The sequence below is a fragment of the Petromyzon marinus genome (assembly GCF_048934315.1).
Source record: "Petromyzon marinus isolate PM22_M1 ecotype Great Lakes invasive population chromosome 68 unlocalized genomic scaffold, UKy_Petmar_22M1.pri1.0 chr68_unloc.1, whole genome shotgun sequence".
Lineage (NCBI taxonomy): Eukaryota > Metazoa > Chordata > Hyperoartia > Petromyzontiformes > Petromyzontidae > Petromyzon > Petromyzon marinus.
In genome coordinates this window covers 942,828-1,087,006 of record NW_027422597.1, presented here as the reverse complement: position 1 = coordinate 1,087,006, position 144,179 = coordinate 942,828, and the positions used below count along the sequence as shown (strand labels likewise).

Sequence of the window (144,179 nt, the reverse complement as noted above, 5' to 3'; positions counted from 1 at the left end):
CGAACACGCATCACTTGGTAGGGTCCACCCCCCCCCCCCCCACCCACCCAATTGGCGTGAGTTGGTACGGTCGAAGTCACGCCATAAATAAGTAGCTAAAGCTAAATGCCACTACATCGCTAATTCAACTAATGTAAAGGTGACGGACGTGAGAAAGGAATTAGGCTATGCCCACGGTGGGGCTTAGGGCGTGCTGCCCGTCAAATTTTTTTTTTCAACGTGAACCCCACCGGTTGAGAGACAAATCCTTCGCAAGCACGCACGCGCAGATACTTTTTTATATATATAAAAGAGTTTAGCGAATCCTTTGGATACAGCAGCTTAGACACAGCAGAGTGATCTTCTATAGCAATATATTTCTAGTGCCAATATCTTGTTTTTTTTATTTTAACTGGAGTTATTTGACCATACTTCAGGTTTGGGAAAGGTAGAAGCAGGCGTGGGCACATAGTACAATAAATAAATAAAAATTATGAACTGCCTATAATGAAGCCCATGCATCAGCCTGTAGCGACTGTTTTACCTGTGTACATACGCTTTTACTACCACTATTGCTCACAATAAGTTTCTTTTTGAAGTGACATAGTGTTGGTATGAAGCCAATTTAAAAAAAAAACCTGAAATCCACCACCACCCGACAAAGAAACTCAAGTTGTCAGGTGGCCAAAAAAAGCACCGGTTGATTTGGTTTTTCAGCAAACCGAAGGAATGTCGAAAAGTAGGCAAAACTTTTTTGGCATTTTTCAGTTGTGCGGTGGTCGCCCATCCAAACTCTGTCCAGACTCAAACCTCTGCAGCTTCTAAGATCGGCGGGTGATGTCAGCCTTCTCGCAGCCCACCCTGTCACGTGGAACGAAGTCCACACCAAAGTTCATAACGAACGACATCACTAAGGAAGCCGTCTGTCGCCAGTCGACCTCTGAGGTTACAGCGGAAAGAACAGAGCCTGGCAACGAAGCTCCTCCTCGGGGCCAGACGAGCAGTTCCATCAGCCCCATCGGTTCGTCTATGCCAGCTAAATGTTGAGAGCCTATTCCGTGCAGAAACATGCATCCTCACAAAGATCATCCGGCAAGAAAACATTCACATCCTCAATGTATCCAAGAGACGTGTGGAGAAAAGCGGCACTCTACAATTGAACATTCCAGGGTACATCCTCACACGGAACAAGGTTTGCAGACACTCATCGACCACCTTGCCAATGCCTGCAACAACTTTGGCCTGACAATCAGTCTGAAAAAGATACAATGTCATGGGCCAGGATATCAGAGACACCCCTTCCATAAATGTTGGGAGCCACACCCTGGAAGTCGTTCAGCACTTCACCTACTTGGGTTCTACCATCACCTACTACAATTTGTCCCTTGTCACAGAGATTGACGAGCGCATTGGGAAGGCGTCAACAGCTACGTTCAGGTTGACTAAAAGAGTGTGGGAGAACAAATCCCTAACGCTCAACGCCAAAGTACAAGTGTATCGGGCCTGCGTCCTTAGCACCCTCCTCTATGGGTCTGAGTCCTGGACAACATACGCCCATCAAGAACATCGACTAAACGCATTCCACCACCGATGTCTCAGGCGCATCCTCGATAGCAGATGGCAAGATCGCATTCCCAACACCTCAGTTCTCAACTTGGCCAACATTCCCAGCATGTACTCTCTACTCAGTCGTAGGCGCCTGAGATGGCTTGGACACGTGCACCGCATGCAGGGTGAGAGAATACCCAAGGGGATGTCTTGTACGGCGAGCTGGCATCAGGCAAACGGGCCGCTGGTCGCCCGGTCCCGCGCTTCAAAGATGTCTGTGAACGGGACGTGAAGAGCTGCGACATCAACCCAAGTGACTGGGAGAAAACTGCCGGCGACTGACTCAGCTGGCAGCAGGCTGTGAAGACGGGCCTCGGGAGAGGCGAGGAGAAGAGACGCACCGCTTGGCAGACCAAGAGGGAGCGACGTCAAGAAAAAGCAACAAACGCCTCTGGAGCTGCCACCGCATTCACTTGCAATTGCTTTGGCAAGGATTGCCACTCAAGGATTGGCCTACTAAGTCATTCTAGGCGCTGCAAAACCTACAGCTGACCTCGTAAGGCGCAAACAAGAATTGCTTCTCGAGACACAAGGGGCTATGATGATGGAAATCCTCGCCGATTCCAAGGGCCACGCTAAACAGTCTGGCTACTCGCATCGTGCATCAAGCCAAGAGACGCAGCAGGATTTATTCACAGGCAACGACTTCCATGCCACGAATACAAATCAAGCCAAGAGACGCATGCAAGACTGTACTGAGGCCGACATCAAAAGTAAACTTCTCGATTTAAAGCTTTCGTGACTGCAGTAATTCATATTCTTAGTTCTTTCGGTAAAGTCACGTTGAAGGGAAACAACAAAATAATAAAATATATATAAAACTAAGAATGTAGTAAACTTCTCGTACAGGATTCTTCCGTCGGCCTCCCGGCTTCAAACCATCCACGCTGCCGCTGGTCGACCATCAACCGAATCAGGACGGGGCATGGCCAAAGCGGCCACCTGATGCGCAATGAAGCGCGTGGAATATTCGGTGGGGCCCGGCGATCGCGGCCATCAATCCAAAACCATCGGCCGCGTTGCAAACCGCTGCCGTCTTCACAGCCTCAAAGGAGGTGGCCGCGGGGGCCGGCTTCCACCCCACCGCCCTCCCTCCTCCACGGCCTCGATCGGCTCACCGCCGGGCCCCCAGCTAAATGGGCTGGCTCACCGCCACATGGGGCTATTCCACGCAACGCCCACTCTCCCGCTGGTGATTCCACTCTGCGACGCGCACGGCCCACCGTTAACACTACAGCGGCGGCGCCAAGGCGACTGCACAAACGCTGGCGGGTGGTCATGCACGACCCCGCACACTCGAGTCGCAAACACTGCGCCGACGCTGAGCTAGAGCCTCTCCCATCGCTCCCCAATTCCCCCCCCCAGATACTCACACGCCCTGTCGCGGACCTCGCGGACGCACCCTGCCGGCGTCGCGCGGGCGCTGCGGGCGGCTCGAGGAGGAGGAGGCGGGCGGGGAGTCGGTCTGGGCGGCCCAGGCGGGTCGGGGATGAGACAACTCGCTTGAACAAGTTTCGGGTTTCGCCCATTTTTTAACGGCCCTTTGATTTCGGGGAAAAAAAAAAAAAAAACCCCATCCGGGGTTAACGTTATAGCCTGCGCAGATGATCGTGCGGCCTACCGGTAAATTTTCAAAGAATTCTCCGCCCTCACGTGGAGCGTCACGTTACGTTACGTTATTGTTCAGGCCATTGTCTCTGCGCCCGTGGCCATTAATTCCTGACACAGCCGGTTTAATATCTGGGAGGGCGTTCGGCTGGCAAAAATACACACCCGGTGTGTACTTGGTCGGTGGCACTAGGATCCCCCCCCCACCCACCCTCACTGTCTGCTCTGCTCACTTAACATTTCACCCCAGCCCTTTTGCCGATGTCGTGCGTAACTCATCGCAGCTGGCCCGGTGGACCTTGGTGCGCCCCTACAATTTGAATCCAGTTTAGGGGCGCCACCAAGGTGATTTGTCCTGGGAGGGTCGGCCAACCTCCTGGCACCGGGAAACCACGGGACTTCCCACCTAGGGGCCCTTCGGATGAAAACCCGTTGTGCCAAGCGATCCCCCGCCGGGACACTGCGTGTATGTGTGTGTGCTGCGTGTGTGTGTGTGTGTCTGTGTGTGTGCTCCGTGTGTGTGTGTGCGTGTGCTGTGTGTGTGTGTGTGCTGCGTGTGTGTGTGCTGCGTGTGTGTGTGCTGTGTGTGCTGTGTGTGTGTGTGTGCTGTGTGTGTGCTGTGTGTGTGTCTGTGTGCGTGTGTATGTTGTGTGTGCTGTGTGTGTGTGTGCTGTGTGTGTGTGTGGTGTGTGTGTGTATGTTGTGTGTGTGTGTGCTGTGTGTGTGTGTGGTGTGTGTGTGTATGTTGTGTGTGTATGTTGTGTGTGTGTGCTGTGTGTGTGTGTGCTGCGTGTGTGCTGCGTGTGTGTGTGCTGCGTGTGTGTGTGTGTGTGCTGCGTGTGTGTGTGCTGTGTGTGTGCTGTGTGTGTGTGTCTGCTGCGTGTGTGTGTGTGTCTGTGTGTGTGTGTGCTGTGTGTGTTGTGTGTGTGTGTTGTGTGTGTGTGTGTCTGTGTGTCTGTGTGTGTGTGTGCTGTGTGTGTGTGTCTGTGTGTGTGCTGTGTGTGTTTGTGCTGCGTGTGTGCTGCGTGTGTGCTGCGTGTGTGTGTGCGTGCTCAGGGGGAGGGGTTGTGGGGAATCGTGGCTCTTGCGGAGTTGACCCACCGGTTAGTACTGAAACTAGTAACTAATTGGCAACGTTTTTGTGTTACGTGACAAACCCCTCCACTGATTGGCTGTGTCGGATGGTGGTGGCAGGTTTCATGACGATGATGATTTGCAGGTTCATCCCAGGATGCTTCTGTTGCGCGTCGTCGCTTTAAGATGTTTCTCTGTTCATGTTTTGTTTGTTGCGGTTGTACCCGACTCAAGAGCCGCGTGGCTCACAGGGCTCTATACCTAAAAAATGAAAACTTGAAAACTTGAAATGACGACACGACATTCATATTTAGGCGATATAACCACCACCTCTCACCCCCCTTGGGATGCTTTTTGTTGTTGTTTCCTAATCGCAGGCGAGGAGGCGGCTGTGAACTGCTCCGTGGCCCAGGACACGGTGTGTCGGTGCGCAGAGGGCCTCAAAAGAGACGACGACTTGGGAATTTGTGTGCCTCAGGAGTTGCAAACCCCAGGTAGTAGTAGGATTACAAAGCCGCTCAAGTCAACTGCAACACGCCGTTTGATTTCTCAGCTGTCAGGGAGAGCACGGGACAGCCTGGTCCACTGAAACCGCAGAAGCGTTCTGCAGTAGAAGCACGAAATTCAAACTCAACCTCACGTCTATTGAAAGCTTCAGGAACTGCATGCATGGTCAAACACAGCCACGTGTGACGTTATCAATTCACGACCCTGTGCAATACTGAACACCGAATTTTTTATTTATTTTATCTACGCTCAAGTTTTAGACTGGAGTCCCCTTGCCTCCAAATATTCACACTGGGTAGTAGCGCTTTTACTGCTCGTTTCGGAGGTTTGTAGTTCAAAACCCCATCGGCTACCCTGGTTAATGCGACTGGTGCATTCAACAAATTAAAATGCGCCATCTGCTTCACAGTGAATTATAGTGGTCTGGTAACCTTATGCTGGTAGGAACGAGGTTGTAAACTGAGTGTACCAGCCTGCAATAGATTAATGTGTCCTTCCGTCCGTCCGTCTGTCCGTCCCCTTTCAATACTTTAACGAAGTGAAATCTCGTGCTGTTGGGGTGTATAAAATCAGCAATAGACAGCGCAGAGACTTGATATTACGTCTTATTGCACCCAACATTTGGAAGTCACGTTATCTCATTTGCGAACTTCGCTTTTGGGGATGTGGCAAATTCACAGACAGCCCACAGCCGAATACCATTTGCGAGGCGCAGTTCGAAGGCACCGTGACGTTACTTTGCCAATGTTCCTACCAGCCCACCCTGCAGGGACCTGTTTTGAAAATAGAATGCCATGTGTTCTGGCATCGTGGTTCGAATGTGAAATTATCTGTAAAGTTCCTTTATGGGGGGAAGGCAAATCGTAAAAAAAAAAGAACATCACCCGCAACTGTGAAACTGCTGCAGATGATAATCTGTGAAAAAGCGCCTTCGCAGAAAATTTTCGTGCTTAAAGAAACTATAGAAATTATGCAAAGAGAAGTGATTTAGTGCGGCCTGGAGGCGTATTATTAAATAATGCATATTACAATTCCTTATAGGGGAAACGCATACTAATTAACGGATTACTAACGTAGCATATAATCACAATAACACACATTACAACTAATTACTAATCTACAACTCATTACTAATCATAACCATTGACTGATTACTAATCGATTACATAATTACAATACCCCCCTCCCCCTCCGCCTCAAATCACTGCACCTGATATGAGTTCAATGATGACGTCACCCTGCTGCTGCTCTATATAAAACCGGGAGCAAGCGAGGGCTTTACCATTCTGGCGAATTGCCCGATGATGCTGGATGTATTTACCAGCGAAACTTCACAGTACAACTCAAACTGTAAATGTACATTCACTCTTCAACACACCGGTGGGCTAAAGTAGTGAATTATTTGTCTTTTGTCAACGTGACACTTTTATTTTTGCTGATTGGCCGTGTCGGGTGGTGGAGGGTTACGACACATTTATAAATAATGCGATCTAACCCAAAAACCTTTATTATGAGCAGTGATTTGATGGTTTGATTTTGATAGAGGTTGTGTTAATGCAACGTACTGCATTCGTATTCATTGCAATGTATCACATAGACCTGACAAGTAGGCGGAGAGGGAGCTGCTGTTCACAGCTTGTTGTTTTTTTCCCTTCATAAAATTTTCAGACTCCACGTCAGTCGTGTTGGCGGCAGTCCTCATCTTCGTCCTGACTGCACTCGTGTTGCTCATAGTTTACTTCAACATGAAGCAGAAGGGGTTGACTTTAAAAACGATGGTGAAGCAATCAGGTAAGTGGCAACGTTCTGTGCTTAATCCAAAGATCACATCCTGCTATTGGGGCTGCAATTATACATCTGCCAAAATGTGTTTTACTCTCATCATACGTTAATTAAAATGCGCGGAGAAATCACGTCTCGGCACGAAGCTGCCTCTGAATGCTCTCTGCAGACACCACTGCACAGAATGATGAAAATGAGTTACATCCCTTTTGAGAGCTTTGGCTTCGGTGTCATTTGAAAGTCCCTTGGAGAGTGTTGCTACTGGTGACAGTCACCTCTGCCGTGCCTCCACTCATCCGACAATATTTCACACCCGAGTAAAGTCGTGTTGGACAGGACGCTCAATTGAAGAGTCGTCGTTACTTCGTTGTGTGCTTACCGCTCTTGTGACAAAGGGAGGAAGTTGACAATTGTCGAGGTCCCGAGGGGCATCGAGGTAGGATTTGGACTGATTCAAAAACGACCGCAAAACTGTCTGTTCATGGTCTTTAGCAGCAGGTGATGACATCTTCATCTTGGCTATGAAATTATGCAACTTTACATTCCAGTTAAGGTTTTTCCAATCTTAAAATTATAGGAAACATTTAAAGGTTCTCCCTGACTCCAAGATCGCCATGTTTAGTTTTCTGTGTCGAACAATAGAACCGCATCGACTGTGCTATGAATCAGTGATTAACTAATTTTATCTGTTTTCTTTCAGACACTACTCATACAAATAACGAGCATGATGAAAATCTACCGCTTGTTCATATCATGCGAAATGAACACAAGGTGCCATATGGAGTTCAGGTAAACTCAACGCAGCATAGTGGCATGATGACCCTACTCTACATTGTTTCAGTGTGTAGACGTGCACCAGTACACTGAAAACTCCATCCCAGATAGACAGAAATAATCGTGACCGTGTCTTCTCCACACGCTACAGAGGAGCAATGAGAGCAGCGAGACAATGCAACAGATCCGAGAGAACAAAGAGAAACTCAAGGCCTGGATCGGAGCGGATCCATCGGCTTTCCTGGCGCATCTCAACGGCTTCAAATTGATTCCACGACGAGTTCACCAAGCGGCCGTCGACAAGGGCGGAGAGGAGAGTGTGGAGCTCGTTCTGGACCACTTCATCAGCCAGGGAGAGGCGCGCTGTGAGGCGCTGTGGGACGCCCTCTACTCTGTGAGGAAGCAATACGTGCAGCTGTGGAAGTGGATTCAGACACACGGTACGACCCACGTGAACGCACCGGTGTATTGACATCGAATGCCATTTTGTGAGAGTCGAGGAAGAAAAACCATGCATATGCGTGGCTTCCGTAATGCTTTCCAGCACGAGTTCGTCCTCGGGGAAGTGATCGGAGACTACGACGCTACGTTTAAAGCCGCACAGGAATGATGTCATGCTGTGCGTGACTGAACGACTTCACGTCACACTTGACTGTTTAAGTACCAATATGAACCTAAATATGTTATACGTTGTGCCTTGGTTCACAATCGTGGCCTAATTTTAATAAAAAATCAAATAAGTCTGTGTAGAACGATACTTGTGGAATTCATATGAACCTCTGTCGATCGCAGGCGAGGCATTGAGGGCCATTCGAGATAAGGAGTCGGATCTGAAGCTCTGGATCGCCAGAGAGCCCAAGCATCTTCTGCTGCAGCTGATGAGTCGGGGACGGATCCCGAACGAGCTCTTCACCGAGGCCAAGGGCATCCGGGATGGCGTGGAGTGCACGGAGCTGCTGCTCAACTTCTTCAAAGAGAGAGGGAATGACGACTGCCTCAAGCTGCTCTTTGCCCTGCAGGCCGTGCAGAACGAGTATCCTGGACTCAAGGAGTGGCTGGGAGGCCTTGGTAACAAAATAATACATTTATAATTAACGTTTAATTTCAGACACAATCCACATTTGTCGCATTAACCGGCCATCATTCCTTCTGGTGACATGTCCTGCCCAGGTGCAATTAATTAACAAAGCAATGCCCTATAACCCATGCACTGTCGTTCTGTTTTTCTACGTAACTTGAAACCGTGTACTATTTCATGCTCTTGCAGTGCTGTTCCTTTTAATTGTCAGTGTCCACGTGTCTGATTTGTACGTCATAGCAGGTAATGCGGGCCGATTAAAACTTTATTCTTCAGGCACATTGGTTACGTTACATTTCATTATTTTGTTCAATTTTCCAAAAGCACTCCAACCTGCTCTCATCCACCTTTGAAGGCTGAAACGGCGCCAATTGCCGCTGTGTTTCGCCCCCTGTTGTGGTGCCGCAGACTTCCTCCGGAGACTCTCCAACAAGTCCCCCCTGGTTCTGAACAAGTACAACGACTTTGTCCTCCGAGACAAAATCCGCTTCAAGACGAGGGAGCTCCTCGTGGCGCTGCGCGACGACCTGACGCCTCTGCTCTCCCAACTGCAGATCAGGAACATCCTCACCGACAACAGCGTGCGGGTAATGTCCAACTAACACCATTGGAAACCTCATTTGCCAGTAACAAAATATGATAATTGGTTTTTTACCGTTTTAATCTGGCAACAAAACTGACACCTTTTTTTTACAAGGAGTCATGTTTACATTGACCACAATACCTGCGGTCGGAACGCAAACAAAAAACAACAACTCTGATAATGTATGTGGCACTGTCCTTGAAATTGATTGGTCCACACCCGAGACAGCTTTCTTTAGAGCCTCGTCTCACGTTGGTGTTGGACCAGAAGACGCCAAAAGGTGCACAACTCAAAGACAATGCACCATCAGAGTATGAGAGCTTGGGGAATAGGAATACAACTTTATCTGGAAGTGTTGGTCATGTCGGATCATCTTTACAAGAGTCACACTTTGTCATAAACGCTGCTGCTTTACAACGCAAACACAGGGTGCTTCTGGAGTGTTGCAGGCAAGCGGCTCTGAAGAACCGCCATCGCTACAGAAACGTCGTTCCGCTCTGAACGTCGCGTCTTTGCGTTCGTGTGTCCACCCGCAGGCCGTGAAGGAGATGCAAGCTCGGCAAGGCAGCGAGAAGGCGACACAGCACATGGTGGAGCTGGTGATGGCGAGGGGGCGACCCAGGGTCAAGCAGTTCTGGGAGGCGCTGTGGGACCTCAGGGAAAGTTACCCAGACCTGGAGAACGTCTTTGAGAAGTTCTAATGGGTGGAACCGGAAAGAGAGGGAAGACCTAACGGAGAATGGCTTGACGATGACCTCATAACGAGATTGGTGCCAGAAAGATGATGCGGCCACTACTTTAGCATATTGGCACGACAAGATAGGGAGAGGAAAGTGGAAACAAACCACCACCTACGACTATGGGGATATCTGCCATATGGATCGTGATGATGATGATGAATGGTGCGTGGGGGGTAGTTGTGGTCCAGTGGTTATTGCACTGCACAAATCACGGTGGCTAGGATATGTTAATTACCCTGCCCCGTATACAGGACGGGAGGTCGTGGGTTCGATCGGGACCCAGACGCCTGCTGTTTATTTAGAGTTTGCAACATCTCTCTCCCCGTGGTCACGTGGATTTTCATCCAAGTCGTCCTCTTTTCCCTTCCGCATGAAGAATCAACATGACGCGTTTAGAATATTTTGCTGCTATGAAATTCCACGTGATGATGTTGACAGGAATTCGTTGAGCTATCGTTTCGGATAGCCATGTCGCTTCTGAATAAGAGCTACTGTATAGCTCATTGGGCCTGTACTGGAAAGATAACTAAAATATATATTTTTTATAATTTATGAACCCAACTGCTCTGTCTGCTTCTTCCCTGGCACCGCTCCGCTTTGTAATTCCCTCCCATCGTGTCAAGTTTTTGTAACAACCCTTGCCCAATTCAAGAAAGGTATTGTCCATTGACAGCCACGCAGAGGAATGTGCATGATTGCCGTGGGGGGGGGGGGGGGTTTAGTCAAGGAGACCAAATTAATCGGTCCTATTCATTAAGATTACAAACATTCATCAATGGTTAATTTAAGTTACGGTTGGCTTATTTTAACTTTGTTTTATTAATTTATAAATAGCATCACGATACATATCATAATTATTTAATCACGGGCCAAGCAAGATGTATTCACTTGCATTAGATCGCTGCCACTTCCAGAGCAGATCGCTTTGCCAGGCTCCCTCACTACCAGGCCGGGGATGCCTGATATGGCCATGGTCGCCATTTAACAAAAAAAATGGCCGCGAGTTATCAACTCCGAAAAACATTCGTAGAAGATTACAATTCTTAGTTGCATTACTTGATTAATTATCATCATCAGCGATTGTCATCTCCTTGCTCAATATTCATCATCATCATCATCGGTGATTATATCACCTTACCATAATTATCATCAGTGATAACATCACCTTATGTATTCATCATCGGTCATGACATCACCCTGCTCTATTCGTCATCATCAGTGATGACATCACCTTATGTATTCATCATCAGTGATAACATCACCTTGCTCTATTCGTCATCATCGGTGATGTCATCAGCTTGCTCTATTCGTCATCTACAGTGGTGAAATTACCTTCACTATTTAAGACCGGAAACAGGAAGACTTCTTCACAATTCTGGCAAATCCTCTGATGAAGCTGCTGGTTGTTGTTGTTGTTGTTGTAATCGCCAGCTAAACATCGCAGCAGTACTGAGGAAGGAAGCTCTCCCTGGCTATTGCGTTGAAAAGGGGTCGGGGGTAGCAGGGCGTGCTGATATTCTCAGTCACCACCGTGCCTGGTTACGGTGCAAGTCTTTTGTTTTGCATCTCCCCCGTACCCCTTCTCTGGCCTTTATCCACCCAGAAGTGTCAAAGGAGGTCGCGCGTGGTGGGACAAACAGTGGCTATCTCCGATGTGGTTTTTTTTTTTAAGGCATCCGACCAGCATGGAAGAGAAGGCGAAATATTTTTCACGGGGGAGGGGCTTTCTTTTTGGGGCTCTATGGTGGCTAGGAGATGTTGACTACATCGCCTGGTATACAGGAAGTTGTGGGTTCGATCCTGACCCTGACGCCTCCTGTATATTTTGGAGTTTGCATCTCCCTCCCCCGTGGTGGCGTGGATTTTTCTCTGGGTCCTCCGGGTTTTTCCCTCCACATTTAGGAATCAACATCACACGTTTCGAGTTTTTTTGGCTACTGCTCTAAATTTCCACACGACGTTGATGATATCAGCCACTTCGTTGGGCGATCATTCATGATAGCCAGGTTCCACTTCCGAAAGAAGAGCTATGTAGCTTAGTGGGGCCTTACCTGGTGAAATAGTGCAACATATACTCTGGGGGGAGAGGCTTTCTAGAGACCCCTCTCGTGGAGGCCTTTCCACCAGCAGTGGCCCACGTAAGTCACTTCAAGACTGCCTCTTTAGCTTTCAGAATAGTTGTCTTCATACTGGAGGAATCCGATGAGCTACAAAGCTCTTTTTTTCACAGATGTCCAGTGTGACCCTTGATAGTCATACAGTCACGTGACAAATTCCCTTCACTTCTATTCATTCCACCGAGCCTCGTTCCACGAACGACGTTTCGTTAACGGTGCCTGTAGTCGACACATTTTAGAGCCCCTTGGGCCAGACCAGATTTCGGTACCACCCAAGTTGGCCAAACTTCATTAGTGCCATTGTATTTGTTACACCAACAGAAGTAAAATAATACGTGATAACCTTTCCAAATGAGCAGCTGTTTAATTTTTCTCCCAGGAAAACTGCTTTCGCACCTATCACATTCACGCCTCTTTGCCCGAACGTTGCAAATAAAACATTCCAACACCTCTGCTGTTAATTAAGATAAGAAATAACTTACGAAATGGATGTTTGTCCCCAACGGATGTATTTCATACACATTCTTGCATCTATTCACGCTTGTTCTTCAATTTCAGTGACTTAGTTAAGTCTGGAATAGATTGGCGCTATCTGTTTTCCTTCTGTTTCCAGCGGCTTGTTTGCTCATGATCATTTACTGGCAGGTGAGGCAAGTACTAGTGGTTGTGTATTATTTCTGTTCAGAAAACATATCTAAAGTGCTAACTTTACCCTCAATGTATTGTTAATGTACCTTCTTTGGTTCTTTCGGTAAAGTCACGTAGAATGAGATTAAAATAATAAATGAATAAAATAAAATAACACAATGAAATTTTCACGACGTTTCGGCCACAACACAAGCGTCCTTCAGCATGCTAAGTCCGCCAATTAAATGCTAATTTTTTTATGCTAATTCATTTGTCAAGGTGCTCTGTTTCTTCTCATACAGCTTAAAGGTCACGGTCTGAGCTTGGCTCTGTTCGCTCCAGCGCTGTCCTCCAGACAGTCTCGTCCCTTCACCTGATGAAGGCCGCTTGTGTTGTGGCCGAAACGTCATGAGAATTTTATTGTTATTTTATTTTATTCATTTATTATTTTATTCTCATTCTACGTGACTTTACCGAAAGAACCAAAGAAGATTAATCCTTGCAGTCATGAAAGCTTTAAATCGAAAAGTTATTGTACCTGTTAAGATTATTAGTTAAGGCCAGGTACTACAGGCAAAAGTAATGATTTTTGTTCAGTTTGTCAATGTTGATCTTTTTGATATTTTGCTTCCATAAATTGTAAACTTTCATAACATGCACACAATTATTACCAATAACTTTGTTAGTGGTAATCATTGGCACTTCTTGACTGGTTCTAGACTGATCTTACTTCTAGCCTGGTTGCTTCAATGGACTCCCTAGGCATTGTCCAAGTCAAGGAATCAACCAAGAAGCACATAAGGCGAAAGCTGGAGAGGGCGTTTGCTGGAGCCTTGCACATCTTCCCTGATGGGAAAGGAAAACTCCTCCTCTATCCAGCTAACCTGTCCATGAGGGAACTTACCAAAGAAAATCAGTCTCTAAAAAGGGAGCTCCAGACCCTGAAAAGTGTTGGTGATGAAGATGTTATAGCCAAAGCAGCCGTCAAATTGAAAGAGTACATCAAGAGTCAAGATGTTCCTCAAGCTTGGCCGCCTGAAGTCAAACCAGAAGCAGAATGTCCTACCATTCCAGAGTCGCTCATTGTCTTCCTGAACTATCTACTCACAGGCGCTCATGATCCTGATCATGCATCCCATAGAGTTCAGCGGCTTCTGCAATCATTTGTCCATGACATAGTTTATGCAGTGACATGTGCAACGACCAAGCCTTCCAAACACATTGTTCTGCCATTCAGTGTCAAGTCATTGTCAGGGAATGTAGAGCTGATAAACATCCTCAACCGACTTGGTCACAGTGTGTCCTATTCACGGATGGAAGAGATCGGCACTGCCCTGCGTCTTCAGAACCTCTCATCATCAGGGAGTGACATTGCCCTACCAGCTAACATCCATCCTGGTATAGTCACAACTTTAGCCTGGGACAATATCGATCGTCTTGAAGAAACCGTCACTGTCAGCGGTGAGGGATTGCTGTGCAAGCAAAGCGAGTCAGCCCAGGTCCTATCCAACCCATTGCCCACTGTTGCCAAAAACAAAGCAGAGAAGCATTAATGCACCCCCGCCAATGGTACCAACTTACAACGCTGGACAATGGGTGGAGGCCACCACAAAGCAACAGTGCAGATGGCGATACCGCAGCCAATACTCAGCTTGCCAGGGAGAAGAACCTTGTTCGGGTCCTAGCACGCACGTCACAACAGGAAGACCAGCCAATCAGCAGCTGGACAGGCTTCTACATCCTGACTCGAGGTGAGACGACGGTCATCCCCGACAATGCAGGCTATCTGCCCGCCATCAGTGCTCCAGCGACACAAGTGTCTACCGTCAACGAGGTGCTTCACCGGTCACCGAGCGTCGTGTGGTACTTAAGCCTGACAAAGATTGTCCGCCTCTTTGAACCAAGCCGTGCATGCGACGGCTGTCGAGATCACATGGAAACACCGTGACAGGCTCCATGATATCGTCGTCAGGCTTGGGGTATTCCACACCATCTGCACACTGCTGGCAATAATTAGGAAAGCGTTTCCAAACTTCTGGACTCCGAGATCTCTGCATTGAGTCTGGCATGATCGCAGAAGGCTCCATTGTTTCTGGTGTTATGGATGGCCGCAAGCACAACAGGGCAGTGCGACTACACAAGCTCCTGTGTGAGGCTCTCGTGCGACTGACATGGAATGGTTTCCTGTCCTGGTTGGAAGCAACTCACATGAACCGCATGGTTCACCTGGATGAGACGCTGAGGACCGTTGATAACCTTAGGAAAGAAGTCTCGCAAGCCGCTTTGAAGGAGGTCCTCGAGAACAGCTCGTGTACACGCGTCGTGGAACTGTTTGAAGTCTACCGCGAGTTCCTCAGAGGTTGGAAACGGCAGCCTCTCGACCTTCTGGACGCCCTATTTGGACACGGTTGAAATATTGTCGGGGCTCATCCGAGCATCCAATAATTAGGAAAGCGTTTCCAAACTTCTGGACTCCGAGATCTCTGCATTGAGTCTGGCATGATCGCAGAAGGCTCCATTGTTTCTGGTGTTATGGATGGCCGCAAGCACAACAGGGCAGTGCGACTACACAAGCTCCTGTGTGAGGCTCTCGTGCGACTGACATGGAATGGTTTCCTGTCCTGGTTGGAAGCAACTCACATGAACCGCATGGTTCACCTGGATGAGACGCTGAGGACCGTTGATAACCTTAGGAAAGAAGTCTCGCAAGCCGCTTTGAAGGAGGTCCTCGAGAACAGCTCGTGTACACGCGTCGTGGAACTGTTTGAAGTCTACCGCGAGTTCCTCAGTGGTTGGAAACGGCAGCCTCTCGACCTTCTGGACGCCCTATTTGGACACGGTTGAAATATTGTCGGGGCTCATCCGAGCATCCAGAGAGGGAGACTGGATGCTACACTTGGCAAGCATTCGAGCAATGATCCCGTGGTGCTTCGCTTATGATAGTATTAATTATGCACGCTACCTCCCCTACTACTATGCCCAGGTGTCTCAGCTGCCCATCACACAACCAGATGTGTACACGGAATTCATGGAAGGAGGCTTTTCGGTTCAACGGAGCTCCGCCAATCCCTTTGGCCGAATCCCTGTTGACCAAGCTATAGAAAAAACGGTGAACAAAGACACCCAGACAACTGGAGGGACAAAGGGATTCAGCTTGAAGCCAGGAGCCGTGACCAAATATTACCTAACAGCTGAGTACAGAAGCATGTACCTGAGACAGCTGAGAGACATGATAGGTCAAAGCAGGTCCAAATTGTCCCATCCAGATCTACAGGGTCCAGGGGTCAAGAGAGATGAAGCAGATGTCCAGTCTCTCTTTGACCTTATGGAGAATAACTGCATCAATCCTATGTCCCCAGATGAGACAGATCTGGTTAGCCTCTCCACTGGCACCATAGCTCCACCTGATGTGACCAGGGATCTCTTGAGAGCTCTTGAGATAGGAGAAGAGGCCTACCAGGTATTCAATCAAGCAAGGTTAGATGAAGACCCACAATCTGTGAAGTTCCACGACAAGGTGACCAAGCAAAGTCTGAAGACATTCTCCAATATCAGTACAAAATACGGCACATGGAAAGAAAGCACAGGATGTGGTCCTGAAGGCAGATGGAAACCTGTTCAGCCACATGATCCTAGTGGCTGAAAGCAGGAAGGTGAATATGAAGGATGTCTTTGCCCACCCACTGGGCCCACTGCCATGGGCACTGGCAAATGCTGATGGGTCCCTATAAAAACAAACAAAGCTGCACTTGCCAGAGAGCTTGAAAAGAATGTGTCTCCTGCAGAAGACATCCCAACCCCATCTACTGCCATCATTGATGGGATGAGCCTGGGCCAAAAAAATGAACGGCAACAACAAAACCTTTACCACAGGTGGCAGAGTCAGCCTTGATCCAGGTCCTCCACGAGAGGGGCCACAGAGTGAGAGGATTGATGTCGTGTTTTACGTCTACCGACAGACTTCGATCAAAGATGCTGAACGACTGAACCGGGGTGCAGACACCACTCTCCAGTACAAGATTCTTGCAGGGGGACACCACGTCCAGCAGCGGAGAAAATTCCAGTGCGGTCCCTCCAACGAGACCAGTCTCATCAATTTTCTGGTGGAAGAGTGGAAACTGCCACGATACAGAGAGATGCTGCATGGCGAGGTGTTGTTCGTGGCCCGGGAGGAAACCTGCTACAAGTTGACAGAAGATGAGTGTGAGGAAGTAGCAGAGCTACACTCCACGCACGAAGAAGCTGACATCCGTCTGCTCCTGCATGCATTGCATGCGGCAAATGTGGTCTCAAAGGCAGTTATCATCACAGCTGAGGACACTGATGTCTTGGTGCTTTGTCTTTGCTTCCAGGAGGACATCACCTCTCCCATCTAGCAGAAGTGCGGGACACTGAACCGCACACGGTTTGTCGATATGTCGAGGTCACTTGGAGACAGCTTCTGTGACGGCCCAATTGGCTTGCACGCCTTCACGGGCTGCGACACTGTCAGTGCATTCGCCGGTCGAGGGGAGCCGAATGCCCTGAAGAAGGTGAGAAAGGACACCGCCTGCCAAGAGACTTTTAGTCGACTGGGGCAGTCATGGAATGTGAAGCGATGAGCTGTCCCAGAAAATTGAGCAGTTCATCTGCCGCATGAACGTCGCTAACAGCTGCACCGGCGAGGTGAACGAACTGCTCTACACCGGCTCTTCAGCACCAAAAGGTGGAGAAGTCGAGTCCAGCCAGCTGCCACCGTGTAGAGAACTGTCTCTCTTCACGCATGTTCAACGAGCCGACTATCAGGCAGCAATATGGAAGTGCTGTCTGCACGCTAACCCCGTGGTGCAAAGCACGACCGAGTATGGGTGGACAGACGATGATGGCAAGCTGGCCATCTACTGGATGCGCTCCCCCACCCGCACCAGATGTGGTCTTGGAACTGCTGGCATGCAAGTGTGTGCGCGTTCATTCAAAAATTCCAAGCTGCACGTGACTGTCAAATGGACTGACATGCACAGACACGTGCCGGTTACAGACCTGCAGTAACCAAAAACTGCAGGATGATCCAGAACCTGACTTTGAACTCGGGGAGTCAGATGACGAGATAGACGGGCAGTTTGATGAGTGACAGAGGGTGGTGATTCTGACGGTATTACTGTGGTAGTAGGAGTATGCATTGATGCACAGTGTGGTGATTCTGGACTTGGTTACCATTGTTAGCACCATCTAAGTACTCACAGAGCTTTATAACAATAATGTAGCCTTCTTCACATAAACCCATCACTAATGATATATATGAGATTTCATGTATCATTGACTAAGTATATGCTAATGCGAATGTCAATGTTTATAATATCCAAGTAGTTCCTTACCTCACAATGGTGTTCCTTATTATCCTGTATTTTCATTGTGTATTTAAACCAATAAAGACCAGTTTGTGACCTTACTGGCTTTGCTCTAGGTAGTTTTTCATTAATAATAATAATAATAATGCCCGTTTCATCGTTCCGGACGCCTGTCATAGGGTATGGGTTATACAAGTCATGGTAACTACAACTAAGCTGCCACTCCGCAAAGGGTTATCATATCAGAATGTGTCCCACACACACGTGGAGGATTACAAAAAACAACTACTGGACTTTTACCACCTCAGGTGGTACCAAGAAGTGATTGTGTTTTGGTCTGGGCCCATCGACTACCTGGGCTCTGACCAACGTTCGCCAGCCCCCAAAAGCCCTCCTGACTGGCTGACCCCGTTGAGTCCAAACTGTGCCATTGCTACGACAGGCCACGTGAAACTTACAGCCCGATGTCTTCCCTTTGGTTGAAGTTACACTACAGGTGGCTGTCTCATTGTTACATTGCCTTCCTGCATCAACTCCTTATCAGTGCCCCTACCTTATTACAGACAAATTCAGACCTCATTGGTCACCCTGTGCCCCTTAAAACTCAGCGTTCATCCTACAAAGTGCCATCGCAAGGGGGAAACAAAAGCACCAACAGACTCAACACATTTTTGCAACGTACTGGAACGGCTGTACGCCTGCACAACAATACGGGTAAACCGTGGTGGGGTTGGCAACTATGTCACTGCGTTCAACGGTCCGGTGTTAAAATTCGACGTTAGGTTGTGACGATGTTGGTAGCGCTTGTGCCAGGCGAATTGTCCATAGGCTGGTTGTTTTGGAGGTCCTGACGTGCCACGGCCGCGGAGCGACTCCGCAAGCGCCGCCACTCCCCCCTGCCCACCACCCTGAGCACGCACACACACAGACACACACAGCACACACACACAGACACACACACACAGACACACACACACATACACACACACAGACACACACACAGCACACACACACAGCACACACACAGACACACACACAGACACACAGACACACACACACAGACACAGCACACACAGCACACACACACAGACACACACACAGACACACACACAGCACAAACACACACATCACACAGCATACAGCACACATACACAGCACACTCACACACAGCACACATACACACACACAGTACACACACACAGCACACACACAGCACAAACACACACAGCACACAGACAGCACACACACACATACACACACACACACACGCAGCACACACACACACAGCACACACACACACACAGATACACACACACACAAACACACACACACAGATACAAACACAAACACACAGACACACACACACACAGACACACACACAAACACATACAGACACACACACACAGATACACACACACAGACAGCGCGCTAACCACTCCACTACAATGCGTTAGGCTTCCACGTGCGCGGGTCACGTGACAGATGTGACGTCACAGCTCACTTGCCGTGCACAAAATAAAAATGCGTTAATGCGCCCTCCCTGCCTGCCCGCCCTCCAAAAGAAAATACAAAAGTTTTTTTTTTTAAATATATAATGTTTGCATGGTTGTACAGTCTGGAAAGTACCCACGTGGCAAATTTCAAGTTTGTTGCATGTCGGGAAGTACGCTAAACATTTTGAACACAAATTCACAACTTTTCCTTTTACACATCTATGTTGAGGAGCTCCCGACGACGACTCGGGAGACGGCTTGAAGGGCTTATCGCCAAAGGTTTATTATAGTATATCACAATAGCACAAAGGGTGGGACAACTTCCCAGGGGTTATGGGGGTCCCACACCAAGTCCTGGTCCAGCCCGGGCTAGCTCCGGTCTCTATCCCTCCAGTCGGATGGGGGCACTTTGCCAAAACCCCACCGACCGGGAAGAGCGGCAACCTCCTACGGCTAGCACCGGCTTCACCCCAGACCCTCGTCGATGCCCCTCTACCCCTGGTTCACCTCTCCACCCTTCTCGCTCCACCCGTTCACCACGGTGACCCCCGGCTTTCGTTCACGGGGTGTGTCCCCCTTCAATACTAGAGGAGACGTGACGTCATCGAGCCGCGCCAGCGCGCATGACGCCACGTTCCGTGACGTCATCGCACCGGACGGCGCACATGACGTCACGTCCCCATTTTACTCCTCTACGTAAACAATGATCAGCCACGGCAGAGGAGTTGGTCTTACCGTGTTTCAGATTCTGCCTCATGTTCACGAACACGGTCCGAGACACGTCGCTTAGTTTCCCCAATGTAACTACTGCCGCAGACACAGCTTAGTCTGTAGACGCCGTGGTATTGCATGTTAGGGATCTTGTCCTTCAAAGATGGTATCAGATCCCGAATTGTATGTACTGTGTTAAATCTAACCTGGAACTTGTGTTTGCTCATGATTTTGTAGATCTTTTTAGTGACCCCTGCTATGTATGGCAAGGTGATGTTTTTTTATTGGGTCCTCAGATGGTTCTTTCCCAACGGTTGGCTTGATAGCTTTATGGATTGTGTGGTCTGAATATCCATTCATCTTGAGAGCTTGGTGTACGTGTTCCAGTTCACTGGATAGGTGATGACGGTCAGAAATACATCGAGCTCTATGGTGTAGACTTTTGATGAGGGAATTCTTCTGGGATGTATGGTGGTGGAAGTCAGGTTTTAGTTTGGCATCCGTATGGGTGGCTTTTCTGTAGACAGTGTCCCATTGAGCCATCTGGTCTCTTTTCAATTAAAACATCCAAGAATGGTAGCTTGCCATCCTTTTCCACCTCCATGGTGAACTTGATGTCTGGGTGTATGGAATTGATGAGGTTGAGGAATTGGTTCAGAGCTGGTCGGCCATGTGGCCAGATGACGAACGTGTGTCATCTGCATACCTCTTCCACAAGGACGGACGTAGAGTGGATGCCTGGATGCCATCTGTCTCAAATTTTTCCCATGAAAACATCGGCTACAACTGGAGATAAGGGAGAACCCATTGGGGTACCTTCAACTTCTTTGTAGAATGTTCCATTCCAGGTGAGTAAGTGTTGGTGAGGCAGTGTCTCTCTTGGTGAGGCAGTATCTCACCAGGGTCAGTTCATCAGCATTCAGTTCTCGTTGGACTAAACCTTCAATGATTGCAATGGCGTCAAGCACAAGAACTTTGGGAAACAAAGAGACCACATCGAAACTAACGAGCAAATCACCTCGATTATTATTTATTATTCTTTTATTATTATTATTAGGTATAGCCCTGTGAGTCATGCGGCTCTGGAGATAGTGAGATGTCTTTAATTAACGATACCAAGTGAGCTGAGATAAATACAGCTGAGGTGGTCTTACCAGTGAATGGTTGTAAGGTCTCAGACAGAAATGGGGCCAGTTTATAGGTGGGTGGGTCAATTGTGGAGGCGATAGGACGAAGGGGTGTCCCTTCTTTATGAATTTATGGTAAGCCATACAATCTGGGTGGTCTAGCAGCAGAGGGTTTAAAGGAAAACCGCTTGGTTGGTTCGATCAAAGATGTCGAATCAGTGATGATATTGTTGGTTTTCGTAACGAGGCAGTTGGTGGGATCTCTTTCAATTTTGGTATAGCTACCATCATTAAGTACGTCCTGAATTTTGTTTTTGTATGTGGTTTTGTCCATGACGACTGTAGCATTGTCGTGGCGTACATACGTGGGTGTACCACTGGGTCACGGTGATAACTCGCATAAAGACGATCCGGGTACGATTGTAATCGGACTGCAAAGTTTTCTGGAAGCTGCCATCAACTACTCTCGCCTTGCACTGAAGGCTCATGGTCGAACCCTAACACGGCAGCGTCAGTCAAAATCTGTCACAGCCTCATGTTACTATACATTACACTATACACTACAATATAATACACTACACCATACACTACTATACATTACACTACTATACAGAAAACTATACTCTACACTATGGGACCTCCTTTGCCAGTACCAATATATGCCAGAAAAAAGGGGTAAACCTATTCTTATACACTATTATACACTACACTATATACTCTACTATACAGTACACTATACACTACTACACACTACACTACTTTACACTACACACTATACACTATTATACATTACACCATACACTACTATACATTGCACTACGATACAATAAACTAAACACTACACTATTATACACTCCACTATACACTCCTATACACTATTTTACTCTACACTATACACTACTCGACACTATACACTGCTATACACTGTTACAGCCTCACGTTGGTTCTCTGCCATCACGCCCTCGGGGTGTGAAACTCTCTAACCCCTTTGCACATCTGCAACATCAAAGTACACTCTGACTTTCAAGGGGCTTTTGAGCAGCCCTGGGCGTGGCTATGTGCCTCTGAGTTGTTGTCTTTGTCTAAAAAAAAATCGGGTGCGTTATGAATGCCACCATAAATATAGTGATCAACTCAACGTCAGCGCCCTGTTGGGTTAAGGCACGTTGTCAGAATTCCCAACTACCAGGACTTCCCGGGGGGAGGCACGCAAACTCCAAATATACAGCAGGCGTCACGTAACGCCAGATGGGGCGTTACGTTCGCCATCTCCGCTCCCTCCTCCACAGCCTCGCACGGCTCCCGCCGGACCCCCCGCCGATCGGGCGATCGGCCCTTCCGCGCTAGCGCCCTCTCGGAGAGACATGGCCGAGCGACTCGGCTTACCACCGTATGGGGTTAATCCATACACGCGCCACACCACCACTAAGGCAAACGCGGCGTGCCCCTGGCGGCGATCAGATTATAAAATGTGCCCGCACTAAGACTGACGCTCAGCGGCTGCGGGAACACACGCGGGCGCCTGCGTGCGGTTATACGCTACCCCGCACCCTGAACCGTTTCTAGCTCTCCTTTCTTGTGCCCGTTGATTTAAAAAATAAATCCATCCGGGGTTACGTTATCCTGCGCAGCCAATCGTGCGCCTACCGGTGATTTTCAAACGTTTTTTCTGCCCTTGCCTGGAGCATTTCGTTACGTTATTTTTCAGCCCATTATCTCTGCGCCCGTACAGTGAGGGAAAAAAAGTATTTGATCCCCTGCTGATTTTGTACGTTTGTCCACTGACAAAGAAATGATCAGTCTATAATTTTAATGGTAGGTTTATTTGAACAGTGAGAGACAGAATAACAACAATATCCAGAAAAACGCATGTCAAAAATGTTATGAATTGATTTGCATTTTAATGAAGGAAATAAGTATTTGACCCCTCTGCAAAGCATGACTTAGTACTTGGTGGCAAAATCCTTGTTGGCGATCACAGAGGTCAGACGTTTCTTGTAGTTGGCCACCAGGTTTGCACACATCTCAGGAGGCATTTTGTCCCACTCCTCTTTGCAGATCTTCTCCAAGTCATTAAGGTTTCGAGGCTGACGTTTGGCAACTCGAACCACCAGCTCCCTCCACAGATTTTCTATGGGATTAAGGTCTGGAGACTGGCTAGGCCACTCCAGGACCTTAATGTGCTTCTTCTTAAGCCACTCCTTTGTTGCCTTGGCCGTGTGTTTTGGGTCATTGTCATGCTGGAATACCCATCCACGACCCATTTTCAATGCCCTGGCTGAAGGAAGGAGGTTCTCACCCAAGATTTGACGGTACATGGCCCCGTCCATCGTCCCTTTTAAGCGGGGAATTTGTCCTGTTCCCTTAGCAGAAAAACACCCCCAAAGCATAATGTTTCCACCTCCATGTTTAACGGTGGGGATGGTGTTCTTGGGGTCATAGGCAGCATTCCTCCTCCTCCTCCTCCAAACACGGCGAGTTGAGTTGATGCCAAAGAGCTCCATTTTGGTCTCATCTGACCACAGCACTTTCACCCAGTTGTCCTCTGAATCATTCAGATGTTCATTGGTAAACTTCAGGCGGGCATGTATATATGCTTTTAAATTTGGATTTAAAGCTTTCGTGACTGCAGTAATTCATATTCTTAGCTCTTTCTGTAAAGTCACGTTGAAGGGAAACAATAAAATAATAAAATTGTTTCCCTTCAACGTGACTCTACCGAAAGAGCTAAGGATATATATGTGCTTTCTTGAGCAGGGGGACCTTGCGGGCACTGCAGGATTTCAGTCCTTCACGGCGTAGTGTGTTACCAATTGCTTTCTTGGTGACTATGGTCCCAGCTGCCTTGAGATCATTGACAAGATCCTCCCGTGTAGTTCTGGGCTGATTCCTCACCGTTCTCATGATCATTGCAACTCCACGAGCTGAGATCTTACATAAAGCCCCAGGCAGAGGGTGATTGACAGTTCTTTTGTGTTTCTTCCATTTGCGAATAATCGCACCAACTGTTGTCACCTTCTCACCAAGCTGCTTGGCAATGGTCTTGTAGCCCATTCCAGCCTTGTGTAGGTCTACAATCTTGTCCCTGACATCCTTCGAGAGCTCTTTGGTCTTGGCCATGGTGGAGAGTTTGGAATCTGATTGATTGCTCCTGTGGACAGATGTCTATTATATAGGTAACAAGCTGAGATTAGGAGCACTCCCTTTAAGAGTGTGCTCATAATCTCAGCTCGTTACCTGTATAAAAGACACCTGGGAGCCAGAAATATTTCTGATTGAGAGGGGGTCAAATACTTATTTCCCTCATTAAAATGCAAATCAATTTATAACATTTTGACATGCACTTTTCTGGATTTTGTTGTTGTTATTCTGTCTCTCCCTGTTCAAATAAACCTACCATTAAAATTATAGACTGATAATTTCTTTGTCAGTGGGCAAACGTACAAAATCAGCAGGGGATCAAATACTTTTTTCTCTCACTGTACTCTTCATCCCTGACTCAGCCGGTATAACCTGGGAGGGCGTCCGGCTGGAAAATACACACTAGCCGGTCCCCCTCCATAATTGTCTGCTCTGCTCGCTTAATATTTCACCCCAGCCCTCTCCCCGATGTCGTGCATGATTCATTGTGGCTGGCCGGGTAAACCTTTGTATGCCCATTCAAGTTTAAGCCAATTTAGGGGCGCTACCATGTGATTTGTCCTGGGAGGGTCAGGTAATCTGCTGGCACCGGGAAACCGCGGGACATCCCACCTAGGGGCCCTTCGGATGAAAACCCGTTGTGCCCGGCAATCCCCTGCCGGGACACTACGTGTGTGTGTGTGCTGCGCGTGTGTGTGTTTGCTGCGTGTGTGTGTGTGTGCTGTGTGTGTGTGTGCTGTGTGTGCTGCGTGTGTGTGTCTGTGTGTGTGTGTGTCTGTGTCTGTGTGTGTATGTGTGTGTGTGTGCTGTGTGTGTGTGCTGTGTGTGTGTGTCTGCTGCGTGTGTGTGTGTGCTGTGTGTGTGTGTCTGTGTGTTTGTGCTGTATGTGTGTCTGTGTGTCTGTGTGTGTGTGCTGCGTGTGTGTGTGTGTGTCTGTGTGTGTGTTTAACTCGTGGTTTCGTGGTAATAAATTGAAGGTGGAGGGGTTACCAGCCCCTCGCACCCGTCCAGAGCCCCCGTTTAGCCCCTGTGGTGGACACATATGCCATGAGGGGAGGAGCCAATCAAAATTGGATCTCCCCCCACAGCACTGTCCACGACAGAGTTGCCCATCCGGCACCGCGAGGAGGTAGGGGGTTGTTTTGCCCGACACTCCACCCCCACAACTCCCAATCGGTGATGGGGCAGTTGTGGAGAGAGTGGAGAGTTTCCCATACCTGGGCAGTGTGCTTATGACTGGCTCCAGTTTAACAGCAGAGGACTCACTCCGAATCAGTCGAGCGGCAATATCTTTTCATCAGTTGCGTAACGCTGTGTGGAAGCTACCTGGTCTGTCGCTCCGCACTAAGCTACAGGTCTTCTCGGCCACGGTCATTCCCTCCCTTCTCTACGCTTGCGAAACGTGGACCCCCTAATGGAACATCTTCGCTGGTTAGAAACATTTAGGCTGGCCTGCCTACGATCCATCCTGGGTTTAACCATACTGGATTGTGTGAGGAGCTCCCAAATCCTTGAAAGATCTGGGCAAGGTCCCATCGGTGAGCTCCTCCGGCGGGCAAGGCTGCGATGGCTGGGTCATGTAGCCCGCATGCCCAGCCACCGCATGCCGAAACAGCTTTTGTTCGGCCGGATTGAGGGGGCTAAGCGGGCGCGGCACGGGCTAGAGAGGAGATGGAGTGATGTGGTACAGGAGGCACGGGGCTAGAGAAGAGATGGAGTGATGTGGTACAGGAGGCACGGGGCTAGAGAAGAGATGGAGTGATGTGGTACAGGAGGACGTGGAGCTGAGTGGACTTGCCGATGACTGGTACCAGCGGTGTCAAGATCGGCCTCTTTGGAGGAGGCTCGTGAAGGATGCTACTGGGCAGTTGGAGGTAGTCGCCCTCCAACAACAACGGAGGGCGGAGGAGCGACGCTCAGAACAACGAGCGGAACGCCGGGTGGCTAAAGCACAGCAGGTTGGCACAGTAGGGGGCACAGGTGGTGCATCAGCCAGTCATCTCAGTCATCTTAGTCAGTCGACCCGTGGCACCTGCTGGGTCTGCCCCGTGACCTCCTGCCAGCGGGCGTTCGACACTTCACGTGGCCTCAGGGTGCACATAGCCTGGCACAAGCGTCATGGTGACGTCACCGCCACTTAGTGGCGAATGGCGGTTGTTGTTGTGTGTGTCTCTGTGTGTGCTGTCTGTGTGTGTGTGCTGCGTGTGTGTGTGCTGTGTGTGCTGTGTGTGCTGCGTGTGTGTGTGCTGTGTGTGTGCTGCGTGTATGTGTGTCTGTGTGTGTGTGTATGTGTGCTGTGTGTCTGTGTGTGTGCTGTGTGTGTGCTGTGTGTGCGCTGTGTGTGTGGTGTGTGTGTGCTGTGTGTGTGTGCTGTGTGTGTGTGTCTGTGTGTGCTGTGTGTGTGTGTCTGTGTATGTGTGTCTGTGTGTGTGTGTCTGTGTATGTGTGTCTGTGTGTGTGTGTCTGTGTGTGTGTCTGTGTGTGTGTGTCTGTGTGTGTGTCTGTGTATGTGTGTCTGTGTGTGTGTGTCTGTGTCTGTGTGTGTGTCTGTGTATGTGTGTCTGTGTGTGTGTCTGTGTATGTGTGTCTGTGTGTGTGTGTCTGTGTGTGTGTGTGTCTGTGTGTGTGTCTGTGTATGTGTGTCTGTGTGTGTGTGTCTGTGTCTGTGTGTGTGTCTGTGTATGTGTGTCTGTGTGTGTGTATGTGTGCTGTGTGTCTGTGTGTGTGTCTGTGTGTGTGCTGTGTGTGTGTGTCTGTGTGTGTGCTGTGTCTGTGTGTGTGTCTGTGTGTGTGTCTGTGTGTGTGCGCTGTGTGTGTGTGCTGTGTGTGCTGTGTCTGTGTGTGTGTCTGTGTGTGTGTTGTGTATGTGCGCTGTGTGTGTGTGCTGTGTGTGCTGTGTCTGTGTGTGTGTCTGTGTGTGTGCGTGCTCAGGGTGTCTGGCAGGGGGGAGTGGCGGCGCTTGCGGAGTCGCTCCGCGGCCGTGGCACGTCAGGACCTCCAAAACCACCAGCCTATGGACAATTCGCCTGGCACAAGCGCTGCCAACATCGTCATCATCATCGTCATCATCGCTAACCTGAGTTCTTTTGAAGCCAGATGCAAAGCTGGAAAGTGTTCCGTGTGTCCCATGCGTTTCTTCTCCATTGATTCTTTTCGTCATCTCGTGTATTTTCTCCATAAGCCTAAACGCGGCATTGGCGAATCATATGCACGGTCAATGAATTGTGACGAGCGGCAATTTAGAAGCGTGTATAGTAAGCGTGGGAATCCTAGTTTTAGTTTTTTTTTTGTTAAGGGCCGCCACGGTGGCGAGATGTTAACTACCTCGCCTGGTGTACAGGGTGTGTTGGGATCGATCCCGAACCTGACGCATGCTGCTGTATATTTGGAGTGTCCGTGTCTCTCCGCACGGTGGCGTGGATTTTTCCTTCGGGTGCCTCCGATTTTTTTGTCCCCCCTTCCACGTTCAGGATCAACGTGCATTTGGCTGCTGTAAATTTCCACGTGATAAGCCACTTCGTTGAGCTATCATTTGTGATAGCCAAGTCGTTTCTGAAAAAAAGAGATACACAGCTTTAGGGAGGCATTGCCTGGTAAAATAAAACAATTGTTTATTTTTTGTAGTTTTAAAAAGAAATTTGTTTAGGAATCAATGAATCTTAACTTGCCTAGTAGCGAAGCCTTGGCACTTGTTCAGATTCTGTCTAGAATGTCTTCTTTTGTAACTTGCTTATTTGGCCACGGTGACTGAATATCTTCTTTGGTTCTTTCGGTAAAGTCAACACGTAGAATGAGAATAAAATAATAAATTTATTTTATCAATTTATTATTTTATTCTCATTCTACGTGATAATAAATTGATAAAATAAATTTATTATTTAATTCTCATTCTACGTGGTGGCGACTTTACCGAAAGAACCAAAGAATATGAATCCTTGCAGTCACGAAAGCTTCAAATCGACACTGAATATCTATCGTGTAAAAAAACAACAACAACGTATTAGGGTTTCAATAAATATAAACTTGCAAACACTCCCGAATCAGCTGTGTGTCTGTATCGCAGCATACGCTCTGTGCCGCTGTCTTGCCCCTCGCGGAAAATTATTTTCTGAAATGCTGCACTAGCGTAGGTTTTTCGCAGTTTGTGCTGAAAAGTTCCTCCGATGCGTTTTCGGGTTCCACGACCTGTGTTGTTATTGTTGTTGTTGTCGTCATCGTCATCCGTGCACGGTGTCCGGCGTTTCGCTCCACAACCCAGAGAGAAGCTCCCTTAAGTGACCTTGAGAACATCGGCACAACCTAACGTCGAATTTTAACACCGGACCGTTGAACGCAGTGTCATAGTTGCCACCCACAACCACGGTTTTACCCGCATTGTTGTGCAGGGAAATTGCGTTTTCAAGTCCATGCGGCGTACAGCCGTTTCAGTACGTTGCAAAAATGTGTTGAGTCTGTTGGTGCTTTTGTTTCCCCCTTGCGATGGGACTTTGTAGGGATGAACGCTGAGTTTTAAGGGGCACAGGGTGGCCAATGAGGTGGACAATACGCCTGGCACAAGCGCTACCAACATCGTCACAACCAACTTAACGTCGAATTTCAACACCGGACCTTTGAACGCAGTGTCGTAGTTGCCAACCCCACCACGGTTTACCCGTATTGTTCTGCAGGCGTACAGCCGTTCCAGTACGTTGCAAAAAATGTGTTGAGTCTGTTGGTGCTTTTGTTTCCCGCTTGCGATGGCACTTTGTAGGATGAACGCTGAGTTTTAAGGGGCACAGGGTGACCAATGAGGTCTGAATTTGTCTGTAATAAGGTAGGGGCACTGATAAGGAGTTGATGCAGGAAGGCAATGTAACAATGAAACAGCCACCTGTAGTGTAACTTCAACCAAAGGGAAGTCATCGGGCTGTAAGTTTCACGTGGCCTGTCGTAGCAATGGCACAGTTTGGACTCAACGGGGTCAGCCAGTCAGGAGGGCTTTTGGGGGCTGGCGAACGTTGGTCAGAGCCCAGGTAGTCGATGGGCCCAGACCAAAACACAATCACTTCTTGGTACCACCTGAGGTGGTAAAAGTCCAGTAGTTGTTTTTTGTAATCCTCCAGTGTGTGTGGGACACATTCTGATATGATAACCTTTGCGGAGTGGCAGCTTAGTTGTAGTTACCATGACTTGTATAACCCATACCCTATGACAGGCGTCCGGAACGATGAAACGGGCATTATTATTATTAATGAAAAACTACCTAGACCAAAACCAGTTAGGTGACAAACTGGTCTTTATTGGTTTAAATACACAATGAAAATACAGGATAATAAGGAACACCATAGTGGGGTAAGGAGCTACTTGGATATTATAAACATTGACATTCGCATTCGCATATACTTAGTCAATGATACATGAAATCTCATATATATCATTAGTGATGGGTTTATGTGAAGAAGGCTACATTATTGTTATAAAGCTCTGTGAGTACTTAGATGGTGCTAACAAGGGTAACCAAGTCCAGAATCACCACACTGTGCATCAATGTATACTACTACTACTACCATAGTAATTCCGTCAGAATCACCACCCTCTGTCACTCATCAAACTGCCCGTCTATCTCGTCATCTGACTCCCCGAGTTCAAAGTCAGGTTCTGGATCATCCTGCAGTTTTTGGTTACTGCAGGTCTGTAACCGGCACGTGTCTGTGCATGTCAGTCCATTTGACAGGCACGTGCAGCTTGGAATTTTTGCATGAACGCGCACACACTTGCATGCCAGCAGTTCCAAGACCACATCTGGTGCGGGTGGGGGAGCGCATCCAGTAGATGGCCAGCTTGCCATCATCGTCTGTCCACCCATACTCGGTCGTGCTTTGCACCACGGGGTTAGCCTGCAGACAGCACTTCCATATTGCTGCCTGATAGTCGGCTCGTTGAACATGCGTGAAGAGAGACAGTTCTCTACACGGTGGCAGCTGGCTGGACTCGACTTCTCCACCTTTTGGTGCTGAAGAGCTGCTGTAGAGCAGTTCGTTCACCTCACCGGCGCAGCTGTTAGCGACGTTCATGCGACAGGTGAGCTGCTCAATTTTCTGGGACAGCTCATCGCTTCACGTTCCATGACTGCCCAAGTCGACTAAAAGTCTCTTGGCAGGCGGTGTCCTTTCTCACCTTCTCCAGGGCATTCGGCTCCCCTCGACCGGCGAATGCACTGACAGTGTCGCAGCCCGTGAAGGCGTGCAAGCCAATTGGGCCGTCACAGAAGCTGTCTCCAAGTGACCTCGACATATCGACAAACCGTGTGCGGTTCAGTGTCCCGCACTTCTGCTAGATGGGAGAGGTGATGTCCTCCTGGAAGCCAAGACAAAGCACCAAGACGTCAGTGTCCTCAGCTGTGATGATAACTGCCTTTGAGACCACATTTGCCGCATGCAATGCATGCAGGAGCAGACGGCTGTCAGCTTCTTCGTGCGTGGAGTGCAGCTCTGCTACTTCCTCACACTCATCTTCTGTCAGCTTGTAGCAGGTTTCCTCACGGGCCACGAACAACACCTCGCCATGCAGCATCTCTCTGTATCGTGGCAGTTTCCACTCTTCCACCAGAAAATTGTTGAGACTGGTCTCGTTGGAGGGACCGCACTGGAGTTTTCTCCGCTGCTGGACGTGGTGTCCCCCTGCAAGGTTCTTGTACTGGAGAGTGGTGTCTGCACCCCGGTTCAGTCGTTCAGCATCTTTGATCGAAGTCTGTCGGTAGACGTAAAACACGACATCAATCCTCTCACTCTGTGGCCCCTCTCGTGGAGGACCTGGATCAAGGCTGACTCTGCCACCTGTGGTAAAGGTTTTGTTGTTGCCGTTCATTCTTTTGGCCCAGGCTCATCCCATCAATGATGGAAGTAGATGGGGTTGGGATGTCTTCTGCAGGAGACACATTCTTTTCAAGCTCTCTGGCAAGTGCAGCCTTGTTTGTTTTTGTAGGGACCCGTCAGCATTTGCCAGTGCCCATGGCAGTGGTGCCCAGTGGGTGGGCAAAGACATCCTTCATATTCACCTTCCTGCTTTCAGCCACTAGGATCATGTGGCTGAACAGGTTTCCATCTGCCTTCAGGACCACATCCTGTGCTGTCTTTCCATGTGCCGTATTTTGTACTGATATTGGAGAATGTCTTCAGACTTTGCTTGGTCACCTTGTCGTGGAACTTCACAGGTTGTGGGTCCTCATCTAACCTTGCTTGATTGAATACCTGGTAGGCCTCTTCTCCTATCTCAAGAGCTCTCAAGAGATCCCTGGTCACATCAGGTGGAGCCATGGTGCCAGTGGAGAGGCTAACCAGATCTGTCTCATCTGGGGACATAGGATTGATGCAGTTATTCTCCATAAGGTCAAAGAGAGACTGGACATCTGCTTCATCTCTCTTGACCCCTGGACCCTGTAGATCTGGATGGGACAATTTGGACCTGCTTTGACCTATCAGGTCTCTCAGCTGTCTCAGGTACATGCTTCTGTACTCAGCTGTTAGGTAATATTTGGTCACGGCTCCTGGCTTCAAGCTGAATCCCTTTGTCCCTCCAGCTGTCTGGGTGTCTTTGTTCACCGTATCTTCTATAGCTTGGTCAACAGGGATTCGACCAAAGGGATTGGCGGAGCTCCGTTGAACCGAAAAGCCTCCTTCCATGAATTCCGTGTACAAATCTGGGTGTGTGATGGGCAGCTGAGACATCTGGGCGTAGTAGTAGGGGAGGTAGCGTGCATAATTCATCCTATCATAAGCGAAGCACCACGGGATCATTGCTGGAATGCTTGCCAAGTGTAGCATCCAGTCTCCCTCTCTGGATGCTCGGATGAGCCCCGACAATATTTCAACCGTGTCCAAATAGGGCGTCCAGAAGGTCGAGAGGCTGCCGTTTCCAACCTCTGATGAACACGCGGTAGACTTCAAACAGTTCCACGACGCGTGTACACGAGCTGTTCTCGAGGACCTCCTTCAAAGCGGCTTGCGAGACTTCTTTCCCAAGGTTGTCAACGGTCCTCAGCGTCTCATCCAGGTGAACCATGCGGTTCATGTGAGTTGCTTCCAACCAGGACAGGAAACCATTCCATGTCAGTCGCACGAGAGCCTCACACAGGAGCTTGTGTAGTTGCACTGCCCTGTTGTGCTTGCGGCCATCCATAACACCAGAAACAATGGAGCCTTCTGCGATCATGCCAGACTCAATGCAGAGATCTCGGAGTCCAGCATTTTGGAAACGCTTTCCTAATTGTTGCCAGCAGTGTGCAGATGGTGTGGAATACCCCAAGCCTGACGACGATATCATGGAGCCTGTCACGGTGTTTCCATGTGATCTCGACGGCCGTCGCATGCACGGCTTGGTTCAAAGAGGCGGACAATCTTTGTCAGGCTTAAGTACCTCACGACGCTCGGTGACCGGTTAAGCACCTCGTTGACGGTAGACACTTGTGTCGCTGGAGCACTGATGGCGGGCAGATAGCCTGCATTGTCGGGGATGACCGTCGTCTCACCTCGAGTCAGGATGTCGAAGCCTGTCCAGCTGCTGATTGGCTGGTCTTCCTGTTGTGACGTGCGTGCTAGGACCCGAACAAGGTTCTTCTCCCTGGCAAGCTGAGTATTGGCTGCGGTATCGCCATCTGCACTGTTGCTTTGTGGTGGCCTCCACCCGTTGTCCAGCGTTGTAAGTTGGTACCATTGGCGGGGGTGCATTAATGCTTCTCAGCTTTGTTTTGGCAACAGTGGGCAATGGGTTGGACAGGAACTGGGCTGGCTGGCTTTGCTTGCACAGCAATCCCTCACCGCTGACAGTGACGGTTTCTTCAAGACGATCGATATTGTCCCAGGCTAAAGTTGTGAATATACCAGGATGGATGTTAGCTGGTAGGGCAATGTCACTCCCTGATGATGAGAGTTTCTGAAGACGCAGGGCAGTGCCGATCTCTTCCATCCGTGGATAGGACACACTGTGACCAAGTCGGTTGAGGATGTTTATCAGCTCTACATTCCCTGACAATGACTTGACATTGAATGGCAGAACAATGTGTTTGGAAGGCTTGGTCGTTGCACATGTCACTGCATAAACTATGTCATGGACAAATGATTGCAGAAGCCGCTGAACTCTATGGGATGCATGATCAGGATCATGAGCGCCTGTGAGTAGATAGTTCAGGAAGACAATGAGCGACTCTGGAATGGTAGGACATTCTGCTTCTGGTTTGACTTCAGGCGGCCAGGCATGAGGAACATCTTGACTCTTGATGTCCTCTTTCAATTTGACGGCTGCTTTGGCTATAACATCTTCATCACCGACACTTTTCAGGGTCTGCAGCTCCCTTTTTAGAGACTGATTTTCTTTGGTAAGTTCCCTCATGGACAGGTTAGCTGGATAGAGGAGGAGTTTTCCTTTCCCATCAGGGAAGATGCCCAAGGCTCCAGCAAACGCCCTCTCCAGCTTTCGCCTTGTGTGCTTCTTGGTTGATTCCTTGACTTGGACAATGCCTAGGGAGTTCATTGAAGCAACCAGGCTAGAAGTCAGATCAGTCTAGATCCAGGCAAGAAGTGCCAATGATTACCACTAACAAAGTTATTGGTAATAATTGTGTGCATGTTATGAAAGTTTACAATTTATGGAAGCAAAATATCAAAAAGATCAACATTGACAAACTGAACAAAAATCATTACTTTTGCCTGTAGTACCTGGCCTTAACTAATAATCTTAACAGGTACATTAACTTTTCGATTGAAAGCTTTCATGACTGCAAGGATTCATCTTCTTTGGTTCTTTCGGTAAAGTCACGTAGAATGAGAATAAAATAATAAATGAATAAAATAAAATAACACAATAAAATTCTCACGACGTTTCGGCCACAACACAAGCGGCCTTCATCAGGTGAAGGGACGAGACTGTCTGGAGGACAGCGCTGGAGCGAACAGAGCCAAGCTCAGACCGCGACCTTTAAGCTGTGTGAGAAGAAACAGAGCGCCTTGACAAATGAATTAGCATAAAAAATTTGCATTCAATTGGCGGACTTAGCATGCTGAAGGTCGCTTGTGTTGTGGCCGAAACGTCGTGAGAATTTCATTGTGTTATTTTATTTTATTCATTTATTATTTTATTTTCATTCTACGTGACTTTACCGAAAGAACCAAAGAAGGTACATTAACAGTACATTGAGGGTAAAGTTGGCACTTTAGATATATTTTATGAACAGAAATAATACACAACCACTAGTACTTGCCTCACCTGCCAGTAAATGATCATGAGCAAACAAGCCGCTGGAAACAGAAGGAAAACAGATAGCGCCAATCTATTCCAGACTTAACTAAGTCACTGAAATTGAAGAACAAGCGTGAATAGACGCAAGAATGTGTAATAAATACATCCGTTGGGGGCAAACATCCATTTTGTTAGTTATTTCTTATCTTAATTAACAGCAGAGGTGTTGGAATGTTTTATTTGCAACGTTCGGGCAAATAGGCGTGAATGCGATAGGTGCGAAAGCAGTTTTCCTGGGATAAAAATTAAACAGCTGCTCATTTGGAAAGGTTATCGTGTATTATTTTACTTCTGTTGGTGTAACAAATACAATGGCACCAATGAAGTTTGGCCAACTTGGGTGGTACCGATATCTGGTCTGGCCCAAGGGGCTCTAAAATGTGTCGACTACAGGCACCGTTAACGAAACGTCGTTCGTGGAACGAGGCTCGGTGGAATGAATAGAAGTGAAGGGAATTTGTCACGTGACTGTATGACTACCAAGGGTCACACTGGACATCTGTGAAAAAAAGAGCTTTGTAGCTCATCGGATTCCTCCAGTATGAAGACAACTATTCTGAAAGCTAAAGAGGCAGTCTTGAAGTGACTTACGTGGGCCACTGCTGGTGGAAAGGCCTCCACGAGAGGGGTCTCTAGAAAGCCTCTCCCCCCAGAGTATATGTTGCACTATTTCACCAGGTAAGGCCCTACTAAGCTACATAGCTCTTCTTTCGGAAGTGGAACCTGGCTATCATAAATGATCGCCCAACGAAGTGGCTGATATCATCAACGTCGTGTGGAAATTTAGAGCAGTAGCCAAAAAAACTCGAAACGTGTGATGTTGATTCCTAAATGTGGAGGGAAAAACCCGGAGGACCCAGAGAAAAATCCACGCCACCACGGGGGAGGGAGATGCAAACTCCAAATATACAGGAGGCGTCAGGGTCAGGATCGAACCCACAACTTCCTGTATACCAGGCGATGTAGTCAACATCTCCTAGCCACCATGGAGCCCCAAAAAGAAAGCCCCTTCCCCCGTGAAAAAATATTTCGCCTTCTCTTCCATGCTGGTCGGATGCCTTACAAAAAAAAACCACATCGTAGATAGCCACTGTTTGTCCCACCACGCGCGACCCCCTTTGACACTTCTGGGTAGATAAAGGCCAGAGAAGGGGTACGGGGGAGATGCAAAACAAAAGACTTGCACCGTAACCAGGCACGGTGGCGACTGAGAATATCAGCACGCCCTGCTACCCCCGACCCCTTTTGAAACGCAATAGCCAGGGAGAGCTTCCTTCCTCAGTACTGCTGCGATGTTTAGCTGGCGATTACAACAACAACAACAACAACCAGCAGCTTCATCAGAGGATTTGCCAGAATTGTGAAGAAGTCTTCCTGTTTCCGGTCTTAAATAGTGAAGGTAATTTCACCACTGTAGATGACGAATAGAGCAAGCTGATGACATCACTTATGATGATTAATAGAGCAAGGTGATGTCATCACCGATGATGACGAATAGAGCAGGGTGATGTTATCACTGATGATGAATACATAAGGTGATGTCATCACCGATGATGACGAATAGAGCAGGGTGATGTCATGACCGATGATGAATACATAAGGTGATGTTGTCACTGATGATGATTATGGTAAGGTGATATAATCACCGATGATGATGAATAGAGAGCAAGGAGATGACATTATATCACTAAGGTGATATAATCACCGATGATGATGAATAGAGAGCAAGGAGATGACAATCGCTGATGATGATCATGAATCAAGTAATGCAACTAAGAATTGTAATACTCTTTGGTAAAGTCACGTAGGTGAAAATAAAACAACAAAAAAATAACAATAATAAATGAATAAAATAAAATAACACAATAAAATTCTCATGACGTTTCGGCCACAACACAAGCGGCCCTCATCAGGTGAAGGGACGAGACCGTCTGGAGGACAGCGCTGGAGCGAGAAAAGCCACGCCCAGATCACGACCCCCAAGCTAATCAATGTGTGAACGAAAGAGCTTCACAGCTCATCGGATTTCCTCACTCCAGACGGTCTCGTCCCTTCACCTGATGAGGGCCGCTTGTGTTGTGGCCGAAACGTCGTGATTTTTTGTTGTTTTATTTTCACCTACGTGACTTTACCCAATAGAACCAAAGAGTATGGATCCTAGCAGTCACGAAAGCTTTAAATATAGAATTAAGAATTGTAATCTTCTACGGATGTTTTTCGGAGTTGATAACTCGCGGCCATTTTTTTGTTAAATGGCGACCATGGCCATATCAGGCATCCCCGGCCTGGTAGTGAGGGAGCCTGGCAAAGTGATCTGCTCTGGAAGTGGCAGCGATCTAATGCAAGTGAATACACCTTGCTTGGCCCGTGATTAAATAATTATGATATGTATCGTGATGCTATTTATAAATGAATAAAACAAAGTTAAAATAAGCCGACCGTAACTTAAATTAACCATTGATGAATGTTTGTAATCTTAATGAATAGGACCGATTAATTTGGTCTCGTTGACTAAACACCCCCCCACGGCATTCATGCACATTCCTCTGCGTGGCTGTCAATGGACAATACCTTTCTTGAATTGGGCAAGGGTTGTTACAAAAACTTGACACGACGGGAGGGAATTACAAAGCGGAGCGGTGCCAGGGAAGAAGCAGACAGAGCAGTTGGGTTCATAAATGATAAAAAAATATATATTTCAGTTATCTTTCCAGTACAGGCCCAATGAGCTATACAGTAGCTCTTATTCAGAAGCGACATGGCTATCCGAAACGATAGCTCAACGAATTCCTGTCAACATCATCACGTGGAATTTTATGGCAGCAAAATATTCTAAACGCGTCACGTTGATTCTTCATGCGGAAGGGAAAAGAGGACGACTTGGATGAAAATCCACGTGACCACGGGGAGAGAGATGTTGCAAACTCAAAATAAACAGCAGGCGTCTGGGTCCCGATCGAACCCACGACCTCCTGTCCTGTATACGGGTCAGGGTAATTAACATATCCTAGCCACCGTGATTTGTGCAGTGCAATAACCACTGGACCACAACTACCCCCCACGCACCATTCATCATCATCACGATCCATATGGCAGATATCCCCATAGTCGTAGGTGGTGGTTTGTTTCCACTTTCCTCTCTCTCTGTCTTGTCGTGCCAATATGCTAAAGTAGTGGCCGCATCATCTTTCTGGCACCAATCTCGTTATGAGGTCATCGTCAAGCCATTCTCCGTTAGGTCTTCCCCTCTCTCTCTCCGGTTCCACCCATTAGAACTTCTCAAAGACGTTCTCCAGGTCTGGGTAACTTTCCCTGAGGTCCCACAGCGCCTCCCAGAACTGCTTGACCCTGGGTCGCCCCCTCGCCATCACCAGCTCCACCATGTGCTGTGTCGCCTTCTCGCTGCCCTGCCGAGCTTGCATCTCCTTCACGGCCTGCGGGTGGACACACGAACGCAAAGACGTCAAGTTCAGAGCGGAACGACGTTTCTGTAGCGATGGCGGTTCTTCAGAGCCGCTTGCCTGCAACACTCCAGAAGCACTCTGTGTTTCCGTTGTAAAGCAGCAGCGTTTATGACAAAGTGTGACTCTTGTAAAGATGATCCGACATGAGCAACACTTCCAGGTAAAGTTGTATTCCTATTCGGGACTTACCCCTATCGAACACTGGCCACACTCATCGAAGGGTTTTCTTAAAACTCGGGAGACAAACCCAGCAATAAAAGTATTCACCTCAGCGTCCACTCCATCTCTTCTCCCTACCCACCCAGCCCCCCCGGCCGACTCTCTTTGTCTTCCCAATGCAATGCCTCATCACTCTCCCCCCCCCCCAGTTCCAACCAAACCTACCCCAGCCCCCTCCTTAACACTCACGCCTGTTCTGTTCTGTCACTCAAATAGCACCAACATTTTGAAAAAAACACATTCCTCATCTCAGACCACTATCATCTTACGCACAATTGTATCATCGCTGTGAAGCGCGTTAGAAAAAAAACGTTCTGTAAATTTTGTAAAGATAAGGCCACAGAGTTCTTGATGAATGTTCAGGTTTTGTTTTAGTGTAATTACATACTTCCGAGGACAATCACGAGTTGTTTTAGCTACGTCATTTATAAGGACAATAGGGAGAATCCTGTACGTATAGATAGTAAGACATGTAACACGATTTTTGTTTCTGGTTACTAAGTGTTATTTTCTAATTGCTTATGCCTCAACAGTATAGAAAATTGCTATTATTATTGTTGTTGTTGTTCCCCTCAAACTTTTCTTTTGTGACCAGGACTTTACGTGAAGGAATGACACAAATGCACGCCACGTTTTCGATTTTGAAAATAGGTAAATGTCAAAACATCATTGGCCTGTTCTTAGTTTTTTTTCGGTGAAGTCACGAAAAAAACTAAGAATATGAATTACTGCAGTCACGAAAGCTTTAAATAAAAAAAATCATTGTCCTGGTCACAAAAGCAAAGTTTGTGGGTAATAGATAGCCATTTTCTGTACTTTTGAGGCATAAGCAATAAGAAAATAACACTTACTACCCAGGAACAATGTTTTTGTTACTGTGTAATCAGTAAGATATGCTTCACACTGTATCGTAATCTCCATGACCTTTTCATTTCAACATTTTCCCCAAATCCACATCCCGTAATTTTGCTCAATATTTTTTTTACGTACAGGAATCCCTTGCCACCCACTGATTTGCTAACCGCAAGCTGAATGTACACAGGGTTTTATTATTTCTATAGCGATTTACCAAAAGCGGCCTTGGCATTTGAGTGTCCGCGGTTAAGCACGGTGTTAAGGAAGTCGAGTGACGTAGGTATTGCGTCATTGCATCACATTGTAACGCGCGGCGTCATCGTTACCAATGTCGCGGGGTTTCCCGTCACAACTGCCTTGTCAATGCTTAATTCGAGAGACATTTTCTACAGCCATAATACCGCAGTACATAAAGTTCGTTTGTGGATGTTGCCGCAAGCTCTTTGCACGAGTCGTTATTTTGATGTGCACGTCATCAGCATGCAGGGATACTCTTGACCCATTGGCTCCTAAATGTCACGCGGTAGCACTCGGTATATATTAAACAAAGAAAGGTCTCTGGACAGATCCCTCCAGGACACATACAAAAGTGACACGTTCCTCTATTTTAGCATCTTGACAAAAAAAAACGATGTTTTTCATTGGTAAGATAATCACACAGCCCAAACAAGTGGCGATCCAGATCCTCAAATACGCTGGTGCAAAGTGTCATTAATAATGCTCATTTTTTTAAAATACTGAATGCAATTGAAAGACGCCCTGCATGGCTTAACCATGGACCCGAAGCGTGGTAGCGCGTGGTGGAGGTGACAGAGAGTTGTGTCTTCAGCACGGACGAGTTAGAGGGTGGATCGAGTCCCCTCCTCCTTCTAACAAACCCTTCCCCCCCCCCCCCCATTATCTCATTGCCATCGATCATGATCACCGTCGTTAACATTAAAGGTGTGTCAAGTTTACGTAATGCATGGTTACGTTTTTGTTGTGTTGTGTAATATACTGGATCTTATTCGGTGTTTCGATAATAAACAGGCAACTGAGTCAGACTATGACGAGTAGTTCCCCCTAACTCCCTATTTCCCATAGGCCCCCGGTATTTGTAACCAACCACGGATTTGCCAACTGCGGCCTTTTCCGGGAATCTAATCCCCGCGGTAGGCGAGGGATTTGCTGTACATTCACACTGTCCATTACATACACTTACACGTGCTGCTTTTGGGTCCTTCAATTGCATTCAGTATTTTAAAAAAAATGAGCATTATTAATGACACATTGCACCAGCGTATTTGAGGATCTGGATCGCCACTTGTTTGGCTGTGTGATTATCTTACCAATGAAAAAACATCGTTTTTTTTTGTCAAGATGCTAAAATAGAGGAACGTGTCACTTTTGTATGTGTCCTGCAGGGATCTGTCCAGAGACCTTTCTTTGTGTAATATATACCGAGTGCTACCGCGTGACATTTAGATGCCAATGGGTCAAGAGTATCCCTGCATGCTGATGACGTGCACATCAAAATAACGACTCGTGCAAAGAGCTTGCGGCAAAATCCACAAACGAACTTTATGTACTGCGGTATTATGGCTGTAGAAAATGTCTCTCGAATTAAGCATTGACAAGGCAGTTGTGTCACCAGTTGGCATAAAACCACATCTCTATCATGAGTATCAAGAAAAAAAATATACTAAGCATATGTTCAAAATACTATTATGTTACTATACAGTCCGATGCAAACAGGGGTAACGGTCGTCTTAGAAACGTCATCATTATAAGATCACGTGTGCCACTACCTATGTGTGCTATGACCTATGTCTAATGCTCTGTTCAATTGCGCTTCTTACATCTGTTCGTGCTCTCGGCACTTATTTCAGCTTGTCCAACCCTAGCGTCGGCATGGACTTCATTGTGACTGCTCACTGTCAACCAATCCCGCGGCAGACTCAACATGCAAATGTTCTGTGCAGCCTAGAAAGTAGGTCCGTCGTGATAGCCTTTGTGCCAAAAGGACTGGCCAAACACCAAACGTCCTTATTCATGAGGCTACGCGTGATTGTGATGACGATGATCTTAGTTGGACATTACCCGCACGCTGTTGTCGGTGAGGATGTTCCTGATCTGCAGTTGGGAGAGCAGAGGCGTCAGGTCGTCGTGCAGTGCCCTGAGCAGCTCTCTCGTCTTGAAGCGGATTTTGTCTCGGAGGACAAAGTCGCTGTACTTGTTCAGAACCAGGGGGGACTTGTTGGAGAGTCTCCGGAGGAAGTCTGCGGCACCAAAGAAGGGGGGGGGAAACGCAGCGGCAATTGGCGCCGTTTCAGCCTTCAAAGGTGGATGAGAGCAGGTTGGAGTGCTTTTGGAAAATTTGAACAAAATAATGAATGGTAACTACATCATTAGACCTCCTTTGCCAGTACCAAAATATAATAATAGGGGTTTCCCCTTTTTTTTTCTCGCAACAAAACTGAAAACTTTTTTTACGAGGAATCACGTGGTGCATTAACCACGATACTTGTGGCGTCCTCTGGTCTAGCCCCAATTGAGACGAGGCTCGAAAGAAAGCTGTCTATGGTTGTGGACCAATCAGTTTCAAGGACGATGCATCATATATCGTCGGTGTGTTTTTTGTTTGCATTTTGACCACAAGTATTGTGGTTAATGCACCACGTGATTCCGTGTAAAGAAAGGTTTCAGTTTTGTTGTCAGAAAAAAATGTGAAATCCCCCTTATTCTTAATGAAATGTAACGTAACCAATGTGCCTGAAGAATAAAGTTTTAATCGGCCCGCATTACCTGCTATGACGTACGGATCAGACACGTGGACACTGACAATTAAAAGGAACAGCACTGCAAGAGCATGAAATAGTACACGGTTTCAAGTTACGTAGAAAAACAGAACGACAGTGCATGGGTTATAGGGCATTGCTTTGTTAATTAATTGCGTCTGGGCAGGACAGGTCACCAGAAGGAATGATGGCCGGTTAATACGACAAATGTGGATTGTGTCTGAAATTAAACGTTAATTATAAATGTATTATTTTGTTACCAAGGCCTCCCAGCCACTCCTTGAGTCCAGGATACTCGTTCTGCACGGCCTGCAGAGCAAAGAGCAGCTTGAGGCAGTCGTCATTCCCTCTCTCTTTGAAGAAGTTGAGCAGAAGCTCCGCACACTCCACGCCATCCCGGATGCCCTTGGCTTCAGTGAAGAGCTCGTTCGGGATCCGTCCCCGGCTCATCAGCTGCAGCAGAAGATGCTTGGGGTCTCTGGCGATCCAGAGCTTCAGATCCGACTCCTTATCTCGAATGGCCCTCAACGCCTCACCTGCGATCGACAGAGGTTCATATGAATTCCACAAGTATCGTTCTACACAGATTTATTTGATTTTGTATGAAATTAGGCCACGATTGTGAACCAACGCACAACGTATAACATATTCAGGTTCATACTGGTACTTAAACAGTCAAGTGTGACGTGAAGTCGTTCAGTCACGCACAGCATGACATCATTCCTGTGCGGCTTTAAACGTAGCGTCGTAGTCTCCGATCACTTCCCCGAGGACGAACTACGTGTTGGAAAGCAATTACGGAAGCCACGCATATGCATGGTTTTTCTTCCTCGACTCTCACAAAATGGCATTCGATGTCAATACACCGGTGCGTTCACGTGGGTCGTACCGTGTGTCTGAATCCACTTCCACAGCTGCACGTATTGCTTCCTCACAGAGTAGAGGGCATCCCACAGCTTCTCACAGCACGCCTCTCCCTGGCTGATGAAGTGGTCCAGAACGAGCTCCACACTCTCCTCTCCGCCCTTGTCGACGGCCGCTTGGTGCACGTGTCGTGGAATCAATTTGAAGCCGTTGAGATGCTCCAGGAAAGCCGAGGGATCCGCTCCGATCCAGGCCTTGAGATTCTCTTTGTTCTCTCGGATCTGCTGCATTGTCTCGCTGCTCTCATTGCTCCTCTGTAGCGTGTGGAGAAGACACGGTCACGATTATTTCTGTCTATCTGGGATGGAGTTTTCAGTGTATTGGTGCACGCCTACACACTGAAACAATGTAGAGTAGGGTCATCATGCCACCATGCTGCGTTGAGTTTACCTGAACTCCATATGGCACCTTGTGTTCATTTTGCACGATAACAAGCGGTAGATTTTCATCATGCTCGTTATTTGTATGAGTAGTGTCTGAAAGAAATCAGATAAAGTTAGTTAATCACTGATTCATAGCACAGTCGATGCGGTTCTATTGTTCGACACAGAAAACTAAACATGGCGATCTTGGAGTCAGGGACAACCTTTAAATGTTTCCTATAATTTTAAGATTGGAAAAAACCTTAACTGGAATGTAAAGTTGCATAACTTCATAGCCAAGATGAAGATGTCATCACCTGCGGCTAAAGACCATGAACAGACAGTTTTGAAGTCGTTTTTGAATCAGTCCAAATCCTACCTCGATGCCCCTCGGGACCTCGACAATTGTCAACTTCCTCCCTTTGTCACAAGAGCGGTAAGCACAGAACGAAGTAACGACGACGCTTCAATTGAGCGTCCTGTCCAACACGACTTTACTCGGGTGTGAAATATTGTCGGATGAGTGGAGGCACGGCAGAGGTGACTGTCACCAGTAGCAACACTCTCCTAGGGACAATTTCCAAGTTCTAAAAAGGAATGCGACTCATTGTTTTCATTTTGTGCAGTGGCGTCTGCAGAGAGCATTCAGAGGCGGCTCGTGCCGAGACGTCATTTCTCTGCACATATTGAATTCCCGTATGAGTAAAAATACATTTTGGTAGATGTGTAGCGTACTAATTCACAGACACTATTAGGAGGTGCTGTCTCTCTTTCATTCCGGCCTTCACGGCCTTAGGGGATAATCACATACCGGGTCGGGACAGCCAACATGCTGCCAGACCCACAGCTTGAAGAGGGCGAAGATCACAACGACGATGGCATTACGAGGGGTTCCACTCCAGATCGCAGCAGTCCCGATTGTTAGTCGGAGCTCGTCCTTTTATCCTGCACCAGCGTGGCCAGGCCCCGCCCTCAGCCCTGCCCCCGCTCCGGTTCCTCCAGAGGGCTCCGTGCCTTGACCACAGGTCCAACTGGTAGAACTGCTAATTCGATTGTCTACCAAGCGCTACGGTGACTCATTCAATGTCACTTCAGGTGCATCATTTCAGCCCCAATAGCAGGATGTGATCTTTGGATTAAGCACAGAACGTTGCCACTTACCTGATCGCTTCACCATCGTTTTTAAAGTCAACCCCTTCTGCTTCATGTTGAAGTAAACTATGAGCAACACGAGTGCAGTCAGGACGACGATGAGGACTGCCGCCAACACGACTGACGTGGCGTCTGAAAATTTTATGAAGGAGAAAAAAACAACAAGCTGTGAACAGCAGCTCCCTCTCCGCCTACTTGTCAGGTCTATGTGATACATTGCAATGAATACGAATGCAGTACGTTGCATTAACACAACCTCTATCAAAATCAAACCATCAAATCACTGCTCTTTGCATAATTTCTATAGTTTTTTTAAGCACAAAAATATCGCGAAGGCATTTTTTCACAGATTATCATCTGCAGCAGTTTCACCGTTGGGGGGTGACGTTATTTTTGTTACAATTTGCCTTCCCCTAGAACGAACTTTTGAGGTGATTTTCACATTTGAACCGCGATTTTCAAATATGGTTACCAGACCTCTATCATTCACAGTGAAGCAGATGGCGCATTTGATTTTGTTGAATGCACCAGTAACATTAACCAGGGTAGCCGATGGGCTTGAACCACAAAACCTCTGAAATGAGGAGTAAATATGCTGCTAGCTAGTGTGCAGATTTCGATGCAAGGGGACTCCAGCCTAAAACTTCTGTGTAGGGACAATACAGATTTGGTGTTCAGTATTGCACAGGGTAGTGAGCTGATAACATCACACGTGGCTGTGCTTGACCATGCATGCAGTCTTCTTTGGTTCTTTCGGTAAAGTCACGTAGAATGAGAATAGAATAATAAATTAATAAAATAACACAATAAAATTCTCACGACGTTTTGGCCACAACACAAGCGGCCTTCATCAGGTGAAGGGACGAGAATGTCTGGAGGACAGCGCTGGAGCGAACAAAGCCACGTCCCTTCACCTGATGAAGGCCGCTTGTGTTGTGGCCGAAACGACGTGATAATTTTATTGTGTTATTTTATTTTATTAATTCATTATTTTATTCTCATTCTACGTGACTTTGCCGAAAGAACCAAAGAAGATAAATCCTTGCAGTCACGAAAGCTTTAAATCATGCCACGCAGTCCCTGAAGCCTGCAATAGACATGAGGTTGAGTTTCAATTCGGGCTTCTACTGCGGACAGCTTCTGCCGTTTCAGTTGCCAGGCTGTCCCCTTGCCCCCACTGTAAGCTGAGAAACAAAACAGCTTATTGTGGTTGACTTGAGCGGCTTTGTAAGCCGACTACTACCTGAGCGTGGATCCTCTGGCAGGCAAAATCCCAAATCGTCGTCTCTCTGGAGCCCCTCCGTGCACCGACACACCGTGTCCTGGGCCACGGAGCAGTTCACAGCCACCTCCTCGCCTGCAATGAGAAAGTTGATCAGTTTCAACGCGGATGGTTGGCTACGTACGGTGTGAAAAAAGTTCAACATGGATTTTTTCAATCTTGATTTGAAGCTTTCGTGACTGCAGGAATCCATCCTCTTTGGTTCTTTCACGTAAAGTCCAGTAGGTAGAAATAAAATCAATCACGACGTTTCGATCGCCGCACAAGTAATCGTCTTCAGGTGGGAGAGGGCCTTAACTGGTTGTTGATGTTTCCATTCTACCTGCCATCGTCAGCAGTTATTTCCGACTCTTTGAGTTACATTACCAATTTACATTGCCAAGTTAAATGTATTTGCATTAACGGGCTAAATGTCTCACTAACAAAACCAAGGTTGTCCCTTTTCCCTTGATGTGACGGTGGCTCACGTTTTTTTAGAAGACTATAACTGGATGTGATGTTGTTGTGTGTCTTTCTCTCTCTGTGTGTGTCCCTCTGTGTGTCTCTGTGTGTGTCTCTGTGTGTGTCTCTCTCTGCGTGTCTCTCTCTCTGTCTCTCTAGGTGTGTCTCTCTCTCTATACGTGTCTCACTGTGTGTGTGTGTGTTTGTTTCTCCAATTGCCATCATTAGGGGAAAAAAAACGGTGATCCAATCTCCGACCCCCCCAGGAACAGGTTTGCAGATTTGCTGAGCAGAAGGTTGGAGGGAAAGGTCTCGAGAGGGATACAATGAGGGAGCACAAGGGGGGGGGGGGGGGGGTGGGTAAGCGAGATAGAAGCCGGGCCTAGAGTTGTTTCGGTGTCGTTTCACGAGTTGCACAGCCATTTCGTCCATTTTCGGGGTTATTTGGCTCCACACGTCTCCACACTGGTCGAAGCGTCTTGATGCAGGAAAGGCCCATAGACGTGGCTGCATAGTACACTACAACAATGGTTGTCGCCGCAGTGCCCTGTAATGTGGTGCCGCACCAGGCTATAGAATCTGTTTTGTTTTCATTACGTAGGCTTTCATGAAGAAGATTTTTGGGGGTAGATTTTGTACGTAGATTTTAGACAACTATAACCCTCCACCGCCCAAGAAATAAAATAAAATCAAGTTGTAACGTGGACAAATGTGCCGATTGATTTGGGAGGTTTTTTTTTTTGCAGAAAATTTGGGGAATGTTGAATAGAAAGCAAGATTTTTTTATATATATATAATTCATATGCACGGTGATTACCAATCAGGGCACTGTCCAGGCTTAACCCTGTCTCGCTTCTGAGAACTCAGGAGATTTGGTCCAATTCTGAGTTATTGTCATGGGCAGGACATTATTACTGTCAATGCCGCGCTAGGCTTTGCTCAAGCAACGAAACGCCGCCCAAGGGGTAAACGGTCGGGGGCTCTAGTACGGCTACGCAGACGCGGGATCCGAACAGTGCTTCCGAGCTTTTTCCTCTCCAACGTACGTTCACTGTACAACAAAATGGATGAACTTCAGCTACTGATGGTAAAAAACAAAGACTTTCTTTCAGCTTCTGCATTGTGCTTCACGGAAACATGGCTGTGTGATTTGATTCCGGACACTTCGCTACAACTAGCAGGATTCCATCTTGTAAGATCGGATCGTGACATAGCACTCTCCGGCAAGACGAAAGGCGGTGGTATTTGTTTTTACATTAACAGTGGCTGGTGTGTAGATGTCACAGTGATTCTGCAACATTGTTCTCCACTCCTTGAATCAATTTTTATAACCTGTAAACCGTTTTACTCGCCTCGCGAGTTCGCGTCGCTCATTTTGGTCGGAGTTTATTTGCCGCCTTGTCCTCAGGTTAAAGAGGCCCAACGCATGCTCGCCGATCAGATTCTGAGTGTGGAGCGAGCAAATCCAGATTCGTTGGTTATCGTACTTGGCGACTTTAACAAAGGTAATCTCAGCCACGAACTCCCCAAATACATACAATTCATTAAATGCCCAACCAGAGAAGGGAACACTCTGGATCACTGCTACACTACAGTCAGTAGAGCCTACCACGCCGTCCCCCGAGCAGCACTAGGACACTCTGACCATGCCATGGTCCACCTGATTCCTGCATACAGGCAGAAACTAAAACTCTGTAAACCTGCTGTGAGGACATCTAAACAGTGGACCAGTGAGGCTGTGGAAGATTTGCGGGCGTGCTTAGACTGTACTGACTGGGATATGTTCACGACTGCTACCAATAGTCTGGATGAACTCACAGAGGCTGTGACGTCCTACATCAGCTTCTGTGAGGACTGCTGTATCCCAACACGTACCAGGGTGAACTTTAACAACAATAAGCCCTGGTTCTCAGCAAAGCTCAGAAGGTTGAGGTTGGAGAAGGAGGAAGCGTTTAGGAGTGGAGATAGAGACAGATTCAAGGAGTCGAAGAACAGGTTTAGCAAAGCGGTGAGAGAGGCTAAACGACTGTACTCAGAGAGACTAAAACACCAGTTCTCTACAAACGACGCTGCTTCTGTCTGGAGAGGGCTCAGGCAGATCACCAACTACAAACCCAGAGCCCCCCACACCACTAACGACTCCCGCCTAGCCAACGACCTGAACGAGTTCTACTGTAGATTTGAAAGACAATTGGACTGTCCTGAACCACCCCTTCCAACCCAAGAGGCCCCATCCCCCACCAATACTACAGAGACGACTATCTCCTTTCAGGAGGGAGAAGTTAATAGACTTTTCAAGAGGCAGAATCCACGCAAAGCAGCCGGGCCGGACTCTGTCTCTCCAGCCACCCTCAGGCACTGCGCTGACCAGCTGTCTCCGGTGTTCACCAACATCTTTAACACCTCCCTGGAGACATGCCATGTACCAGCCTGTCTCAAGTCCTCCACCATCATCCCTGTGCCCAAAAAGCTAAGGCCAACAGGACTAAATGATTACAGACCGGTCGCCCTTACATCTGTGGTAATGAAGTCTTTTGAGCGCCTGGTCCTGGCACACCTCAAAGCCATCACAGACCCTCTCCTGGACCCCCTTCAGTTTGCCTACAGAGCCAACAGGTCTGTGGAGGATGCAGTTAACATGGCCCTCCACTTCACCCTACAGCATCTGGACGCCCCAGCATCCTACGCCAGGATCCTGTTTGTGGACTTCAGCTCTGCCTTCAACACCATCATCCCTGCCCTGCTTCAGGACAAGCTCTTCCAGCTGAACGTGCCGTACACCACCTGTAAATGGATCACAGACTTCCTGTCTGACAGGAAGCAGTGCGTTAAGCTGGGAACACAAGTCTCTGGCTCCAGGTCCATCAGCACCGGAACTCCTCAGGGCTGCGTCCTTTCCCCTCTGCTCTTCTCCCTGTATACCAACAGCTGCACCTCCAATCATCTGTCCGTCAAACTATTGAAGTTTGCGGATGACACCACCCTCATTGGGCTGATCTCTGGTGGGGATGAGTCTGACTATAGGTGGGAAGCTGACAATCTGGTGACCTGGTGTAGCCAGAACAACTTAGAGCTAAATGCTCTAAAGACAGTTGAGATGGTTGTGGACTTCAGGAAGAATACAGCACCACTCACCCCCATCACCCTGTTAGACTCCCCAGTAAAAATTGTAGAGTCCTTCCGCTTCCTGGGCACTATTCTCTCCCGGGACCTCAAGTGGGAATTGAACATCAGCTCCCTCACCAAGAAAGCTCAACAGAGGATGTACTTTCTACGGCAGCTGAAGAAATTCAACCTGCCAAAGACAATGATGGTGCAATTCTATACAGCGATCATTGAATCCATCCTCACCTCCTCCATAACCGTCTGGTACGCTGCTGCCACTGCCAAGGACAAGAGCAGACTGCAGCGTATCATCCACACTGCTGAGAAGGTAATTGCCTGCAATCTACCGACCCTCGAGGACCTGCACACGACAAGGTCTATGAGGCGAGCGAGGAAGATTATGGCCGATTTCTCCCACCCTGGACACTCTCTGTTTCAGCTACTCCCCTCCGGCAGAAGGCTTCGGTCCATCAGGACCAAAACCTCACGCCATAAAAACAGTTTCTTCCCATCTGCTGCTGGCCTGTTAAACAAGGCCAAGGGCTAACACTGTTTTTAACATTTGATCTACATAACGACACGTTGCTGATATTAACTATGTTTCCCTATTTGTATTTTTAAATTATATCTTAAAGCTATTTTATATTCGATATTTATTTAATTTTATATACTTCAGCCCCTTAGTGTTAGACTTTTAACCCTTATTATAGTAAGACTTGTTTAAAACTTATTTAAGATTTTAGATTCCTATATGTTGAATGTATGCACCATCCTGCCAAAGTAAATTCCGTGTCGGTGTGAACTTACATGGCGAATAAAACCCTTTCTGATTCTGATCTGATTCTGATAATAATAATATATAGGATGGACAACAGCAGGAACATTACAAGTGTTGTAGTAGTAATAGGTTTTACCCTTTTAACTGGCACAAAAACTGACACCTTTATTCGAGGCATCATGTCTGCAATAACCACAACACAAGCAGTCAAAATGCTTGTGTTGTGGTTATTGCAAACATGACGCCTTGAATAAAGTTGTCAGTTTTTTTGTGCCAGTTAAAAGGGTAAAACCTATTCCTATATCTTGTTACTGGCAAAAGAGGTCTCATAATATAAATGCTCACCCCAAGCCCTCAATAACTCTGATAGTGCGCTGTTTTTGAGTTGTACGCCTTTTGGCGTCTTCTGGTCCAACACCAATGGAGAGACTAAGGGGCTCTAAAAAAAGCCGTCTCGGGTGTGGACCAATCAAATTCAAGGACAGTGCCAATATTATTATCAGAGTTGTCTTTTTTGTTTGCATTTTGACTGCTTGTGTTGTGGTTATTACAAACATGACGCCTTGAATAAATGTGTCAGTTTTTGTGCCAGTTAAAAGGGTAAAAACCTATTACTATATCTTTTTACTGGCAAAAGAGGTCTCATAATAAAAAAATTAAAGTGTTGTTGTTGTTGTTGTTTGGAAAAATAGAAGTAACCGGAAAGAGAGGAAGAGCTAACAGAGTAAATGGGTTGACGACATTAAAAGAGATTGGTGCCAGGACGATGTGGCCACCAGCAAATTGGTACAAGACAAGGGCAAGTGGAAACCAATGACGAAATGTACGGGTTATCTGCCCATGGATCGTGATGATGATGATGCACTCCACTATACACTACACGATTATAAACCACGCTATACACTACACCATATACTTAATTATACACTCCTATATACTACACTTCAGTACTACAAACTACACTATACACTACACTATACACTACACGATTATAAACCATGCTATACACTACACCATATACTAAATTATACACTCCTATATACTACACTTCAGTATTACAAACTACACTATACACTCCACTATACACTACACGATTATAAACCACGCCATACACTACACCATATGCTAAATTATACACTCCTATATACTACTCTTCAGTACTACAAACTACACTATACACTGCACTACACACTACGCTATACACTACACCATATACTAAATTATACACTCCTATATACTACACTTCAGTACTACAAACGACACTATACACTGCACTATACACTACAATAATATACATTAGGCTATGTACTACACTACTATCCCTCCTAGCCGAGAGTTTGAGTGTTTTTTTTTGTTTTTGAGTGGAGAAGTATCCCGGTGCCGTGCTTCTGGTACCGAGATGTTGTCCTCCAAAGTCAACCAGTCTGCTCCTCCACGAGTTTGCCGAGCTCATCACCGTGATGTGCCCAACCTATGACAGGATGCTTATTCTGGACGACTTCAACATCCGTTCTAGATTTGAAGCTTTCGTGACTGCAAGGATCCATACCCTCTGGTTCCATTCGCTAAAGTCACGTAGTGGGTAAAAAAATAAAACAACAAAAATCACGACGTTTCGGCCACAACACAAGTAGCCTTAATCAGGTGAAGAGACAGTCTGGTCCCTTCACCTGATGAATGCCACTTGTGTTGTGGCCGAAACGTCGTGATTTTTGTTGTTTTATTTTTTACCCACGTGACTTCAACATCCGTGTCGACACCAGGAATTGCTCCTTGTCTGCGGGGGGCATCTTGGCTCCACTTGATTGCTTTGGTCTCACCCACCATGTGAATGTACCCACTCGCAGACATGGTCACACCCTCCACCCTGTAATTCCCTTTGGGATTGGCGTTTTTAGATGTGCAGCCTGTTGGTCCTCGCCTTTCTGACCGTCTGGCTGAGCGATTCACTGCGGGGCATGATCCTCCACTTAATTTCATTAGAAGGAGGCGAATTGTGTCTCGTCCGATCAAGACTATGAGCCCAGCTCTATTTTCAAGATTTCTGATTACAACAATTGGAATATAATTTGAGGTGGGATTGTCTTGCTTGGAATATTTGGTTAGTTTCCAGGTTAAGTTTTCCCCGTGTTTTTTAATGCTGGTTGAATTGGGAGTATGCAGACCAAACCTGCCACGCATTGAAAAAATACAAATGTCAAACACAATTCACATCTACGGCAACAACCCACTTGCTGTGCTGTCATCTACCTGGTCCACAGCTGCTGCATTGCGAGCACACCTCCTCCTGGCTGTCCCTGTCCATGAATCTGCCTCTAGGGCACGGCTCACACAAGGCGCCCATTCCATCACCGATGCAGTCCGCCACTTTGTGCATCCCTGAAAGGCAAAGAGGTGTGAGCAAGCAACGGAGTTGTTGCAAACACAAACACACGGCCACAAGTTGGTGAGATCGAGCTGCACTGGCAAGTCAACATGTCTCAGGTGTGATCAAGAGCACAATGCCTCGACTGAAAACACGTTTCTTTCTTTCAGTATCCACCATTGACATCCAAATTGTTGCCAGGTCACGGGGGGGGGGGAAAGTTAATTCCATTTTAGTTTCCTTTCCACAGGAGCTGAGCCGTGACTTGGTGGTTTAACGGAAGCAACCGGTCACCACAGGGATTGTGGGTCTCCGTGTCTTTGCGTCGCTTTACCTGCACGACACAGCTCACAGCAGACTCCTTGTGGCGATTTGTAGAATCCATTTCCACACTCTGTGGCGGCTGACAGCTCCTGCAGTGCATAACACACCTGCAGAGAACATCCACGCAGAATGGAGTCACCGGCTGACAGCTCCTGCAGTGCATAACACACCTGCAGAGAACATCCACGCAGAATGGAGTCACCGGCTGACAGCTCCTGCAGTGCATAACACACCTGCAGAGAACATCCACGCAGAATGGAGTCACCGGCTGACAGCTCCTGCAGTGCATAACACACCTGCAGAGAACATCCACGCAGAATGGAGTCACCGCGGGCGACGTCGCGAGACGTCTCCACTCTGCTAGCTGCGACAGTGCCGGTGCTTTCAGGAAGGCTTTGCCGCTGTTGTTTCCGCGATGAGTTTGTGAGTATTGCCACTTTGTGTCCCGAATCCATCCATACCTGGTGTTCACCAACTCGGGTAAAAAAATAAAAAAACAAAATTGGGCGGAGAATTGTCTTCAGACAAGGCACACGCACGCCTTGTATGTCGAATCGATCATCACCCTGCCGGAATGATTTGATGATTAATGGGTAGAAATAAAAACACATTCCGATGGAAAGATCAGCCCGAGTGCAATAAGTGACTCCGACACGGTAAATAACTTCGGTATTTCATATTCTTAGCTCTTTCGGTAAAGTCACCACGTTGAAGGGAAACAATAAAATAATAAAAATATATTTTAAACAATAAAATAATAAAATATATATAAAACAATAAAAAAATTCTCACGACGTTTCGACCATAACACAAACGGTCGTCATCAGGTGTTATGGTCGAAACGTCGTGAGAATTTTTACTGTTTTATATATATTATTATTTCGATTTAAAGCTTTCGTGACTGCAATGATTCATCTTCTTTGGTTCTTTCGGTAAAGTCACCACCCACGTAGAATGAGAATAAAATAATAAATTAAATAATAAATCAAATTATTACTTTATTCTCATTCTACGTGACTTTACCGAAAGAACCAAAGAAGATTTATTATTATTATTTTATTGTTTCCCTTCAACGTGGTGACTTTACCGAAAGAGCTGAGAATATGAATTACTGCAGTCACGAAAGCTTTAAATCAAAAGTTTTGATGTAGTTTCCTTATTCACCAAAGTTCCTGTACCTGACACCATCGCAATCATTGAATACTTGGTTCATCAAGGACTAAACACTGAGGTACCCCCCCCTGGTGAGACACTGTTTAACCAATACATACTTCACTTGGAATGGAACTTTCTACAAACAAACTGAGGGCACCCCAAAGGGCTCCCCCATATCTCCGGTTGTAGCCAACATTTTCATGGAGAAATTTGAGACTGACGCCATCCAGACTGCCACTCCGCGCCCAACCTTATGGAAGAGGTACGTGGATGACACTTTTGTCATCTGGCCACATGGCCGGCCTGCTCTAGACCAATTCCTCGACCACATCAATTCCATACACCCAGCCACCAGATTTACCATGGAAGTCGAAAAAGATGGCAAGCCACCTTTTTTTGAATGTCCTCAACTAAGAATATGAATTACTGCAGTCACGAAAGCTTTAAGTCAAAATTTGGTCATTATTATTATTATTATTTTCAAAGTCTCTGGCACAGCCACTCCTCTCGTTCCGCTGACGCCGACCCGCTGTCATGGTGCTGGTGGTGGTGGTGCTGCTGGTGCTCGACCTCGCTCTGAACCGCACCGCCGGCGAGCGGCAAGCGCTGTGGAGCGGCTCGAGCTGAAGGGGGTGGAGCAGGTGGAGCAGGTGGAGCAGGTGGAGCAGGTGGAGCAGGTGGAGGTGGAGCAGGTGGAGCAGGTGGAGGTGGAGCAGGTGGAGCAGGTGGAGCGGGTGGAGCAGGTGGAGCAGGTGGAGCAGGTGGAGCAGGTGGGGGTGGAGCAGGTGGAGCAGGTGGAGGTGGAGCAGGTGGAGCAGGTGGCAGGTGGAGCAGGTGGAGATGGAGCAGGTGGAGCAGGTGGAGACGGTGGAGCAGGTGGAGCAGGTGGAGCAGGTGGAGCAGGTGGGGCAGGTGGGAGGTGGAGCAAGTGGCAGGTGGAGCAGGTGGGAGGTGGAGCAGGTGGGGGTGGGGGTGGAGCAGGTGGAGCAGGTGGAGCAGGTGGGAGGTGGAGCAGGTGGGGCAGGTGGAGCGGGTGGAGCAGGTGGAGCAGGTGGAGCAGGTGGAGGTGGAGCAAGTGGCAGGTGGAGCAGGTGGAGGTGGAGCAGGTGGAGCAGGTGGAGCAGGTGGAGGTGGAGCAAGTGGAGAAGGTGGCAGGTGGAGGTGGAGCAGGTGGAGCAGGTGGAGCAGGTGGCAGGTGGAGCAGGTGGAGCAGGTGGCAGGTGGCAGGTGGCAGGTGGCAGGTGGAGCAGGTGGGAGGTGGAGCAGGTGGAGGTGGAGCAGGTGGGAGGTGGAGCAGGTGGAGGTGGAGCAGGTGGAGGTGGAGCAGGTGGAGCAGGTGGAGCAGGTGGAGCAGGTGGAGGTGGAGCAGGTGGGAGGTGGAGCAGGTGGAGGTGGAGCAGGTGGAGGTGGAGCAGGTGGAGCAGGTGGAGCAGGTGGAGCAGGTGGCAGGTGGAGCAGGTGGGAGGTGGAGCAGGTGGAGCAGGTGGCAGGTGGAGCAGGTGGAGCAGGTGGAGCAGGTGGAGATGGCAGGACCAGCAGTGACGGGGGAGCCCCTCTTTGATCCTCAGGCTAAGCCCCGCCCCTGGCCACGCCCCTGGCCACGCCCCCTCTGGGAGCCTTGGAGAATGTTCCGGAGGCTTCCATGCTAGCTCCGCCCATTCACCTTTCCCCCCCCCCGCCCCCCCCCGGGATAGAATCTCCGACTGCTCATGATGCGTGGACTGCTTGACGGTGTGTGAATGTGACCCCACAATAATGCGGGAGATGGCGCTCGCCTATACCGGTAGGCACGAAGATTGTAAACTGAGTGTACCAGCCTGCAATAGATTAATGTGTCCGTCCGTCCGTCCCCTTTCAATACTTTAACGAAGTGAAATCTCGTGTGACTGACATCCTTTTATTTAACCACGTGAGTGACGTCATTGAGAGTCACTCTCTTGTCAGTGTCATCCTTTATACTGGTAGGCACGAAGATTGTAAACTGAGTGTACCAGCCTGCAATAGATTAATGTGTCCGTCCGTCCGTCCCCTTTCAATACTTTAACGAAGTGAAATCTCGTGTGACTGACATCCTTTGTTTAACCACGTGGGTGACGTCATTGAGAGTCACTCTCTTGTCAACGACATCCTTTGTTTAACCACGTGAGTGACGTCATTGAGAGTCACTCTCTTGTCACTGTCATCCTTTATACTGGTAGGCACGAAGATTGTAAACTGAGTGTAGCAGCCTGCAATAGATTAATGTGTCCGTCCGTCCGTCCCCTTTCAATACTTTAACGAAGTGAAATCTCGTGTGACTGTCATCCTTTTATTTAACCACGTGAGTGACGTCATTGAGAGTCACTCTCTTGTCACTGACATCCTTTATTTAACCACGTGAGTGACGTCATTGAGAGTCAATCTCTTGTCACTGACATCCTTTATACTGGTAGGCACGAAGATTGTAAACTGAGTGTACCAGCCTGCAATAGATTAATGTGTCTGTCCGTCCGTCCCCTTTCAATACTTTAACGAAGTGAAATCTCGTGTGACTGACATCCTTTGTTTAACCACGTGGGTGACGTCATTGAGAGTCACTCTCTTGTCAACGACATCCTTTGTTTAACCACGTGAGTGACGTCATTGAGAGTCACTCTCTTGTCACTGTCATCCTTTATACTGGTAGGCACGAAGATTGTAAACTGAGTGTACCAGCCTGCAATAGATTAATGTGTCCGTCCGTCCGTCCCCTTTCAATACTTTAACGAAGTGAAATCTCGTGTGACTGTCATCCTTTTATTTAACCACGTGAGTGACGTCATTGAGATTCACTCTCTTGTCACTGACATCCTTTATTTAACCACGTGAGTGACGTCATTGAGAGTCACTCTCTTGTCACTGTCGTCCTTTATTTAACCACGTGAGTGACGTCATTGAGAGTCACTCTCTTGTCACTGTCATCCTTTATTTAACCACGTGAGTGACGTCATTGAGAGTCACTCTCTTGTCACTGTCATTCTTTATTTAACCACGTGAGCGACGTCATTGAGAGTCACTCTCTTGTCACTGTCATCCTTGATTTGACCACGTGAGTGACGACATTGAGAGTCAATCTCTTGTCACTGACATCCTTTATACTGGTAGGCACGAAGTTGTAAACTGAGTGTACCAGCCTGCAATAGATTAATGTGTCCGTCCGTCCGTCCCCTTTCAATACTTTAACGAAGTGAAATCTCGTGTGACTGACATCCTTTATTTAACCACGTGAGTGACGTCATTGAGAGTCACTCTCTTGTCAACGACATCCTTTATTTAACCACGTGGGTGACGTCATTGAGAGTCACTCTCTTGTCACTGTCATCCTTTATTTAACAACGCGAGTGACGTCATTGGGAGTCACTCTCTTGTCACTGGCATCCTTTGTTTAACCACGTGAGTGACGTCATTGAGAGTCACTCTCTTGTCACTGACATCCTTTATTTAACCACGTGAGTGACGTCATTGAGAGTCACTCTCTTGTCACTGACATCCTTTATTTAACCACGTGAGTGACGTCATTGAGAGTCACTCTCTTGTCACTGACATCCTTTATACTGGTAGGCACGAAGATTGTAAACTGAGTGTACCAGCCTGCAATAGATTAATGTGTCCGTCCGTCCGTCCCCTTTCAATACTTTAACGAAGTGAAATCTCGTGTGACTGACATCCTTTTATTTAACCACGTGAGTGACGTCATTGAGAGTCACTCTCTTGTCACTGACATCCTTTATACTGGTAGGCACGAGGTTGTAAACTGAGTGTAGCAGCCTGCAATAGATAAATGTGTCCGTCCGTCCGTCCCCTTTCAATACTTTAACGAAGTGAAATCTCGTGTGACTGTCATCCTTTATTTAACCACGTGAGTGACGTCATTGAGAGTCACTCTCTTGTCACTGACATCCTTTATTTAACCACGTGGGTGACGTCATTGAGAGTCACTCTCTTGTCACTGACATCCTTTATTTAACCACGTGAGTGACGTCATTGAGAGTCACTCTCTTGTCACTGACATCCTTTATTTAACCACGTGAGTGACGTCATTGAGAGTCACTCTCTTGTCACTGACATCCTTTATTTAACCACGTGAGTGACGTCATTGAGAGTCGCTCTCTTGTCACTGACATCCTTTATTTAACCACGTGGGTGACGTCATTGAGAGTCACTCTCTTGTCACTGACATCCTTTGTTTAACCACGTGAGTGACGTCATTGAGAGCCACTCTCTTGTCACTGACATCCTTTATTTAACCACGTGAGTGACGTCATTGAGAGTCACTCTCTTGTCACTGGCATCCTTTATTTAACCACGTGAGTGACGTCATTGAGAGTCAATCTCTTGTCACTGACATCCTTTATACTGGTAGGCACGAAGATTGTAAACTGAGTGTAGCAGCCTGCAATAGATTAATGTGTCCGTCCGTCCGTCCCCTTTCAATACTTTAACGAAGTGAAATCTCGTGTGACTGTCATCCTTTATTTAACCACGTGAGTGACGTCATTGAGAGTCACTCTCTTGTCACTGACATCCTTTATTTAACCACGTGAGTGACGTCATTGAGAGTCACTCTCTTGTCACTGGCATCCTTTATTTAACCACGTGAGTGACGTCATTGAGAGTCAATCTCTTGTCACTGATATCCTTTATTTAACCACGTGAGTGACGTCATTGAGAGTCACTCTCTTGTCACTGTCATCCTTTATTTAACCACGTGAGTGACGTCATTGAGAGTCACTCTCTTGTCGTTGATATCCTTGATTTAACCACGTGCGTGACGTCATTGAGAGTCACTCTCTTGTCACTGTCATCCTTTATTTAACCACGTGAGTGGCGTCATTGGGAGTCACTCTCTTGTCACTGACATCCTTTATACTGGTAGGCACGAAGATTGTAAACTGAGTGTCCCAGCCTGCAATAGATTAATGTGTCCGTCCGTCCGTCCCCTTTCAATACTTTAACGAAGTGAAATCTCGTGTCACTGACATCCTTTATTTAACCACGTGAGTGACGTCATTGAGAGTCACTCTCTTGTCAGTGTCATCCTTTATACTGGTAGGCACGAAGATTGTAAACTGAGTGTCCCAGCCTGCAATAGATTAATGTGTCCGTCCGTCCGTCCCCATTCAATACTTTAACGAAGTGAAATCTCGTGCTGTTGGGGTGTAAAAATTAAAATTGCGCAAAATTCCAATGTTCCTACCGGCCCACCCTGCAGGGACCCCGTTTGCACAAGCAAACCACGCAGCGGCGAATTCAGACATCCGCTCGGCACGTTTTCAGCTCGCGAGTTAAACCTCGCAGTTTAGAAGTTGACTCGTCCCGAGCTTAATCACACGAAACCCCAATGTCGCCTCTACAAAGGCATTGCCATTACCTTAACAGGCTGCCATGAGGAAGTTCAGGAGGCTGAGTTCGCTGTTAAGGTCTTGGTGCAATGTTGTATTGTCATCGCAGAAGCAGCAACAGCACACTGGGCTATTCCACAAAGTCTTAAAAAGAACCATGTATATATAAATATTCATCCATCTTACCGAGTCCACCCCTCCAGGATCCCCCACCACTGCTCCACCAACCCCCCACAAAGAGGGGTAATAGGGGTAGTGAGAGGTAATAGGGGAAATGAGAGGTAATAGGGGTGGTGAGAGGTAATAGGGGTAGTGAGAGGTAATAGGAGTAATGAGAGGTAATAGGGGAAATGAGAGGTAATAGGGGTAGTGAGAGGTAATAGGGGAAATGAGAGGTAATAGGGGTGGTGAGGTAATAGGGGAAATGAGAGGTAATAGGGGTAGTGAGAGGTAATAGGGGAAATGAGAGGTAATAGGGGTAGTGAGAGGTAATAGGAGTAATGAGAAGTAATATATGATAATGAGAAGTAATAGGGGTAATAATAATTAATAGGGCTAATGAGAAGTAATATATGATAATGAGAAGTAATAGGGGTAATGAGAAGTAATAGGGGTAATGAGAAGTAATAGGGCTAATGAGTAGTAATAGGAGTAATAATAATTAATAGGAGTAATGAGAAGTAATATATGATAATGAAAAGTAATAGGAGTAATGAGAAGTAATAGGAGTAATAAGAATTAATAGGGGTAATGAGAAGCAATAGGGAAATTGAGGGGTAATGAGAAGTAATAGGGCTAATGAGAAGTAATAGGAGTAATGAGAAGTAATAGGGCTAATGAAAAGTAATATATGATAATAAGAATTAATAGGAGTAATAAGAAGTAATAGGAGTAATAACAAGTAATAGGAGTAATACGAATTAATAGGGCTAATGAGAAGTAATAGGGCTAATGAGAAGTAATAGGTGTATTAGAAGTAATAGGAGTAATGAAAAGTAATAGGAGTAATAAGAATTAATAGGAGTAATGAGAAGTAATAGGAGTAATAAGAATTAATAGGGGTAATGAGAAGTAATATATGATAATGAGAAGTAATAGGAGTAATAAGAATTAATAGGGCTAATGAGAAGTAATAGGAGTAATGAGAAGTAATATATGATAATAAGAAGTAATAGGAGTAACAAGAAGTAATAGGAGTAATACTAATTAATAGGGCTAATGAGAAGTAATATATGATAATGAGAAGTAATAGGAGTAATAAGAATTAATAGGAGTAACAAGAATTAATAGGAGTAATAAGAATTAATAGGGCTAATGAGAAGTAATATATGATAATGAGAGGTAACTCACCACGAGGATCATTCCACCCAGCACCAGAATGCTCCTCCACTGGTGCATGACGCTGCCCCGTCTCTCCTCACCACCAACTCCCCGCGACTCCTACCCAGTCCAGCTCTTGCCCAGTTCACACTTGCAACCCCAAGATAGCCGGACTCGCGACGTTTCATTCACTCGCCCAACCCCAGTTGTTGTGGCTGTTGTTGTTGTTGTTGACGTTTCTGGTCCCGCTGTGTCCTACACAAGAGCCTGTTGAGCACAAACGCTCCTCTGTGATCGGGGCACGTTCAGATTCCTGGAAATCACGTGCGACACGTCACTCATCCCGACGGTGGTTTCGTGACGTTCGGAAACCCTTCGGGGCAGGTGACAGGTGACCTCATTTCACATTCCTTGCCAGACTTCAAGTGGAGCACGCGCAGTGTGTTTTTGTACGCACGTCTGCGTAATAAGGGGCCGTCCATAAATGACGTCACGCACCTTGGGTGGTGATGGTCGGACATTTGTGACGATGTGTGACGATGAGGGTGGGGGGGGGGAGGGGGTTTGAGAAATATGACGTCACATCAAAATGCGGCAACTTTATAAATAAATAAATACGGACAACACGTTCTACTTAATTACATTTTTTAATAAATGTTTTCTCCTACAACATCAGAGTGCGGCGCCACATTAAATACACGCGCTACTATAATGACGATAGCTTAAGCGATTTGAAGCGTGTTTTTTTCTGGAGGGAGGGGGGGTGGTAGAGCTTTGTGACGTCATATTTGAGGGGTGGGGGTCAAACATCGTCCAAAATCGCGTGACGTCATTTACGGACTGCCCCTAATGTCACGTGAACATTTACTCCGAGCGCAGACGGTCGCCCCAACTTCTCACTCAATTCGATGCTCAACGACAGCCACGGCTAACTATGTCAACACCAAGTAACTATCATCGATAAACCTTGACGATGAATTAGTTAAACAGTGACAGGACGCCAGAACTCACCTGGCCGCATTCCAGGTGGCCGTTTGTATTATTATTATTATTATTTTTTAACATTTGTGTAAAAAAAAAATATGTTAAACTTGTATTTCAGATTTTTATTTCGATTCAAAAGCGTTTCGTGACTTGCAGGCAAATCAAATTTCGTGGGTCTTTCGCATGTGAGTGTAAGCCTGAGTACAATCTCAACGTGTTGTTGCTGTCGAGTATTTTAATTTTAATTTGACCGTCATCATGTGGAAAATAAGGGGGGTGAGGTTGGGGGGGCCACTGAAAGCAGGCTGTTTTAAAGGTTTCAAATTGGCTTAGCCAAGCATGCCGGTATCAGAGCGAAGCGCCGCGAGGAACGAGCTCCCCTGGGGCCAGCATACGCGGAGAGAAAGCGGAGATGGTAATCGAGGGAAGGGTAAAACAGCATTAGCCGCGGAGAAATAACAACTGGTGGTGTGCCAAAATGCAGAGGCGACAGACACCACGTCAAGGGGAATTGGTAACGTGATGGTTTTCCATCTTGTCACATTCCGACGTTGGGTTTTTTAATGTTCTCAAGATGGGATGAGCAACACCAACTAACTTTGATCAATAAGAACAAACAAAAATACAGCCACCTACGTTTCACCCACGATCGCCTGTGTCAACTCCAACTAACTTTGATCAATAACTCAACAAAAATACAGCCACCTACGTTTCACCCACGACCGCCTGTGTCAACACCAACTAACTTTGATCAATAAGAACAAACGAAAATACAGCCACCTACATTTCACCCACGGCCGCCTGTGTCGACTCCAACTAACTTTGATCAATAACACAACAAAAATACAGCCACTTACATTTCACCCACGATCGCCTGTGTCAACTCCAACTAACTTTGATCAATAACTCAACAAAAATACAGCCACCTACATTTCATCCACGGCCACCTGTGTCAACTCCAACTAACTTTGATCAATAACACAACAAAAATACAGCCACCTACATTTCACCCACGGCCACCTGTGTCGACTCCAACTAACTTTGATCAATAACACAACAAAAATACAGCCACCTACATTTCACCCACGGCCGCCTGTGTCAACTCCAACTAACTTTGATCAATAACACAACAAAAATACAGCCACCTACATTTCACCCACGGCCGCCTGTGTCAACTCCAACTAACTTTGATCAATAACACAACAAAAATACAGCCACCTACGTTTCACCCACGGCCACCTGTGTCAACTCCAACTAACTTTGATCAATAACTCAACAAAAATACAGCCACCTGCATTTCACCCACGACCGCCTGTGTCAACTCCAACTAACTTTGATCAATAACACAACAAAAATACAGCCACCTACATTTCACCCACGACCGCCTGTGTCAACACTAACTAACTTTGATCAATAACTCAACAAAAATACAGCCACCTACGTTTCACCCACGGCCACGTGTGTCAACTCCAACTAAATTTTATTTTACCAGCCATCACAAATGATAGCGGCTCAACGAAGTGGCTGCTATCATCATCATCACGCGAACATTTTTTACAACAGAAATGATTTTGTTGGTTTGTATGACGAGGCTGTTGGTGGGATCTCTTTTTTATTTTTGTATAGCTACCAACCGCATGAATTGATCAAACCAAACAGTTCTCGTTGAATTCTTCTGCTGCCAGGCCACCAAGATTATACGGCTTACCAAAAATACATGAAGTAGATACACCCCATCGTCCCATCGTCTCTACTATCAACTCCCCCACCTACAAACTGGCTCGTTTTCTGTCTGAAATCCTGCTGCCTTTCACTGGAAAAACCACCTCTGCGGAACAAAATTCTACTCACCTGGTATCGACAATCAAGGGTATTTCCCTGTCCCCAAACGACCTGCTTGTCAGTTTTGATGTAGTTTCCTTATTCACCAAAGTTCCTGTACCTGACACCATTGCAATCATTGAAGACTTGGTTCATCAAGGACTAAACACTGAGGTACCCCCCCTGGTGAGACACTGCTTAACCAATACATACTTCACTTGGAATGGAACTTTCTACAAACAAACTGAGGGCACCCCAATGGGCTCCCCCATATCTCCGGTTGTAGCCAACATTGTCAGGGAGAAATTTGAGAGTGACGCCATCCAGACTGCCACTCTGCGTCCAACCTTATGGAAGAGGTAAGTGGATGACACTTTTGTCATCTGGCCACATGGCCGGCCTGCTCTAGACCAATTCCTCGACCACATCAATTCCATACACCCAGCCATCAGATTTACCATGGAAGTCGAAAAAGATGGCAAGCTACCTTTTTTTGAATGTCCTAATAAAAAAAGAGACCTGATGGTTCAATGAGCCACTCTGTCTACAGGAAAGCTACCCATACGGATGCTTACCTGAAACCGGATTCCCATCACCATCCATCACAGAAGAATTAACTCATCAAGACTCTGCATCATAGAGCCCAAGGCATATCCGACCAGGAACACATAGCCAGTGAACTCAAGCACGTACACCAAGCTCTTAAGGCTAATGATTACTCCGACTATACAATCCGCAAAGCCATCACTCCAACCATGAAGAAGGACCCTCTTGAGGAGCCATTCAAAACCATCACTTTACCCTACATTGCGGGGATCACAAAAAAATATATCCAAAATCTTGAATAAACACAAGATCCAGGTCCGTTTCAACACATTACATAAAATCCGTGATCTGGTTCTGTCTGTAAAAGATGTGATTCCGGACATACAGTACCCTGGCGTCTACAAACTTAGTTGCCTCTGTGGTAGTAGTTACATTGGAGAAACCAAACGCCATGTCTCGGACCGCATCCATGAACACAAAGCAGACCTAAAACACGGTAGGACCAACACCTCGGCCGTGGCAGATGACTGTTATAATTCAGTAGGCTCACATGACATTGACTTCTCCAAGACAGAGGTTCTCTGCAAGCCATCTGGCTAGCATGAGAGATTCGTTCATGAGGCTATCCACATATACAAACACAGAGACAATTTCAACCGAGAAGATGGATTCTGGCTTAGCAATCATTGGAAGGATTTGATAAACCATTTCGGGTCTTAATTGATTGTTCACGCTTACGGTGGCTTTCAGACCGCATCCATTATTTTTGTCTCCCCCTCCTCTTTTCAGAACATAGATGGACTCGTCCACCTGAACAAAACTGTCAAATCTCTCTCCGTGGTGCTAACGTTATAAAAAAAAAACGCCACTTTTTCAATTTTTTCCTTGCTGTGGTTTTCACACCTGATGATGATTGCTTGTGTTGCAGTCGAAACGTCGTGAGAATTGTAATGTTTTATATTTTTATTATTTTATTGTTTCCCTTCTCCGTGGTGGTGACTTTACCGAAAGAACCAAGAATATGAATCCCTGCAGTCACGAAAGCTTTAAATCAAAATTTAAAAAAATCTTGTTATGTTAACAGGTACAAATGATAGCTTAACGGAGTGGCTTATCACGCGGGAATGTATAGAAGCAGCCAATCACTCCAATCGCGTGTTTCTAAATGTGGAGGACCCGGTAAGAACAATCCACGCGACCACCTAAAGGTAGAGAAAGACGCAGACTGAAAATATTCCAGCAGCAGGCGAACCCACACAGCATCCCTGTACACCGGGCGAGGTAGTCAACATCTCCTAGCCACCGCGACGCCCATGATGATGGTGGTGAATGAACGATGAGCGTTCGTCCTCACCAGTAGTTGTGATAAGAGCAGCGTCTCTGTCCCCGGGGTCATGACGCTCTCCTCTCCTCGTCACAGACTCCTCGTCGCAGTCTCTCGTTAACGCGTTGACCGTCGGTCTTGCGATTGAGTGGAAGTGTGTTTGTGTTGTGTTGTGTGTGAGAGAGGCTTTAGTGTGGACGAGTGAGTGGATCGATATGTGCTGGGGTGCATTTGAGTGTGTGAGATGTCGAGCGGGTGATTGGGTTGGTGATCCTCTTTATGTGTGTGTGTGTGATTGAGTGTGAGTATGAATGTGCGTGTGAGATTCAGTCTCAACGAGCGTGGATCGGTGTGTGTGTGTGTGTTTGAGCGTGTGAAGGATTCAGTGTGGGTGTGTTTGTTTGAGAGATTGAGTGGGTGAGTGTGTGTATTTGAATGTGGATGAATGAGTGGGTGAGTGTGTGTATTTGATAGTGAATGAGTGAGTGGGTGAGTGTGTGTATTTGATAGTGAATGAGTGAGTGGGTGAGTGTGTGTGTGTGTATTTGACAGTGAATGAGTGAGTGTGTGTATTTGAGATTGGATGAGCGTGTGTAGGATTCAGTGTGGGTGTGAGAGATTGAATGGGTGAGTGTATGTGAGGGTGCGTATGTGAGGTTGGATGAGTGAGTGGGTGTCTGTATTTGACAGTGGGTGAATGTGTGTATTTGAGAGCGGGTGAGTGAGTGGGTGAGTGTGTGTATTTGGGGGGTGGGTGAGTGAGTGGGTGATTGTGTGTATTTGAGAATGAGTGAGTGGGTGAGTGTGTGTATTTGTGGGTTGGTGAGTGAGTGGGTGAGTGTGTGTATTTGAGAATGAGTGAGTGGGTGAGTGTGTGTATTTGAGAGTGGATGAGTCAGTGTGTGTATGTGAGGGTGGATGAGTGAGTGGGTGATTGTGTGTATTTGGGGGTGGGTGAGTGAGTGGGTGAGTGTGTGTATTTGAGAATGAGTGAGTGGGTGAGTGTGTGTATTTGGGGGTTGGTGAGTGAGTGGGTGAGTGTGTGTATTTCAGAATGAGTGGGTGGGTGAGTGTGTGTATTTGAGAGTGGATGAGTGATTGTGTGTATGTGAGGGTGGATGAGTGAGTGGGTGAGTGTGTGTATTTGGGGGTGGATGAGTGAGTGGGTGAGTGTGTGTATTTGGGGGGGGGGGGTGAGTGAGTGGGTGAGTGAGTGGGTGAGTGTGTGTATTTCAGAATGAGTGGGTGGGTGAGTGTGTGTATTTGAGAGTGGATGAGTGAGTGTGTGTATGTGAGGGTGGATGAGTGAGTGGGTGAGTGTGTGTATTTGGGGGTGGGTGAGTGAGTGGGTGAGTGTGTGTATTTGAGAATGAGTGAGTGAGTGGGTGAGTGTGTGTATTTGGGGGTTGGTGAGTGAGTGGGTGAGTGTGTGTATTTGTGAGTGGGTGAGTGAGTGGGTGAGTGTGTGTGTGGGTTTGAGAGTGTCTCTGTAAGAAGTGTGATTTTAGAGTATGGATGTCTGTGTGTGTGTGTGTGTGAGATTGGGGGGCTGTGTGTGTGTGAGTATGAACGAGTGTCTGTGTCTGTCTGTCTCTTGTCACCAATCTTTGTCGAACATCGTTGGCGGTGATCGATTGCGGGTCTTCACAAAGCGCCTCATTGGAACAAATGTCACTTCGAACAAACGAATCACATTGGCCTGGCCATATACGGAGATCGCTTCAGTACTTCCGGTAAACGGTCACCTGGAATGCGGCCAAGTGGGTTTTAGTATCGTGTCACTGATGACCATTAAGGGCCGTCCATAAATGACGTCACGCACCTGGGGGAGGGGGGGGGTGGGGGGTCAGACGTTTGTGACGAAGGGGGGGGGGGGGATGGGGGGGGGGTTGAGAAATGTGACGTCACATCAAATTGCGCAACTTTATAAATAAATACAGACGACACGTTCTATTTAAAGTTTGATTTAAAGCTTTCGTGACTGCAGTGATTCATATTCTTGGTTCTTTCGGTAAAGTCACCACCACGTTGAAGGGAAAACAATGAAATAATAAAAATATAAAACAATACAATTATTATTAAAACAATAAAATTATTATTCTTGGTTCTTTCGGTAAAGTCACAACCACGAACATAGTAGAAGGGAAGCGATAAAATAATAAAAAATATAAAACAATAAAATTATTGTAAAACAATAAAATTATTATTCTTGGTTCTTTCGGCAAAGTCACGTTGAAGGGAAACAATAAAATAATAAAATATATTACATATATATTGTTTTATATGTATTTTATTATTTTATTGTTTCCCTTCAACGTGACTTTACTGAAAGAACTAAGAATGCGTTCTATCTTAATTAAATAGACTTTTTTAAATAAATGTTATCTACCTACAACATCAAGGTGCAGCGCCGCATTAAATACGCACTACAATGACAATAGTTTAAAGCGATTTGAAGCATATTCTTGGTTCTTTCGGTAAAGTCACCACCACGTAGAAGGGAAACAATAAAATAATAAAAATATAAAACAATAAAATTATTGTAAAACAATAAAATTAATATTCTTGGTTCTTTCGGTAAAGTCACCACCACGTAGAAGGGAAACAATAAAATAATAAAAATATAAAACAATAAAATTATTGTAAAACAATAAAATTATTATTCTTGGTTCTTTCGGTAAAGTCACCACCACGTAGAAGGGAAACAATAAAATAATAAAAATATAAAACATTAAAATTATTGTTAAACAATACAATTATTATTCTTGGTTCTTTCGGTAAAGTCACCACCACGTTGAAGGGAAAACAATGAAATAATAAAAATATAAAACAATAAAATTATTATTAAAACAATAAAATTATTATTCTTGGTTCTTTCGGTAAAGTCACAACCACGAACATAGTAGAAGGGAAGCGATAAAATAATAAAAAATATAAAACAATAAAATTATTGTAAAACAATAAAATTATTATTCTTGGTTCTTTCGGCAAAGTCACGTTGAAGGGAAACAATAAAATAATAAAATATATTACATATATATTGTTTTATATATTATTATTATTTTATTGTTTCCCTTCAACGTGACTTTACCGAAAGAACTAAGAACACGTTCTACTTAATTAAATAGACTTTTTTAAACAAATGTTATCTACCTACAACATCAAGGTGCAGCGCCGCATTAAATACGCACTACAATGTGACAATAGTTTAAAGCCATTTGAAGCATGTTTCATATATTTTTTTGGGCGGGGGTGGGGGGGGGTGGGAGGCAGAGATTTGTGACGTCATATTTGAGGGGGGGTCTGACTTTTTGTGACGTCATGTGATCGTCCAAAATCGCAGCGAGAGCTATATAAGTAAGGGGGAGGGGGGGGGGTGGAGGGGGGGAGGAGCCAAGGAGGAGGGATAGAGCGAGTGGGGGTGTTAAGGTTTTCACAGGTACATGAGAGATTCCTTCATGAGGCAATCCACATATACAAGCACAGGGACAATTTCAACCGAGAAGATGGATTCTATCTTAGCAATCATTGGAAAGATTTGATAAACCATTTCAGGTCTTAATTGATTGTTCACGCTTACAGTGGCTTTCAGACAGCATACATTATAAAAAAAATTCGTCTCCCCCCTCCTCTTTTCAGAATATAGATGGACTAGTCCTAAATAATCTGCCAAATCGTTGCGCGTGGCGCTAACGTTTTTTTTATAAATAAATAAATGCGCGTTTAAAAATAAATTTATGCAAACCAACACACCTGAAGATGACCGTTTGAGTTATGGTCGAAACGTCGTGAGAATTTTATATTGTTTTATATATATTTATATATTATTTTGTTGTTTCTCTTCAACGTGGTGACTTTACCGAAAAAACTAAGATTATAGGTACAACCTTAACTGCTTCATAGTTTGCCTCAATACCTATCCGCATCTCCAGTTCTTCAGCCTCCTACCCACCAGCCCCGGCATTGTGTTCTACTCGGTGTTGGAGCTCGCACCTCTCCACTCCCCCTACCCCACGTCCCCAACTCTCTCTATCTCTCCACCCTGGCTCCTCCTCCCCCCCATCCCCCCTCTCTTACTTATAAAGCCTCTTGTTACAAGCAAACCCCCTTTTTGCCCACTTCAGCAATAAGTTGATTGCTGTGGCTGTCCCCACCTGATGATGGACGCTTGTGTTGCGCCCGAAACGTCGTGATTTAGCTGATTTTATTTTATGCCCCCCCCCCACGTGACTTTGCCGAAAGAACCAAAAGTCATGGATCCCTGCAGTCACGGAAACTTCAAATCTAGATTTCAGTCAGTTTTTTACGACAATACCATCGGTGGTTACTACGATAGTCAGTATATACTACTGTAGAGTCAGGAGATACTTCTGTATTATCAATAGGTACTACTACTACAGAGTCACTAGATACTGCTGACTCTATTGTATGTAGGTCGTGTAAGGTATACATGTCTACAAGATACAAATTTCCTGGGGGCGGTAAAATGATTTTGGGTGGGGGTTGACAATTTTTGGAAACATTTTAGATCAACTATTTACCCCCCCCCCCCACCACCATCTATTACTTTTTGATTCAGGACTTCGGAAAGGCTCTTACAATTCTTCTGACGGACAAATGGATAGACAAACGGAACACCGGGCTTTCACAACAGCTTAGTATTTGTGTATGTATAACCGATGTTTTTTTAAGAGAAGACAAGTTTTGAAATACATTTTTTTACCCCGTGAAAAGCCGGGTACTTCCTGCTAGTATTTTTTTTATAAATCTTTAGTAGCTCCATGGAACGTTTTATTCCCTATTCAGTCCCCTACACAATGGTTAAAAAACCGCACCTGACTATATTGCCCAGACACTCGATGTCGAAACCAGTCCAGAGTTTCGCTTGTATTGAACCAACATTGCCAATCACATTCGTTCATTTGTTGCCAAGGCGGTGAGGCAGACATCAACTTCCTCGTCTGGTATGGGTTCGATAGCGACTCTGAGAATGCCTCCGAGTTTTTCCCTCTACATTTAAAATCATCGTCATGCGTCACGAGCAGGGACGCCAAACTCAATCGGACCGCCACGCCTCAGTTAGGCCTATGAAAATGAGACGGGTTATTTACCGAACATCGACTGCATCAAAGAACGACATTGCTAAGTTCATGTCAACAATCCATGTAACGTAAAAAAAACACATTCATGAATAAAATAATTACGTGGCAAGATGTCATCTGCCTCGCCCGGTATACAGGAGGTCATGGGTTCGATCCCGGCCATGACGCCTACTGCATATTTGGAGTTTGCATGTCACTCTCTCTTTTTCTCCCCGTGGTCGCGTGGATCTTTATCCGGGTCCTCCGGTTCTCCCATCCACATTCAGAACCAACATCACCACGCATTTAGAGTTATTTGGCTGCCCGCCATACATTTTCCACGTGCTGATGATATCAGCCACTTTGTTGAGCTCCTACCATTTGTGATTTGAAGTTTTCGTGACTGCAGGGATCCATACTCTGTTTTTGTTTTTTTCCGGTGAAGTCATCACGTAGTTGGGTAGAAAATAAATAAAATAAACTAAATCACGACGTTTCGGGTGCAACACAAGCGTCCGTCGCCGGGTGGGACGACCGCAGCAATAAACAATTTGCTGAAGTGGGCAAAAGGGCTGCCGTGACAAGAGGCTTTATAGGTCAGAGAGAGGGGGGGGAGGAGCCAGGGAGGAGAGACAGCGGGGGAGGGGGAGGCGGGGGGAAGTGGGCGGGGCTGGGAGTGGGCGTGGCTGGGAGTGGGAGGATGAAGAAACTGGAGACGCGGATATGAAGGCAACAGCCATGAAGCCGTCCAGGGTTTTTACCTGGTTAATGACGTCCTTCCAATGATTGCTTAATTTGTATCCATCTTCACGGGTTGAAGTTACGTTTATATACCTGGATGGCTTCATGAACAAACCTTTGATAGTAGCCCGAAGGTGATGGCCAGGTCACTTCTGATAAAATGGCTACACAGTAGCTCGGGTGGGGCCTTACACCTGGTCAAATGAACACGAATGTTAGTTAGTTTTAGTCTCTGCGCAGATCAAGGCCGTAGCCATGGAGTCAACATTGGGAGGGGGAGGGGGTCCCAACCCATAGAAATATCGACATTAAAAAAATAATTTCCTTCCTAAAATATATTTTTAAAAAAATTCACTAACACACGGGATGGACATTTTTTTTATTTATGTTTAACAATAATGTCTAATAGTGTTTCATTGTATTTACATTGCTCCGTATTTGTTTTTGTTTCGTTGTATGTATGTGGCAAAGATTCGGGATTAATAAAGTACAACCATGACCACAATCAAGTAAACATAAATCTACGCGTTGATTTATATGAAGACGAGTCCAGATATTGTGGCCAAGGTTTAGCAAATTGCTATTTTTATTTGCATAGCATAGCAATTATTATAGCAATATATTAGGGGGGGGCATTTGAGCATATTTGAATATTGGGGGGGATGTGTCCGCCCCAATATATATTAAAACTAGCTGTGCTACCCGGCTTATGCCCGGGACTTGGATTCACCACGTCCGGCCGCCTTTGTCTCCCCAGTGGCGATGTTCACACAGCACACCAGTTACTCGTTTGAGGCTGAGTCGACCTAGGGGAGGCCCAGGACTGGTTAAGATAATCGTCACCAGTGGTGGCCGTGAGCGGGAATCGAACCCGGGTCGCCAGGTTCATAGCGCAGCGTAGCGCTAACCACACACACAGACACACACACAGACACACACACAGACACACAAACACACAGACACACAGACACACACACATACACACAGACATGCACATACACACAAACACAGACACACACACACAGACACACACATACACACACACAGACAGCGCGCTAACCACTCCACTACAATGCGTCACGCTTCCACGTGCGCGGGTCACGTGACAGAATTGACGTCACAGCTCACTTCCCGTGCAAAAAATAAATGCATTAATGAGCTCCCCTCCCCCCCCACCCAAAAAAAAATATCCAAAAGTTTAATTTTTATAATGTTTGCATGGTGTACAGTCTGCAAAGTACCCACGTGCCAAATTTCAAGTTTGTTGCATGTCGGGAAGTACGCTAAAACATTTTCAACACATAATCACAACTTCTGCCTTTTACACATGTGTATATATAGATTACGGCCTTGGTGCAGATACACATCTGGCAAGGAGGCGCTGGGCATTCCTCGCATTGCACGCGTGCATAACCACGTGAGGAGCGGTGGCGCAGCAGTTAGCGCGCTGCGCTACGCGACCAACCGGGCCTAAGACCCGGGTTCGATTCCCTCCCACGGCCACGGCCACCGCCACCACCACCACCGGTGAAATAGATGAACCGGTCCTGGGCCTCCCCTAGGTCGACTCAGACCCAAACGAGTACCTGCTGCAGTGGTGTGCGCTAAACATCGCCACCGGGGAGACAAAGGCGGACGGGCGGGCGGGCGGGCGGGATTGGTGCTGGCCAACCCACCCCCTCGACTCGAGTGCCGTAGTGCCGGTAGCCTTCATAGGCGCTGCTGCTAACAGCACTTGCCCCAACAGTCTGTTACAGGCTACACCGGGGAAGAACCTTTGTCTTTGTACATTGCCACTCCCTTCTCTTAGCGCACCTCACGACTGACGTCACGCTCACCTGACCGCATATTTCGTGATAAGCGGCAGGTGTTTATTTTTTTATTTTATAACGCAGTGCAGGGTTTTAAATTTGATTCGGGAAGGGTCGCGTTGCTTGTTGAAGACGAACAAGACCAAGCGGAGCTCACTCGCGTTTTTATCCCAGTCGAATCACTCTCACGCTCATCCACACACTCACTCACCCTCACTCACTCTCACTCTCGCTCATACACACATTCACTCTCGCTTACACTCACTTACTCTCACTCACACTAACTCTCACTCTCATCCACACACCCTCACTCTCATCCATACACTCTCACTCACTCTCACTCACTCACACTCACTCTCACTCACTCACTCTCACTCACTATCATCCACACACCTACTCACTCTCTCACTTACTCACTCACCCACTCAATTACTCTCTCTCACTAACTCTCACTCACTCTTGCTCATCCACACACTCACTCTCACACTCACTCACTCAATCACTCTCACGCTTATCCACACACTCATTCTCACTCACTCACACTCAATCTCACACACAGACAAACACTAATTCACGCTCAATCTCTCTCACACACTCAGACACTCACTCACACTCAATCTCACGCACACAGACACTCACACTCAATCTCACACACACAGAGACACTCACACTCAAACTCACACACACACAGACACTCACACTCAATCTCACACACACTCAGACACTCACTCACACTCAATCTCACACATACACACAGACACTCACACTCAATCTCACACACACACTCACACTTAATCTCACACACACACTCACACTCAATCTCACACACACACTCACACTCAATCTCACACTCAATCTCTCACACACACACAGACACTCACACACACAAACTCAATCTCACACACACTCAGACACTCAATCTCACACACACACACAGAAACTCACACTCAATCTCACACACACTCAGACACTCACACTCAATCTCACACACACACACTCAATCTCACACACACACACAGACACTCACACTCAATCTCACACACACTCAGACACTCACTCACACTCAATCTCACACACACTCAGACACTCACACTCAATCTCACACACACACTCAATCTCACACACACACATACAGACACTCACACACACATAATCTCACACACACTCAGACACACACACTCAATCTCACACACACTCAGACACTCACACACACACTCACACTCAATCTCACACACACACAGACACTCACACACACACACAATCTCACACACACACACAGACACTCACACACACACTCACACTCAATCTCTCACTCACACACACTCAGACACTCAATCTCACACACACTCACACACACACACTCAATCTCACTCACACACACACTCACACTCAATCTCACACACACTCACACACACACACTCAATGTCACTCACACACACTCAGACACTCACACTCGACGCACATGACAGGCGGCCAGCAAAGTGAGGCGAGCGACTGGGAGACTGAGCGGAGTCCGTGACGAGTGGCAGGAGATCCTCACGACCCCCTGGACAGCGATGCTCCGTCTGTTTCTCATGGTGAGGACAACCGCTCCTCATTCACTCACCTTCGTCATCGTCACGGTGGTGGCTAGGAGATGTTAACCACCTCGCCTGGTACACAGGGAATGTCGTGGGTTCGATGCCGACCCTGACGACGCCTGCTGCTGCTGCTGTTTATTTAGAATTTGCGTGTCTCTCCCTCACTCTCTCTCACGACAATATGGTCTCGTGGATTTTTCTCCACGTGACGATGATCTCCGGATCTCTTTGGAGCCCCATGGGTTCTCTCGAAACACCGCTTGCGTTGCGATCGAAACGTCGTGATTTATTTGCTTTTCCAACTACGTGATGACTTTACCGAAAGATCCAAAGAGTTTGGATTCATTCCTGCAGTCACGAAAGCTTCAAATCAAGATTTCTGGAGCGTAATTGCAACCTGTACTTCACTTCCGTAAGAGTTTTATTTTTTTTTGGGGGGGGGGGGTGGGGGGGGCAGAGGTTGTGGTTATATCGCGTGAATATTAATGTTGTGTCGTCGTGCAAGCCACCACCACCACCACCCGACACAGCCAGTCAGTAAGAGGGGTTTGTCAGGTAACACTAAAAACGTAGCCAATGAGTTACTAGTTTCAGTACCTAACCGGTCGTGTTTCTTTGTTGGAAAGTAACCCCACTACACAACTGTCAACACGTACGGGTTATTGTAGATTTGAAGTTTTCGTGACTGCAAGCATCCTTACTCTTGGTTCTTTTGGTAAAGTCACGTAGGCGATGAAAGGTATAAATAAAATAAAAGATTCATCTTCTTTGGTTCTTTCGGTAAAGTCACGTAGAATGATAATAAAATAATAAATTGATAAAATAAAATAACACAATAATATTCTCACGACGTTTCGGCCACAACACAAGCGGCCTTCATCTTGTGTTGTGGCCGAAACGTCGTGAGAATATTATTGTGTTATTTTATTTTATCAATTTAATATTTTATTATCATTCTACGTGACTTTACCGAAAGAACCAAAGAAGATGAATCATTGCAGTCACGAAAGCTTTAAATCGAAAAATAAAAGATTAATAATTAAAATGACGACTTTCGGTAGCAACACAAGCAAATCATCATCGATGACGATTGCGTGTGTTGCGATGGAAATGTCGTGATTTAATTTAACTTATTTTTTTAATATCTTTTAGTTTATTTCTATGTTTATTTATTTTATTTGTTTTTATTATTTTGCTTTACCTACGTGGCTTTACTGAAAGAAACAAGAGCAAGTATACATACCGTGTACTCCCTATTCATACGATTCGCTCCGTGATCTTGTACAGGGACATTGAGTTTTCAGGTCCACACAGCATACAGCCGTTTCGCTACGGGCAAAACAAAAAAAAACACAGTATTTGTTTTTTTCTTCTTTGGTTCTTTCGGTAAAGTCACCACCACCACCACGTAGAATGAGAATAAAATAATAAATTGATAAAATAAAATAACACAATAATATTCTCACGACGTTTCGGCCACAATACAAGCGGCCTTCATCAGGTGAAGGGGACGAGACTGTCTGGTAGGACAGCGCTGGAGTTAAAAAAGCCACGTTCAGATCACGACCTTTAAGCTGTGTGAGAGGAAACAAAGCGCCTTGACAAAGGAATTAGCATTTTACAGACCAATTCAGACCTCTAATTGTGATGGGACTTTGTAGGATGAACGTTGATATTTATAAGGGGGCACGGGGTTGACCAATAAGGTCTTAATTAGTCTGTAATAAGGTAGGTAGGGACACTGATTAGGAGTTGATGCAGGCAGTAGCGGTGTGTGTACTAGTTGTGAGTGCAGTGGTGGTGGTTGTCTAGTTGTTTGAGTTTCTCCCCTTGCGATGGGACTTTGTAGGATGAACTTTGAGATTTATAAGGGGGCACGGGGGTGACCAATAATGTCTTAATTGATCTGTAATAAGGTAGGGAGGGGCACTGATAAGGGGTTGGCAGGTATTCATTCCGCGATTGAGATTTTATTCAGATGAATCCGGAGAAGTCTGCAGAGAAAAGAAGAAGCCGACTGAACGTAAACAAGCAGCAGAGATGGCGCAGTTGATAAAATCGAGAAAACCCGGATCGTTTACTTACTTGAAAAATACCAATACATGTCCACCTCCTATTAGCGCCTCCCATTTTACAGACCAATTCAGACCTCGTTGCTCACCCCACGCCCTCATAAATCTCACAGCTCATACGACAAAGTCCAATGAGGTGGGAGAAACACAAAAAGACCATTGTTTTTTATTACTACACGCTTTTATTTAACTCACTCAGTGTGTTGTCCTATCCTCAAAAAATCATGTAACTAAATTTTTTACCCGCTTCCCAATGTGGTATCGACTGAAAACTTGGTATACTTATGTCGCACCGATGTCAAGACTGTGTTCTATCGTTAAAATAAAAAAATATATATATATAAAAATATATATATTTTTTTACATTTTATACACGCTTTTATTTAACTTACTGTCTGTTGTATTCTCAAATCTTGTAACTCAATTTCAACCATCTTCCCAACGCGGTATCGACTGAAAACTTGGTGTATGTATGTCATACTGATGGCAAGACTGTGTTCTATCGTAAAAAAAATAAATTATATATTTTTTTACATTTTATACACGCTTTTATTTAACTTACTGTCTGTTGTATCCTCAAATCTTGTAACTCAATTTCAACCATCTTGCCAATGTGGTATCGACTGAAAACTTGGTGTATGTATGTCATACGGATGACAATACCATATTCTATCATTAAAAAATGTAAATATATTTTTAAACAATCCTTTTTTTTTACGGCTCGAATTGTACCACGCTCAATATTTGATTTTCTTGACTTAAATAAGGCTTTTCTTGACTTAAATAAGGCTTTTCTTGACTTAAATAAGGCTTTTCTTGACTTAAATAAGGCTTTTCTTGACTTAAATAAGGCTTTCGTGAATGGCAGCAATTCACATTCTTTGGGTCTTTACGTTAAAGTCACGTGGATTGATTCAAAGAAAATAACAAGCGATCGCCATCAGGAGGAAAAAAACAAAATAAAAGATCGCTCGTGTTGTGATCGAAACGTGGTCGTAGCTTTTTTTTTCGTAATTTTATTTTGTTATTTTCTTTGAACCTATCCACGTGACTTGACCGAAAGACCCAACGAATATGAAGAGCATTGTTTGAGCAAGAGCTCAACGCCGTATGGACCTGCAAGCTCAACTTCGCTGACGAAACGGCGACGCCACTCGCGACGTCTACGTATCGTGCACCGTGACTTTTCTCCGGCAATTCACAACGACGACCACGAGGACGAGGAGGAGGACGAGAGCAAAACCGGCGTCACGATGAGCCGTCAACCCCCGATGAGGCTGTTCGCCGACCCACCCGGAGGCCCGCCATTACAACTCCCCCCCGGGGACACTTGGACACTTGGACCGGCGATAAAAAAATAAAATCACCCGTCCACTAAGGCAGCTCAAAGGTCACCACCCTGCCCACACAACTGGGTGGCCATGAGGTCAGTGACGTCAAACTCGGCACTCCCGCTCCGATTGGTTCAGCCACGATGGCGTGATTGAATCGGCCTCACCTGGGATGCAGGGAGGTTTTCCGTCGTTTCGATCTCGATTCCCCCCCGGGGCCCTCGCTGCTGCGGATTTGGAGTCTGCAGTCTCCTCTGTAAGATAACTCGCGATCAAAAAAACGTCAATCCGTACGGCAGCCCGGAAGGATGTATTGAAGACGTTTGTGAACTCATCCACCGTCAAACAACGCTTGCGGGCTTCCTAGAGTCAAGCGGTTACTTTAAAGGGTTGGCGTATGGCCGCACGTAACACTTGGACGATTTCGTGAAAAAAAAAAAAAAATTGATGTTGATTATAATTAGGGGACCGTCCATAAATGACGTCACGCACCTTGGGGGTGAGGGGTCAGACATTTGTGACGATGTGTGACGAGGGGTGGGGGTGGGGGTAGAGGGGTTCAGAAATGTGACGTCACATCAAAACGCGACAACTTTATAAATAAATACGGACAACACGTTCTACTTAATTGAAATAGACTTTTTAAAATAAATGTTTTCTACCTACAACATCAGAGTGCAGCGCCACATTAAATACACTACTACGACGACAATAGTTTAAAGAGATTTGAAGCGTGTTTTATTTTTTGAGGGGGGGGGGGGTTAGAGCTTTGTGACGTCATATTTGAGGGGGGTGTCTGACTCTTTGTGACGTCGTGTGACGAGAGGGGGGGGGGGTTAAAAAAATCGTCCAAAATCGCGTGACGTCATTTATGGACGGCCCCTTAACATTATTTCTCAGAACCACGTTGGGGCGACAGGCAAGGGTGGGGTCCCAACGACTCGGCTTGAAATGCAAATTCAACAAGTGGCCAAAAAAACAGGTTGACAACCAGATTAGGATTTAAAAAAAAATAATGAAGCGAAGCTGCCTTGCACTGTGATGCGTTGTGGCCGATGGTCAAGAGCAGCGGCGGAGTGGCAGGGCTATGGGTCTCTGTGTATCTATGGGTCTCTGTGTGTATCTATGGGTCTCTGTGTATCTATGGGTCTCTGTGTGTATCTATGGGTCTCTGTGTGTATCTATGGGTCTTTGTGTGTATCTGTGTCTCTGTGTATCCGTGGGTCTCTGTGTGTATCTATGGGTCTCTGTGTGTATCTGTGGGTCTCTGTGTGTATCTTTGGGTCTCTGTGTGTATCTATGGGTCTCTGTGGGGCTATGGGTCTCTGTGTGTATCTGTGGGTCTCTGTGCGTGTCTATGGGTCTCTCTGTGTATCTGTGGGTCTCTGTGTACGTCTATGGGTCTCTGTGTGTATCTGTGGGTCTCTGTGTGTATCTGTGTCTCTGTGTATCCGTGGGTCTCTGTGTGTATCTATGGGTCTCTGTGTGTATCTGTGGGTCTCTGTGTGTATCTTTGGGTCTCTGTGTGTATCTATGGGTCTCTGTGGGGCTATGGGTCTCTGTGTGTATCTGTGGGTCTCTGTGCGTGTCTATGGGTCTCTGTGTGTATCCGTGGGTCTCTGTGTGTCTATGTGTCTCTGTGTGCATCCGTGGGTCTCTGTGTATCTGTGGGTCTCTGTGTGTATCTATGGGTCTCTGTGTGTATCTATGGGTCTCTGTGTGCGTCTATGGGTCTCTGTGTGTATCTGTGGGTCTCTGTTTATCTGTGGGTCTCTCTGTGTATCTGTGGGTCTCTGTGTGTATCTATGGGTCTCTGTGTGTATCTGTGGGTCTCTGTGTGTATCTTTGGGTCTCTGTGTGTATCTATGGGTCTCTGTGGGGCTATGGGTCTCTGTGTGTATCTGTGGGTCTCTGTGCGTGTCTATGGGTCTCTGTGGGGCTATGGGTCTCTGTGTGTATCTATGGATCTTTGTGTGTATCTATGTGTCTCTGTGTGTATCTATGGGTCTCTGTGTGTATCCGTGGGTCTCTGTGTGTATCTATGGGTCTCTGTGTGTGTATTTGGCTATCTGTATCTCTCAAGGTCTCTGTATATTCATGGGTGTCTGTGTATCTATGGGTATCTGTATCTCTATGTGTCTCTATGTGTATCCATTGGTTTATGTGTGTATCTACAGGTCTCTGTGTGTATCTATGGGTCTCTATGGGTCTCTATGCATCTCTATGAGTCTCCATGCGTAGCTTTATGCTTTGCGCCTCTTGCTTGAGCTTCTATCAATTTGTGACGACCAGGTCGCTCCTGAAATCAAATCTGCACATCAACTCATTGTGAACCTTGCCTGGTAAAATAACACGGAGTAAGTAGCAGGGGTACAAGTACGTCCAAACGTAGGAGACGCTGCGTTTGGCGGATCCTTTGCATCGCAGAGCCGTGAAACATTTGAGACGGCTTCGGGTAAGGCCTTCATCAGGCAGCAGATTGATTATAATCAATCATTGATTGACGCCGATGAATGTTTAGCCACGTGTCATTCCATCTATAGACTCAATGAATTCTGTCCGGAGATTGCAATCTCGGGAAAATTCCGAGAAACCCCTCCCCCCACCCCACCACCACCTGGTACCTGTACCCTGCATCCCCCGGAAGTCGACTCAGCCTTAACAACAACAACAGCAACAACTAAACACACAGATAGACCTGGTACGGTGTAGTAGTGCTTATCATCATTGGCACGTGGGCGTGGGGTGTGGTCCTGCCCACGCGCCGACCACGACAAAGGTAACGACAAAGGTAACGACTCCCCGTATAGCCTTAGCAGACTGTCGGGGCAAGTGCTGTCGGCGAGCTCCTATGAAGGCCGGTAACGTCACGCGAGGGAAGTGGGTGGCCACCTTTGTCTCCCTAGCGGCAACATGTTCACACACCGCTACACCAGGTACTCGTTTGAGGCTGAGTCGACCTGGGGCGGGAGGCCCGGGACCGGTTCAGACAATCGTAACTGGTGATGGCTGTGAGCGGGGATCGAACCCTGGGTCGCCGGGTTCACAGCGCGGCGTAGCGCTAACCGCTGCGCCACCACTCCCCACCAGCGCTTCCCCGTCACAGCAAGCGGCAGTGTGTGTGGGGCCATCCTGGTGGGCGGTGGGTGGGGGGTTTGTCGCTTTGTTTTTGTGCCTCTCTCATCAACTACAAACGAGGCCCTCCCTTAAAATGGGCAAGGCAGGGGGGAGAGAGCCCCCGAATTGGCCCATGTGCAGCCGAGTGAACTCGCCTCTGTGGCTCCGTCTGAATGTGAAATTTGCAGCTGTCGCTCTGCCCTCTACAATCAGCCGCTCAATTCCGCCGCGAATCTTCCCCTGCAGATGCTTTTCCCGCAGCAACTGTCCTCCGCCGGGGAGTGCGGCGATGGATTCTACAAAACACCGCAAGGAGTTTGCTGTGAGCTGTGCCGTGCAGGTAAAGCAACACAGACACGGAGGCTTCCGATCTACGCGCCTCTGTGGAATGACAACGTGTGGTGACCGGATGCTTCCTTTCCTCCACCCAAGTCAGCTCCTCTCACTGCATTCTAGGCTATGGGGTTGGTGGTTACTGGAGAAATGAGAGATGAGAGATGTTGCCACTTGAGACATGTATTGCTGTCGAGGTGGATACTTGCTGCGTCAAAGAGCTGACCGACGTAGAAGTCAATTAAAAAGGTAGCGCCATAGAAGAAGACAACCTGATGATGATGATGCAGGCAGGGATCAAAGGGAAACTGACACTACTTCATACCTGTCAACCCCTTATCTCAGTGTCTTACCTTATTACAGGTCAATTCAGACCTTATTGGTCACCCCTTTGTAGGATAAACGTTAAGATTTGAAAGGACAAAATCCCATCACAACGAACAAAACACCAACAAATAGACACAACAATTGCCTGTATTGAAACGGCTGAACGCTGTATGGACCTGAAAACTCAATTTCCCGGTAAGACATATGGGTTGACAGGTGTGCTATTTGGACGCACATGTGTTGTCGGATGAACAACGACAAGAAATGCATAAGTGTGTTGTTGTTACTTACATTATGAGACCTCATTTGCCAGTAACAAGATACAGTAATAGGTTTTTACACTTTTTATCCGGCACAAAAACTGACACCTTTATTCAAGGGGATCATGTTTGCAATAACCACAACACAAGCAGTCAAAATGCAAACAAAAAAGACAACTCTGATAATAATAATATTGGCACTGTCCTTGAATTTGATTGGTCCACACCCGAGACGACTTTTCTTAGAGCCCAGTCTCCACTGGTGTTGGACCAGAAGACGCCAAAAGGCGTACAACTCAAAAACAGCGCACAATCAGAGTATTGAGGGCTCGGGGTGAGCATTTACATTATGAGACCTCCTTTGCCAGTAACAAGATATAGTAATATGTTTTACCCTTTTAACTGGCACAAAAACTGACACCTTTATTCAAGGCATCATGTTTGCAATAACCACAACACAAGCAGTCATAATGCAAACAAAAAAAAAGACAACTCTGATAATAATATTGGCACTGTCCTGGAATTTGATTGGTCCACACCCGAGACGGCTTTTCTTAGAGCCCCTTAGTCTCTCCACTGGTGTTGGACCAGAAGACGCCAAAAGGCGTACAACTCTTGTGTTGTGGTTATTGCAAACATGATCCCTTGGGCAGGCTGTGTATGGAGACGATGAGGGAAGGCGGCAACACCAGCTTGTAAGTAAGAAGCTCTTGACAAAAACGAAATCGCAACATATTAATAACTAGTTAATAAAGTGGTGAACTTTGAAAAAAATCAAAGACAGCTTAAAAGTAGCTCAGATTAACGCGAATAGTAGTAAAATAATAATGCCAGCGGGAGAGGCAGGATTGCCCACGTCCCATGCGGGTGGCCACTACTTCGCCGTATTTGCACGACAAGGCTCAGGAATGCGTGATACAAACGACGAAATGTGCGGTGGAAAACCCATGGATCGTGATGATGACTGAAGAAATTCGTGTTCAGTTGAGCCACTGCCCGTCACATAACTCTAACGCAGGTTGACAGTCAGTGCAGCCCGTGACTCCCAAAACCAACTTGTGATCACGTGTGTGTGTGTGTGTGTGTGAACGGTGGTGCAGCGGTTAGCGCGCTGCGCTACCAACCCGGTGACCAGTGTTGAATTCCAGCTCAGGGCCAACGCCATTGACGATTATCTGAACCGGACCTGGGCCTCCCCTAGGTCGACTCAGACTCAAATGACTACCTGGTGCAGTGTGTAAACAACGCCACCGGTGGAGAAAAAGGCGGTAGAGCATCTGCCCCAAGAGTCTGTTAAAGGCTATACAGGGAGATCTTTGTCTGTGTTCTAACAACAACTCCTTTGTCCTTCAGGGATGTACAAGATGTCGGACTGCATAGCTAATGGTCGTGCTGCCATGTGTGAGTCGTGCCCTAAGGGCACATTCATGGACAGAGACAACCAGGAGAAGGTGTGCTCGTGGTGCAGCAGCTGTGGGCCAGGTGAGTGTCAGCACAGCAGAGTAGGCGTTTCCCCTATCCATGCATTGTGCGTTTCAGAATTGTGTCTTCTTGCATGCGGCATAGATATTGCTTCATCATCGTCAGGATCCATGGACAGAGAGCCCGTAGTAGGTGGTCACACTGCACATTTCATCATTGGTCGTTTCCAATTTCCTATCTTGTAGTGCCACATCATAGTGGTGTAGTGTATACATACTACTGTAGTTTATGAGTGGTGTAGAGCGGAGCGTATTGCAGTGGTGTATAGTGCAATAGTGTAGTGTTTAGTAGTGTAGCGTGTAGTGTAGTGTATCGTCATAATTACAATCCATGGGCAGATAGCCCATGGTAGTACGTGTTCACTGCAAATTTCGTCATTTGCTGTTTCCACCTTCCGTCTTGTGGCAATATGCTAAAGTCGTGGCACATATTTCTGGCAACGCCCTCTTGCGATGTCATCAAGCCGTTATCTGTTAGGACTTCCTCTCTTTCCATTTCCTTCCATTTTTCCAAATAGTGTCAATTTCCTTCTCATCGCTCCCTGCATCATCATCATCAGCATCATTATCATCATCAGCATCATCATCATCATCACGTTGTCTTATACTACAATGCAACCTTTTTATTCTATACTAGCGGTAAGTACCCGGCGTTGCCCCGGGCGAAAAAGGCAGACACACACATCGACTTAGACACGCTTTCTATGTACATGAGTTTAGTGGAAGAAGCAAGGAACAATAATATCATTTGTCGGCACGCAAACATTATGATTGTAATATTAGCAAGGTGATTATTGAAAAAAATTGGTTTCTATGAAGATGATTTGGCACCAAAAAAAAATACAAAAATTTGTTGTCTGCACACAAACATTATTAATGTACATTGATTGTGTCTTTCGGCAAAGTTACGCAGATAGAAAACAATTAAAAGTGTAAAAAATATCACACAATACCATATAACAACAAGAACCGCCATTCGGGACTAAGTGGTGGTAACATCACCACGACGCTTGTGCCAAGCTAGGTGCACTTTGAGGCCACGTGAAGTGTCGAACGCCCGCTGGCAGGAGGTGACGGGGCAGACCTAGGTGCCACGGGTCGACTGACTGAGATGACTGGCTGATGCACCACCTGTGCCCCCTACTGTGCCAACTTGCTGTGCTTTAGCGCTCCGCTCGTTGTTGTGAGCGTCGCTCCTCTGCCCCCCGTTGTTGTTGGAGGGCGACTGCCTCCAACTGCCCAGTAGCATCCTTCACGAGCCTCCTCCACAGAGGCCGATCTTGAGAGCACTGGTACCAGTCATCAGCAAGTCCACTCAGCTCTACGTCCTCCTGTACCACATCACTCCATCTCTTCTCTAGCCCGTGCCGCGCCCGTTTAGCCTCCTCGATCCGGCCGAACAAAAGCCGTTTAGGCATGCGGTGGCTGGAAATGTGGGCTACATGGGCCAGCCAACGCAGCCTTCAAGGATTTGTGAGCTCCTCACACAATCCAGCCTGCAGGTTAAGCCCAGGATGGATCGTAGGCAGGCCAGCATAAATATTTGTAACCGGTTAAGATGTTCCATTAGGGGGGTCCATGTTTGGCATGCGTAGAGAAGGGAGGGAATGACTGTGGCCGAGAAGACCTGAAGCTTAGTGCGGAGTGACAGACCAGGCAGCTTCCACACAGCGTTACACAACCGATGAAAAGATAATGCCGCTCGACTGATTCGGAGTGAGACCTCTGCTGTCAAACCGGAGACGGTAATGAGCACACTGCCCAGGTATGGCAAACTCTCCACTCTCTCCACAACCGGCCCATCACCAATTGGGAGTTGTGGGGGTGGAGTGTCCAATGGTACAAAAAACCAAGGCAGGTGCTTAGTTTTGGTGGGGCTGATGGCAAGGGCCCACCTCTTAGTGGCAAGCTCCAGGTTCAGCAGCAGGGCCTCCAACTCGTTGAGTGAGCAGCTGTTACCAGATCATGGGCATACATAACATCGTTGAGCAATAAGGAGGCATCCCTTGACGGCACCCGGGCATCGATCAGCCTCCCATTGTATCTGTAGCAGATTGAAGGCTTCACTAAGTACGTGGTAAAAAAATATATGTAAAATAATGTGGAAACCAGAGGACATCCCTGTCGCAGTCGAAGGTGTAGAGGGAATGGCTCCGACTCCCGGCCATGTAGTTTTACCCGGGCGGCAAAGAATATGAATTCCTGCAGTCACGAATGCTGTAGTGAAGAGAAGTAATGTAATAATGGGAAGGTTATATTTGCATAAAGAGGTAATGTAATGTAATAATGGGAACGTTATATTTGCATAAATAGGTGAATTTCAACGTGAGTTGAAACAATAATGAAGATGAAAGGAATGGGCAAATTACAAAGCAAAAACAATTGTTGTTTGCACACACTATGGTGTGTATGGCATTGTGATAAATGCAAAATTACTTGAAATGTTTTTAGGTATGTAACGTAAGAGAAAGAGGCAAAGATGTTGAAATCCAGCAGTCACGAAAGCTGTAAGTGAAGAGAAGTAATGTAATAATCGAAAGGTGATTTTTTTTTAAGTAGGTGTATTAGAACTTGAGTTCACACAATAATAAATCAGATATTTGAACGTGAGTTCACACAAATAATGAAGATGAAAGTAAGCAATACATCGTCTTGTTGTGAGCACACGACCAAAAATAATAGAATACTTCCAAGGTGATGAATAAAACAACGGTTTTGTACGTGCGTGATTGTAGCGTAAGAAGCAAGGAAACTTGTACTTACCATAGCCGTGGTGAGGCCTAGTCCCGTGCGGAGCCCCCGTCCTGACCTACATTGCCGAGCCGGCGGAGGTGGCACGTTGGCAGGCTGGGGGCTGGGCCGCTACCCCCCCCCCCCTCCACCATCCCCCCCCGCCCGTGCAACAATACTGCTATCTAAGCACTATAATAGTTTTGATTTAAAGCTTTCGTGACTGCAGTAATTCACATTCTTAGTTCTTTCGGTAAAGTCACCACGTTGAAGGGAAACAACAAAATAATAAAATATGTATATATTATTTTTACATATTGTTTAATATATATTTTATTATTTTGTTGTTTCCCTTCAACGTGACTTTACCGAAAGAACTAAGATTATAACACTATAATAGTATTAGCTACGGACTCTGTAGTATTAACCTGCACGCATTGTGTTGGGGGGGGGTGAGGGGTAAAGAGGACATCACACTGTGAAGAAATAGCCGCAGGGCTATGTGTATATTTATTGCATGTTCAACGCGTCAAACAAAATGTGAGCTCGACCGAACACGCATCACTTGGTAGGGTCCACCCCCCCCCCCCACCCACCCAATTGGCGTGAGTTGGTACGGTCGAAGTCACGCCATAAATAAGTAGCTAAAGCTAAATCCCACTACATCGCTAATTCAACTAATGTAAAGGTGACGGACGTGAGAAAGGAATTAGGCTATGCCCACGGTGGGGCTTAGGGCGTGCTGCCCGTCAATTTTTTTTTTCAACGTGAACCCCACCAGTTGAGAGACAAATCCTTCGCAAGCACGCACGCGCAGATACTTTTTTTTCATATATTTAAAAGAGTTTAGCGAATCCTTTGGATACAGCAGCTTAGACACAGCAGAGTCATCTTCTATAGCGATATATTTCTAGTGCCAATATCTTTTTTTTTTATTTTAACTGGAGTTATTTGACCATACTTCTGCAGCTTCTAAGAGCGGCGGGTGATGTCAGCCTTCTCGCGGCCCACCCTGTCACGTGGAACGAAGTCCACACCAAAGTTCATAACGAACGACATCACTAAGGAAGCCGTCTGTCGCCAGTCGACCTCTGAGGTTACAGCGGAAAGAACAGAGCCTGGCAACGAAGCTCCTCCTCGGGGCCAGACGAGCAGTTCCATCAGCCCCATCGGTTCGTCTATGCCAGCTAAATGTTGAGAGCCTATTCCGTGCAGAAACATGCATCCTCACAAAGATCATCCGGCAAGAAAACATTCACATCCTCAATGTATCCAAGAGACGTGTGGAGAAAAGCGGCACTCTACAATTGAACATTCCAGGGTACATCCTCACACGGAACAAGGTTTGCAGACACTCATCGACCACCTTGCCAATGCCTGCAACAACTTTGGCCTACACAATCAGTCTAAAAAAGATACAATGTCATGGGCCAGGATGTCAGAGACACCCCTTCCATAAACGTTGGGAGCTACACCCTGGAAGTCATTCAGGACTTCACCTACTTGGGTTCTACCATCACCTACTACAATTTGTCCCTTGTCACAGAGATTGACGAGCGCATTGGGAAGGCGTCAACAGCTACGTTCAGGTTGACTAAAAGAGTGTGCGAGAACAAATCCCTAACGCTCAACACCAAAGTACAAGTGTACCGGGCCTGCGTCCTTAGCACCCTCCTCTATGTTGTCTGAGTCCTGGACAACATACGCCCATCAAGAACATCGACTAAACACATTCCACCTCCGATGTCTCAGGCGCATCCTCGATATCAGATGGCAAGATCGCATTCCCAACGCCTCAGTTCTCAACTTGGCCAACATTCCCAGCATGTACTCTCTACTCAGTCGTAGGCGCCTAAGATGGCTTGGACACGTGCGCCGCATGCAGGATGGCAGAATACCCAAGGGGATGTCTTGTACGGCGAGCTGGCATCAGGCAAACGGGCCGCTGGTCGCCCGGTCCCACGCTTCAAAGATGTCTGTGAACGGGACGTGAAGAGCTGCGACATCAACCCAAGTGACTGGGAGAAAACTGCCGGCGACCGACTCAGCTGGCAGCAGGCTGTGAAGACGGGCCTCGGGAGAGGCGAGGAGAAGAGACGCACCGCTTGGCAGATCAAGAGGGAGCGACGTCAAGAAAAAGCAACAAATGCCTCTGGAGCAGCCACCGCATTCACTTGCAACTGCCGTGGCAAGGATTGCCACTCAAGGATTGGCCTACTAAGTCATTCTAGGCGCTGCAAAACCTACAGCTGACCTCGTAAGGCGCAAAAAAGAATTGTCTCTCGAGACACAAGGGCCTATGATGATGGCCATCCTCGCCGATTCCAAGGGCCACGCTAAACAGTCTGGCTACTCGCATCGTGCATCAAGCCAAGAGACGCAGCAGGATTTATTCACAGGCAACGACTTCCATGCCACGAATACAAATCAAGCCAAGAGACGCATGCAAGTCTGTACTGAGGCCGACATCAAAAGTAAACTTCTGGTACAGGATTCTTCCGTCGGCCTCCCGGCTTCAAACCATCCACGCTGCCGCTGGCCGACCATCAACAGAATCAGGACGGGGCATGGCCAATGCGGCCACCTGATGCGCAATGAAGCGCGTGGAATATTCGGTGGGGCCCGGCGATCGCGGCCATCAATCCAAAACCATCGGCCGCGTTGCAAACCGCTGCCGTCTTCACAGCCTCAAAGGAGGTGGCCGCGGGGGCCGGCTTCCACCCCACCGCCCTCCCTCCTCCACGGCCTCGATCGGCTCACCGCCGGGCCCCCAGCTAAATGGGCTGGCTCACCGCCGCATGGGGCTATTCCACGCAACGCCCACTCTCCCGCTGGTGATCGAACTCTGCGACGCGCACGCCCCACGGTTAACACTACAGCGGCGGCGCCAAGGCGACTGCACAAATGCTGGCGGGTGGTCATGCACGACCCCGCACACTCGAGTCGCAAACACTGCGCCGACGCTGAGCTAGAGCCTCTCCCATCGCTCCCCAATTCCCCCCCCAGATACTCACACGCCCTGTCGCGGACCTCGCGGACGCACCCTGCCGGCGTCGCGCGGGCGCTGCGGGCGGCTCGAGGAGGAGGAGGCGGGCGGGGAGTCGGTCTGGGCGGCCCAGGCGGGTCGGGGATGAGACAACTCGCTTGAACAAGTTTCGGGTTTCGCCCATTTTTTAACGGCCCTTTGATTTCGGGGAAAAAAAAAAAAACCCCATCCGGGGTTAACGTTATAGCCTGCGCAGATGATCGTGCGGCCTACCGGTAAATTTTCAAAGAATTCTCCGCCCTCACGTGGAGCGTCACGTTACGTTACGTTATTGTTCAGGCCATTGTCTCTGCGCCCGTGGCCATTAATCCCTGACTCAGCCGGTTTAATATCTGGGAGGGCGTCCGGCTGGCAAAAATACACACCCGGTGTGTACTTGGTCGGTGGCACTAGGATCCCCCCCCCCACCCACCCTCACTGTCTGCTCTGCTCACTTAACATTTCACCCCAGCCCTTTTGCCGATGTCGTGCGTAACTCATCGCAGCTGGCCCGGTGGACCTTGGTGCGCCCCTACAATTTGAATCCAGTTTAGGGGCGCCACCAAGGTGATTCGTCCTGGGAGGGTCGGCCAACCTCCTGGCACCGGGAAACCACGGGACTTCCCACCTAGGGGCCCTTCGGATGAAAACCCGTTGTGCCAAGCGATCCCCCGCCGGGACACTGCGTGTGTGTGTGCTGCGTGTGTGTATGCTGTGTGTGCTGCGTGTGTGTGTGTATGTGTCTGTGTGTGTGTGCTGTGTGTGTGTGTGTGCTGTGTGTGCTGTGCGTGTGTGTGTGTGCTGTGTGTGTGTGTGCTGTGTGTGTGTGTGTGTGCTGTGTGTGTGCTGTGTGTGTGTGTGCTGCGTGTGTGTGTGTGTGTGTCTGTGTGTGTGTCTGTGTGTGTGTGCTGTGTGTGTCTGTGTTTGTGCTGCGTGTATGCTGCGTATGTGTGTGTGTGCTGCGTGTGTGTATGCTGTGTGTGTGTGCTGCGTGTGTGTGTGCTGCGTGTGTGTGTGCATGCTCAGGGGGAGGGGTAGGGGGGGAATCGTGGCTCTTGCGGAGTTGACCCACCGGTTAGTACTGAAACTAGTAACTAATTGGCAACGTTTTTGTGTTACGTGACAAACCCCTCCACTGATTGGCTGTGTCGGATGGTGGTGGCAGGTTTCATGACGATGATGATTTGCAGGTTCATCCCAGGATGCTTCTGTTGCGCGTCGTCGCTTTAAGATGTTTCTCTGTTCATGTTTTGTTTGTTGCGGTTGTACCCCGACTCAAGAGCCGCGTGGCTCACAGGGCTCTATGCCTCATAAATGAAAACTTGAAAACTTGAAATGACGACGCGACATTCATATTTACGCGATCTAACCACCACCTCTCACCCCCCTTGGGATGCTTTTTGTTGTTGTTTCCTAATCGCAGGCGAGGAGGCGGCTGTGAACTGCTCCGTGGCCCAGGACACGGTGTGTCGGTGCGCAGAGGGCCTCAAGAGAGACGACGACTTGGGAATTTGTGTGCCTCAGGAGTTGCAAACCCCAGGTAGTAGTAGGATTACAAAGCCGCTCAAGTCAACCGCAACACGCCGTTTGATTTCTCAGCTGTCAGGGAGAGCACGGGACAGCCTGGTCCACTGAAACCGCAGAAGCATTCTGCAGTAGAAGCACGAAATTCAAACTCAACCTCACGTCTATTGAAAGCTTCAGGAACTGCATGCACGGTCAAACACAGCCACGTGTGACGTTATCAATTCACGACCCTGTGAGATACTGAACACCGAATTTTTTATTTATTTTATCTACGCTCAAGTTTTAGACTGGAGTCCCCTTGCCTCCAAATATTCACACTGGGTAATAGCGCTTTTACTGCTCGTTTCGGAGGTTTGTAGTTCAAAACCCCATCGGCTACCCTGGTTAATGCGACTGGTGCATTCAACAAATTAAAATGCGCCATCTGCTTCACAGTGAATTATAGTGGTCTGGTAACCTTATGCTGGTAGGAACGAGGTTGTAAACTGAGTGTACCAGCCTGCAATAGATTAATGTGTCCTTCCGTCCGTCCGTCTGTCCGTCCCCTTTAAATACTTTAACGAAGTGAAATCTCGTGCTGTTGGGGTGTATAAAATCAGCAATAGACAGCGCAGATACTTGATATTACGTCTTATTGCACCCAACATTTGGAAGTGACGTTATCTCATTTGCGAACTTCGCTTTTGGGGATGTGGCAAATTCACAGACAGCCCACAGCCGAATACAATTTGCGAGGCGCAGTTCGAAGGCACCGTGACGTTACTTTGCCAATAGTTCCTTCCAGCCCACCCTGCAGGGATCTGTTTTGAAAATAGAATGCCATGTGTTCTTGCATCGCGGTTCGAATGTGAAATTATCTGTAAAGTTCGTTTATGGGGGGAAGGCAAATCGTAAAAAAAAAAATAACATCACCCGCAACTGTGAAACTGCTGCAGATGATAATCTGTGAAAAAGCGCCTTCGTAGAAAATTTTCGTGCTTAAAGAAACTATAGAAATGATGCAAAGAGCAGTGATTTAGTGCGGCCTGGAGGCATATTATTAAATAATGCATATTACAATTCCTTATAGGGGAAACGCATACTAATTAACGGATTACTAACGTAGCATATAATCACAATAACACACATTACAACTAATTACTAATCTACAACTCATTACTAATCATAACCATTGACTGATTACTAATCGATTACATAATTACAATACCCCCCCCCTCTGCCTCAAATCACTGCACCTGATATGAGTTCAATGATGACGTCACCCTGCTGCTGCTCTATATAAAACCGGGAGCAAGCGAGGGCTTTACCATTCTGGCGAATTGCCCGATGATGCTGGATGTATTTACCAGCGAAACGTCACAGTACAACTCAAACTGTAAATGTTGTGGATTCACTCTTCAACACACCGGTGGGCTAAAGTAGTTAATTATTTGTGTCTTTTGTCAACGTGACACTTTTATTTTTGCTGATTGGCCGTGTCGGGTGGTGGAGGGTTACGACACATTTATAAATAACGCGATCTAACCCAAAAACCTTTATTATGAGCAGTGATTTGATGGTTTGATTTTGATAGAGGTTGTGTTAATGCAACGTACTGCATTCGTATTCATCGCAATGTATCACATAGACCTGATAAGTTGGTGGAGAGGGGACTGTTGTTCACAGCTTGTTGTTTTTTTTCCCTTCATAAAATTTTCAGACGCCACGTCAGTCGTGTTGGCGGCAGTCCTCATCTTCGTCCTGACTGCACTCGTGTTGCTCATAGTTTACTTCAACATGAAGCAGAAGGGGTTGACTTTAAAAACGATGGTGAAGCAATCAGGTAAGTGGCAACGTTCTGTGCTTAATCCAAAGATCACATCCTGTTATTGGGGCTGCAATTATACATCTGCCAAAATGTGTTTTACTCATTATACAGTGAATTAAGATGCGTGGAGAAATCACGTCTCGGCACAAAGCCGCCTCTGAATGCTCTCTGCAGACACCACTGCACAGAATGATGAAAATGAGTTACATCCCTTTTGAGAGCTTTGGCTTCGGTGTCATTTTAAATAGTCCCTTGGAGAGTGTTGCTACTGGTGACAGTCACCTCTGCCGTGCCTCCACTCATCCGACAATATTTCACACCCGCGTGAAGTCGTGTTGGACAGGACGCTCAATTGAAGCGTCGTCGTTACTTCGTTCTGTGCTTGCCGCTCTTGTCACAAAGGGAGGAAGTTGACAATTGTCGAGGTCCCGAGGGGCATCGAGGTAGGATTTGGACTGATTCAAAAACGACCGCAAAACTGTCTGTTCATGGTCTTTAGCAGCAGGTGATGACATCTTCATCTTGGCTATGAAATTATGCAACTTTACATTCCAGTTAAGGTTTTTCCAATCTTAAAATTATAGGAAACATTTAAAGGTTCTCCCTGACTCCAAGATCGCCATGTTTAGTTTTCTGTGTCGAACAATAGAACAGTTTTTCGTTTTGGACCGATAATAAAATGATAGAACCGCATCGACTGTGCTATGAATCAGTGATTAACTAATTTTATCTGTTTTCTTTCAGACACTACTCATACAAATAACGAGCATGATGAAAATCTACCGCTTGTTCATATCATGCGAAATGAACACAAGGTGCCATATGGAGTTCAGGTAAACTCAACGCAGCATAGTGGCATGATGACCCTACTCTACATTGTTTCAGTGTGTAGACGTGCACCAGTACACTGAAAACTCCATCCCAGATAGACAGAAATAATCGTGACCGTGTCTTCTCCACACGCTACAGAGGAGCAATGAGAGCAGCGAGACAATGCAACAGATCCGAGAGAACAAAGAGAAACTCAAGGCCTGGATCGGAGCGGATCCATCGGCCTTCCTGGAGCATCTCAACGGCTTCAAATTGATTCCACGACGAGTGCACCAAGCGGCCATCGACAAGGGCGGAGAGGAGAGTGTGGAGCTCGTTCTGGACCACTTCATCAGCCAGGGAGAGGCACGCTGTGAGACGCTGTGGGACGCCCTCTACTCTGTGAGGAAGCAATACGTGCAGCTGTGGAAGTGGATTCAGACACACGGTACGACCCACGTGAACGCACCGGTGTATTGACATCGAATGCCATTTTGTGAGAGTCGAGGAAGAAGAACCATGCATATGCGTGGCTTCCGTAATGCTTTCCAGCACGAGTTCGTCCTCGGGGAAGTGATCGGAGACTACGTCGCTACGTTTAAAGCCGCACAGGAATGATGTCATGCTGTGCGTGACTGAACGACTTCACGTCACACTTGACTGTTTAAGTACCAATATGAACCTAAATATGTTATACGTTGTGCCTTGGTTCACAATCGTGGCCTAATTTTAATAAAAAATCAAATAAGTCTGTGTAGAACGATACTTGTGGAATTCATATGAACCTCTGTCGATCGCAGGTGAGGCATTGAGGGCCATTCGAGATAAGGAGTCGGATCTGAAGCTCTGGATCGCCAGAGACCCCAAGCATCTTCTGCTGCAGCTCATGAGCCGGGGACAAATCCCGAACGAGCTCTTCACCGAGGCCAAGGGCATCCGGGATGGCGTGGAGTGCACGGAGCTGCTGCTCAACTTCTTCAAAGAGAGAGGGAATGACGACTGCCTCAAGCTGCTGTTTGCTCTGCAGGCCGTGCAGGACGAGTATCCTGGACTCAAGGAGTGGCTGGGAGGCCTTGGTAACAAAACAATAAATTCATCTTCTTTGGTTCTTTCGGTAAAGTCACCACGTAGAATGAGAAAAAAATAATCAATTGATAAAATAAAATAACACAATAAAATTCTTACGACGTTTCGGCCACAACACAAGCGGCCTTCATCAGGTGAAGGGACGAGACTGTCTGGAGGACAGCGCTGGAGCAAACAAAGCCACAAGCTCAGACCGCGACCTTTAAGCTGTGTGAGAAGATACAGAGTGCCTTGACAAAGGAATTAGCATATAATTTAGCATTGAAATAGCTGAGTGATTAGCTTGTGACTGGTCACAGAAATGGCTATGTTAAAGTCAAAGCCTACACATCCGCAGAGGCACCTAGTACAAATCAAACAGGAGAATTTAGCATTGAAATAGCTGAGTGATTAGCTTGTGACTGATCACAGAAATGGCTACGTTAAAGTCAAAGCCTACACATCCACAGAGGCACCTAGTACAAATCAAACAGGAGAATTTAGCATTGAAATAACTGAGTGATTAGCTTGTGACTGGTCACAGAAATGGCTATGTTAAAGTCCAAGCATACACATCCACAGAGGCACCCCTTGACAAAGGAATTAGCATAGAATTTAGTATTGAAATAGCTGAGTGATTAGCTTGTGACTGTTCACAGAAATGAATCCTTGCAGTCACGAAAGCTTCAAATCAAAATTTACACATTTGTCGTATTAACTGGCCATCATTCCTTCTGGTGACATGTCCTGCCCAGGTGCAATTAATTAACAAAGCAATGTCCTATAACCCATGCACTGTCGTTCTGTTTTTCTACATAACTTGAAACCGTGTACTATTTCATGCTTTTGCAGTGCTGTTCCTTTTAATTGTCAGTGTCCACGTGTCTGATCCGTACGTCATAGCAGGTAATGCGGGCCGATTAAAACTTTATTCTTCAGGCACATTGGTTACGTTACATTTCATTATTTTGTTCACATTTTCCAAAAGCACTCCAACCTGCTCTCATCCACCTTTGAAGGCTGAAACGGCGCCAATTGCCGCTGCGTTTCCCCCCCCCCTTCTGTGGTGCCGCAGACTTCCTCCGGAGACTCTCCAACAAGTCCCCCCTGGTTCTGAACAAGTACAGCGACTTTGTCCTCCGAGACAAAATCCGCTTCAAGACGAGGGAGCTCCTCGTGGCGCTGCGCGACGACCTGACGCCTCTGCTCTCCCAACTGCAGATCAGGAACATCCTCACCGACAACAGCGTGCGGGTAAAGTCCAACTAAGATCATCGTCATCACAATCACGCGTAGCCTCATGAATAAGGACGTTTGGTGTTTGGCCAGTCCTTTTGGCACAAAGGCTATCACGACGGACCTACTTTCTAGGCTGCACAGAACATTTGCATGTTGAGTCTGCCGCGGGATTGGTTGACAGTGAGCAGTCACAATGAGGTCCATGCCGACGTTAGGATTGGACAAGCTGAAATAAGTGCCGAGAGCACAGACAGATGTAAGAAGCACAATTGAACAGAGCATTAGACATAGGTCATAGCACACATAGGTAGTGGCACACGTGATCTTATAATTAGAACGTTTCTAAGATCGGACTGTATAGTTACATAATTGTATTTTTAACATATCCTTAGTAATAATAGGGCTTTCCCCTTTTTTCTTGCAACAAAACTTTTTACAAGGAATCACGTGGTGCATTAACCACAATACTTGTGGTCAAAATGCAAACAAAACACACACTATTATAATATATGCATTGTCCTTGAAACTGATTGGTCCACACCAAGGGACGTCTTTCTTTTGAGCCTCGACCCAATTGGTGCTCGACCAGAGGACGCCAAAAGGCGTCGAGGCTCAAACGAAAGTCGTCCCTGGTGTGGACCAATCAGTTTCAAGGACAATACATATATCATCAGAGTGTTGTTTGTTTGCATTTTGACCACAAGTATTGTGGTTAATGCACCACGTGATTCCTCGTAAAAAAAAGGTTTCAGTTTTGTTGCCAGAAAAAAGGGGAAAACCCTTATTATTATATTCTGGTACAGGCAAAGGAGGTCTAATGATATCCTTACTATTTTTTTTAATGTGTTCTCGATTGTGGTGCACAGTCACACACCAAGTCACACTTTGTCATAAACGCTGCTGCTTTACAACGCAAACACAGAGTGCTTCTGGAGTGTTGCAGGCAAGCAGCTCTGAAGAACCGCCATCGCTACAGAAACGTCGTTCCGCTCTGAACGTCGCGTCTTTGCGTTCGTGTGTCCACCCGCAGGCCGTGAAGGAGATGCAAGCTCGGCAAGGCAGCGAGAAGGCGACACAGCACATGGTGGAGCTGGTGATGGCGAGGGGGCGACCCAGGGTCAAGCAGTTCTGGGAGGCGCTGTGGGACCTCAGGGAAAGATACCCAGACCTGGAGTACGTCTTTGAGAAGTTCTAATCTCGTTTGGGAGAGAGGTGGCGGAGTGGTTAGCACCGTGTAATAACCGCTGCATTGAGACACCCAAATTATATCGACACATTTTAACGAGCGTTCACGACAATTGCATCTCACAATTGCTGAGGCAAGAAATTATTTCGCTCGGCTGATATGCAGGAGGTCTTGGGTTCGATCCTGACTGACGGCTGCTGTGTACAGGTAGTCCTCTACTTACGATGGAGATGTGTAAGGACGACCCCATCGTAAGTCAAAAATATTGTAAGTCGAAGATGGCCTGGCCTAGCCTACCATGGAGTCTTAAAGAATGGTGATAATTTAGCAAAACAGAGCAATTTAAAGTACCGTACTATATACAATATATACTGTATGTATTTATTAAATACAATACTGCATTGCACAGCAAAATGTAAAGTAAAAAAACAAGGTAAATTCTTAGCCTACCGATGTGAACTGCAATTTCATCGAAAGTTTTTTTCAGGAAACAATCCTTATCCGCTATAAAAAAAAACTTTTAACACGCATTGAACGTAAAGTATCGCGGTAACCCTAAAATGAAATCGCTAAAGCTACGTATCATAGACGCATTGAACGGATCGTAACGTATTGTAACTGTACTGACCAAGATTCTGTCCGTCGTCTGCATACCTGAACGATGTTTAGGTTGCTGATGGCAATTTTGTCGCATCGCTATCGCCACCGTAAGATCGAAATATCGTAAGTCGGACCATCGTTCTTCGCATTTAGATTATTTGGCTTGCTATACACATTTCCACGTGATATAAGACGCTTTGTCGAGTCATCATTTGTGGCCAGGTGGCTTCTGAAAAAGAGCTGCATAGCTCAGTGAGCATTCGTAAGATACATATATACACAAAAAATAGTTTTATTTGTGTATATTCTTTAAGTTATTTGTTTCCCTTTCCTATACTTTGTACTGCTATCATTTGTTTTTGGTTTGCTTGTCGTTTTTACGTTCTCACCTGCCTCTACCGGGCATCTGTGAATATTGCATATACCTCATTGAATTCCTCCAGTATGAAGTTAGATTTTAATTCTGACAGATGAGGGACAGATATCAGTCCACACTCTGCTCGACTGCATTCTGTTGGCAGGTGTCCACAGGAAGGAGGTCTCAGCATTCGTCTGATCCACCAACCCTTGCCTTTACAGTGCCCGATTACAGGCGTTTGCACGAGCACAGTGCCTGACTTTGTCATTCCCGTCCCATCAGCTGCTTTCCCCAAGTTCGTATAGCCTTGCCGGATTTTATATTCGATATTTATTTAATTTTACATACTTCAGCCCCTTGGTGTTAGACTTTTGACCCTTATTATAGTAAGACTTGTTTAAAACTTATTTTAAGATTTTAGATTCCTATATGTTGAATGTATGCACCATCCTGCCAAAGTAAATTCCGTGTCGGTGTGAACTTACATGGCGAATAAAACCCTTTCTGATTCTGATTCTGATTATTGTCTGTGACACAAACATTACTTTTTTTTAAATATATATTGAGCCTGTGCTCGGCAACCCCTGATGCCGATGTTTTATCTTTTCCAAGCGAGATTTTTCATCCCAGCCACGGGCCACATCGCCAGTGAGGGACATCTGAACGGGTCCTGTGTCCCCATCCTCCCTGACCAAGAAGCTCCACTTCCAAAGTGAACTGTGGTCAAACTACCCCCGCGACTGAGACAGATAGAGGGACCTTGCACTAAGTAGTGGTTTGACCAAGGGCTGTACATTATGATTATTAAGCATATTTAAGGACATCCAACTTTCCCGCAATAACATTCAACAACGTTGCATTCATATAGCACCTTTAAGAATGAAGGTTCAACCACCGTGTGTGCTGTTCATTTATCATGGGAGACAACACTGGGGAAATTAAGCATCTTCCAGAATGCTGCTGTGGTGTCAATTTGAACACTGGACTTGCTATCTCGAGGTCACCGCTTTTGATTCAATGTCCCAGCGCTGCAATTTAAGTAACGCTTTAGGACATCGTCAGTATGAATGGGTACCACACGGCTATTCGATTTGGTAGCTATGGATAGTTTTGTAAAGGATTGGTAAGGTGCTACTAAGGTTATTATTACCCCTCTTGAATTTGTGTTTGTTTGTTGACCAGGCATTTGCCATGATAACTGCGATGGCCGCCACGAGCGGACATTCGGGCCCCTCCCCCCGTTCCGCTTCTTTCTTGCTAGCCTGGCGGGCGACAAGGGGTCTTGCCAGCAGCATCCCCACCCCCTCCACAGGAAAAAAAAAATCGAGTTCCTCCGCCAGACTGGATGAACCTGGGTTTTCGTCAGGCGCTCTTGAGCCACTCCGTGCTCCCGGTTGTTCTCAGTCGCGTGCGCGGGTGACAGACGTGGCCTCTCGCCCTGTGACAGCGACGCTCGGCTTCAGCACGCGCCACCCCCCCCCCCCCCGGTGTCCTGCTCAGTTCGGTGCCGCCCCAGCGACAGACGCGGCTCGCCCCGGAGGCGAGCCGCGTCCGCTTTCCTGCTTCCACGTACCGTGACTCTGCCTGGGGTGGAGTTCACGTTCAGTCTTCGGACGAGGACGACCACGACGACGGGGCTCTCCCACAATCGACCCTGGGCGCTCAGGAGCCGGAGATGGAGCGGGACGCTGTTATGCCAGCGATGCAAGGAGACGACCGAAAACCTCACCAAAGGCATTATTATGTGAGACCTCCTGGCCGCCGTCACCGCTTTAGCTGCGAATGATGCAGCAGGAGGACTGCGGGGGGATGCCCGTGCAGCGTCCCGGTACTTCGACTTGGGAGAAGATCTGCGAAAGAGGAGTGGGACAAAATCCCTCCTGAGATGCGTGCAAACCTGGTGGCCAACTACAAGAAGCGTCTGACCTCTGTGATTGCCAACAAGGGTTTTGCCACCAAGTGCTAAGTCATGTTTTGCAGAGGGGTCAAATACTTATTTCCCTCATTAAAATGCAAATCAATTTATAACATTTTTGACGTGTGTTTTGCTGGATATTGTTGTTATTCTGTCTCTCCCTGTTCAAATAAACCTACCATTAAAATTATAGACTGATCATTTCTTTGTCAGTAGGCAAACGTACAAAATCAGCAGGGGATCAAATACTTTTTTCCCTCACTGTACTCTTCATCCCTGACTCAGCCGGTATAACCTGGGAGGGCGTCCGGCTGTCAAATACACACTAGCCGGTCCCCCTCCCTAATTGTCTGCTCTGCTCGCTTAATATTTCACACCAGCCCTCTCCCCGATGTCGTGCATGATTCATTGTGGCTGGCCGGGTAAACCTTTGTATGCCCATTCAAGTTTAAGCCAATTTAGGGGCGCTACCATGTGATTTGTCCTGGGAGGGTCAGGTAATCTCCTGGCACCGGGAAACCGCGGGACATCCCACCTAGGGGCCCTTCGGATGAAAACCCGTTGTGCCCGGCAATCCCCCGCCGGGACACTACGTGTGTGTGTGCTGTGTGTGTGTGCTGTGTGTGTGTGCTGTGTGTGTGTGCTGCGTGTGTGTGTGTGCTGTGTGTGTGTGCTGCGTGTGTGTGTGTGCTGTGTGTGTGTGTGCTGCGTGTGTGTGTGCTGTGTGTGTTTGTGCTGTGTGTGTGTGCTGCGTGTGTGTGTGTGCTGCGTGTCTGTGTGCTGTGTGTGTGTGCTGCGTGTGTGTGTGTGCTGTGTGTGTGTCTGTGTGTGTGTGCTGTGTGTGTGTGTGTCTGCTGCGTGTGTGTCTGTGTGTGTGTCTGTGTATGTGTGTCTGTGTGTGTGCTGTATGTGTATGTGTGTATGTGTGTCTGTGTATGTGTGTGCTGTTTGTGCTGTGTGTGTGTCTGTGTGTGTGCTGTGTGTGTGTCTGTGTGTGTGTCTGTGTGTGTGCTGTGAGTGTGTCTGTGTGTGTGTGCGTGTGTGTGTGCTGTGTGTGTGTATGTGTGTGTGTCTGTGTGTGTGTCTGTGTGTGTGTCTGTGTGTGTGTGTGTCTGTGTGTGCTGTGTGCTGTGTGTATGTGTCTATGTGCTGTGTGTCTGTGTGTGCTGTGTGCTGTGTGTGCGTGTGTCTGTGTGCTGTGTGTCTGTGTGTGTTTGTGCTGTGTGTGTGTGTCTGTGTGTGTGTCTGTGTGTCTGTGTGTGCTGTGTGTGCGTGTGTGTGTGTGCTGTGTGTGTGTATGTGTGCTGTGTGTGTGCTGTGTGTGCTGTGGTGTGTACTGTGTGTGTGTATGTGTGCTGTGTGTGTGCTGTGTGTGTGTCTGTGTGTGTGCTGTGTGTGTGTACTGTGTGTGTGTGTGCTGTGTGTGTGTGTCTGTGTGTGTGCTGTGTGTCTGTGTGGGCGTGCTGTGTGTCTGTGTGTGTGTGTGCTGTGTGTGTTTGTGCTGTGTGTGTATGTGTCTGTGTGTGTGTGCTGTGTGTCTGTGTGTGCTGTGTGTGTGTGCTGTGTGTCTGTGTGTGTGTTGTGTCTGTGCGCTGTGTGTGTGTGTCTGTGTGTGTGTCTGTGTGTGTGTGTGCTGTGTGTGTGTCTGTGTGTGTGTCTGTGTGTGTGTGCTGTGTGTGTGTCTGTGTGTCTGTGTATGTGTGTGTGCTGTGTGTGTGTCTGTGTGTGTGTCTGCGTGTGTGTGTCTGTGTGTGTATGTGTGTCTGAGCGATAGTGTAGCGGTTAGCGCGCTGCGCTATGAACCTGGCGACCCGGGTTCGATTCCCGCTCACGGCCAACACCAGTGACGATTATCTGAACCGGTCCCGGGCCTCCCCTAGGTCGACTCAGCCTCAAATGAGTACCTGGTGCGGTGTGTAAACATCGCCACTAGGGAGACAAAGGCGGTCGGGCGTGGTGCTGGCCACCCACCCCCTCGTGTACCGTTTCGGCCTTCATAGGTGCTCGCTAACAGCACTTGCCCCTACAGTCTGTTACAGGCTATATGGGGGATCTTTGTCTCTTTGTCTTGTGTGCTGTGTGTCTGTGTCTGTGTGTGTGTGCTGTGTGTCTGTGTGTGCTGTGTGTGTGTCTGTGTGTGTGCGTGCTCTTGGTGGTGGGCAGGGGGGAGTGGCGGCGCTTGCGGAGTCACCTCCGCGGCCGTGGCACGTCAGGAGCGCCAAAAGAACCAGCCTATGGACAATTCGCCTGGCACAAGCGCTGCCAACATCGTCATCATCGCTAACCTGAGTTCTTTTGAAGCCAGATGCAAAGCTGGAAAGTGTTCCGTGTGTCCCATGCGTTTCTTCTCCATTGATTCTTTTCGTCATCTCGTGTATTTTCTCCATATGCCTAAACGCGGCATTGGCGAATCATATGCACGGTCAATGAATTGTGACGAGCGGCAGTTTAGAAGCGTGTATAGTAAGCGTGGGAATCTAGTTTTTGTTTTTTGTTAAGGGCCGCCACGGTGGCGAGATGTTAACTACCTCGCCTGGTGTACAGGGTGTGTTGGGATCGATCCCGAACCTGACGCATGCTGCTGTATATTTGGAGTGTCCGTGTCTCTCCGCACGGTGGCGTGGATTTTTCCTTCGGGTGCCTCCGATTTTTTTGTCCCCCCTTCCACGTTCAGGATCAACGTGCATTTGGCTGCTGTAAATTTCCACGTGATAAGCCACTTCGTTGAGCTATCATTTGTGATAGCCAAGTCGTTTCTGAAAAAAAGAGATACACAGCTTTAGGGAGGCATTGCCTGGTAAAATAAAACAATTGTTTATTTTTTGTAGTTTTAAAAAGAAATTTGTTTAGGAATCAATGAATCTTAACTTGCCTAGTAGCGAAGCCTTGGCACTTGTTCAGATTCTGTCTAGAATGTCTTCTTTTGTAACTTGCTTATTTGGCCACGGTGACTGAATATCTTCTTTGGTTCTTTCGGTAAAGTCACGTAGAATGAGAATAAAATAATAAATTTATTTTATCAATTAATTGTTTTATTCTCATTCTACGTGATAATAAATTGATAAAATAAATTTATTATTTTAATTCTCATTCTACGTGGTGGCGACTTTACCGACGGAACCAAAGAAGATGAATCCTTGCAGTCACGAAAGCTTCCAATCGACACTGAATATCTATCGTGTAAAAAAACTAAAACGTATTAGGGTTTCAATAAATATAAACTTGCAAACACTCCCGAATCAGCTGTGTGTCTGTATCGCAGCATACGCTCTGTGCCGCTGTCTTGCCCCTCGCGGAAAATTATTTTCTGAAATGCTGCACTAGCGGAGGTTTTTCGCAGTTTGTGCTGAAAAGTTCCTCCGATGCGTTTTCGGGTTCCACGACCTGTGTTGTTATTGTTGTTGTTGTCGTCATCGTCATCCGTGCACGGTGTCCGGCGTTTCGCTCCACAACCCAGAGGGAAGCTCCCTTAAGTGACCTTGAGAACATCGGCACAACCTAACGTCGAATTTTAACACCGGACCGTTGAACGCAGTGTCATAGTTGCCACCCACAACCACGGTTTTACCCGCATTGTTGTGCAGGGAAATTGCGTTTTCAAGTCCATGCGGCGTACAGCCGTTTCAGTACGTTGCAAAAATGTGTTGAGTCTGTTGGTGCTTTTGTTTCCCCCTTGCGATGGGACTTTGTAGGGATGAACGCTGAGTTTTAAGGGGCACAGGGTGGCCAATGAGGTGGACAATACGCCTGGCACAAGTGCTACCAACATCGTCACAACCAACTTAACGTCGAATTTCAACACCGGACCGTTGAACGCAGTGTCGTAGTTGCCAACCCCACCACGGTTTACCCGTATTGTTCTGCAGGCGTACAGCCGTTCCAGTACGTTGCAAAAAATGTGTTGAGTCTGTTGGTGCTTTTGTTTCCCCCTTGCGATGGGACTTTGTAGGGATGAACGTTGAGTTTTAAGGGGCACAGGGTGACCAATGAGGTCTGAATTTGTCTGTAATAAGGCAGGGGCACTGATAAGGAGTTGATGCAGGAAGGGAATGTAAGAATAAGACAGCCACCTGTAGTGTAACTTCAACCAAAGGGAAGTCATCGGGCTGTAAGTTTCACGTGGCCTGTCGTAGCAATGGCACAGTTTGGACTCAACGGGGTCAGCCAGTCAGGAGGGATTTTGGGGGCTGGCGAACGTTGGTCAGAGCCCAGGTAGTCGATGGGCTTTGTTCCTCTCACACAGCTTAAAGGCCGTGATCTGAACGTGGCTCTTTCTCTCCAGCGCTGTCCTACCAGACAGTCTCGTCCCTTCACCTGATGAAGGCCGCTTGTGTTGTGGCCGAAACGTCGTGAGAATATTATTGTGTTATTTTATTTTATCAATTTATTATTTTATTCTCATTCTACGTGACTTTACCGAAAGAACCAAAGAAGATGAATCATTGCAGTCACGAAAGCTTTAAATCGAAATTATTATTATTATTAATGAAAAACTACATAGAGCAAAGCCAGTTAGGTCACAAACTGGTCTTTATTGGTTTAAATACACAATGAATATACAGGATAATAAGGAACACCATAGTGGGGTAAGGAGCTACTTGGATATTATAAACATTGACATTCGCATTCGCATATACTTAGTCAATGATACATGAAATCTCATATATATCATTAGTGATGGGTTTATGTGAAGAAGGTTACATTATTGTTATAAAGCTCTGTGAGTACTTAGATGGTGCTAACAAGGGTAACCAAATCCAGAATCACCACACTGTGCATCAATGTATACTACTACTACCACAGTAATACCATCAGAATCACCACCCTCTGTCACTCATCAAACTGCCCGTCTATCTCGTCATCTGACTCCCCGAGTTCAAAGTCAGGTTCTGGATCATCCTGCAGTTTTTGGTTACTGCAGGTCTGCAACCGGCACGTGTCTGTGCATGTCAGTCCATTTGACAGGCACGTGCAGCTTGGAATTTTTGCATGAACGCGCACACACTTGCATGCCAGCAGTTCCAAGACCACATCTGGTGCAGGTGGTGGAGCGCATCCAGTAGATGGCCAGCTTGCCATCATCGTCTGTCCACCCATACTCGGTCGTGCTTTGCACCACGGGGTTAGCCTGCAGACAGCACTTCCATATTGCTGCCTGATAGTCGGCTCGTTGAACATGCGTGAAGAGAGAGAGTTCTCTACACGGTGGCAGCTGGCTGGACTCGACTTCTCCACCTTTTGGTGCTGAAGAGCCGGTGTAGAGCAGTTCGTTCACCTCGCCGGTGCAGCTGTTAGCGACGTTCATGCGGCAGGTGAGCTGCTCAATTTTCTGGGACAGCTCATCGCTTCACGTTCCATGACTGCCCCAGTCGACTAAAAGTCTCTTGGCAGGCGGTGTCCTTTCTCACCTTCTTCAGGGCATTCGGCTCCCCTCGACCGGCGAATGCACTGACAGTGTCGCAGCCCGTGAAGGCGTGCAAGCCAATTGGGCCGTCACAGAAGCTGTCTCCAAGTGACCTCGACATATCGACAAACCGTGTGCGGTTCTGCGTCCCGCACTTCTGCTAGATGGGAGAGGTGATGTCCTCATGGAAGCAAAGACAAAGCACCAAGACGTCAGTGTCCTCAGCTGTGATGATAACTGCCTTTGAGACCACATTTGCCGCATGCAATGCATGCAGGAGCAGACGGCTGTCAGCTTCTCCGTGCGTGGAGTGCAGCTCTGCTACTTCCTCACACTCGTCTTCCGTCAACTTGTAGCAGGTTTCCTCACGGGCCACGAACAACACCTCGCCATGCAGCATCTCTCTGTATCGTGGGAGTTTCCACTCTTCCACCAGAAAATTGATGAGACTGGTCTCGTTGGAGGGACCGCACTGGAATTTTCTCCGCTGCTGGACGTGGTGTCCCCCTGCAAGGTTCTTGTACTGGAGAGTGGTGTCTGCACCCCGGTTCAGTCGTTCAGCATCTTTTAATCGAAGTCTGTCGGTAGACGTAAAACACGACATCAATCCTCTCACTCTGTGGCCCCTCTCGTGGAGGACCTGGATCAAGGCTGACTCTGCCACCTGTGGTAAAGGTTTTGTTGTTGCCGTTCATTTTTTTGGCCCAGGCTCATCCCATCAATGATGGCAGTAGATGGGGTTGGGATGTCTTCTGCAGGAGACACATTCTTTTCAAGCTCTCTGGCAAGTGCAGCCTTGTTTGTTTTTGTAGGGACCCGTCAGCATTTGCCAGTGCCCATGGCAGTGGGCCCAGTGGGTGGGCAAAGACATCCTTCAAATTCACCTTCCTGCTTTCAGCCACTAGGATCATGTGGCTGAACAGGTTTCCATCTGCCTTCAGGACCACATCCTGTGTTTTCTTTCCATGTGCCGTATTTTGTACTGATATTGAAGAATGTCTTCAGACTTTGCTTGGTCACCTTGTCGTGGAACTTCACAGGTTGTGGGTCCTCATCTAACCTTGCTTGATTGAATATCTGGTAGGCCTCTTCTCCTATCTCAAGAGCTCTCAAGAGATCCCTGGTCACATCAGGTGGAGCTATGGTGCCAGTGGAGAGGCTAACCAGATCTGTCTCATCTGGGGACATAGGATTGATGCAGTTATTCTCCATAAGGTCAAAGAGAGACTGGACATCTGCTTCATCTCTCTTGACCCCTGGACCCTGTAGATCTGGATGGGACAGTTTGGACCTGCCTTGACCTATCAGGTCTCTCAGCTGTCTCAGGTACATGCTTCTGTACTCAGCTGTTAGGTAATATTTGGTCACGGCTCCTGGCTTCAAGCTGAATCCCTTTGTCCCTCCAGCTGTCTGGGTGTCTTTGTTCACCGTTTTTTCTATAGCTTGGTCAACAGGGATTCGGCCAAATGGATTGGCGGAGCTCAGTTGAACCGAAAAGCCTCCTTCCATGAATTCCGTGTACACATCTGCGTGTGTGATGGGCAGCTGAGACACCTGGGCGTAGTAGTAGGGGAGGTAGCGTGCATAATTCATCCTATCATAAGCGAAGCACCACGGGATCATTGCTCGAATGCTTGCCAAGTGTAGCATACAGTCTCCCTCTCTGGATGCTCGGATGAGCCCCGACAATATTTCAACCGTGTCCAAATAGGGCGTCCAGAAGGTCGAGAGGCTGCCGTTTCCAAGCTCTGATGAACACGCGGTAGACTTCAAACAGTCCCACGACGCGTGTACACGAGCTGTTCTCGAGGACCTCCTTCAAAGCGGCTTGCGAGACTTCTTTCCCAAGGTTGTCAACGGTCCTCAGCGTCTCATCCAGGTGAACCATGCGGTTCATGTGAGTTGCTTCCAACCAGGACAGGAAACCATTCCATGTCAGTCACACGAGAGCCTCACACAGGAGCTTGTGTAGTCGCACTGCCCTGTTGTGCTTGCGGCCATCCATAACACCAGAAACAATGGAGCCTTCTGCGATCATGCCAGACTCAATGCAGAGATCTCGGAGTCCAGCATTTTGGAAACGCTTTCCTAATTATTGCCAGCAGTGTGCAGATGGTGTGGAATACCCCAAGCCTGACGACGATAACATGGAGCCTGTCACGGTGTTTCCATGTGATCTCGACAGCCGGCGCATGCACGGCTTGGTTCAAAGAGGCGGACAATCTTTGTCAGGCTTAAGTACCTCACGACGCTCGGTGACCGGTGAAGCACCTCGTTGACGGTAGACACTTGTGTCGCTGGAGCACTGATGGCGGGCAGAGAGCCTGCATTGTCGGGGATGACCGTCGTCTCACCTCGAGTCAGGATGTAGAAGCCTGTCCAGCTGCTGATTGGCTGGTCTTCCTGTTGTGACGTGCGTGCTAGGACCCGAACAAGGTTCTTCTCCCTGGCAAGCTGAGTATTGGCTGCGGTATCGCCATCTGCACTGTTGCTTTGTGGTGGCCTCCACCCGTTGTCCAGCATTGTAAGTTGGTACCATTGGCGGGGGTGCATTAATGCTTCTCTGCTTTGTTTTTGGCAAGAGTGGGCAATGGGCTGGACGGGACCTGGGCTGGCTCGCTTTGCTTGCACAGCAATCCCTCACCGCTGACAGTGACGGTTTCTTCAAGACGATCGATATTGTCCCAGGCTAAAGTTGTGAATATACCAGGATGGATGTTAGCTGGTAGGGCAATGTCACTCCCTGATGATGAGAGGTTCAGAAGACGCAGGGCAGTGCCGATCTCTTCCATCCGTGGATAGGACACACTGTGACCAAGTCGGTTGAGGATGTTTATCAGCTCTACATTCCCTGACAATGACTTGACACTGAATGGCAGAACAATGTGTTTGGAAGGCTTGGTCGTTGCACATGTCACTGCATAAACTATGTCATGGACAAATGATTGCAGAAGCCGCTGAACTCTATGGGATGCATGATCAGGATCATGAGCGCCTGTGAGTAGATAGTTCAGGAAGACAATGAGCGACTCTGGAATGGTAGGACATTCTGCTTCTGGTTGCACTTCAGGTGGCCAGGCTTGAGGAACATCTTGACTCTTGATGTCCTCTTTCAATTTGACGGCTGCTTTGGCTATAACATCTTCATCACCGAGACTTTTCAGGGTCTGCAGCTCCCTTTTTAGAGACTTATTTTATTTGGTAAGTTCCCTCATGGACAGGTTAGCTGGATAGAGGAGGAGTTTTCCTTTCACATCAGAGAAGATACGCAAGGCTCCAGCAAACGCCCTCTCCAGCTTTCGCCTTATGTGCTTCTTCGTTGATTCCTTGACTTGGACAATGCCTAGAGAGTTCATTGAAGCAACCAGGCTAGAAGTCAGATCAGTCTAGAACCAGGCAAGAAGTGCCAATGGTTACCACTAACAAAGTTATTGGATATAATTGTGTGCATGTTATGAAAGTTTACAATTTATGGAAGCAAAATATCAAAAAGATCAACATTGACAAACTGAACAAAAATCATTACTTTTGCCTGTAGTACCTGGCCTTAACTAATAATCTTAAGAGGTACATTAACTTGTCGATTTAAAGCTTTCATGACTGCAAGGATTCATCTTCTTTGGTTCTTTCGGTAAAGTCACGTAGAATGAGAATAAAATAATAAATGAATAAAATAAAATTACACAATAAAATTCTCACGACGTTTCGGCCACAACACAAGCGGCCTTCATCAGGTGAAGGGACGAGACTGTCTGGAGGACAGCGCTGTAGCGAACAGAGCCAAGCTCAGACCGCGACCTTTAAGCTGTGTGAGAAGAAACAGAGCGCCTTGACAAATGAATTAGCATACAAAATTTGCATTTAATTGGCGGACTTAGCATGCTGAAGGTCGCTTGTGTTGTGGCCGAAACGTCGTGAGAATTTCATTGTGTTATTTTATTTTATTCATTTATTATTTTATTTTCATTCTACGTGACTTTACCGAAAGAACCAAAGAAGGTACATTAACAGTACATTGAGGGTAAAGTTGGCACTTTAGATATATTTTATGACCAGAAATAATACACAACCACTAGTACTTGCCTCACCTGCCAGTAAATGATCATGAGCAAACAAGCCGCTGGAAACAGAAGGAAAACAGATAGCGCCAATCTATTCCAGACTTAACTAAGTCACTGAAATTGAAGAACAAGCGTGAATAGATGCAAGAATGTGTAAGAAATACATCCGTTGGGGGCAAACATCCATTTTGTTAGTTATTTCTTATCTTAATTAACAGCAGAGGTGTTGGAATGTTTTATTTGCAACGTTCGGGCAAATAGGCGTGAATGCGATAGGTGCGAAAGCAATTATCCTGGGAGAAAAATTAAACAGCTGCTCATTTGGAAAGGTTATCGCGTATTATTTTACTTCTGTTGGTGTAACAAATACAATGGCACCAATGAAGTTTGGCCAACTTGGGTGGTACCGATATCTGGTCTGGCCCAAGGGGCTCTAAAATGTGTCGACTACAGGCATCGTTAACGAAACGTCGTTCGTGGAACGAGGCTCGGTGGAAGGAATAGAAGTGAAGGGAATTTGTCACGTGACTGTATGACTACCAAGGGTCACACTGGACATCTGTGAAAAAAAAGAGCTTTGTAGCTCATCGGATTCCTCCAGTATGAAGACAACTATTCTGAAAGCTAAAGAGGCAGTCTTGAAGTGACTTACGTGGGCCACTGCTGGTGGAAAGGCCTCCACGAGAGGGGTCTCTAGAAAGCCTCTCCCCCCAGAGTATATGTTGCACTATTTCACCAGGTAAGGCCCCACTAAGCTACATAGCTCTTAAATTTCGATTTAAAGCTTTCGTGACTGCAATGATTCATCTTCTTTGGTTCTTTCGGTAAAGTCACGTAGAATGAGAATAAAATAATAAATTGATAAAATAAAATAACACAATAATATTCTCACTATATACATAGCTCTTCTTTCAGAAGTGGAACCTGGCTATCATGAATGATCGCCCAACGAAGTGGCTGATATCATCAAAGTCGTGTGGAAATTTAGAGCAGTAGCCAAAAAAAACTCGAAACGTGTGATGTTGATTCCTAAATGTGGAGGGTAAAACCCGGAGGACCCAGAGAAAAATCCACGCCACCACGGCGGAGGGAGATGCAAACTCCAAATATACAGGAGGCGTCAGGGTCAGGATCGAACCCACAACTTCCTGTATACCAGGCGATGTAGTCAACATCTCCTAGCCACCATGGAGCCCCAAAAAGAAAGCCCCTTCCCCCGTGAAAAAATATTTCGCCTTCTCTTCCATGCTGGTCGGATGCCTTAAAAAAAAAAAACACATCGGAGATACCCACTGTTTGTCCCACCACGCGCGACCTCCTTTGACACTTCTGGGTGGATAAAGGCCAGAGAAGGGGTACGGGGGAGATGCAAAACAAAAGACTTGCACCGTAACCAGGCACGGTGGCGACTGAGAATATCAGCACGCCCTGCTACCCCCGACCCCTTTTGAAACGCAATAGCCAGGGAGAGCTTCCTTCCTCAGTACTGCTGCGATGTTTAGCTGGCGATTACAACAACAACAACAACAACCAGCAGCTTCATCAGAGGATTTGCCAGAATTGTGAAGAAGTCTTCCTGTTTCCGGTCTTAAATAGTGAAGGTAATTTCACCACTGTAGATGACGAATAGAGCAAGCTGATGACATCACCTATGATGACGAATAGAGCAAGGTGATGTTATCACTGATGATGAATACATAAGGTGATGTCATCACCGATGATGACGAATAGAGCAGGGTGATGTCATGACCGATGATGAATACATAAGGTGATGTTGTCACTGATGATGATTATGGTAAGGTGATATAATCACCGATGATGATGATGAATAGAGAGCAAGGAGATGACAATCGCTGATGATGATCATGAATCAAGTAATGCAACTAAGAATTGTAATACTCTTTGGTTCTATTGGGTAAAGTCACGTTGGTGAAAATAAAACAACAAAAAATCATGACGTTTCTGCCACAACACAAGCGGCCCTCATCAGGTGAAGGGACGAGACCGTCTGGAGGACAGCGCTGGAGCGAAAAAAGCCACGCCCAGATCACGACCCCCAAGCTAATCAATGTGTGAACGAAAGAGCTTCACAGCTCATCGGATTTCCTCACTCCAGACGGTCTCGTCCCTTCACCTGATGAGGGCCGCTTGTGTTGTGGCCGAAACGTCGTGATTTTTTGTTGTTTTATTTTCACCTACCTGACTTTACCCAATAGAACCAAAGAGTATGGATCCTAGCAGTCACAAAAGCTTTAAATATAGAATTAAGAATTGTAATCTTCTACGAATGTTTTTCGGAGTTGATTACTCGCGGCCATTTTTTTGTTAAATGGCGACCATGGCCATATCAGGCATCCCCGGCCTGGTAGTGAGGGAGCCTGGCAAAGCGATCTGCTCTGGAAGTGGCAGCGATCTAATGCAAGTGAATACATCTTGCTTGGCCCGTGATTAATTAATTATGATATGTATCGTGATGCTATTTATAAATGAATAAAACAAAGTTAAAATAAGCCGACCGTAACTTAAATGAACCATTGATGAATGTTTGTAATCTTAATGAATAGGACCGATTAATTTGGTCTCGTTGACTAAACACCCCCCCACGGCAATCATGCACATTCCTCTGCGTGGCTGTCAATGGACAATACCTTTCTTGAATTGGGCAAGGGTTGTTACAAAAACTTGACACGACGGGAGGGAATTACAAAGCGGAGCGGTGCCAGGGAAGAAGCAGACAGAGCAGTTGGGTTCATAAATGATAAAAAAAATATATATATTTGAGTTATCTTTCCAGTACAGGCCCAATGAGCTATACAGTAGCTCTTATTCAGAAGCGACATGGCTATCCGAAACGATAGCTCAACGAATTCCTGTCAACATCATCACGTGGAATTTTATGGCAGCAAAATATTCTAAACGCGTCACGTTGATTCTTCATGCGGAAGGGAAAAGAGGACGACTTGGATGAAAATCCACGTGACCACGGGGAGAGAGATGTTGCAAACTCCAAATAAACAGCAGGCGTCTGGGTCGCGATCGAACCCACGACCTCCTGTCCTGTATATGGGGCAGGGTAATTAACATATCCTAGCCACCGTGATTTGTGCAGTGCAATAACCACTGGACCACAACTACCCCCCACGCACCATTCATCATCATCACGATCCATATGGCAGATATCCCCATAGTCGTAGGTGGTGGTTTGTTTCCACTTTCCTCTCTCCCTGTCTTGTCGTGCCAATATGCTAAAGTAGTGGCCGCATCATCTTTCCGGCACCAATCTCGTTATGAGGTCATCGTCAAGCCATTCTCCGTTAGGTCTTCCCCTCTCGCTCTCCGGTTCCACCCATTAGAACTTCTCAAAGACGTTCTCCAGGTCTGGGTAACTTTCCCTGAGGTCCCACAGCGCCTCCCAGAACTGCTTGACCCTGGGTCGCCCCCTCGCCATCACCAGCTCCACCATGTGCTGTGTCGCCTTCTCGCTGCCTTGCCGAGCTTGCATCTCCTTCACGGCCTGCGGGTGGACACACGAACGCAAAGACGTCAAGTTCAGAGCGGAACGACGTTTCTGTAGCGATGGCGGTTCTTCAGAGCCGCTTGCCTGCAACACTCCAGAAGCACTCTGTGTTTCCGTTGTAAAGCAGCAGCGTTTATGACAAAGTGTGACTCTTGTAAAGATGATCCAACATGAGCAACACTTCCAGGTAAAGTTGTATTCCTATTCGGGACTTACCCCTATCGAACACTGGCCAAACTCATCGAAGGGTTTTCTTAAAACTCGGGAGACAAACCCAGCAATAAAAGTATTCACCTCAGCGTCCACTCCATCTCTTCCCCCTACCCACCCAGCCCCCCCGGCCGACTCTCTTTGTCTTCCCAATGCAATGCCTCATCACTCTCCCCCCCTCCCCAGTTCCAACCAAACCTACCCCAGCCCCCTCCTTAACACTCACGCCTGTTCTGTTCCGTCACTCAAATAGCACCAACATTTTGAAAAACCACATTCCTCATCTCAGACCACTATCATCTTATGCACAATTGTATCATCGCTGTGAAGCGCGTTAGAAAAAAAACGCTCTGTAAATTTTGTAAAGATAAGGCCACAGAGTTCTTGATGAATGTTCAGGTTTTGTTTTATTGTAATTACATACTTCCGAGGACAATCACGAGTTGTTTTAGCTACGTTATTTATAAGGACAATAGGGAGAATCCTGTACGTATAGATAGTAAGACATGTAACACGATTTTTGTTTCTGGTTGCTAAGTGTTATTTTTTAATTGCTTATGCCTCAACAGTATAGAAAATTGCTATTATTATTATTGTTGTTGTTCCCCTCAAACTTTGCTTTTGTGACCAGGACTTTACGTGAAGGAATGACACAAATGCACGCCACGTTTTCTCATTGAAAATAGGTAAATGTCAAAACATCATTGGCCTGTTCTTAGTTTTTTTTCGGTGAAGTCACGAAAAAAACTAAGAATATGAATTACTGCAGTCACGAAAGCTTTAAATAAAAAAAATCATTGTCCTGGTCACAAAAGCAAAGTTTGTGGGTAATAGATAGCCATTTTCTGTACTTTTGAGGCATAAGCAATAAGAAAATAACACTTACTACCCAGGGACAATGTTTTTGTTACAGTGTAATCAGTAAGACATGCTTCACACTCTATCGTAATCTCCATGACCTTTTCATTTCAACATTTTCCCCCAAATCCACATCCCGTAATTTTGCTCAATATTTTTTTTACGTACAGGAATCCCTTGCCACCCACTGATTTGCTAACCGAAAGCTGAATGTGCACAGGGTTTTATTATTTCTATAGCGATTTACCAAAAGCGGCCTGGGCATTTGAGTGTCCGCGGTTAAGCACGGTGTTAAGGAAGTCGAGTGACGTAGGTATGGCGTCATTGCATCACATTGTAACGCGCGGCGTCATCGTTACCAATGTCGCGGGGTTTCCCGTCACAACTGCCTTGTCAATGCTTAATTCGAGAGACATTTTCTACAGCCATAATACCGCAGTACATAAAGTTCGTTTGTGGATGTTGCCGCAAGCTCTTTTGATGTGCACGTCATCAGCATACAGGGATACTCTTGACCCATTGGCTTCTAAATGTCACGCGGTAGCACTCGGTATATATTCAACAAAGAAAGGTCCCTGGACAGATCCCTGCAGGACACATACTCTGATGGTGCGCTGTTTTTGAGTTGTACGCCTTTTGGCGTCTTCTGGTCCAACACCAATGGAGACTAGGCTCTAAGAAAAGCTGTCTCGGGTGTGGACCAATCAAATTCAAGGACAGTGCATATTATCAGAGTTGTCTTTTTTGTTTGCATTCTGACTGCTTGTGTTGTGGTTTTTGCAAACATGATGCCTTGAATAAAGGTGTCAGTTTTTGTGCCAGTTAAAAGGGTAAAAACCTATTCCCACGTTCCTCTATTTTAGCATCTTGACAAAAAAACGATGTTTTTTCATTGGTAAGATAATCACACAGCCCAAACAAGTGGCGATCCAGATCCTCAAATACGCTGGTGCAAAGTGTCATTAATAATGCTCATTTTGTTTTTAAATACTGAATGCAATTGAAAGACGCTCTGCATGGCTTAACCATGGACCCGAAGCGTGGTAGCGCGTGGTGGAGGTGACAGAGAGTTGTGTCTTCAGCACGGACGAGTTAGAGGGTGGATCGAGTCCCCTCCACCTTCTAACAAACCCTTCCCCCCCCCCCCCATTATCTCATTGCCATCGATCATGATCACCGTCGTTAACATTAAAGGTGTGTCAAGTTTACGTAATGCGTGGTTACGTTTTTATTGTGCTGTGTAATATACTGGATCTTATTCGGTGTTTCGATAATAAACAGGCAACTGAGTCAGACCATGGCGAGTAGTTCCCCCTAACTCCCTATTTCCCATAGGCCCCCGGTATTTGTAACCAACCAAGGATTTGACAACCGCGGCCTTTTCCGGGAATCTAATCCCCGCGGTAGGCGAGGGATTAGCTGTACATTCACACTGTCCATTACATACACTTACACGTGCTGCTTTTGGGTCCTTCAATTGCATTCAATATTTTTTTAAAAAATGAGCATTATTAATGACACATTGCACCAGCGTATTTGAGGATCTGGATCGCCACTTGCTTGGCTGTGTGATTATCTTACCAATGAAAAAACATCGTTTTTTTTGTCAAGATGCTAAAATAGAGGAACGTGTCACTTTTGTATGTGTCCTGCAGGGATCTGTCCAGAGACCTTTCTTTGTTTAATATATACCGAGTGCTACCGCGTGACATTTAGAAGCCAATGGGTCAAGAGTATCCCTGCATGCTGATGAAGTGCACATCAAAATAACGACTCGTGCAATGAGCTTGCGGCAACATTCACAAACGAACTTTACGTACTGCGGTATTATGGCTGTAGAAAATGTCTCTCGAATTAAGCATTGAGAAGGCAGTTGTGTCACCAGTTGGCATAAAACCACATCTCTATCATGAGTATCATGAAAAAAAAAGATACTAAGTATATGTTAAAAATACTATTATGTTACTATACAGTCCGATGCAAACAGGGGTAACGGTCGTCTTAGAAACGTCATCATTATAAGATCACGTGTGCCACTACCTATGTGTGCTATGACCTATGTCTAATGCTCTGTTCAATTGTGCTTCTTACATCTGTTCGTGCTCTCGGCACTTATTTCAGCTTGTCCAACCCTAACGTCGGCATGGACCTCATTGTGATTGCTCACTGTCAACCAATCCCGCGGCAGACTCAAGATGCAAATGTTCTGTGCAGCCTAGAAAGTAGGTCCGTCGTGATAGCCTTTGTGCCAAAAGGACTGGCCAAACACCAAACGTCCTTATTCATGAGGCTACGCGTGATTGTGATGACGGTGATCTTAGTTGGACTTTACCCGCACGCTGTTGTCGGTGAGGATGTTCCTGATCTGCAGTTGGGAGAGCAGAGGCGTCAGGTCGTCGCGCAGCGCCACGAGGAGCTCCCTCGTCTTGAAGCGGATTTTGTCTCGGAGGACAAAGTCGCTGTACTTGTTCAGAACCAGGGGGGACTTGTTGGAGAGTCTCCGGAGGAAGTCTGCGGCACCACAGAAGGGGGGGGGAAACGCAGCGGCAATTGGCGCCGTTTCAGCCTTCAAAGGTGGATGAGAGCAGGTTGGAGTGCTTTTGGAAAATTTGAACAAAATAATGAATGGTAACTACATCATTAGACCTCCTTTTGCCAGTACCAAAATATGAGAATAGGGGTTTTCCCCTTTTTTTCTCGCAACAAAACTGAAACCTTTTTTTACGAGGAATCACGTGGTGCATTAACCACAATACTTGTGGCATCCTCTGGTCTAGCCCCAATGGAGACGAGGCTCGAAAGAAAGCTGTCTATGGTTGTGGACCAATCAGTTTCAAGGACGATGCATCATATATCGTCGGTGTGTTTTTTGTTGGCATTTTGACCACAAGTATTGTGGTTAATGGACCACGTGATTCCTTGTAAAGAAAGGGTTCAGTTTTGTTGTCAGAAAAAAATGTGAAATCCCCCTTATTCTTAATTAAATGTAACGTAACCAATGTGCCTGAAGAGTAAAGTTTTAATCGGCCCGCATTACCTGCTATGACGTACGGATCAGACGCGTGGACACTGACAATTAAAAGGAACAGCACTGCAAGAGCATGAAATAGTACACGGTTTCAAGTTACGTAGAAAAACAGAACGACAGTGCATGGGTTATAGGACATTGCTTTGTTAATTAATTGCGTCTGGGCAGGACAGGTCACCAGAAGGAATGATGGCCGGTTAATGCGACAAATGTGGATTGTGTCTGAAATTAAACGTTGATTATAAATGTATTGTTTTGTTACCAAGGCCTCCCAGCCACTCCTTGAGTCCAGGATACTCGTTCTGCACGGCCTGCAGAGCAAAGAGCAGCTTGAGGCAGTCGTCATTCCCTCTCTCTTTGAAGAAGTTGAGCAGCAGCTCCGTGCACTCCGCGCCATCCCGGATGCCCTTGGCCTCGGTGAAGAGCTCGTTCGGGATCCGTCCCCGGCTCATCAGCTGCAGCAGAAGATGCTTGGGGTCTCTGGCGATCCAGAGCTTCAGATCCGACTCCTTATCTCGAATGGCCCTCAACGCCTCGCCTGCGATCGACAGAGGTTCATATGAATTCCACAAGTATCGTTCTACACAGATTTATTTGATTTTGTATGAAATTAGGCCACGATTGTGAACCAACGCACAACGTATAACATATTCAGGTTCATACTGGTACTTAAACAGTCAAGTGTGACGTGAAGTCGTTCAGTCACGCACAGCATGACATCATTCCTGTGCGGCTTTAAACGTAGCGTCGTAGTCTCCGATCACTTCCCCGAGGACGAACTACGTGTTGGAAAGCAATTACGGAAGCCACGCATATGCATGGTTTTTCTTCCTCGACTCTCACAAAATGGCATTCGATATCAATACACCGGTGCGTTCACGTGGGTCGTACCGTGTGTCTGAATCCACTTCCACAGCTGCACGTATTGCTTCCTCACAGAGTAGAGGGCGTCCCACAGCGTCTCACAGCGTGCCTCTCCCTGGCTGATGAAGTGGTCCAGAACGAGCTCCACACTCTCCTCTCCGCCCTTGTCGACGGCCGCTTGGTGCACTCGTCGTGGAATCAATTTGAAGCCGTTGAGATGCTCCAGGAAAGCCGAGGGATCCGCTCCGATCCAGGACTTGAGATTCTCTTTGTTCTCTTGGATCTGTTGCATTGTCTCGCTGCTCTCATTGCTCCTCTGTAGCGTGTGGAGAAGACACGGTCACGATTATTTCTGTCTATCTGGGATGGAGTTTTCAGTGTACTGGTGCATGCCGACACACTGAAACAATGTAGAGTAGGGTCATCATGCCATTATGCTGCGTTGAGTTTACCTGAACTCCTTGTGTCACCTCGTGTTCATTTTGCACGATAACAATCGGTAGATTTTCATCATGCTCATTATTTGTATGAGTAGTGTCTGCAAGAAATCCGATAAAGTTAGTTAATCACTGATTCATAGCACAGTCGATGCGGTTATATTGTTCGACACAGAAAACTAAACATGGCGATCTTGGAGTCAGGGACAACCTTTAAATGTTTCCTATAATTTTAAGATTGGATAGACCTTAACTGGAATGTAAAGTTGCATAATTGCATAGCCAAGATGAAGATGTCATCACCTGCGGCTAAAGACCATGAACAGACAGTTTTGCGGTCGTTTTTGAATCAGTCCAAATCCTACCTCGATGCCCCTCGGGACCTCGACAATTGTCAACTTCCTCCCTTTGTCACAAGAGCGGTAAGCACAGAACGAAGTAACGACGACGCTTCAATTGAGCGTCCTGTCCAACACGACTTTACTCGGGTGTGAAATATTGTCGGATGAGTTGAGGCACGGCAGAGGTGACTGTCACCAGTAGCAACACTCTCCAAGGGACTATTTCAAATGACACCGAAGCCAAAGCTCTCAAAAGGGATGTAACTCATTTTCATCATTCTGTGCAGTGGTGTCTGCAGAGAGCATTCAGAGGTGGCTCGTGCCGAGACGTGATTTCTCCACGCATCTTAATTATAATGAGAGTAATGAGAGTAAAAATATATTTTTAGTCGACGTATAATTTTATCCACAATACCAAGATTTTATATTTAGATTAATCACGGAACATGACCACTTACCGGGACGCTTCAACATCTTCTTAAAAGTCGACCCCTTCAGTTTCATCTTTAAGCACAATATGTACAGCAGGAGTCCAGTCAGGACGAAGCCGAGGATTGTTGCCAACACGACTGACGTGGCGTCTGAAATTTTATGAAGGAGATAAAAGCACAAGCTGTCAACAACAGTCCCCTCTACGCCTACTTTTCCGGTCTATTCGGTGCATTGAACTGCACGGGAATCCAGTACGTTGCATTAACACAACCTGTAGCAAAATCAAACCATTAAATCGGTGCCCTTTGCATCATTTCTATCATTTTTTTTTATCACGAAAAATATCGTGAAGGCGCTTTTTCAAAGATGATCATTTGCAGCAGTTTCACGTTTTTTGATCATTCGCCTTTCCCCAAGAACGACCTCTATCATTCACCATAAAAGCAGGTGGCGCATTTAATTTTGTTGAATGCACCAGTAGAATTAACTAGCGTATCCGTTTGGCTTGAACCACAAACCTCTGAAATGAGAAGTAAATACGCTTTCTTAGCCAGTGTGCAGATTTCGATGCAAGGGGACTCCAGCCTAAAACTTCTGTGTAGGGAAAATACAGATTTGGTGTTCAGTATTGCACAGGGTAGTGAGCTGATAACATCACACGTGGCTGTGCTTGACCATGCATGCAGTCTTCTTTGGTTCTCTCGGTAAAGTCACGTAGAATGAGAATAGAATAATAAATTAATAAAATAACACAATAAAATTCCCACGACGTTTCGGCCACAACACAAGCGGCCTTCATCAGGTGAAGGGACGAGAATGTCTGGAGGACAGCGCTGGAGCAAACACAGCCACGTCCCTTCACCTGATAAAGGCCGCTTGTGTTGTGGCCGAAACGTCGTGAGAATATTATTGTGTTATTTTATTTTATTAATTCATTATTTTATTCTCATTCTACGTGACTTTACCGAAAGAACCAAAGAAGATAAATCCTTGCAGTCACGAAAGCTTTAAATCATGCCACGCAGTCCCTGAAGCCTGCAATAGACATGAGGTTGAGTTTCAATTCGTGCTTCTACTGCGGACAGCTTGTGCCGTTTCAGTTGCCAGGCTGTCCCCTTGCCCCCACTGTCAGCTGAGAAACAAAACAGCTTATTGTGGTTGACTTGAGCGGCTTTGTAAGCCGACTACTACCTGATCGTGGATCCTCTGGCAGGCAAATTCCCGAATCGTCGTCTCTCTGGAGCCCCTCCGTGCACCGACACACCGTGTCCTGGGCCACGGAGCAGTTCACAGCCACCTCCTCGCCTGCAATGAGAAAGTTGATCAGTTTCAACGCAGATGGTTGGCTACGTACGGTGTGAAAAAAGTTCAACATGGATTTTTTTGCAATCTTGATTTGAAGCTTTCGTGACTGCAGGAATCCATCCTCTTTGGTTCTTTCACGTAAAGTCCAGTAGGTAGAAATAAAATCAATCACGACGTTTCGATCGCCACACAAGTAATCGTCTTCAGGTGGGAGAGGGCCTTAACTGGTTGTTGATGTTTCCATTCTACCTGTCATCGTCAGCAGTTATTTCCGACTCTTTGAGTTACATTACCAATTTACATTGCCAAGTTAAATGTATTTGCATTAACGGGCTAAATGTCTCACTAACAAAGCCAATGTTGTCCCTTTTCCCTTGATGTGACGGTGGCTCTCGTTTTTTTAGAAGACTATAACTGGCTGTGATGTTGTTGTGTGTCTCTCCCTCTGTGTGTGTCCCTCTGTGTGTCTCTGTGTGTGTCTCTGTGTGTCTCTCTCTGCGTGTCTCTCTCTCTCTCTGTGTCTCTCTAGGTGTGTCTCTCTCTATACGTGTCTCACTGTGTGTGTGTGTGTGTTTCTCCTATTGCCATCATTAGGGGGAAAAAAAACGGTGATCCAATCTCCGACCCCCCCAGGAACAGGTTTGCAGATTTGCTGAGCAGAAGGTTGGAGGGAAAGGGCTCGAGAGGGATACAATGAGGGAGCACAAGGGGGGGGGTGGGTAAGCGAGATAGAAGCCGGGCCTAGAGTTGTATCGGTGTCGTTTCACAAGTTGCACAGCCATTTCGTCCCTTTTCGGGGTTATTTGGCTCCACACGTCTCCACACTGGTCGAAGCGTCCTGATGCAGGAAAGGCCCATAGACGTGGCTGCATAGTACACTACAACAATGGTTGTCGCCGCAGTGCCCTGTAATGTGGTGCCGCGCCAGGCTATAGAATCTGTTTTGTTTTCATTACGTAGGCTTTCATGAAGAAGATTTTTGGGGGTAGATTTTGTACGTAGATTTTAGACAACTATAACCCTCCACCGCCCAAGAAATGAAATAAAATCAAGTTGTAACGTAGGCACATGTGCCGATTGATTTGGGAGGGTTTTTTTGCAGAAAATTTGGCGAATGTTGAATAGAAAGCAAGATTTATTTATTTTTTATATATATATAATTCATATGCACGGTGATTACCAATCAGGGCACTGTCCAGGCTTAACCCTGTCTCGCTTCTGAGAACTCAGGAGATTGGGTCCATTCTGAGTTATTGTCATGGGCAGGACATTATTACTGAACCCATAATAATAATATATAGGATGGACAACAGCAGGAATATTTAAAGTGTTGTAGTAGTAATAGGTTTTTACCCTTTTAACTGGCACAAAAACTGACACCTTTATTCGAGGCATCATGTCTGCAATAACCACAACACAAGCAGTCAAAATGCTTGTGTTGTGGTTATTGCAAACATGACGCCTTGAATAAAGGTGTCAGTTTTTTGTGCCAGTTAAAAGGGTAAAAACCTATTACTATATCTTGTTACTGGCAAAAGAGGTCTCATAATAAAAAAAATAAAAGTGTTGTTGTTGTTGTTGTTTGGAAAAATAGAAGTAACCGGAAAGAGACTAAGAGCTATCAGAGTAAATGGCTTGACGACATTGAAAGAGATTGGTGCCAGGACGATGTGGCCACCAGCAAATTGGTACAAGACAAGGGCAAGTGGAAACCAATGACGATATGTACGGGTTATCTGCCCATGGATCGTGATGATGATGATGATGCACTGCACTATACACTACACGATTATAAACCACGCTATACACTACACCATATACTAAATTATACACTCCTATATACTACACTTCAGTACTACAAACTACACTATACACTACACTATACACTATGCTATACACTACACCATATACTTAATTATACACTCCTATATACTACACTTGGGTACTACAGACATCACTATACACTGCACTATACACTACACGATTATAAACCACGCTATACACTACACCATATACTAAATTATACACTCCTATATTATACACGTAGTACTACAAACGACACTATACACTACACTATACACTACACGATTATAAACCACGCTATACACTACACCATATACTAAATTATACACTCCTATATACCACACTTCAGTACTACAAACTACACTATACACTACACTATACACTACACGATTATAAACCACGCTATACACGACACCATATACTAAATTATACACTCCTATATACCACACTTCAGTACTACAAACTACACTATACACTCCACTATACACTACACGATTATAAACCATGCTATACACTACACCATATACTAAATTATACACTCCTATATACCACACTTCAGTACTACAAACTACACTATACACTACACTATACACTACACGATTATAAACCACGCTATACACTACACCATATACTTAATTATACACTCCTATATACTACACCATATACTTAATTATACACTCCTATATACTACACTTCAGTATTACAAACTACACTATACACTACACTATACACTACACGATTATAAACCACGCTATACACGACACCATATACTTAATTATACACTCCTATATACCACACTTCAGTACTACAAACTACACTATACACTACACTATACACTACACGATTATAAACCACGCTATACACTACACCATATACTTAATTATACACTCCTATATACTACACTTGGGTACTACAGACATCACTATACACTGCACTATACACTACACGATTATAAACCACGCTATACACTACACCATATGCTAAATTATACACTCCTATATACTACTCTTCACTACTACAAACTACACTATACACTCCACTATACACTACGCTATACACTACACCATATACTAAATTATACACTCCTATATACCACACTTCAGTACTACAAACGACACTATACACTACACTATACACTACGCTATACACTACACCATATACTAAATTATACACTCCTATATACTACACTTCAGTACTACAAACCACACTATACACTGCACTATACACTACAATAATATACATTAGGCTATGTGCTACACTACTATCCCTCCTAGCCGAGAGTTTGAGTGTTTTTTGTTTTTGCATGGATAAGTATCCCGGTGCCGTGCTTCTGATACCGAGATATCGTCCTCCAAAGTCAACCACTCTGCTCCTCCACGAGTTTGCCGAGCTCATCACCGTGATGTGCCCAACCTATGACAGGATGCTCATTCTGGACGACTTCAACATCCGTTCTAGATTTGAAGCTTTCGTGACTGCAAGGATCCATACCCTCTGGTTCTATTCGCTAAAGTCACGTAGTGGGTAAAAAAATAAAACAACACAAATCACGACGTTTCGGCCACAACACAAGCGGCCTTCATCAGGTGAAGAGACAGTCTGGTCCCTTCACCTGATAAAGGCCACTTGTGTTGTGGCCGAAACGTCGTGATTTTTGTTGTTTTATTTTTTACCCACGTGACTTCAACATCCGTGTCGACACCAGGAATTGCTCCTTGTCTGCGGGGGGCATCTTGGCTCCACTTGATTGCTTTGGTCTCACCCACCATGTGAATGTACCCACTCGCAGACATGGTCACACCCTCCACCCTGTAATTCCCTTTGGGATTGGCGTTTTTAGATGTGCAGCCTGTTGGTCCTCGCCTTTCTGACCGTCTGGCTGAGCGATTCACTGCGGGGCGTGATCCTCCACTTAATTTCATTAGAAGGAGGCGAATTGTGTCTCGTCCGATCAAGACTATGAGCCCAGCTCTATTTTCAAGATTTCTGATTACAACAATTGGAATATAATTTGAGGTGGGATTGTCTTGCTTGGAATATTCGTTCAGGTTCCTTGTTAAGTTTTCCCCGTGTTTTTTTTTTAATGCTGGTTGAATTGGGAGTATGCAGACCAAACCTGCCACGCATTGAAAAACTACAAATGTCAAACACAATTCACATCTACGGCAGCAACCCACTTGCTGTGCTGTCATCTACCTGGTCCACAGCTGCTGCATTGCGAGCACACCTCCTCCTGGCTGTCCCTGTCCATGAATCTGCCTCTCGGGCACGGCTCACACAAGGCGCCCATTCCATCACCGATGCAGTCCGCCACTTTGTGCATCCCTGAAAGGCAAAGAGGTGTGAGCAAGCAACGGAGTTGTTGCAAACACAAACACACGGCCACAAGTTGGTGAGATCGAGCTGCACTGGCAAGTCAACATGTCTCAGGTGTGATCAAGAGCACAATGCCCCGACTGAAAACACGTTTCATTCTTTCAGTATCCACCATTGACATCCAAATTGTTGCCAGGTCACGGGGGGGGGGAAAAGTTAATTCCATTTTAGTTTCCTTTCCACAGGAGCTGAGCCGTGACTTGGTGGTTTAACGGAAGCAACCGGTCACCACAGGGATTGTGGGTCTCCGTGTCTTGGCGTCGCTTTACCTGCACGGCACAGCTCACAGCAGACTCCTTGTGGCGATTTGTAGAATCCATTTCCACACTCTGTGGCGGCTGACAGCTCCTGCAGTGCATAACACACCTGCAGAGAACATCCACGCAGAATGGAGTCACCGGCTGACAGCTCCTGCAGTGCATAACACACCTGCAGAGAACATCCACGCAGAATGGAGTCACCGGCTGACAGCTCCTGCAGTGCATAACACACCTGCAGAGAACATCCACGCAGAATGGAGTCACCGGCTGACAGCTCCTGCAGTGCATAACACACCTGCAGAGAACATCCACGCAGAATGGAGTCACCGGCTGACAGCTCCTGCAGTGCATAACACACCTGCAGAGAACATCCACGCAGAATGGAGTCACCGGCTGACAGCTCCTGCAGTGCATAACACACCTGCAGAGAACATCCACGCAGAATGGAGTCACCGGCTGACAGCTCCTCCAGTGCATAACACACCTGCAGAGAACATCCACGCAGAATGGAGTCACCGGCTGACAGCTCCTGCAGTGCATAACACACCTGCAGGGAACATCCACGCAGAATGGAGTCACCGGCTGACAGCTCCTGCAGTGCATAACACACCTGCAGAGAACATCCACGCAGAATGGAGTCACCGGCTGACAGCTCCTGCAGTGCATAACACACCTGCAGAGAACATCCACGCAGAATGGAGTCACCGCGGGCGACGTCGCGAGACGTCTCCACTCTGCCAGCTGCGACAGTGCCGGTGCTTTCAGGAAGGCTTTGCCGCTGTTGTTCCCGCGATGAGTTTGTGAGTATTGCCACTTTGTGTCCCGAATCCATCCATACCTGGTGTTCACCAACTCGGGTAAAAAAATAAAATAAAAATTGGGCGGAGAATTGTCTTCAGACAAGGCACATACTCACGCCTTGTATGTCGAACCGATCATCACCCTGCCGGAATGATTTGATGATTAATGGGTAGAAATAAAAGCACATTCCGATGGAAAGATCAGCCCTAGTGCAATAAGTGGCTCCGAGACGGTAAATAACTTCGGTATTTCATATTCTTAGCTCTTTCGGTAAAGTCACCACGTTGAAGGGAAACAATAAAATAATAAAATACATGTAAAACAATAAAAAAATTCTCACGACGTTTCGACCATAACACAAACGGTCGTCATCAGGTGTTATGGTCGAAACGACGTGAGAATTTTTACTGTTTTATATATATTATTATTTCGATTTAAAGCTTTCGTGACTGCAATGATTCATCTTCTTTGGTTCTTTCGGTAAAGTCACCACCCACGTAGAATGAGAATAAAATAATAAATTAAATAATAAATCAATTTATTACTTTATTCTCATTCTACGTGACTTTACCGAAAGAACCAAAGAAGATTTATTATTATTTTTATTTTATTGTTTCCCTTCAACGTGGTGACTTTACCGAAAGAGCTAAGAATATGAATTACTGCAGTCACGAAAGCTTTAAGTCAAAATTTAACTTGGTCATTATTATTCTTAGTTTTTTCGGTAAAGTCACGTTGAAGAGAAACAACAAAATAACAAAATATATATAAAACAATAAAAAATTCTCACGACGTTTCGACCATAACTCAAACGGTCATCATCAGGTGTGTCGGTTTGATGATGACCGTTTGAGTTATGGTCGAAACGTCGTGAGAATTTTTTATTGTTTTATATATATTTTGTTATTTTGTTGTTTCTCTTCAACGTGACTTTACCGAAAAAACTAAGAATATGAATTACTGCAGTCACGAAAGCTTTAAATCAAACGTTTTGATGTAGTTTCCTTATTCACCAAAGTTCCTGTACCTGACACCATCGCAATCATTGAATACTTGGTTCATCAAGGACTAAACACTGAGGTACCCCCCCTGGTGAGACACTGCTTAACCAATACATACTTCACTTGGAATGGAACTTTCTACAAACAAACTGAGGACACCCCAAAGGGCTCCCCCATATCTCCGGTTGTAGCCAACATTTTCATGGAGAAATTTGAGACTGACGCCATCCAGACTGCCACTCTGCGCCCAACCTTATGGAAGAGGTACTTGGATGACACTTTTGTCATCTGGCCACATGGCCGGCCTGCTCTAGACCAATTCCTCGACCACATCAATTCCATACACCCAGCCACCAGATTTACCATGGAAGTCGAAAAAGATGGCAAGCTACCTTTTTTTGAATGTCCTCAACTAAGAATATGAATTACTGCAGTCACGAAAGCTTTAAGTCAAAATTTGGTCATTATTATTATTATTATTATTTTCAAAGTCTCTGGCACAGCCACTCCTCTCGTTCCGCTGACGCCGACCCGCTGTCATGGTGCTGGTGGTGGTGCTGCTGGTGCTCGACCCCGCTCTGAACCGCACCGCCGGCGAGCGGCAAGCGTTGTGGAGCGGCTCGAGCTGAAGGGGGTGGAGCAGGTGGAGCAGGTGGAGCAGGTGGAGCAGGTGGAGCAGGTGGGGGTGGTGGCAGGTGGAGCACGTGGAGCAGGTGGAGGTGGAGCAGGTGGCAGGTGGTGGAGCAGGTGGAGCAGGTGGGGGTGGAGCAGGTGGAGCAGGTGGAGCAGGTGGGGGTGGAGCAGGTGGAGCAGGTGGAGCAGGTGGAGGTGGTGGCAGGTGGAGGTGGAGCAGGTGGAGCAGGTGGAGCAGGTGGGAGGTGGAGCAGGTAGGAGGTGGAGCAGGTGGCAGGTGGCAGGTGGCAGGTGGAGCTGGTGGGAGGTGGAGCAGGTGGAGCAGGTGGAGCAGGTGGAGGTGGAGCAGGTGGAGGTGGCAGGTGGAGCAGGTGGGGGTGGAGCAGGTGGAGCAGGTGGAGCAGGTGGCAGGTGGAGCAAGTGGCAGGTGGAGCAGGTGGAGCAGGTGGAGGTGGAGCAGGTGGAGCAGGTGGCAGGTGGAGCTGGTGGGAGGTGGAGCTGGTGGCAGGTGGAGCAGGTGGAGGTGGAGCAGGTGGAGCAGGTGGCAGGTGGAGCTGGTGGGAGGTGGAGCTGGTGGCAGGTGGAGCAGGAGGTGGTGGAGCAGGTGGAGCAGGTGGAGATGGCAGGACCGGCAGTGACGGGGGAGCCCCTCTTTGATCCTCAGGCTAAGCCCCGCCCCTGGCCACGCCCCCTCTGGAAGCCTTGGAGAATGTTCCGGAAGCTTCCATGCTAGCTCCGCCCATTCACCTTTCCCCCCCCCCGCCCCCCCCGGGATAGAATCTCCGACTGCTCATGATGCGTGGACTGCTTGACGGTGTGTGAATGTGACCCCACAATAATGCGGGAGATGGCGCTCGCCTATACCGGTAGGCACGAGGTTGTGAACTGAGTGTACCAGCCTGCAATAGATTAATGTGTCCGTCCGTCCGTCCCCTTTCAATACTTTAACGAAGTGAAATCTCGTGTGACTGACATCCTTTGTTTAACCACGTGAGTGACGTTATTGAGATTCACTCTCTTTGTCAGTGTCATCCTTTATTTAACCACGTGAGTGACGTCATTGAGAGTCACTCTCTTGTCACTGTCATCCTTTATTTAACCACGTGAGTGACGTCATTGAGAGTCACTCTCTTGTCACTGTCATTCTTTATTTAACCACGTGAGCGACGTCATTGAGAGTCACTCTCTTGTCACTGTCATCCTTTATTTAACCACGTGAGTGACGTCATTGGGAGTCACTCTCTTGTCACTGACATCCTTTATACTGGTAGGCACGAAGATTGTAAACTGAGTGTCTCAGCCTGCAATAGATTAATGTGTCCGTCCGTCCGTCCCCTTTCAATACTTTAACGAAGTGAAATCTCGTGTGACTGACATCCTTTATTTAACCACGTGAGTGACGTCATTGAGAGTCACTCTTGTCACTGACATCCTTTATACTGGTAGGCACGAAGATTGTAAACTGAGTGTCCCAGCCTGCAATAGATTAATGTGTCCGTCCGTCCGTCCCCATTCAATACTTTAACGAAGTGAAATCTCGTGCTGTTGGGGTGTAAAAATTAAAATTGCGCAAAATTCCAATGTTCCTACCGGCCCACCCTGCAGGGACCCTGTTTGCACAAGCAAACCATTTAGCGGCGAATTCAGACATCCGCTCGGCACGTTTTCAGCTCGCGAGTTAAACCTCGCAGTTTAGAAGTTGACTCGTCCCGAGCTTAATCACACGAAACCCCAATGTCGCCTCTACAAAGGCATTGCCATTACCTTAACAGGCTGCCATGAGGAAGTTCAGGAGGCTGAGTTCGCTGTTAAGGTCTTGGTGCAATGTTGTATTGTCATCGCAGAAGCAGCAACAGCACCCTGGGCTATTCCACAAAGTCTTAAAAAGAACCATGTATATATAAATATTCATCCATCTTACCGAGTCCACCCCTCCAGGATCCCCCACCACTGCTCCACCAACCCCCCACAAAGAGGGGTAATAGGGGTAGTGAGAGGTAATAGGGGAAATGAGAGGTAATAGGGGTGGTGAGAGGTAATAGGGGTAGTGAGAGGTAATAGGAGTAATGAGAGGTAATAGGGGAAATGAGAGGTAATAGGGGTAGTGAGAGGTAATAGGGGAAATGAGAGGTAATAGGGGTGGTGAGGTAATAGGGGAAATGAGAGGTAATAGGGGTAGTGAGAGGTAATAGGGGAAATGAGAGGTAATAGGGGTAGTGAGAGGTAATAGGAGTAATGAGAAGTAATATATGATAATGAGAAGTAAAAGGGGTAATAATAATTAATAGGGCTAATGAGAAGTAATATATGATAATGAGAAGTAATAGGGGTAATGAGAAGTAATAGGGCTAATGAGTAGTAATAGGAGTAATAATAATTAATAGGAGTAATGAGAAGTAATATATGATAATGAAAAGTAATAGGAGTAATGAGAAGTAATAGGAGTAATAAGAATTAATAGGGGTAATGAGAAGTAATAGGGAAATTGAGGGGTAATGAGAAGTAATAGGGCTAATGAGAAGTAATAGGAGTAATGAGAAGTAATAGGGCTAATGAAAAGTAATATATGATAATAAGAATTAATAGGAGTAATGAGAAGTAATAGGAGTAATAAGAATTAATAGGGGTAATGAGAAGTAATATATGATAATGAGAAGTAATAGGAGTAATAAGAATTAATAGGGCTAATGAGAAGTAATAGGAGTAATGAGAAGTAATATATGATAATAAGAAGTAATAGGAGTAACAAGAAGTAATAGGAGTAATACTAATTAATAGGGCTAATGAGAAGTAATAGGAGTAATGAGAAGTAATAGGAGTAATAACAAGTAATAGGAGTAATAAGAATTAATAGGGCTAATGAGAAGTAATAGGAGTAACAAGAATTAATAGGAGTAATAATAATTAATAGGGCTAATGAGAAGTAATATATGATAATGAGAGGTAACTCACCACGAGGATCATTCCACCCAGCACCAGAATGCTCCTCCACTGGTGCATGACGCTGCCCCGTCTCTCCTCACCACCAACTCCCCACGACTCCTACCCAGTCCAGCTCTTGCCCAGTTCACACTTGCAACCCCAAGATAGCCGAAGTCGCGACGTTTCATTCACTCGCCCACCCCCAGTTGTTGTGGCTGCTGTTGTTGTTGTTGTTGACGTTTCTGGTCCCGCTGTGTCCTACACAAGAGCCTGTTGAGCACAAACGCTCCTCTGTGATCGGGGCACGTTCAGATTCCTGTAAATCACGTGCGACACGTCACTCATCCCGACGGTGGTTTCGTGACGTTCGGAAACCCTTCGGGGCAGGTGACAGGTGACCTCATTTCACATTCCTTGCCAGACTTCAAGTGGAGCACGCGCAGTGTGTTTTTGTACGCACGTCTGCGTAATAAGGGGCCGTCCATAAATGACGTCACGCACCTTGGGTGGTGATGGTCAGACATTTGTGACGATGTGTGACCATGCGGGGGGGGGGGGGGGGGAGGGGGTTTGAGAAATGTGACGTCACATCAAAATGCGGCAACTTTATAAATAAGTAAACACGGACAACACGTTCTACTTAATTACATTTTTAAATAAATGTTTTCTCCTACAACATCAGAGTGCGGCGCCACATTAAACACACGCTACTACAATGACGATAGTTTAAAGAGATTTGAAGCATTTTTTTTTCTGGGGGGAGAGGGGTGGGCTAGAGCTTTGTGACGTCATATTTGAGGGGGGGGAGGTCAAAAATCGTCCAAAATCGCGTGACGTCATTTACGGACTGCCCCTAATGTCACGTGAACATTTACTCCGATCGCAGACGGTCGCCCCAACTTCTCACTCAATTCGATGCTCAACGACAGCCACGGCTAACTATGTCAACACCAAGTGACTATCATCGATAAACCTTGACTATGAATTAGTTAAACAGTGACAGGACGCCAGAACTCACCTGGCCGCATTCCAGGTGGCCGTTTGTATTATTATTTTTTTACATTTGTGTAAAACAAAAAATGTTAAACTTGTATTGCAGATTTTGATTTCGATTTAAAGCGTTTCGTGACTTGCAGGCAAATCAAATTTCGTGGGTCTTTCGCATGTGAGTGTAAGCCTGAGTACAATCTCAACGTGTTGTTGCTGTCGAGTATTTTAATTTTAATTTGACCGTCATCATGTGGAAAATAAGGGGGGTGAGGTTGGGGGGGGGCACTGAAAGCAGGATGTTTTAAAGGTTTCAAATTGGCTTAGCCAAGCATGCCGGTATCAGAGCGAAGCGCCGCGAGGAACGAGCTCCCCGGGGCCAGCATACGCGGAGAGAAAGCGGAGATGGTAATCGAGGGAAGGGTAAAACAGCATTAGCCGCGGAGAAATAACAACTGGTGGTGTGCCAAAATGCAGAGGCGACAGACACCACGGCAAGGGGAATTGGTAACGTGATGGTTTTCCATCTTGTCACATTCCGACGTTGGGTTTTTTAATGTTTTCAAGATGGGATGAGCAACACCAACTAACTTTGATCAATAAGAACAAACAAAAATACAGCCACCTACATTTCACCCACGGCCGCCTGTGTCAACTCCAACTAACTTTGATCAATAACTCAACAAAAATACAGCCACCTACATTTCACCCACGGCCGCCCGTGTCAACTCCAACTAACTTTGATCATTAACACAACAAAAATACAGCCACCTACATTTCACCCACGGCCGCGTGTGTCGACTCCAACTAACTTTGATCAATAACTCAACAAAAATACAGCCAGCTACGTTTCACCCACGATCGCCTGTGTCAACTCCAACTAACTTTGATCAATAACTCAACAAAAATACAGCCACCTACATTTCACCCACGACCGCCTGTGTCGACTCCAACTAACTTTGATCAATAACTCAACAAAATAACAGCCACCTAAATTTCACCCACGGCCGCCTGTGTCAACACCAACTAACTTTGATCAATAAGAACAAACAAAAATACAGCCACCTACATTTCACCCACGGCCGCCTGTGTCAACTCCAACTAACTTTGATCAATAAGAACAAACAAAAATACAGCCACCTACATTTCACCCACGGCCGCCTGTGTCGACTCCAACTAACTTTGATCAATAACTCAACAAAAATACAGCCACCTACATTTCACCCACGGCCGCGTGTGTCAACTCCAACTAACTTTGATCAATAAGAACAAACAAAAATACAGCCACCTACATTTCACCCACGGCCGCGTGTGTCAACTCCAACTAACTTTGATCAATAACTCAACAAAAATACAGCCACCTACATTTCACCCACGGCCGCCTGTGTCGACTCCAACTAACTTTGATCAATAACTCAACAAAAATACAGCCACCTAAATTTCACCCACGGCCGCCTGTGTCAACTCCAACTAACTTTGATCAATAAGAACAAACAAAAATACAGCCACCTGCATTTCACCCACGGCCACCTGTGTCAACTCCAACTAACTTTGATCAATAACTCAACAAAAATACAGCCACCTACATTTCATCCACGACCGCCTGTGTCAACTCCAACTAACTTTGATCAATAACTCAACAAAAATACAGCCAGCTACATTTCACCCACGGCCACCTGTGTCAACTCCAACTAACTTTGATCAATAACTCAAAAAAAATACTGCCACGTACATTTCACCCACGGCCGCGTGTGTCAACTCCAACTAACTTTGATCAATAACTCAACAAAAATACAGCCACCTACATTTCATCCACTACCGCCTGTGTCAACTTCAACTAACTTTGATCAATAACTCAACAAAAATACAGCCACCTACATTTCACCCACGACCACCTGTGTCAACACCAACTAACTTTGATCAATAACTCAATAAAAATACAGCCACCTACATTTCACCCACGGCCGCCGGTGTCAACTCCAACTAACTTTGATCAATAACTCAACAAAAATACAGCCACCTACATTTCACCCACGGCCGCGTGTGTCAACTCCAACTAACTTTGATCAATAACTCAACAAAAATACAGCCACCTACATTTCACCCACGGCCGCCTGTGTCAACTCCAACTAACTTTGATCAATAACTCAACAAAAATACAGCCACCTACATTTCACCCACGGCCGCCTGTGTCGACTCCAACTAACTTTGATCAATAACACAACAAAAATACAGCCACCTACATTTCACCCACGGCCGCGTGTGTCGACTCCAACTAACTTTGATCAATAACTCAACAAAAATACAGCCACCTACGTTTCAGCCACGGCCGCGTGTGTCGACTCCAACTAACTTTGATCAATAACTCAACAAAAATACAGCCACCTACATTTCACCCACGACCGCCTGTGTCAACTCCAACTAACTTTGATCAATAACACAACAAAAATACAGCCACCTACATTTCACCCACGACCGCCTGTGTCAACTCCAACTAACTTTGATCAATAACACAACAAAAATACAGCCACCTACATTTCACCCACGGCCACCTGTGTCGACTCCAACTAACTTTGATCAATAACTCAACAAAAATACAGCCACCTACATTTCACCCACGGCCGCGTGTCAACTCCAACTAACTTTGATCTATAAGAACAACAAAAATACAGCCACCTACATTTCACCCACGGCCACCTGTGTCAACTCCAACTAACTTTGATCAATAACTCAACAAAAATACAGCCACCTACATTTCACCCACGGCCGCCTGTGTCAACTCCAACTAACTTTGATCAATAAGAACAACAAAAATACAGCCACCTACATTTCACCCACGGCCACCTGTGTCAACTCCAACTAACTTTGATCAATAACTCAACAAAAATACAGCCACCTACATTTCACCCACGGCCACGTGTGTTAACTCCAACTAACTTTGATCAATAACACAACAAAAATACAGCGACTTACATTTCACCCACGACATCGTTTGTCAACTCCAACGAACTTTGATCAATAACTCAACAAAAATACAGCCACCTAAATTTCACCCACGACCGCGTATGTCAACACCAACCAACTTTGATCAATAACACAACAAAAATACAGCCACCTACATTTCACCCACGGCCGCGTGTCAACTCCAACTAACTTTGATCAATAAGAACAACAAAAATACAGCCACCTACATTTCACCCACGACCGCGTGTGTCAACTCCAACTAACTTTGATCAATAACTCAACAAAAATACAGCCACCTACATTTCACCCACGGCCACCTGTGTCAACTCCAACTAACTTGGATCAATAACTCAACAAAAATACAGCCACCTACATTTCACCCACGGCCGCCTGTGTCAACTCCAACTAACTTTGATCAATAACTCAACAAAAATACAGCCACCTACATTTCACCCACGGCCGCTTGTGTCAACTCCAACTAACTTTGATCAATAACTCAACAAAAATACAGCCACCTACGTTTCACCCACGGCCGCCTGTGTCAACTCCAACTAACTTTGATCAATAACACAACAAAAATACAGCTACCTACATTTCACCCACGGCCGCCTGTGTCAACTCCAACTAACTTTGATCAATAAGAACAACAAAAATACAGACACCTACATTTCACCCACGGCCACGTGTGTCAACTCCAACTAACTTTGATCAATAACACAACAAAAATACAGCCACCTACATTTCACCCACGGCCACGTGTGTCAACTCCAACTAACTTTGATCAATAACACAACAAAAATACAGCCACCTACATTTCACACACGACCGCCTGTGTCAACACCAACTAACTTTGATCAATAACACAACAAAAATACAGCCACCTACATTACACCCACGGCCGCCTGTGTCAACTCCAACTAACTTTGATCAATAACACAACAAAAATACAGCCACCTACATTTCACCCACGGCCGCCTGTGTCAACTCCAACTAACTTTGATCAATAAGAACAAACGAAAATACAGCCACCTACATTTCAGCCACGACCGCGTGTGTCAACTCCAACTAACTTTGATCAATAACTCAACAAAAATACAGCCACCTACATTTCACCCACGGCCACCTGTGTCGACTCCAACTAACTTTGATCAATAAGTCAACAAAAATACAGAAACCTACATTTCACCCACAGCCTCTTGTGTCAACTCCAACTAACTTAGATCAATAACACAACAAAAATACAACCACCTACATTTCACCCACGGCCGCCTGTGTCAACTCCAACTAACTTAGATCAATAACACAAAAAAAATACAGCCACCTACATTTCACCCACGACCGCGTGTGTCAACTCCAACTAACTTTGATCAATAACTCAACAAAAATACAGCCACCTACATTTCACCCACGACCGCCTGTGTCAACACCAACTAACTTTGATCAATAACTCAACAAAAATACAGCCACCTACATTTCACCCACAGCCTCCTGTGTCAACTCCAACTAACTTAGATCAATAACTCAACAAAAATACAGCCACCTACGTTTCACCCACGGCCGCCTGTGTCAACACCAACTAACTTTGATCAATAACTCAACAAAAATACAGCCACCTACGTTTCACCCACGGCCGCCTGTGTCAACTCCAACTAACTTTGATCAATAACACACCTAAATACAGCCACCTACATTTCACCCACGGCCACCTGTGTCAACTCTAACTAACTTTGATCAATAACTCAACAAAAATACAGCCACCTACATTTCATCCACGACCGCGTGTGTCAACTCCAACTAACTTTGATCAATAACTCAAAAAATACAGCCACCTACATTTCACCCACGGCCAGCTGTGTCAACTCCAACTAACTTTGATCAATAACTCAACAAAAATACAGCCACCTACATTTCACCCACGGCCGCCTGTATCGACTCCAACTAACTTTGATCAATAACTCAACAAAAATACAGCCACCTACATTTCACCCACGGCCGCCTGTGTCGACTCCAACTAACTTTGATCAATAAGAACAAACAAAAATACAGCCACCTACATTTCACCCACGACCGCCTGTGTCAACTCCAACTAACTTTGATCAATAACTCAACAAAAATACAGCCACCTACATTTCACCCACGACCACCTGTGTCAACTCCAACTAACTTTGATCAATAACTCAACAAAAATACAGCCACCTACATTTCACCCACGGCCGCCTGTGTCAACTCCAACTAACTTTGATCAATAACTCAACAAAAATACAGCCACCTACATTTCACCCACGGCCTCCTGTGTCAACTCCAACTAACTTTGATCAATAAGAACAAACAAAAATACAGCCACCTACATTTCACCCACGGCCGCGTGTGTCAACTCCAACTAACTTTGATCAATAACACAACAAAAATACAGCCACCTACATTTCACCCACGGCCTCCTGTGTCAACTCCAACTAACTTTGATCAATAACTCAACAAAAATACAGCCACCTACATTTCACCCACGGCCGTGTGTCAACTCCAACTAACTTTGATCAATAAGAACAAACGAAAATACAGCCACCTACATTTCACCCACGGCCACCTGTGTCAACTCCAACTAACTTTGATCAATAACTCAACAAAAATACAGCCACCTACATTTCACCCACGACCGCCTGTGTCAACACCAACTAACTTTGATCAATAACTCAATAAAAATACAGCCACCTACATTTCACCCACGGCCGCGTGGGTCAACTCCAACTAACTTTGATCAATAAGAACAAACAAAAATACAGCCACCTGCATTTCACCCACGGCCACCTGTGTCAACTCCAACTAACTTTGATCAATAACACAACAAAAATACAGCCACCTACATTTCACCCACGACCGCCTGTGTCAACACCAACTAACTTTGATCAATAACTCAATAAAAATACAGCCACCTACATTTCACCCACGACCGCCTGTGTCAACTCCAACTAACTTTGATCAATAATTCAACAAAAATACAGCCACCTACGTTTCACCCACAGCCTCCTGTGTCAATTCCAACTAACTTTGATCAATAACACAACAAAAATACAGCCACCTACATTTCATCCACGGCCACCTGTGTCAACTCCAACTAACTTTGATCAATAATTCAACAAAAATACAGCCACTTACATTTCACCCACGGCCTCCTGTGTCAACACCAACTAACTTTGATCAATAACTCAACAAAAATACACCCACCTACATTTCATCAATGACCACGTGTGTCAACACCAACTAACTTTGATCAATAACTCAAGAAAAATACAGCCACCTTCGTTTCACCCACGGCCGCGTGTGTCAACTCCAACTAACTTTGATCAATAACTCAACAAAAATACAGCCACCTACATTTCACCCACGGCCGCCTGTGTCGACTCCAACTAACTTTGATCAATAACTCAACAAAAAAACAGCCACCTACATTTCACCCACGGCCACGTGTGTCAACTCCAACTAACTTTGATCAATAACTCAACAAAAAAACAGCCACCTACATTTCATCCACTACCGCCTGTGTCAACTCCAACTAACTTTGATCAATAACACAACAAAAATACAGCCACCTACATTTCATCCACTACCGCCTGTGTCGACTCCAACTAACTTTGATCAATAACTCAACAAAAATACAGCCACCTACATTTCACCCACGGCCGCCTGTGTCAACTTCAACTAACTTTGATCAATAAGAACAACAAAAATACAGCCACCTACGTTTCACCCACGGCCGCCTGTGTCAACTCCAACTAACTTTGATCAATAACTCAACAAAAATACAGCCACTTACATTTCACCCACGACATCGTGTGTCAACTCCAACTAACTTTGATCAATAACTCAACAAAAATACAGCCACCTAAATTTCACCCACGACCGCGTATGTCAACACCAACTAACTTTGATCAATAACACAACAAAAATACAGCCACCTACATTTCACCCACGGCCGCGTGTGTCAACTCCAACTAACTTTGATCAATAACTCAACAAAAATACAGCCACCTACATTTCACCCACGGCCGCCTGTGTCGACTCCAACTAACTTTGATCAATAACTCAACAAAAAAACAGCCACCTACATTTCACCCACGGCCACGTGTGTCAACTCCAACTAACTTTGATCAATAACTCAACAAAAAAACAGCCACCTACATTTCATCCACTACCGCCTGTGTCAACTCCAACTAACTTTGATCAATAACACAACAAAAATACAGCCACCTACATTTCATCCACTACCGCCTGTGTCGACTCCAACTAACTTTGATCAATAACTCAACAAAAATACAGCCACCTACGTTTCACCCACGGCCACGTGTGTCAACTCCAACTAAATTTGATCAATAACTCAACAAAAATACAGCCACCTACATTTCACCCACGGCCGCCTGTGTCAACTCCAACTAACTTTGATCAATAAGAACAACAAAAATACAGCCACCTACGTTTCACCCACGGCCGCCTGTGTCAACTCCAACTAACTTTGATCAATAACTCAACAAAAATACAGCCACTTACATTTCACCCACGACATCGTGTGTCAACTCCAACTAACTTTGATCAATAACTCAACAAAAATACAGCCACCTAAATTTCACCCACGACCGCGTATGTCAACACCAACTAACTTTGATCAATAACACAACAAAAATACAGCCACCTACATTTCACCCACGACCGCCTGTGTCAACACCAACTAACTTTGATCAATAACTCAACAAAAATACAGCCACCTAAATTTCACCCACGGCCACCTGTGTCAACTCCAACTAACTTTTATTTTACCCGCCATCACAAATGATAGCAGCTCAACGGAGTGGCTGCTATCATCATCACGCGAACATTTTTACAGCAGAAATGATTTTGTTGGTTTGTATGACGAGGCTGTTGGTGGGATCTCTTTTTTTATTTTTGCATAGCTACCAACCGCATGAATTGATCAAACCAAACAGTTCTCGTTGAATCCTTCTGCTGCCAGGCCACCAAGATTATACGGCTTACCAAAAATACATAGAGTAGATACACCCCATCGTCCCATCGTCTCTACTATCAACTCCCCCACCTACAAACTGGCTCGTTTTTTGTCTGAAATCCTGCGGCCTTTCACTGGAAAAAACACCTCTGCGGTACAAAATTACACTCACCTGGTATCGACAATCACGGGTATTTTCCTGTCCCCAGACGACCTGCTTGTCAGTTTTGATGTAGTTTCCTTATTCACCAAAGTTCCTGTACCTGACACCATCGCAATCATTGAAGACTTGGTTCATCAAGGACTAAACACTGAGGTACCTCCCCTGGTGAGACACTGTTTAACCAATACATACTTCACTTGGAATGGAACTTTCTACAAACAAACTGAGGGCACCCCAATGGGCTCCCCCATATCTCCGGTTGTAGCCAACATTGTCAGGGAGAAATTTGAGACTGACGCCATCCAGACTGCCACTCTGCGCCCAACCTTATGGAAGAGGTACGTGGATGACACTTTTGTCATCTGGCCACATGGCCGGCCTGCTCTAGACCAATTCCTCGACCACATCAATTCCATACACCCAGCCATCAGATTTACCATGGAAGTCGAAAAAGATGGCAAGCCACCTTTTTTTGAATGTCCTAATAAAAAAAGAGACCTGATGGTTCAATGAGCCACTCTGTCTACAGGAAAGCTATCCATACGGATGCTTACCTGAAACCGGATTCCCACCACCATCCATCCCAGAAGAATTAACTCATCAAGACTCTGTATCATAGAGCCCAATGCATATCCGACCAGGAACACATAGCCAGTGAACTCAAGCACGTACACCAAGCTCTTAAGGCTAATGATTACTCCGACTATACAATCCGCAAAGCCATCACTCCAACCATGAAGAAGGACCCTCTTGAGGAGCCATTCAAAACCATCACTTTACCCTACATTGCGGGGATCACAAAAAAATATATCCAAAATCTTGAATAAACACAAGATCCAGGTCCGATTCAACACATTACATAAAATCCGTGATCTGGTTCCGTCTGTAAAAGATGTGATTCCGGACATACAGTACCCTGGCGTCTACAAACTAAGTTGCCTCTGTGGTAGTAGTTACATTGGAGAAACCAAACGCCATGTCTCGGACCGCATCCGTGAACACAAAGCAGACCTAAAACACGGTAGGACCAACACCTCGGCCGTGGCAGATCACTGTTATAATTCAGTAGGCTCACATGCCATTGACTTCTCCAAGACAGAGGTTATTTGCAAGCCATCTGGCCAGCATGAGAGATTCGTTCATGAGGCAATCCACATATATACACAGAGACTATTTCAACCGAGAAGATGGATTCTGGCTTAGCAATCATTGGAAGGATTTAATAAACCATTTCGGGTCTTAATTGATTGTTCACGCTAAGGTTGGCTTTCAGACCGCATCCATTATTTTAGTCTCCCCCCTCCTCTTTTCCGAATATAGATGGACTCGTCGATCTGAATAACTGCCAAATCGCTGTCCGTGGTGCTAACGTTATAAAAAAAACGCCACTTTTTTCAATTATTTTTGCTGTGGTTTTCACACCTGATGATGATTGCTTGTGTTGCAGTCGAAAAGTGGTGAGAATTTTAATGTTTTATATATTTTTTTAATTTATTGTTTCCCTTCTACGTGGTGACTTTACCGAAAGAACCACGAATACGAATCCCTGCAGTCACGAAAGCTTGAAATCAAAATTTAAAAAAAATCTTGTTATGTTAACAGGTACAAATGATAGCTCAACGGAGTGGCTTATCACGCGGGAATGTATAGAAGCAGCCAATCACTCCAATCGCGTGTTTCTAAATGTGGAGGACCCGGTAAGAACGATCCACGCGACCACCTAAAGGTAGAGAAAGACGCAGACTGAAAATATTCCAGCAGCAGGCGAACCCACACAGCATCCCTGTACACCGGGCGAGGTAGTCAACATCTCCTAGCCACCGCGACGCCCATGATGATGGTGGTGAATGAACGATGAGCGTTCGTCCTCACCAGTAGTTGTGATAAGAGCAGCGTCTCTGTCCCCGGGGTCATGACGCTCTCCTCTCCTCGTCACAGACTCCTCGTCACAGTCTCTCGTTAACGCGTTGACCGTCGGTCTTGCGATTGAGTGGAAGTGTGTTTGTGTTGTGTTGTGTGTGTGTGAGAGAGGCTTTAGTGTGGACGAGTGAGTGGATCGATATGTGCGGGGTGCATTTGAGTGTGTGAGATGTCGAGTGGGTTGGTGAGGCTGTTGTGTGTGTGTGTGATTGAGTGTGAGTATGAATGTGCGTGTGAGATTCAGGCTGGACGAGCGTGGACCGGTGTGTGTGTGTGTGTTTGAGCGTGTGAAGGATTCAGTGTGGGTGTGTTTGTTTGAGAGATTGAGTGGGTGAGTGTGTGTATGTGTATGTGAGGGTAGATGAGTGAGTAGGTGAGTGCGTGTATTTGAGTGTGGATGAATGAGTGGGTGAGTGTGTGTATTTGATAGTGAATGAGTGAGTGGGTGAGTGTGTGTATTTGATAGTGAATTAGTGAGTGGGTGAGTGTGTGTGTGTATTTGATAGTGAATGAGTGAGTGTGTGTATTTGAGATTGGATGAGCGTGTGAAGGATTCAGTGTGGGTGTGAGAGATTGAGTGGGTGAGTGTATGTGAGGGAGTGTATGTGAGGGTGGATGAGTGAGTGGGTGTCTGTATTTGACAGTGGGTGAATGTGTGTATTTGAGAGCGGGTGAGTGAGTGGGTGAGTGTGTGTTTTTGGGGGGTGGGTGAGTGAGTGGGTGATTGTGTGTATTTGAGAATGAGTGAGTGGGTGAGTGTGTGTATTTCAGAATGAGTGGGTGGGTGAGTGTGTGTATTTGAGAGTGGATGAGTGATTGTGTGTATGTGAGGGTGGATGAGTGAGTGGGTGAGTGTGTGTATTTGGGGGTGGGTGAGTGAGTGGGTGAGTGTGTGTATTTGAGAATGAGTGAGTGAGTGTGTGTATTTGGGAGTTGGTGAGTGAGTGGGTGAGTGTGTGTATGTGAGGGTGGATGAGTGAGTGGGTGAGTGTGTGTATTTAGGGGTTGGTGAGTGAGTGGGTGAGTGTGTGTATTTGTGAGTGGGTGAGTGAGTGGGTGAGTGTGTGTATGTGAGGGTGGATGAGTGAGTGGGTGAGTGTGTGTATTTGGGGGTTGGTGAGTGAGTGGGTGAGTGTGTTGTATTTCACAGTGGGTGAGTGAGTGTGTGTGTGGGTTTGAGAGTGTCTCTGTAAGAAGTGTGATTTTAGAGTATGGATGTCTGTGTGTGTGTGAGATTGGGGGGTTGTGTGTGTGTGTGTGAGTATGAACGAGTGTCTCAGTCAGTCTGTCTCTTGTCACCAATCTTTGTCGAACATCGTTGGCGGTGATCGATTGCGGGTCTTCACAAAGCGCCTCATTGGAACAAATTTCACTTCGAACAAACGAATCACATTGGCCTGGCCATATACGGAGATCGCTTCAGTACTTCCGGTAAACGGTCACCTGGAATGCGGCCAAGTGGGTTTTAGTATCGTGTCACTGATGACCATTAAGGGCCGTCCATAAATGACGTCACGCACCTGGGGGAGGGGCGGTGGGGGGTCAGACGTTTGTGACGAAGGGGGGGAGGGGATGGGGGGGGGTTTGAGAAATGTGACGTCACATCAAATTGCGCAACTTTATAAATAAATACAGACGACACGTTCTATTTAAAGTTTGATTTAAAGCTTTCGTGACTGCAGTGATTCATATTCTTGGTTCTTTCGGTAAAGTCACCACCACGTTGAAGGGAAAACAATGAAATAATAAAAATATAAAACAATACAATTATTATTAAAACAATAAAATTATTATTCTTGGTTCTTTCGGTAAAGTCACCACCACGAACATAGTAGAAGGGAAGCGATAAAATAATAAAAAAATATAAAACAATAAAATTATTGTAAAACAATAAAATTATTATTCTTGGTTCTTTCGGCAAAGTCACGTTGAAGGGAAACAATAAAATAATAAAATATATTACATATATATTGTTTTATATGTATTTTATTATTTTATTGTTTCCCTTCAACGTGACTTTACTGAAAGAACTAAGAATGCGTTCTATCTTAATTAAATAGACTTTTTAAATAAATGTTATCTACCTACAACATCAAGGTGCAGCGCCGCATTAAATACGCACTACAATGACAATAGTTTAAAGCGATTTGAAGCATATTCTTGGTTCTTTCGGTAAAGTCACCACCACGTAGAAGGGAAACAATAAAATAATAAAAATATAAAACAATAAAATTATTGTAAAACAATAAAATTAATATTCTTGGTTCTTTCGGTAAAGTCACCACCACGTAGAAGGGAAACAATAAAATAATAAAAATATAAAACAATAAAATTATTGTAAAACAATAAAATTATTATTCTTGGTTCTTTCGGTAAAGTCACCACCACGTAGAAGGGAAACAATAAAATAATAAAAATATAAAACATTAAATTATTGTTAAACAATACAATTATTATTCTTGGTTCTTTCGGTAAAGTCACCACCACGTTGAAGGGAAAACAATGAAATAATAAAAATATAAAACAATAAAATTATTATTAAAACAATAAAATTATTATTCTTGGTTCTTTCGGTAAAGTCACAACCACGAACATAGTAGAAGGGAAGCGATAAAATAATAAAAAATATAAAACAATAAAATTATTGTAAAACAATAAAATTATTATTCTTGGTTCTTTCGGCAAAGTCACGTTGAAGGGAAACAATAAAATAATAAAATATATTACATATATATTGTTTTATATGTATTTTATTATTTTATTGTTTCCCTTCAACGTGACTTTACTGAAAGAACTAAGAATGCGTTCTATCTTAATTAAATAGACTTTTTAAATAAATGTTATCTACCTACAACATCAAGGTGCAGCGCCGCATTAAATACGCACTACAATGACAATAGTTTAAAGCGATTTGAAGCATATTCTTGGTTCTTTCGGTAAAGTCACCACCACGTAGAAGGGAAACAATAAAATAATAAAAATATAAAACAATAAAATTATTGTAAAACAATAAAATTAATATTCTTGGTTCTTTCGGTAAAGTCACCACCACGTAGAAGGGAAACAATAAAATAATAAAAATATAAAACAATAAAATTATTGTAAAACAATAAAATTATTATTCTTGGTTCTTTCGGTAAAGTCACCACCACGTAGAAGGGAAACAATAAAATAATAAAAATATAAAACATTAAAATTATTGTTAAACAATACAATTATTATTCTTGGTTCTTTCGGTAAAGTCACCACCACGTTGAAGGGAAAACAATGAAATAATAAAAATATAAAACAATAAAATTATTATTAAAACAATAAAATTATTATTCTTGGTTCTTTCGGTAAAGTCACAACCACGAACATAGTAGAAGGGAAGCGATAAAATAATAAAAAATAT

General features: G+C 46.2%; 4 protein-coding genes across 6 annotated transcripts in view; 2 read left to right on the top strand and 2 right to left on the bottom strand.

Moving 5' to 3' along the window:
* Nucleotides 1–10,420, top strand: part of LOC116958024 (uncharacterized) — a 23,519-nt gene extending 13,099 nt beyond the window's left edge. Inside the window, exons 4-10 of one of the 2 annotated variants that reach the window (XM_076058095.1) lie at nt 4,647–4,763; nt 6,445–6,567; nt 7,259–7,347; nt 7,484–7,772; nt 8,125–8,400; nt 8,819–8,997; nt 9,530–10,420. In XM_076058095.1, coding sequence (XP_075914210.1) covers nt 4,647–4,763; nt 6,445–6,567; nt 7,259–7,347; nt 7,484–7,772; nt 8,125–8,400; nt 8,819–8,997; nt 9,530–9,694 — 1,238 coding nt within the window. In that variant the 3' untranslated portion in view covers nt 9,695–10,420. Of the gene's footprint in view, nt 1–4,646; nt 4,767–6,444; nt 6,568–7,258; nt 7,348–7,483; nt 7,773–8,124; nt 8,401–8,818; nt 8,998–9,529 lie in introns of both variants that reach the window. The other variant, XM_032980498.2, reaches the window with a different exon arrangement.
* Nucleotides 10,421–36,264: 25,844 nt separating this feature from the next.
* On the bottom strand, nt 36,265–65,990 carry LOC116958014 (uncharacterized). Its single transcript, XM_076058092.1, has 11 exons — nt 65,137–65,990; nt 60,462–60,698; nt 52,607–52,703; nt 52,158–52,286; nt 45,545–45,658; nt 44,311–44,433; nt 43,178–43,263; nt 42,753–43,041; nt 42,124–42,399; nt 41,166–41,344; nt 36,265–37,982 (listed from the first exon to the last, which is right to left on the bottom strand). The coding sequence occupies exons 2-11, from the start codon at nt 60,507–60,509 to the stop codon at nt 37,818–37,820; spliced, it is 1,506 nt and encodes a 501-aa protein (XP_075914207.1). The 5' UTR covers nt 60,510–60,698; nt 65,137–65,990; the 3' UTR covers nt 36,265–37,817.
* An 8,216-nt stretch (nt 65,991–74,206) lies between these two features.
* On the top strand, nt 74,207–98,107 carry LOC116958023 (uncharacterized). Of its 2 annotated transcripts, none has more exons than XM_076058094.1 (9): nt 74,207–74,316; nt 81,086–81,179; nt 83,113–83,241; nt 90,419–90,535; nt 92,222–92,344; nt 93,074–93,162; nt 93,299–93,587; nt 93,940–94,215; nt 95,280–98,107. In XM_076058094.1, exons 1-9 carry the CDS (start codon nt 74,296–74,298, stop codon nt 95,471–95,473), a joined length of 1,332 nt encoding a protein of 443 aa, XP_075914209.1. In that variant the 5' UTR covers nt 74,207–74,295; the 3' UTR covers nt 95,474–98,107. The 2 variants fall into 2 exon arrangements, with proteins under 2 accessions (XP_075914209.1, XP_075914208.1); XM_076058093.1 differs by having other exon boundaries at nt 90,419–90,538.
* Nucleotides 98,108–111,710: 13,603 nt separating this feature from the next.
* On the bottom strand, nt 111,711–142,130 carry LOC116958021 (uncharacterized). The gene is made up of 11 exons (XM_076058091.1): nt 140,738–142,130; nt 129,786–130,025; nt 124,408–124,504; nt 123,959–124,087; nt 119,846–119,959; nt 118,681–118,803; nt 117,897–117,982; nt 117,472–117,760; nt 116,843–117,118; nt 115,885–116,063; nt 111,711–112,481 (listed from the first exon to the last, which is right to left on the bottom strand). The coding sequence occupies exons 2-11, from the start codon at nt 129,831–129,833 to the stop codon at nt 112,317–112,319; spliced, it is 1,506 nt and encodes a 501-aa protein (XP_075914206.1). The 5' UTR covers nt 129,834–130,025; nt 140,738–142,130; the 3' UTR covers nt 111,711–112,316.
* Nucleotides 142,131–144,179: the final 2,049 nt, after the last annotated feature.

What these genes read in the sequence shown, in the direction of transcription:
- LOC116958021 (XM_076058091.1), bottom strand. Translation starts at nt 129,833, where the DNA reads ATGCACCAGTGGAGGAGCATTCTGGTGCTGGGTGGAATGATCCTCGTG. An exon ending in CTGTGAGCTGTGCCGTGCAG is followed by an intron (nt 124,088 to 124,407) that starts GTAAAGCGACGC and finishes TTTGCCTTTCAG; the next exon opens with GGATGCACAAAGTGGCGGAC. An exon ending in GAAGTGGATTCAGACACACG is followed by an intron (nt 117,119 to 117,471) that starts GTACGACCCACG and finishes TGTCGATCGCAG; the next exon opens with GCGAGGCGTTGAGGGCCATT.
- LOC116958023 (XM_076058093.1), top strand. Translation starts at nt 74,296, where the DNA reads ATGCTCCGTCTGTTTCTCATG. An exon ending in GGAGTTGCAAACCCCAGGTA is followed by an intron (nt 90,539 to 92,221) that starts GTAGTAGGATTA and finishes TAAAATTTTCAG; the next exon opens with ACGCCACGTCAGTCGTGTTG. An exon ending in GAAGTGGATTCAGACACACG is followed by an intron (nt 93,588 to 93,939) that starts GTACGACCCACG and finishes TGTCGATCGCAG; the next exon opens with GTGAGGCATTGAGGGCCATT.
- LOC116958014 (XM_076058092.1), bottom strand. Translation starts at nt 60,509, where the DNA reads ATGCACCAGTGGAGGAGCATTCTGGTGCTGGGTGGAATGATCCTCGTG. An exon ending in ATGCAGCAGCTGTGGACCAG is followed by an intron (nt 45,659 to 52,157) that starts GTAGATGACAGC and finishes TTCTCATTGCAG; the next exon opens with GCGAGGAGGTGGCTGTGAAC. An exon ending in AGGTGCCATATGGAGTTCAG is followed by an intron (nt 43,042 to 43,177) that starts GTAAACTCAACG and finishes CACACGCTACAG; the next exon opens with AGGAGCAATGAGAGCAGCGA.